This window comes from Ctenopharyngodon idella, chromosome 13 (genome assembly GCF_019924925.1).
Source record: "Ctenopharyngodon idella isolate HZGC_01 chromosome 13, HZGC01, whole genome shotgun sequence".
NCBI classification, from domain to species: domain Eukaryota; kingdom Metazoa; phylum Chordata; class Actinopteri; order Cypriniformes; family Xenocyprididae; genus Ctenopharyngodon; species Ctenopharyngodon idella.
The window spans coordinates 1,885,588-2,006,487 of record NC_067232.1 but is presented as its reverse complement, the minus strand read 5'-3'; the positions used below and the strand labels follow the sequence as shown (position 1 = coordinate 2,006,487).

The following is a 120,900-nucleotide window of genomic DNA, read 5'->3' as shown; positions in this document are numbered from 1 at the left end:
TGAATAGCTTTTATAAGGCTTCTAACATGACTTTTCATCTCATGTGAGTGTACACAATTTAAATTATATATTTTTTATTATTTATTATTTTATTAATGTTTAATATTTCTAATATACTTAAGAATAATCATAATATATTTAATATAATTATACTTTATGACTATTATCATTATTATTATTATTTAGTAATAATGTTTACATGTACTGTTTTCATATGTATTAAATGTTATTGCATTTTATTAAATTATATAATAATAATAATAATAATTTATATATAATACTTGTATATATTGAGTATTTCTATATTATTATAATTTGTATATGTATTTTATTAATGTTTAATATTTGTAATATACTTAATATTAGTTATTATTACTTAATAATAACACTAATTAATAAAAATAATAATTTAGTAATAATATTTTTACATATGTAGTAAATGAATGTTATTAATAATGTATTTAATATATGTAGTATTATTATTTAGTAACAATATTTTTACTTATGTATTAAATTAATGTTATTATATATTTGTTAAATTATAATATATAATAGTAATTTATATATTGTTTATTTTTATATCATATGACATAATTATATATTAAGTTTATTTTATGGCACATATATTTGCATCTGTAGATTCAGAAGTCTTCAGTATATGTATTATTTTATGAATGTTTAATATTTGTTATATTTGTTTAATATACTTAATATTAATTATAAACTTGACATTATATACTTATTATTAATATAATTTAGTAATATTATTAATAATTTAGTAATAATATTTTACACATGTAGTAAATTAATGTTATTAAATGTTATTAAATTATATAATAATAATCATTTGTATATTGTTGTTATTATTATCATCATTATTATTATTATTGATTATTTCATTGAAAAAATTAAAAAGTACCATTTATTTTATTGTGTCAGACTTTTAAAAACATTATTTGACTAAAACTAGATTAAACATTTAGTAATTATATATATAAAAAAACTGCAATATGTCACAAACTAGCTATACCTTTTTAGTTTTTTTTTTTATTATTATTTTATTTGCAGGTTATTTTTCTTACACCCAAAAATGCCATCTCAGTTATATAGTATATGGGTCGAATATTAAATATGATGATTTAAGGGCAAATCCAGACTGATCTAATGTATTTTTCCTCTCTTCTAAAACTCTTATGGGAAATACACTTACCTTTTACATAAAGAGACGTGTGTTTGTTTTATAACAAGACTCAGTATGTAATAAGGACTTGCACTTGTTCCACAACATTTCCTTTATATGTTTCATCTCACCTCTTTGTTTGTCTTTACTTCCTTTCCTCTCGTCCTCATTTCCTTTCACCTTTCTCATGCTCTCTCTCTTTCTCTCTCGGGACCCCTGGGGCCAGGCCTTGCTGTCTCAGCAGAGATGGGAGGCTGAATATGTGAGAAAATCAGGATGTTCCCTGTCGCGTCTCTCATTAGCACATACAGTGGCCGCTTAGATATTAAGTCTTATGCACACAAGCACACGTACACAAGCGAGAGGATCAGCCTTGATTATACATTAAATGTAAAAATAGAAAAAAATGCCGAGGGGCAGAACAACCTGGATGTCCTTGTGGAGTAGAATAAATATGGAATATTCATAGTAACCAACAGCCTCATCATACATTCTTGTTCTGTTTAGTTAATGTGGACTGATGAGAAACACAACAGGAATTCACCTAAAATAAACGCAAACCTCATTAAGATCTTATTTTATTTGCTGTGGTGGTTATTATTTGTTATTTTCTATCTGTGAAATAAGGTTCCGATAAAAACTGAAAACTGATTTTAATATTTTACCATTGTTAGAGCTGGAGGCGCTCATTTAAATTTTAATAGATCTCAGTGGACCTTGAAAAACAATAAATTAGACAAGTTTTGTTCAGAGACAGCAGTGAAAATATAAGTAACAAATATTGAGAATAGAATAGAATTTGCACAGTAAGCATCTCATGTTAATATGCATGTCCTGTCTCAGTCTTTGAGACGTAAAATGAGATCCTTACCTTTAAGTCTCTGAGTAATTATTCATGGAACGAGGAACAGATTTCTGTTTCGCTTCGCATCCGTGGCAGACTGCAATTTCATAAGGTTTTTTTTTTCTTCGCTGTTGCTAATGTTGCAATTTAAATGATTGTTATGTTTATTTGATCTCTAGAATAAAATGTATTGTTGTTGTCAGTATGCTGCTTAACAACTGTTCAAATACAAAAGTCTCAGTTACCATCTACTTCAATCTGTGTGCCTATTCAGACAGGGTGGGTGGTAAATTAGAGCATTGTGAGGGTAAATTATTATTTATTGCTGAAACCTGTGGGGACGTGTATGATGAATGTTTTAATAATTGCCCACTGTAAGGGCAATTTTATAGATGTTTGTTCACTTTTCTGGAATTCATCAAAAACATACAACAGAGGTTTATTTTTTTTTTAAAGTTAAAGTGTTTCTTCAACTTCTTTTGGCCTTGTCGAATTTAAGAATAAACTCCTTTGCATCATTTCTTAGCTCATGTTTCATGTATCCTATGTAAATAAAACTGCTTAATTTCACCAAATTTTGATTGGAAATGTTACACATCAATAATAAATAACTAGTTGTTAACTAGATATCACTATCAGTTAATTAATCACAGTAAATTAAGCCATTAATTAGCTACAATTTTTCTTAAAAGTAATGTTTAAATATGCAAATTAGTCGTTAAAATGCGCTAATATGCATACATTTCCAGAACAAAAATCTGAATATTAGATTAAGCTGCAGGTTCAGAATTTTGTTTAATTTTGTTTTGTTCATTTTGATATACTAGACTTAAAGGTATTTACAGAGGGAGTTTTGAATGTCTTTTTATTAGTGCTGTCGAACGATTAATCGCGATTAATCCCATCCAAAATAAAAGTTTGTGTTTACATAATATGTGTGTACTGTGTATATTTATGTATATATAAATACACACACATACACGTATACATTTAAGAAATATTTAAATGTAAACATGTATGTATGTAAGCAATAAGCTACGAGAGGCTGTGCTATATCGTGAATAAGTCACGGCTGAAGGGCGTTGTTAGCAACCCCTTCAGCCATGACTTATTCACGATACAGCACTAGCCTCGAGTACCTTATTGTTTTTATAAAACGATTACCACACAATACAAATATTAAAGCCAAAAATATATATCAATGCAACTTTCATGAAGTAAAATTTCAATAAAAGCCTTCCTTCCGCCAGAAAAAATAGTCCCTGACCATGAACAGCAACAGAAGTTACATTATTACGCCATTAGATGGCAGCAAAGACTGTCTTTATGAGTGCGTCAGTCAGTAGTGAAGATTTTTACATTGAAAAGACTGAATTGTTGTGAACACGGAACAAGACGCAACTGACAAATGCTTTGACTAGCGCTGTCAGTCACGGGAAAACCCCTTAACTGTTAAAAGGACAAGATAATACATCGGACATTTCAACAGATTTTTTATTATGAACATTGGACTGATCTGAAGGAAAATGCTAAATCTGAATGCAAGTAATAAACTCGCTCACTCGATCTCTTTCTCAAAATACTCTTCAACATAATACAGTAAGCTTCAATGAACAATATCAATTGAGAACAAACAGTTTACGTTGCTAAGAGTGGTTGCTAAGGGTGTGATACACAGAACCGTTGGGTGATCGTGAATAAAACACAGCTATTGACCAATCAGAATCAAGTACAGGAACTAACCGTTTTATAAATATTAATAATATATATAAATATAAATATTTTATATATAAATATATTTTTGATAAATATATACATGCATGTGTGTGTTTATATATACATAATAAATATACACAGCACACACAAACATTTATTTTGGATGCAATTAATCGTTTGACAGCACTACTTTTTATACCACCATAAATTAGAAAATACCTTCAATGGCCAGAAAAAAAAAAATCTGTTATATTAAATATGTTATATAAAACAAGTGAATGATATATGAACAAACCCCTCTGTAAAAACCTTATATAGATAAAACCTGAAAGCTTAGTGTATGTAGGTGACGCTGAAGATTTCTGACTCAGAAAAACTCATTTTGAGAAAACCATCTTTAAAGATATGTATTGTAATTGAAGTCTACAGATGCAAATATATAATGTGCCATAAAATAAACACTTAAATATATATTTTGGATGTTTTCTTTCCACTATGTATGGAAAATATGTTTGTACCAGCTCTGCAATTCAGTCACGTCACGATTATTTACACAGCACTTTATACAATAGATTGCTTTAAAGCAGCAGATTTACAGTATTAAACATGAAAAGCAGGGGTTTTGCCTGTTATGTCTTGCCTTATATATTTTAAAATGAAGGTCTAGGTCCATAAACAAGACTTTCCATGACCGTTAAAGTGACCATCATATGACCAAAAATAAAACAAAAAACTTCTGCTACAATAAAATTGACTGTTGAAGAAACACTGCATTTGTATCTGCATTTGTTTACATGAGGGATAGAGTAAAAAAATCAAACTGAGATATTATTGTTTGTTTACACTTAATTGTTTTTTTTTTTTTTTCTAAATGTTCAATAGTAATTGTTTTTCCCAGTACACAGTGCATCTCTCCCTACCTGTCACGATCACTGTCTGTTCCTGTCAGTTCCTGGACTCCACTTCCCATAATCCTCCCTTCCAATCACATGCACCAATCACCAATTGCCACACACACCTGCAGATCATTACCTGGACTATTTAAGACACACACACACACACACCCTTTGCGAAGTCTTGATTTGCCCCGGTGATCATTTCTGAGCGTTTTCTGTGGATTGTTTATACTGTTGCCGATTGGACCGTTTACCTCTTGTGATTCTCTGCTGCCTGCCTTGATTCTTGCCTGTTTACTGGACTGTGTTTGTTTGCCGCCTGCCCTGATCTCTGCCTGCTTCCTGGTACCGTTTGTCTGCCGCCTGCCTCGACCATTGCCTGTCCCCGTTTACGTCTCTGCCTCTGCCCTTACCTGTGTATATACTATTCTTAATAAAAGCTGCAAATGGATCCCCATTCTGTTGACCCATCATTACAGAAGACTTCGCCATCAAACGATCCAGCAGCTTCTACGAGCGCTTCCAGCCTTAGCATGGACCCAGCAATACGTCTCGTCCGCCTTCGGCAAGGTAATTGTACACTCGAGGACCACATTCAGAAGTTTTTAGACATTGCCTATTTCTCTGACCTGCCTGACTGTGCCCTCATTGACTTCTTTGGCTATGGATTAAACGAACCATTGAAGGACTACTTACTTATTAATGGTCCCCGAGGGTCGTTTGTGGAATTTCTGGACTTTGCCCTGCTTACTGTTGGTTCACTTTTTACTGTGGGTGTCGCGGAGGAACGCGACACCTCGTCCCCCCATGTAATGGCTGCCTCTAAAGAGAGCCTGCACAAAATGGCGGCCACAACATCATCACATCATGTCTCCGCTGATCTTCCAGAGCCAAGTCAAGTCTCCGTTGATCCTCTAGAATTACATCACGTCTCTGGATCTGTTTGGGAGCGGAGTGGGTTGCGTTCCAGTGTGGCTGATCCAGCGCTGACTTCAGTACGAGCGGCTGGCATTCCTAAGCCTCCGCCGGCCGCTTCACACTCAAGCTCGCCGGTTGCCACGCACTCAAGCTCGCCGGTTGCCACGCACTCAAGCTCGCCGGTTGCCACGCACTCAAGCTCGCCGGTTGCCACGCACTCAAGCTCGCCGGTTGCCACGCACTCAAGCTCGCCGGTTGCCACGCACTCAAATTCTCTGGATGCTATGGACAAGATGGCCGCTTTGCCAGTGCCCACGGGCAAGATGGCCGCCCCGCCAGTGTCTGGGAACATAGGGGTCGTTCCAGCCAGTGAGTCCACTCCAGAACCAGCTCCAGTCCGCGAGTCCGCTCCAACCCGTGAGCCCGCTGCAGCGCCCTCAGAGGAGGTAGGCATAGAGCCACCGCCTCAACCATGTAAACGGAGGAGGAGGAGGAGGAAGAAGGCTTCCTCCATCCCTCAAGGCCCGGAGGCCTTCCCAGAGCCCGCTGTAGGCCCGGAGGCCTTCCCAGAGCCCGCTGTAGGCCCGGAGGCCTTCCCAGAGCCCGCTGTAGGCCCGGAGGCCTTTCCAGAGCCCGCTGTAGGCCCGGAGGCCTTCCCAGAGCCCGCTGTAGGCCCGGAGGCCGTCCCAGAGCCCGTTGTAAGCCCGGAGGCCGTCCCAGAGCAGTCCGCTGCCGTCCCAGAGCAGTCCGCTGCCGTCCCAGAGCAGTCCGCTGCCGTCCCAGAGCAGCCCGCTCTTCCTGATACGGCCACGGAGGCCGTCGCCGAGCTCCTCGCCCTGCCGGCGCCACCCGAGCTCCTCGCCCTGCCGGCGCCACCCGAGCTCCTCGCCCTGCCGGCGCCACCCGAGCTCCTCGCCCTGCCGGCGCCACCCGAGCTCCTCGCCCTGCCGGCGCCACCCGAGCTCCTCGCCCTGCCGGCGCCACCCGAGCTCCTCGCCCTGCCGGCGCCACCCGAGCTCCTTACCCACGAAACCGCCACGGCCTCCGTTGAATTCCCCAAGAACTTTTTGGGGGGGGGCCATATACCTGAGGGTGGGGAGCTTGTGGGTAGGGACCCTGCACGGCCGCGATCATCAGCGGCCTCCGAATTGCTTGAGCTTGCGGGTGGGGACCTTACACGCCCACGGCCTTCAACCGCCTGTGAACTGCTGTGGCCGGCTACGGACCCTGACCTACCGTGGGCGCCCAAGCCACCTGACCTACCGTGGCCGCCCAAGCCACCTGACCTACCGTGGCCGCCTAAGCCACCTGACCCGCCGTGGCTGCCCGTGGCACCTGACCCGCCGTGGCTGCCCGTGGCACCTGACCCGCCGTGGCTGCCCGTGGCACCTGACCCGCCGTGGCTGCCCGTGGCACCTGACCCCCCGTGGCTGCCCGAGTTCCTGGACCTGCATTGGAGACCCCGTTCCCGTCTGCCAACAGGTCTCCAATGTACCCACCCCCCCTCCCTATCTGTGCCATTTACGCCGCGAGGACGCGCCTTCCGGAAGGGGGGCGTTATGTCACGATCACTGTCTGTTCCTGTCAGTTCCTGGACTCCACTTCCCATAATCCTCCCTTCCAATCACATGCACCAATCACCAATTGCCACACACACCTGCAGATCATTACCTGGACTATTTAAGACACACACACACACACACCCTTTGCGAAGTCTTGATTTGCCCCGGTGATCATTTCTGAGCGTTTTCTGTGGATTGTTTATACTGTTGCCGATTGGACCGTTTACCTCTTGTGATTCTCTGCTGCCTGCCTTGATTCTTGCCTGTTTACTGGACTGTGTTTGTTTGCCGCCTGCCCTGATCTCTGCCTGCTTCCTGGTACCGTTTGTCTGCCGCCTGCCTCGACCATTGCCTGTCCCCGTTTACGTCTCTGCCTCTGCCCTTACCTGTGTATATACTATTCTTAATAAAAGCTGCAAATGGATCCCCATTCTGTTGACCCATCATTACACTACCTCCCCCTGCTTTGATCAACTCTCAGCACTTCCAGTAGGGTTACAGGGCTGAACACTGAGACGATTTTTCAGCAAAAAATCTTTTACTGAACAAAGTCATATATGAGTGAGTCATGGAGATTTCTGAAAAGGCAGATGAAAGGGAATGGCTGATGGGAAGGGAGACACAGCAGTGCTGCAGGGAGGAGAGGAGAGCAGGGTTATCCAGGTGTGGAGGCTGATCCATCATCTCCACCCAACATAAGGAGAGAAGATGGAAAGATAGCGATACCAACTGGACTGAAAAAGGACAGTTAAAGTATTTTTGTGTGTGTGTGTCCTATCATGTGAGATAGACACAGTGTGTTGCACTAGTAAAATACATATGCACACAAAATACATGTTTTCATACTATAATTAGCACTTTCTGTAGGGTTAAAATATGTCTTTTAAGATTAAAAAGTGTCTCACGATACTCTATATAAAGCCGTTTGCAAGTGCATTTTTGCACCACAAATATTTAACTAGATTTTTTGCAAGTTTTATCATCAACCAGGTGAAAATCGTAAGTTCAGTCACTTAGGAATGTAATAGCATGCTAGCAATTTGAAGGTCGAATAAAGGTTGAGTTTTGCGCAAAATTTTTAATACTTAAAGTGCCCCTATATGCTATTTTAAAGTTTCCTAATTTTGTTCTGAATGTCTCCTACAATAGGTTTACACGCATCCAAGGTCAAAAAACACTTTTATTTTCTTATAATATACATTGCACATCACCTCATTTCTCAAAGAGTCTGAAACAGTTTGTTAAAAGATTCGGTCTCTCTAAACCCCTCCTTTCCGAGAGCCTACTTTGCTCTGATTTGGTCAGATGACCCAGTCCATTTGTTGCGCTCTTTGAAACTTTGCAGAGCTTTTACATTCACAAACAGCTATATTACATAATACACTACTAAGGTAATATTCGAAATGGCATTATAGGGGCAATTTAAGGTTATAGAGTTAAACCACCCTCTAATTCTAAGTATGATCAATATTAATAGTAATGCATGCCACTAATTACACATGCGTACACGTACACAAACAGTATCCCAATGCATTGTGCGTCATATGGTAACAGATGAGGTGTGCAGGATTGCAAAATCAGGGTTTTTCTTGACCTAGTTTTCTTTCTTTTTTCCTTCTCCTCCACTTCTCCTTTGTTCCTCTGCCAAGCTGTCATCTCAAGGCAAAAGGCAGCATGTGTTCCATGCATTTGCCAAGTGTAATGAGGAGAACCATTTACCCACGTGCGCATTGGGTGCTGAATCACAAGTGCTTGGATTTGTTCACTGTGGAATTTGTACAAAGTGCACTGTTTAAACATACAAATGTAGCATTTTTCTTAAGGGTCAAAGCAAAGCAAAAGCCTATAAAAGTGCTTTTATATGGTTCACACACTCTAAACAGATCTATTCCGGGATGCTGATTCAGTGTTACACAATATAGTAACAGCTGGGTTGTGTATAAATATTTGTGTGTTCAACAGTGTTACAAGTAACTTGAATTATGTAATCAGATTACTTTAACTAAAGTAATGCATTACTTTTTCAATTTACAACAAAAAATCTACGTATATTTCCTTATTTATAATATAATTTTTTTGTCCTTTTGATTCGTTTTTAATGTGATTTTCCAAAATCTATATATTTAAATAGTTTATTATAATTCATTTTGTGATACATTTTGGCATCTGAAGGAGAAACAAAATTTCCTCAATTTCTATATTCTTTCTTTATATTTTGAACAGAAAAAAGAAAAAAAAAAATTACCTTTTGGTCTAGTATTATATCCTAATCCTGTCCAACCTGCCGGCAGAACTGTCATTGTACATGACCATTTATGATTTTATTTTTTTTTATTTTTTCACACTGTGTCTAAAGAAGATGAAACTCTTAAAACATAATGATTATTGGCTAAAAGTCTCTCAGGGGAGAAACATGTGCCCCCATTATATTGATTGCTATGTCCCAAGACTGTTTTATAATAGCAATTGAGGCAGTCATTTGTGAATATTATCATGGCTGAAGGGCTTTCATGCAATAAAGACCATCTATTGCTTAATTATGTAATTCTGTTCGAATTTGTTCAAGGAGAGGTTTGTGCTCTCAGATGTCTTGGACATGTTTTGGTAGCTCACACTGATAGCACTTGAGCTTTCAGAGGAAAGCTGAGAAACGTGGAGATGACAGTAGGGAAGGTGTAACGCTCAACAACCACTCAGCGTTACCTTTATGTCATTCCTTGGTTGCATTCACTCTGTGCCAAATAAAATATTCATTGAAAGCCTCGTCTTGCCAGTATAATGGTGAAAAGATAAGAATCTTTGGGTCACAGACATACCGGCTGGACTGAATATTTCAGTGGCCAATGAGAATCAAGTTTTGGGTTGAAATGTATCGCAGAAAACAATCCATGTGATGACTGAAAGGACCAGCGATCCACATTCGGGACGTGGCTGGGATTCTGTCTGATTGTGATGGATTAACTCAATCTGCGTTAGTCTAATCAAATCACTCCATGTTACTGTAGAGTCAGTTTTAGCTGAAATGTGATAAGAACCCTTAAACAGTAATACGTTATAGTGATTCTCAGTGCACTGCAAAACCTAATTGGCAAATTTTCAGTTTTGGTGAATGTGATGTGGGTTTGAGGGTACCAAAGGAAAAAGAGCTTTTGAACAAACCAGAATTACACACTACTCCACACTAGGGCTGCAACAACTAATCGATAATGAAAATCATCGACAACGAATGTCATTATCGATTAGTCGCGTCTGCCCACCGTGGGAGGAAAGCTTCCGCCAGTCGCATTAAATTACAGCATCTAATAACGCATTTCTATGGACAAAATGCATCTTAAAGTAGTGGAGCAAACAGAGTGAGCTGCTATGGCAAAGGTACGTGATCCAAGCTGCCCAAAACATGAGAATTCTTTAGGCTATTTTAAGCTTCGAGCTAATGCTAATTAGCATAATCTTTGACATGGCTTGCCGTCAGGCTCTTTGACAGATGCTTGTGCTGTTTAATGTGTATGTGTATAATGGATATGTTTCCTTACCGCAAAACTTTAATTTTACAGTTATATCCTTACAAATTCACACGAGTATTTCCATTTTGCAAATGCTTGTCCTGACAGTCTGCGTTAAACTTCAAACTTTACTGAATGAATTAGTGCCGGCGCGCATGCGCGTCAAACAGACTGGACGTCAAGTCCTACTGGGAAGTTCGCATTTACGAGGTGGGAAGTCGTGTTTACGACGGTAGGTGAGTTCAGGTCACTTTCGTCTGAGTAAGATGGCGGTGTGCCTTCTCTAAATTAATTACACAAAAAAACAACACTTCTACTTCTAGTAAAAGTAGAGCAAAGAATTTTGCATTGGTTGTATGTTTCTTTTTAATGTTTTTAATTAATTTATGAAGCCATTGTAAACTTTATCGTTACATATTATATTGTTATATTATGATGCTATTGTATTTTTTTGCTGGGAATTAGCTTACTTCGTTGTAAATAGAAAAGCCTGACAATGTCACTGCTACCTATAAGCATTGTGGTATTTCACCATGTTTCTCACTGACACGCCCCCAACTCGTACAGATCGGGGCTTAAAGAAAATCCCGAGCTCCCCACTCATATTTACGACATTGTGGTGGCGTTCATGTGCGTTCAGCTCGTAAATACGATCTTTCCGACATGACTTGAACGCACCACAAGTACAGGTCTCTGCAGAACAAAAAAGGGGCGTCTCCCAATTTTGTGGCGTTTTCAACCTGAAATAGGTTTTTTTTTTTTTAACGATCCAACCAAAAAAGTGCGGAAAGCGGGATAGGCGTTTTTTAAAAAGTACGGAAGCCTAAAAGGCCATTCACTATTATTATTTTTTTCTTTCTTGTTTTCTCATGATCACAACTATTTTTTTTTAATGTTTAGAACATGATAAAACAACTTATGTGGAGATAATGAGAAATAAATAAATAAATAGAATAATGCTGCCAAACTATGCATTTTCCCCGAGTGCCTGCATAGACGCTATGGAAACATTTTACTATAATATATTCACATATTTTGAAGAGCATCAATCCCCGCACATGACATGCAAGAAAAAAAAAATTAAATCGTGCGCACAATTTACTATTTCGTTCCCTTGATTTAGTAAATCGAGGCTAAATAGACCTCATATACTCTATTGGAGAGGGAGAAAAGTAATATTCAGCGCAAAAATACAAATTTTGCTGAAATATCTGTTGTTGGACATTAAATTTAAGTTTAAAAGTTAACACGTAAGCTAATTCAAGTATTTTATGAGAGTGGCAACTGTAAAGGGATAACTGCTTATAATTTAATATAAATGTAAGACATTTCTTAGATTTACAGGTTAAAGAAATGACAGTAACAGGTTATTGTGTCCAGAGTGAATGTGTGTGTTCCTGCAGAACATTCCTCTTATCTGTTAACACTGAGTTTGTGTTTTTGTTTTTGTGCTTTATTATCTTTATTATTATCTTCATTTTTAATGTAGGGATTTAAAGCTTTTTTTTTTTTTTTTTTTTTTTTTTTTGCTTTTTTTTTTTGCTTTATAGCTCTTTTGCATATAGCATAGATATATATTTACTGCATATGTTTTCATAGCATTCAATTGGCACGTTTGTTTGAAGGACAGCATTGGGCAGGATGTGGAATAGTGTGTTTTGTAAATAATATAATATAAAAGAATATTGGTCTTTTTATCCAATTAATTGAAGAAATAATCGGTCAACTAATCGATTATCAAAATAATTGTTAGTTGCAGCCCTACTCCACACAGTCAGTAAATCTACTCACATTCCTTATGTGGAATTTATAAATAATGTCACCATACTCTTTTCTAGTTCAACTACACAAGAATAATTTTACAGCTAATGTATGACGTTCGTCTTGTCCTGACATCATTTATTAATTAAATAGCATTGTTTGCTTTTTATCTGATCTTTATCAAGATACAGCACCAGTCGGACTGGTCATTCAGCTGAGCGTTACTGTATGCCTGAATGGAATGTTTAAACATACCTGTAACAGGCTTTGATGTAACACGAGGTTGTGTGGCAACGTAACGAAATCTCCTACCTATTATTCATTAATAGTCTGTGTAAAGTAACGCCTCTTAACTCCGGCCTAATCGCAGCGAAATGGACGTGCCACTTGGCTGCATGTGAAATGGACAGGCGATATGGCATTGTGCCAAAGGTCATTAACCAGTGCCCTTATGTCTCTCAACGATGTCATTGGTGATATCATCGTGTGGTGTTGAGATGCTATAACATCCGCTATTAAAGGACGTGCGCATGCATCTGATATCCGAACTGTGCTCTCACGCATCATTGGTGAGAAGAGTGCATGTTTGATTCATGTGGCGTACAAGACAGTCACTCTCTTTGACCCTCTTTGTGATAACTTTTAATCATTTCTGACCTTTTATTTTATTGGTTTTAGTGCTAATTTTGTAATATCCCACACTTGCATCTGAAATCATAAATTGACATCATAGATTGGCTGAGAAATGCTGGATCTACCATCTCAGCAGCGTCTGGACTCATGTTCCACTGACCCAAATATATCCCTGAATAAAACAACAAGGCTCAATCCTCCTTTTAGCTTGTTACAGCAAAGAACAAACAATCAACTCTCAGAGGAGTTCACAGTGGCTGTGGATCATACACAGTTCAGTTACTCTCATTCAAAATGGCAATAAAAAACTATGATATGGCTTGAAAAATAGTGTCGTTTTGGTCCAGGTGGTCTCACAGAGCAAGGTTTTCCAATTAGATAATGCTGATAGAGGTAGTAACTACACCTTCTGGCTGCAAATAGCATCTTTTGTCATCTATGCATTGACAATTAATATTATTATTTATTTATTTATTTATTTTTTGCCAGCAACCAACAAAACATATATATCATATATATATATATATACAATCATATACAATTACAATTATATATTATAAATTAAATTGTATTAATTTTTATGTTCCTCCATGGTGTCCCGCACCAGTTTAAGTACCACTAAGATGACGGAACGCTAACGGAGAACTTTCTCCAGGTATTATTGACCTACTTGGGTGGTCTCTTCACAGGTAATCATGAGTAATGGAATCAGCCGAGTCTGAACTTTAGCCATTGGGCTAAACCACATCATTAAACATTAACTGTCCTTGAACCAAGGTGCTCAAGATCAGACTAATAAATCAATCACTCAGACCTCCGTTTATTCAGGTTCATTTACTCAGAGGTGATGCAGATGAGAGTTTGTTAATGTAAAGGCTAAGATGAAGTAACTCAACACTGACCCAAGGAAGTTCTCAAGTGTTTTTTGATTAATTGCTAACCCCATTCATTGTAATTTCATAGAGAAGAGCAACAAATTACATTAATTTAAAGGAGTCCTTGATTATGATTTCACTTTTTTAACTTTAGTTAGTGTGTAATGTTGCTGTTTGAGCATAAACAACATCTGCAAAATTATGATGCTCAAAGTTCAATGCAAAGGGAGATATTTTCTTTTACAGAAATCACTTTTTAAGGACTACAACAAATGGCTGGTAGGGACTACAACGAGCTTCTTCCTGGGTTGGTGACATCACAAACCCCAAAATTTACATAAATCCTGCCCCCGAGAACACGCAACAAAGGGGGTGAGGCCATGTTGGGCTGCTTTAGAGAAAAGGAAGAGTTGTAGTAGAGTGTTGTTACCGTGCCGTCATTTTACGCCGGACTGCTTCACAAACGAACGTCAATTCAACGCTGGATTTGCACAAAAGATTAACATGACGGCACATGCTAGTCGATGAGTTGAATCAACTCCACGGAAACTACATACATTTATCCACTAACCATTCTGAAACGTCCAGATGCAATATAAAAGTTGTAACTTCTTCCTGAGTCTCTCCATCAGTGTCCGACTCCGGTTTGAGCAATGTAAGGCTGAACACCGTTACTGATATTTGTCATTTTGGCTGCGTGAGATTCACCAGCTTTGTTGTTGTCGAGCAACCGAAGCGTGAGCTGTTAAAGCTCCGCCCTCTTCTCGAAAGGGGGCCGGCAGCAGCAGCTCATTTGTATTTGTAAGGACACACACAAAAACAGCGTGTTTTTGTTCACACCCAAATAGGGGCAAATTTGACAAGCTATAATATATGATCTGTGGGGTATTTTGAGCTGAAACTTCACAGACACATTCTGGAGACACCAGAGACTTATATTACATCTTGTAAAAGGGGCATTGTAGGTCCCCTTTAAAATTTCTTCTTTTGTGTTCCACAAATGAAAGACAGTTATAAAGATTTCAAACAACATAGGTGTGAGTAAAATGAAAATTTTCATTTTTAGCCATGAATAGCCAAGCAGGTTTCTTAACAGGTTAAGTACTGATTGCTTTTGATTGAAAAGATATGTAAAATATGTGCTTGCTCTCAACACTGATTGCAAAGAGCCAACTCTCAGTTGCTAATGTTTTCTACCATCACAGATGTCCCATGTTTCCCCAATCAAGTCAGTGAATTTAATCACCACATCCATTTGTCAGGCCCCAAGTTTGTTTTCTGGATTCGCCTCTGCATATGAGATATATTCATTACTGCCGCTGCACTTCGGTAATTTCCTAACAGATGCTTAATTTGACTGTTTTAACATATGCTTGTCATTTCTTCACGCATTGGGGACCTGGCCATTCAGAATCCCCACACGTGTTGAATGTGCTAACGAAGGTGTTGATGGGACTGTCATGAGCTAATGAAACTGTCACCAAAATAGCATCAGTGTGTATATTTGACCACCGCATCTGTGTCAATAATGGCTCTTTAGTCGGACAGACACTCTCGAATGTCAGTCAAGTTTGAAACCACCTCCCCATTAGTCTTGCTGGTAATTTAATTGCAGCACAGATGTAAGCGAGTTTATGGACTGTGTCTTTTGATGTAGAAATGGAAAAATTAAGGAAAAGGGCTTTTTTTTTTTTTTTTTTTTGAAAGCATCAATGGTGGATTAATGTGGCATACAGACCCATTAGGGTCCATAAAGGGAAATGAGGGGTAGTAAATAGAGATTTTTTTTTTTTTTTTTTTAATATGAGTCTAGATATGTAAAGAGGAACTAGAAGCTTTTAGTGGATCTCTAGGCTGTTGTTGTCACATTTGATATTTCTTGATGTTTTATCTTTAAATACATACTTGATCAGTACTGTAAGTGAAGATGTGTGTGTGTGTGTGTGTGTGTGTATATATATTTACATATATATATATATATATATATATATATATATATGTATATGAAGAGTTCAGATGCAAAAGCCTCTAAGTGCCATCTGAAATTTTCTTCTAAAATGAACATTTTTATCAAGCTTGTATGTTTAGGTTCAGTAATTTCACTTTAATGGCAATTAATAGGTCCTTTTCATTGCCATTAAAGTTAAATAACATAAACACAAGCTTGATAAAAAATGTTCATTTTAGAAGAAAATTTCAGACGGCACTTAGAGGCTTTTGCATCTGAACTCTTCATATATATATATATATATATATATATATATATATATATATATATATATATATATATAGTTGAGAATGAGACATTACAGAAGGCTTATGAGACTGCTGTTTTGTCTTGTTTTCTTGTGTGTATGACTCAACATCATGATCTCTACACAACAAAAGTTATCTCATGATCTCTACCTAATCTTCTTAAAAGAAACCAAACCAGTTGTTGCTCACCATTTCTCTGGTCAACTTCAAACCATTTCATTCCCATTTCTAGAACATCGGTCTATAAGTATGCAGACGCCCTAGTAGTCCCTCAAGTTGACTGGCGGTGAAATTGACCACTTGTTCAGGGTCACTTTAGTTCCTATGATGATAAAGCTGTAGTCTCATTCTCAAGTGTCAGACATTGATTAGGAAGTGCTCCATCACAGACAGACATCACCATATTCCAGCTTGAGTGAGTCCCTGATTAAAAAGCAAAATCCAATTTTTCACTTGTTAACAGTACATATATTGCATGAGAATCTCTTGTTCCTGTCAGACAGTTACCAAGAAAACAACTTTTAGGTTGAGATCTTGAGAACACAACTTTTGTTTTGTCACTTTTTGCCTGATCACACTAAGACTACTTGACACTATTTTCAAATTAAAAACTGGAAACTTTTTATGCATTTTGGCCTGAAAATGCAAACATTTGAAAGTGCAAGTTTTTGAAAACAATACCATTATTCTCTCTGTGTAAACCACAAAAATGCAAATTTGTGAAAACGGTAACGTCATGCTTATTACGTGTTCGGTCTATAGGTGCGTAGTGTTTCTTTATAAAGTGACATTGCCAACTACTGGCCTGGCAGCATAATACAACATTATCTTCTGTACGCAAAAAAAATGCAAAGGAAAAACTTTTCCATTTTTAGTATATTGTTGTTGTGTAAATGTACTCTAAAACAAGACTGAATGGTCTCTTAGTGCTTCTGTACTACATGCTCTTGGCAGCCAGTAAACCAACACAAACCATTTCTATTCATTTTTAATGTAGTCTGAGTCATAGTTTCTTTTACTTTACATAGATTTGACTTTGTTTTTCGGGTTGAGGGGATGTCAAGCAAACTGTCCATTTTGTTTTCTGTCTATTTGGCTAGTTTCTACCAACTGAGGGATGAATTTGCAGTGAAATATCAAAGAGTTTGATGCCTTTGGACACACACTGACTAAAAGTTGACAAGCCTATTTATATGATATGATTATATGGTTAGTTGTATTCTGTTATCTGCATTTAAAAAATTTTCTTTCCCAGCTGTCCTGACCTCCAACCCATATTTGGGGTCGTGACCCAGCAGTTGAGAATCACTGGTGTAAAAGACAAGATTGCAGTCTTAATGCATGTGACCAAGATTAGGCAGTCTTTAGTCTAGCAGAGACAGACTCAAGACCCTGTCCAACAAGGTGAGGTGCGGCAATTTGCCAGGCTGCCTGTGTTATTGCAATATTCTGATATCCATCAGTTAGCCGCCCAGAATGAGAGATGGATAGGTATTTTTGCGCTGCAGGCTAAAATGTAATGCTAGGCATTTTTCTTAATACCGTTTCCCCGCTGACACTTTCAAGCTGGCCAAGGTGTTATTGTAAACAGCACAGAGTAATGATAAGCATGAATCTATGTCAGCGGCCATCATTACAGCAGACCCTAGAGATTGCATGGTCACGGCTATAGTTGTTCCTTACACCATACTCTTAAATAATAAAACTTCCATGAGAAAAACAGCAGGTAGTTTCTTCTTCCTCACACACACATAGACACCAGCACCAATTTAAATGGTAGTTCATCAGCGTTTAATTTATTTGCACAGTGCAATTATCTGCATGGAAACGCATTACTTTCTGCATGGGCTGGGGGAGATCACATGATGTAAAAAAAATTGTACTGTATTATCACATGTGACTGCAATTATCTATGGTTATCTTCTGCCCTATGTTTGAGGAAAAGGATGACACCTTGCTTGGATAAAAACTTCAAAGATTTATCTTCAAGACACAGAGAAAAGCAAATCCTGCAATTTTCTCAGCTTCGGAGGTTGATAATTATAGATGTCGCTCCAGGGCTCACTTGTTTGAGTTGTGCATGAAATTGATGTGGAAAAGGTGCAGAGCATTTCTTCTGTACTATTCCAATGTAATTGTAGTTGTCATAATCCAGTTGAGAACTGTTTTGGTTGGTTATATAGGGCTGTCCCTATACCACAAAACCATTCATAAGGGTAATTTTTTTTGAAAATAAAATTAAATAAGCTTTCCATTGATGTATGGTTTGTTAGGATAGGACAATATTTGGTCGAGATACAACTATTTGAAAATCTTGAATCTGAGGGTGCAAAAAAATCTAAATATTGTGAAAATTGCTTTAAAGTTGTCCAAATTAAGTCCTTAGCAATGCATATCCACTCACAAAAATACATTTCTGATATATTTACAGTAGGAAATTTACAAAATATCTTCATGAAACATGATCTTTAATTAATAACCTAATGATTTTTGGCATTAAAGAAAAATCGATAATTTTGACCCATACAATGTATTGTTGGCTATTGCTACAAATATACCCCTGTGACTTATGACTTATGGTTTTGTGGTCCAGGGTCACATATGCTATATAAACACAAACTTTTTTATGTTAGATGTGATTAATTGTGATTAATCGATTTGAAAGCACTAGGGTTAGTTCACCCAGAAATAGAAATTCTACAGCATTTATTATTTATTTATTCATTTTTCCACAGAAGAATTTTTTCTTTTGTTTTTTTGTTTTTTGCTAACCCTTTATTTTGATGGCCCACTAGACATTCTGTTCATTATAAGTAACTTTGCAAGTACATATCAACTTATTCTACTAACTCTACCCCTAACAGTCCACTAATGAGAGTTAGGTAACATGTATGTCCAACGTTACTTATTGTCAACAGAATGTCTAAAGGGGACATTAACATTTTTAATTAAAGGGTTAGTTCACCCAAAAATGAAGTTTCTGCAATTAATTACTCACCCTCATGTCGTTCCACACCCGTAAGACCTTCGTTCATCTTTGGAACACAAATTAAGATATTTTTGATGAAATCCGAGAGCTCTTTGACCCCTCCATATAGCAATTTAATAACCACTTTCAAGGTGTTTTTGCGCACAAAAAGTATTCTCGTCACTTCATAAAATTAAGGTTGAACCACTGTAGTCACATGGACCAATTTAAAGATGTCCTTACTACCTTTCTGAACATTGAAAGTGGTAATTAAACTGCTGTCTATGGAGGGGTCCGAATTTTAATTTCTGGGTGAACTATCCCTTTAAGAAGATTGTGTTACTAAGTATAGCAGTAAGCAATGACTCCAACGTCTTACTCTAGAACTCGGTGCTCGTTCGAGGCTATAAAACATATTTCTATAAAATTTCCTCTCTCATTATTGTACTTCAGCTCTAGCCAACTTTGTAGGACGAATTTAATGATCAGATGTCATGTTTGATTACTGCAGGCTGTGAATTTAATGCACTCTAGCCAGAGGGCAACTTTGTCCGTCACAGACATTTGTTTACATCGGACTTGCACCTGGTTCCAACTCACCAGCTAATCTGAACATAATTGTCAACTTTCTTCAGGTAATCTTAATATTTTGATGAAGTAGAACTGCAAAAACCATTTCTTTGCCATACAGCATAAAAAATTTTATAAGTATTTACTTTATAAACAGGAACATCTTAAAGAATCCTTTGTATTATATTGATATGTATGTTTATATGTACTATTATATACTACAAAGTTGTTCTAAATTATATTTTAGATGCTGTCTGTCTATTTATCTATCTATCTATCTATCTATTTGCAATGCTTTCATCCATTGACACCATTATTCATATTGAAACGCATACAGGATAGTCAGGCTTTCTGTCATCACGTTTAATTATCTGATCTTCTCATCATCTTGCAGGTCACACATGACTTCCTCCCTAAAACAATCCATCCACACGTGCCATCTCTCCACCTCCACCTGTTTCAGCCCAGCTCGCTCCATCAGCACTTCTCTTTACACAAGGTCCTTTTATCCTCCTTTTTCCTCCCATGCAACAGCCCATTTTTATTTCCCGCAGGGTATTTACACCTGACAACAACTTAATTATTGGATTCTGAAGAGCGGTTCATCAGTTGTCTTCTTTTTTGCTCTTTCACCTTTCCTTCCTGAGTAGATTGATGGATACACGGCTTGGTCTCCACAGGGGTCAATGGACAAATAGTGGCTTTCATCTCAACAGTCCTATCCGTTGCTAAATGCCTGTCAGAAGCTGTTTGGTGTCCTGCAGCGTAAAGTTGAGGTAGGTGACCTCCAGAGGTCTTACCACCAGGTGGACCTCAATCAAACTGCTTACAAAGTCCCTCTTGGGAAGGAGACCACCTTTCATTTCACAAGCACTGTCCGAGATCAATGCACTTATTGTTAGCACACATATATTAACCTCAGTACACATCTTTTTGTGAACCAGAAGGCTTTATTTTTGAATGATAAAGCACTTTCTTGTATCCCAGCTCAATATGCAGATACACAAGTATAGCCTAATGCTATAGTGCACCTAAACCTTTAATAAGTACTTTTTGCATAGAACATTCTACAGTTTTAAAGCTTTTTTTAAAGTTCAAGTTCTCTTTTCAGACCCTCAAGAAATCTGCAGGCCATCTCACCCACAATGCTATATAACATTTTTTTTTACCCAGTATAGATTGAGCTGCTGGACAACAGTCTCTGGAGAAACCGGGATTACGCCTCTCTACCTGTCTTGTAAATCGAAAAAGTGTGTATCTTGACCCGACTGAAAGGTAAAACAACAACTACCGTTTCAACCATGTTATTTTTGCATAAATGAGACAGGAGGAACTGCTAATTATAATGGCAAAAATTATAAATGTTAAAATCAAATTATTTTTTAAATTTACTCCTTCCCCGCCATTGAAGGAAACGTCCGTCATTTATGTGACAAAGCTTCCCCGCCATTGACGGAATTTTCTGGCTTTCCGTGTTTTCACTGTTATATGGTAGGGGGCGCTATTACGCATCTTCTGAAGGAGTACTGTATCTCCATATCAAAACACAGGCGAAGAAGAGCTAGAAACAAGCAACAGCATATGTAAGCAGGTCTACGTTCCACTCTAGTTTTAGTCAAGCACTCGCAAACTTCTCTAAGCACTTCCCCTCGGGGGAATCCCTGCCGCCATTTTGAAGTGCGTTCCACTTCGTGAACTGGATGAGTGAAGTTGATATGCCTGAAGTTGATATCGCTCCCTCGATTTTGACCGTGGTTCAAATGTACACTTCAGGCAGCTCCATAACCCACAATGCAACATGATTGTGATGTCACCGCATATCGCGCTTTAATTTACCCCACCACAACTCTGATATATTAATTATTTTTTTAATATTTAAAACACACATATATACATATAGAATGTGTGCATTAGACAATTTCATAAGGGAAAAAATTAGATAATAAATCAACTCCATAGCAGATTCCAAATGATCAAGGGCTTAGGATGTTCCAATTCAGCCCATTGCATGCGTTCCGCCAGTAGTGGGCACTCATGTAACGTAAGCAAAGACGTACATCCGAGTCAACGAGACTGAGGGGAGTTACCGAGCGAAGGGCATAAAAAACCGAACTGGAACATGTAATGCACATGTAGACTAAAGTGATCATCAACATTAAAGGGTTAGTTCACCAACAAAATTAAATTTGTGTCATTAATTACTCAACCTCATGTCGTTCCAAACCCGTAAGACCTTCATTCATCTTCGGAACACAAATTAAAGATATAGGCTTCATTTTCTTCAGCTAAAGCATAAGGACTTTCTCTCTTTTTAATTTGAGTTTAGGGTGAAATATGACCCAGAAATTTCTTTAGTTTCATCCATTTAATTTCAATATAAACTGTTGTTTTGGCTAGCGCTGGAGACCATTTAGTCAAGTTCCCAGCTCTAGACAACAACGGTCTAGTATCATGTATAATTGTATGTAAATTGAGACAGAGCCAAGGTGCTTGTTCAGTCCTTCAGTGCTGAATACCCTCATGACATTTGTTCTTGCCCTGCAGAACAACATCTGATTCTAGCTAATGAGCTAGCGTTGTAAGCCAGGGAGGCTAACACATTTGTAAAACCAGCTGGTGTCATGCCTCGCCAGGTCAGATACCCAGAACATGTGGTCCTACAGTGAACAACTCACACAGACAGGCACATAAGATAGATTTACATAATAATGCAGGTTGTACAGGTGCAGAGATATGAATTGTGGGCTTATAAAGTATGTATGTATATGAAAGAGAAGAGAAAGAGAGGGAGATTTGTTTGTCAAGTTGTGGTGTGTCCTTAGAGACCTCTGTTTGTCTGGCTGAGATCCAAAACTAATCAGAGATGTTGAGTTGCTCCCATAAGCAAACTGAGACTTCATTTTTACTTTCCAAGAATATATACATTGATTCATGATGTACCAATTAGTTTATAATATAATTAAATCAATAATAAACGGGTGGTGGGGGGAGGGGGTGAGATTCTTGGCAGATGAGATTTATCCTTACAGAACCACTGAAATTATAAATTCACTGAATTCAAAATGGTAATAAATAAACAAAAATAAACAGGCTATAGTAGGTTGCATACATTTACACTGCTTTTCATACAAGGCATGAGGCACTTCACCCACGCATGTAATGATTTATTAGAGCACATGTTTGACATCTGGCATTTTTCCAAAGGCTTGTTAGAGATAACTAGACTATATACTGGATAAGTGGTGTGAACACTAAACACACAGGAATGACAAATCGATGAAATGCCCATTTTTAAATAGTCAAATAGTCTCACTGTATCTTTTTAGATGTTGGTATGAGAGTTTGGTGTGTTAGTATTATAAAAGAGTGCAACACTCCGGTTCTGGAAGTAAATATTCCATTCATTTTCTCCATAGGGAAATAGATTTTTAATGACAACATAAACCTTTAAAGACAGACCTATGAGCTACGAGGTTGTTAATCAATTTGTTGAAGCCAACAGTTTATATTTCCCCATTAAAGCCGTTAAGTAGCCAGTCTTGTTCCTGATTTTCACATTTTTGCTTCAAATAAAAGTTTTTAATGTTGTGATTAACCTTTTAGCTGGTTGGTTTGGCTCTCTGCAATACTTAATTCTGATTGGTCTAATACGGCATTCAGCAGTGGTCAGATATTTCTTAATAATGTTCACTGTTGCCTATGGCAATGAAGCAGGCACTACTTACATGTCTCTTGCGGACTCGTTTTATTGTTTTATATAACGTAACTAGTGTCATCTTGTTCCTTAGTTATGGAATATTAAAAAATTACCTCAGAGGACTATCTGTATTAATATTGATGTAATATTGTTGCTGTGTTCATAGGCAGATGGTTGTATTACAATAGATTTATTTAAAAATATTTTTTTCTTAGTAGAATCTTTAAGATAATATGCAAGTATTGCTATAAAATAATTTCAAAATGCATTTATTGATTAGTTTATTTGTGACTGCTTCTTGTAAGGCTCTATTATGTACACCAATCAGGCATAACATTATGACCACTGACAGGTGAAGTGAATAATACTGATGATCTCTTCATCATGACACCTGTTAGTGGGTGGGATATATTAGGCAGCAAGTGAACATTTTGTCCTCAAAGTTAATGTGTTAGAAGCAGGAAAAATGCATTAGGATTGAGCGAGTTTGACAAGGGGCAAATTGTGATGGCTAGGCGACTGGGTCAGAACATCTCCAAAACTGCAGCTCTTGTGGGGTGTTCCTGGTCTGCAGTGGTAAGTATCTATAAAAAGTGGTCCAAGGAAGGAACAGTGGTGAACCGGCGACAGGGTCATGGGCGGCCAAGGCTCATTGATGCACTTGGGGAGTGAAGGCTGGCCCGTGTGGTCCGATCCAACAGACGAGCTACTGTAGCTCAAATTGCTCAAGAAGTTAATGCTGGTTCTGGTAGAAAGGTGTCAGAATACACAGTGCATCACAGTTTGTTGCGTATGGGGCTGCATAGCTGCAGACCAGTCAGTGTGCCTATGCTGAGCCCTGTCCACCACCGAAAGCAGCAACAGTGGGCACGTGAGCATCAGAACTGGACCACGGAGTAATGGAAGAAGGTGGCCTGGTCTGATGAATCACGTTTTCTTTTACATCACGTGGATGGCCAGGTGCGTGTGCGTCGCTTACCTGGGGAACACATGGCACCAGGATGCACTATGGGAAGAAGGCAAGCCGGCGGAGGCAGTGTGATGCTTTGGGCAATGTTCTACTTTGGTCCTGCCATCCATGTGAAGCATTGTTGCAGACCATGTACACCCTTTTATGGAAACGGTATTCCCTGGTGGCTGTGTCCACTTTCAGCAGGATAATGCGCACTGCCACAAAATGAAAATGGTTCAGGAATGGTTTGAGGAGCAACTTACAGGACTTAAAGGATCTGCTGCTAACATCTTGGTGCCAGATACCACAGCACACATTCAGGGGTCTAGTGGAGTCCATGCCTCGATGGGTCACAATATAAGGAAGGTGGTCATAATGTTATGCCTGATCGATGTATGCGATTATAAATATCCTTTAATATTTTCTTGATCTTAAATGTTATGGAAAAAGCATGTGATAGGTCATTTTACATTTAATGCTGATTTTAAGTAGTAAATTGCAGTGTTGGGGCTAACGCATTACAAGTAACGCGAGTTACGTAATCAGATTACTATTTTTAAGTAACTAGTAAAGTAATGCATTACTTTTAAATTTACAACAAAATATCTGAGTTACTTTTTCAAATAAATATCTAGAACTTAAAAAAATAGAACTTACAAATAGCCCAGCACAGATGAGAAAAAGTAATGCAAAAGTAATGTAACGCATTACTTTCCATGAAAAGTAACTTAAGTAACACAAGTTACTTTTTAGGGAGTAATGCAATCTTGTAATCCATTACTTTTAAAAGTAACTTTCCCCAACACTGGTAAATTGTATCTCTAATGTGTTTGGCAAAAAGGCTCGTTATTTCAGTTCCCCTATCAGTCACAGATATGACTCATTTCATATGAATCAGCACTCAACATTGCAGAGGCTCTTCAGAGGTAAACACACGCATCTGTGACCACTTCAATCTTCTCTGGTCTCTATTACCGCCTCTACAGGAGGGCAGGTTCTCTGATTTTAGCTTTCAGAGCTTTTTTTCCTTGATATGTCCCTGTCAGATTGCCTGATTGTCCGAGATGTCACATCCAAGAGAGCCCAGCTTAGTGGGTGGTCAGTGTCCCATTTTGCATGTTTTATGGAGCTTCAGTAACCTTTTTGTTCCTCTCATTAAAGCCCTGGCTATTTGATAATTAATCTCTGATGTTCTTGTTTTTAAGGGAATGGCAGCGGTTTTGACAGATGCATAGCACACAATGACCTTTGCATTGGTCTGAGCCCAGCATTTAAGGACAGTTTATCACAAAACCTGCCAGTCAAATGCTCACATGATATTTTGCTGTTTTTAAGTTAAGTTGCTAACTATGTCCTCATCTGACGCATTTATAGACACATAAAAAATACGCTAGACACTAATTAGGGGGCTCCAGGCCCTTTCTTTCATCTCAGTCCTAAAAACCAGTGATAATGTGGTCTCTCCTCACATATGCTGAAAACAGCAGTTGCTTTATCGGTTATCTGAGGAAATTTCACTCTGAATCCTTCTCTTACCAGTCATAATAACTTAGTTTGTTACATTACTGTCACTATGAAATCAAAATGGACAATTCCTATTTTTTTGTGAAATATTGCAATATTTATTATAAATGATTTATCCGTGCACACCATTTTTTAACTCAATCTTTAATGAAAATAACTTCCCCTCCCTCCTGCAGCGACATCTTTTTTCTGATGACGTGTTTACTGGTGCGAAGGCGGGACAATCTGTCACTCACATGAGATCGACCAATAGCAAACCACATTGATCCAACAATCCAGTCAGCTCCTGATGGACAAAATCAAGTCCCACCCTACATTTTTTCTTGTTTTAGAAGCCGTTTCACTTGGATAAATGTCACAATAGGGATGCAATTTCTGTTTCATGCTGACTTTAAAGGGATAGTTCACCCAAAAATTAAAATTCTGTCAGTTGTATGAATTTCTTTCTTCTGCTGAACGCAAAAGAAGATATTCTGAAGAATGTCGGTAACCGAACAGTTAAATAATAATGGAAATGAAATACTATGGAAGCCCAGCAACTGTTTGGTTACCGAGATTCTTTAAAATATCATCTTTTATGTTCAACAGAAGAAAGAAACTCATACAGGTTTGGAACAACTTGAGGATGAGTAAATGATGACAGAATTTTCATTTTTGGGTGAACTACCCCTTTAAGTAATATCCTTCTCTCTAGTCAGGGTCAGAGATCGAGCCGGTTATTGGTGACACAATACAATATTTAGGTGACATGACTGTCATGCTCCTTTTCAACCCAACTCTTTCAACTCAACACAGTAAAATCATAAAATAACATGCAACCAAAATGTGCAAATCTGCAGACTCAATTTCAGTGTGTTTATTTTACACTTGAGCAAGATTAATGAAAGGCTGAACGGAATTACATACATATTACCCACAATATTTTCCGGTTTCTTTTCTGCTAATTGTCACCCCCAGCAGTGAGAAAATGATATTGTCCTTCCCAAAAGCCATGTGTTTAATGGTTACCATGTAATGACCCTTCAGTTTAGTAAGCGAACATCAAATTACAAATAAATTAAGGTCGTGAATTGCCTCTGCACCTCTAATTTAGATGAGTCCAGTGTTTGTGGTTACTTCTTAAAAGCTTTCTGCAATTAGCCGTTGGATGTGGTGAACCATTGCTAATTATCGAATAATTGCGGTGATCACGTTTGCAGAGGTGAATGAGAAGGTTGGTTTACTCATGGATCTCAAATTTTAGGACTCCTATAAGTGGCATTGCAACATTTTGCCTTGATTTTGATGTGTAATGACAAGCACTGGCATTGCTCGTTGTTATTAATTTTAATTAACATTGTGAAACATGCTTCAAAAGCTGCTAATAAATAATAAACTGATAAACGTAATAAATAAAAACTATTAAAAATTCATTGGACTCCTTAAAGGGATAGTTTGGTCAAAAAATGAAAATTCTGTCATTAATTACACACCCTCATGTCGTTTGAAACCCATAATGGTGCGTTCACACCAGACGCTAATGAAGCGTTAAGCGCGAGTGATTTACATGTTAAGTCAATGCAAAGACGCGATAGACATCCTGCGGCGCGATTCATGCAAATGAGGCGGCGTGAATGAAAAATCTGAACTTTGGCAAATATTCGCACCGCGCTAACCAATCAGGAGCTTGCTCTAGTAGTGACTTCGAAGTAGCAAGCGGAGGCAGAAATCTAAAACAACAATGGAGGACAAAATCATCGTTGCTGTATGTGGATACCCGGAGCTGTACGATACATCTTCGTACTTTTATAGAAACAGGAATAAAAAGGATCTTGCTTGGAAGAAAGTGAGTGAGGAGGTCGGACAATCTGGTAAGTTGTAAAAAATTTGAGCTATATATATACATATTGAGACTACAAGCTAGTTGCGCTTATTCGCCGTATTTTACAACTACTTTCCCGCTGATGAGTTGATGTGTTTATTCAGAGGAAGTGTGCAGAAACGAGACTGGAGCCGCCTGGCAGAAGCCCCTCTCATGACGCGTGTGAAGTGAATTTCACGCGCGAATGAAGCGAATTTCACTCGCAAATGAAGTGAGTAAACTCAAAATGTTCAAGCGTCCAACTACGCGCGAACAGCACGGTTTATTCGCGCAAGTCGCGTCTGGTGTGAACGCCCCATAAGACTTTAGTTCATCTTCGGAACACAAATGAAGATCCTTGAATGAAAATTAAGAGAATTCTGTCCTTCCATTAAAAGTGTATTTACACAAAACGTTCATAAAGAGATTGTAAAATAAATCTCTATGAATCGAGAGATTTAATTAATTTAAGTCTTCTAAAGAGATATGATCACTTTATATGAACAGATTTAAATTAGGCTTTTTTTTCACTTATAAACATTGATCAGTGAACATAAACAGAAGCTCAACTGTATGTGCTTGATGCGTGAGAGCAATCTTCAGTAGTTCTTTGGAAGCTCAAATGTGTAACAAATGGGAATGAATCTCACACATCAAGCAAGCATGCTTGAGCTTCTGTTTATGTTTACTGATCAATGCTTGATTCATTTTTCACGGTCTATTTATGAGCGTTTTAAAGCATCAGAATTTTGGGTGAATAGACTTTCAATGGAGGGACAGAAATCTCTCAGATTTAATTAAAAACATTTGTGTTCCGAAGATGAACAAAAGACTTGTGGATTTGGAACAACATGAGCTTGTTACCACCGCTAAATAAAAAATAAAAAAAGTAATTGCGACTTTTTAATCTCACAATTCTGACTTTTTTTCTCAGAATTGCAAGATTTAAACACAATTTTGACTTTATAACTCGCAATTGAGTTTTTCTTCAGAATTGCCACTCATAATTGCAAGTTATAAAGTCAGAATTGAGTGATATAAACTTGGAATTCTGACTTTTTTCTCAGAATTGTGAGTTTATATCTCATAATTCTGACTTCATAACATTCAATTGCGAGTTATAAAGTCAGAATTATGAGATAAACTCGCAATTCAGAGGAAAAATTGGACATTGTAACATGGAATTTCTAAGTTTTTTACCACAATTCTGAGATAAAAGTCAGAATTGCAAGATATTAACTTACAATTTTGACCTTTTTTCTCGCAATTGTGAGTTTATATCACGCAATTCTGACTTTATAAATCGCAATTCTGACTTTATATCACACGATTCTCACTTTATATCGCACAATTCTAACTGTATAACTCGCAATTGTGAGTTTATATCTTACAATTCTGAGAAAAAAGTCAGAATTGTGAGATAAAAAGTCGCAATTACCTTTTTAAATTTTTTTTATTTCTTGGCGGAAACTAGCTTCCATAGTAACCCTTTAAGTGTCAGGTTTAATGTTAAAAATTGAAAATGAAAATAGGCCTATATCCCTGTGGCTGCTTTACAGGTTGAAGAAATCTCTCCAGACACATGCGCACCTGTCACCAGTGGACCTCTGAGCGAGAAGACTACGGTCCACAAGGAATCATGTTCGGTTTGTTGCGTTCTCTGGCATCACCTGAAATTAAACTCGACATCTTACACACAAGTAACCCAAGACGTTTACCTGACCTTCAACCCCAAAACAAATCCATCAGGGCTGTCTGCTGCTTAGATCCCATATTTCGATACACCAAAAGACATACAAAATTTAAAGTGCCATTCAAGGTTGACTGTGGAGAAAATGTAACTAACTGACAGATGCTTGAGAAAAGTTGAAAGTTGCTAATTGTTAAAATGACAACTGTAATCATTTATTAATCTTTGTGGTGAATTTTTAAATAGTAAGATAAAAATTAAAATATTTCACACTTCTTTTTTATGGGATTAGGGCCTTATCATATAATCAATTAATGGGTTGAGAAATGGTCTTCTGAGTGTGAACTTCTAGTGTGTTTTCATTATCACGGTTGAGATATATGTGCATATGCTAATGTTTATGCTTGCATGTGCGTTTGCAGGCACATGGTTTCCTGTTTCCCTGTGCATCTTGCCGTAACTCCCAAGAATAGGTGAGACACAGCGGCAGCTGTCCCAGAAATGTGACGCTCAGCCATAAAGGGAATGAGGTGTATCATGATTGATCATTCTTCACATCGCCTCTATTGAAGTGAAAGAGCCAGTCACCCATGTCAGGAACTGCTCCCAGATGTGTGAGCATCTCTCTCTCTCTCTCTTTGAGTCCATCAGCTCTCTGAAGCTTTCCAAAAATTCTCTTATGCAACAATAAAAATCACATCACGCTAATAATGCATTTAAGACTCATCTGCACTCAAGGGAACAGCTGGTTGCGATGATCCGCTGAAATGTTTCCCACCATGTTTCCCCAAGGTCAGCAAAACTATTTTTGCCCCATTCATTACATAATGATTCTCTTTTGATCTGAAATGTTTTCTAATAATATGTTTGCTTGGGAGTGCAGTCATTAGAGTGGAACAAAAGAGACGTGGCTTACATCACACAGACATATACGTTTCTACAGAGGTCACGCCCTTGAGTAGCAGTTTCATTTAAAGGGGTCATGACTTGAGAAATCAACTTTTCCTTGAGCTTTTGATATATAAGAGGTCATAGTACTATAAGAATATCCTGTAAGTTTCAGAACTGAAAACTTCCTTGTTAATCCAATAAAAGCTTTTATTGACACCAGGCCCATCGAATGACTCGTCCCGGAATGTGCCTCATAGATAGGTGAAACGCCGCCTCCGCAGAAGAAATCAATGCCTACTTCATCATTGCAGCGTTAGCCCTACCAATTGCCGTGTTAGTGAGATGACGAAAAGAGAAGAGCGGTACAGGACAAAAATAACATTATCTTTCAAAGGATCCTAATGCTAGGAATATGGTTATTTATTTTCAACCATATGAATGTCTCAGTTGAGCTTTATTTATTTGTATTCTGTAAATTTCACTGTGAATTCTTTGGTAAATCAATCGCATTTCGGTGCAGGCTTTGCAAAAAGACTTTTACGATATGGACTTGACAGTAATGCAACAACATGTAAGTAACTGTGTTAATTCTAACGCCTGATCTGATATGTAATGATTCATGTAAAGTCAGATGTTCTTTGTCTATGTGTCAGTAAATCAAACCAGTGACTAAACAGTCAACTTCACATTGTTTCTCTAAGTAGGATGAAAATAATCTGTTATTTAAACGGTGATTAAATTATATATAGAAAGCGATCAAAGAACGCTCCCTTTACAATCGCTGGAGCTGTCAATCAAACAGCGTGAGTTCTGGACTCTCAACAAATCTCCCATTCTATTCAACAAATCTCTTAGTTACATCACGTTTGCACTGTTAGTTATGATGAAAGTTAGCGTGCAGAAATTGAGTTGCAATGACGAGATCACTACTTTCATGCCCTCAACAACATGCCTATATGGTAGTCAATGGGGGGGGCGAGATCTGCTTGTTTACAAACATTCTTCCAAATATCTTCCTTTGTGCGCAGCAGAACAAAGAAATGTATACAGGTTTGCAACAACTTGAGGGTGAGTAAATGATGACAGAATTTTCATTTTTGGGCGAACTATCCCTTTAATTCATGAATTGATATTATTCAATTTATGGAGCCCATGAAGGGACATTGTGAAGGAAAAAAATATGAGGTGGGACTAGAGGGAAAAATTATATGTCAATGCTTTTGTATGTCAATTTCAGTGTTTTTGCGTTCTCTTGCAAAGGTTTTGTGTTCTTTGCGAGTGAATGCAAAGTTCTCAGGGAAACGCAAAACATTTGCAAGAAGACGCGAAAGTATTGAAATATATATTTTTTAATATACATTTTTACATCACCATGTCCCTTTAGGGGCTCCGTAATCAATTGAACCTGCACTGAAAAAACTATTCAAAAACAAAATTCAAACTTTGAAACAATTTCACTCAGAAATTGCTAGTAAATTTTACAAATTATTACAAATAAAACACACTGAATTAAACATTAAACTGAAGTACAAAGAGTATTTTCTTGTAAAGTGTACTCCAATAATCCTTAATAATCCTGTTTTATTTACTTTGAATAGCATCCACAAGCTAGATACAGAAGATTAAAACAAAACAGCCCAGTGTAGAGAAGATGTGATGGTAAAACATCTTATGGCTTGGTTCCAGCTCTGTAGGTCATCTCTGCTGGTTTATCTGAGGATAGACTCCTTTTGCTTGGATGCTTTATCGAAAGGCTTTCTGAGCCAGCTAATGAGGCTAGCAAGACTAACAACAACAAAGCAAAAAACAAAGACATTAAGAGATCTTTCCTTAGGCATGAGGGTGAGAAGCATTACCAAAGACATCTTCTGGCCTTTCTAGATATTGAGGCCTGGAGGAAACGCATTGAACCATACACAGAGGATTTTGCTGGCACGTTAGATGTTGATTATATTCTGTTTTGATGTCAGTAAACATACATAACTGTTTAGATAGTACTTGGCTTATCTGTCATTTTTAGAACATAAGTTGTAGGTATAATGTATGCTTGATGTCCTAGCCTGTTTGGGAGAAATTATGATGAACAATCAAACAGGAATTAGGAGAGGAGCCAAATTAGCAACTTGGCATTTGGTAGATATTATTCATCCAACTCAAAGTATCCCAAGTCCCACTGGAAATACCTGAAGTTAAGTGATTTACTCAAGAGGACAAACATGCAATGCAGTAATCATCAGTTTCTTTGGCACCTCTATAAATGCTGAAGTTTTGTTCTGCCATGGTTTTTCATTATTAGGTTACAACCACAGCTTATAATAGGGCTTAGTCTATACACTACTGTTCAAAATTTTGAGGTAAGATTTTATATATTTATTTATTTATTTTAAAGAAATTTGTACTTTTATGCAGCAAGGATGCATTTTTTTCAAAAGATATAAAGACTTTTAAATTTTTACAAAAATATTTCAAATAAATACGACTATTTAGAATGTTCTATTTATCGGAGAATAATGAAAAAAAATATCACACAAAAAATTAAGCCTCTTTTTATTATATACAAACTTCAATTGGTATGGTAAAATGACATCAATTAAAAATAATAAATAAATAAATGAAAATGTTGAATATGAATCACATATGGTCCATTCTCTTGTTCCGTTAAGATTTATCAAAATGTTTTAATTAGCGCTTTTTTTTCTTTCTTTTTTTTTATTAATTTAAAATTCTTACTTTATAATGTGTAAGGATTCGTAAATCTTAAAAAAGCCTTAAAATTAATTAATTAATTAATTTATTTTTAGTGCATGTTTCCACTAACATTGAACAGCACAATTGTTTTCAACATTGATAATAATAAGAAATGTTCAGCTTTGTCAGCACAGGAATAAATTACATTTTAAAATATATTTACGAAAAATATCTATTTATAAAATATATTTATAGTATTTTTGATCAAATAAATACAGCCTTGGTGAGCATAAGAAACTTCTTTTAAAAGCTTTTAAAAAACATACCGATCACAAACTTTTAATTGGCAGTCTATATGACATTTTCAGTCAAGCATTGAAGTGAATGGGAATGCTATAGCTTTTATAGTTAGCTTTCTTCAGGTATCATAGACCTCCTTGAACCAAAATGCCGTTGACTGACATACTCACCAGTCTTATTTTTGGAAATGATGCAATGGTGCAATTTTTGTGGCTTTGGGGACAGTGACATGTCCTGATTTTGCAGTGTTCCTGGATCAACATGTTCCTGTCTGAAAATTTAATCCTAACCATATCCCTACCCCTAAACCTAACCCTACCCATATGTCATCCCTAAAATCAGAGGGAAATGATAGGTGAACAACACTGATGTAGAAGCACCTAACCCTGGTTGTAAGCCTAAATGTGACATAAACCGTAAACTTGTCCCTCAAATCTGATTGGAATGTTGTTCCAGGATCAACAAAGATGTAGATGCACTCGGTGAAATCAGGTTCTGCGGGACAGTTACTGAAGAATTCGGCTCATTTTAGAGGTAAACAGATGCTGCATCTTTGAAATTAAAATGAATTTCAGGTGTGATGCAATCACTTCCATGTTCATTTGAATTTTTAGCATAACCAATACTGCAACAAACAAAATTACTGGCAAATAAACTTCAAACATGTTTAGATTCACTTTGTTCCATAGCATTTCTATGGAAGTCTGCTTCCGCCATAAAATAAAAAAAGGGAATCATGACTTTTTATCTCACAATTCTGACTTTTTTTCCCCCACAATTGTGTTTATATCTCACAATTCTGACTTTTTTTCTCAGAATTGCGAGTTATTTCAGAATTGCGTGATATAAAGTCAGAATTGCAAATTATAACTAAAGTCAGAATTGCGTGATATAAAGTCAATCGCGAGTTATAAAGTCAGAATTGCGATATAAACTCGCAATTCATAGAAAAAAGTCAGAATTGGGAGTTTAAATCTCAGTTCTGACTTTATAAGATGCAATTGTGAGTTTATATCTCACAGTTCTGACTTTATAACTCACTTTATAACCACTGGGGGTTAGACAAATCATATTAATTCGTACGAGTGAGGTCATACGAATTCGTAAGAAGTAGCCACCTCCTAAAATATGTACAAATTGCCTTGAGATCGGGTTGCGCAATTCTGACTTTATAACTTGCAATTGCGAGTCTAATCGCAATTCTGAGAAAAAAATTCAGAATTGTGAGATCTTTTTTTTTTTTCACAATTACCTTTTTTATTTTTTTTATTTAGTGGCGGAAAAAAGCTTCCATACATTTCCACTTGCAAAGTAATTGGAAACTGGTTAGGACACAAGGGTGAATTGTATGCCTTCTATTTGTTTCTGCTTGCTTTATCAGATCTACATGCTGCATCATTTCTCAAATATCATCATGGGTCAGGCGCATGATTTTATCATGGATAAAGCAGCTTTGCGTGCGTGTTTACTAAGGTGAGCTTGAGGGCAGACCCTGGCATGGGCTGGGCTGCTTGGATTACCATGTGCCCGGTTTCATTGTTACCAAGCTGGGATGTGTTTACACGCAACTGAAACACAAGCCACCTCACCTGCCTCTCACATACAACCACAGGGTTTGACTTACCAGGGTCCGGTCTTCGCAAACAACAGCGTTTTGCTTCCTGTGTTGAAGTGTGATTAAGATTTTCTCGAAATCGTCCATTATTTTGCATTCATTTTTGAGCGGTCAAACAATCGTGAAGATAAACATGCTGGGGAAAACAACAGCGTCAATCAGCAAGGCTGAATCTACCACCAGGGTGGACCTGAACTAAAAGAGGCAATCACGCTAATTAATTAATATGCTCTCCAAACAAATCAAACATACACAGTGTTGCCATGGAGATGAGAATAAAACCTCAGACGCAATGATGACATCCTGTTGAGAGACAGAAATGGGGCATCGGGAGCCAGGCAGACTAGCTGGTGAAGTTGGTTTTGTTGAATGTGCAGTTTTGTAAACTACGCACAAACGGCATGAAGCCTTTATATGATTGATGATGTAGTTATCTACATCTAGGCTCTGGTGGATACATCACCAGGCTTGCTGAATTATAGCCTTGCAGCTCATGACGACAAAATCTTGTAAGACAACGTATATGGGCCAGAGAAAACAAATGAGCCGAAGACTTAATACAACGCTGTATGTGCTATAAGACAGCATGGGAAGAATTTGTAGCTCTCTCAAGCGTTCTGTCCTCCTTTTTCTTTCTCATCTCCATATCTTTGGTTTGGTTGTAGTCTGAGATATTTTTGATTTGTTGACAAGACTGTTAAAGCTAAACAACTATGATTAAATTGAACATTACTTAAGCTCAATAAGGCTCTTTTCATGAAGGCAAGGACAATCCACCACCAAAATGGTGAGAGAAACAAAAGGAAGGAATATGGTTTGTGATGCACCTATTGGATAATACCGGAAGTTAATTATAGAAAACCGTATCATTCAATGCAGTCTTTAATTCAGATGTCTTATAATTTATTTCAAAGTAATGTAATCCCTCATCACATCAGCTTTTGGTGAATGGACTTGCTCTCAATTTGCCCAACATCACAACTTTGAAAGCCTTTAAGAATTTATATTCTTATTCAGTTGTCAAGTCAAGTCACCTTTATTTATATAGCGCTTTTTACAATGCAGATTGTTTCAAAGCAGCTTTACAGTGATAACTGGAACATAATTGTGGCTGTACAGCAGCTCTAGAAGAAAATAGTGTCATTGTCCAGCTTAAGTAAGTTCAGTATTGATTCATTTCCATTGTAAAAACATTAGTTATTAATTTAGTTCATTTATCTATACAGCAGCTCTGGAGAAAACAGTGACGTCATCGTCCATCTCAGTTCAGTTCGCATACAATGGTATCACTGCAGGCAGATCAGTAATATTGTTGAATATTAGGTGTCCCCAACTAAGCAAGCCAGAGGCAACAGTGGCAAGAAACTCTATGCTTCCTAATGGTATCTCCCAAGGGTAGCATGTACAGAGTGAAAAGCAACGGTCCTAGTACTGATCCTTGTGGTACTCCATACTGAACTTGTGATGACATCTCTTCATATTTTTCCAAAGATGAAGCATAAAAATTTTTACATGAGCAAAATATTTTACATTTCCAGTCCCACCAAAAACAAAGGAAGTCCACTTTAAGATTCTTAAAGGAGTATATCCTTCCAGAAGATTAAGATGTCGGTTTGGTGTAGATTTTAACTATTGCTCTTTTTGTGAGATTGAAACAACAGAACAATAATTTTATGATTCTAAATTTGCTTGCGCCTTTTGAGAGGATTTACATTACTGGTTATTTAGTAATTAACATAATTATGATGCTTAAATTCTTTTTACATAAGTATACTCAACCCAATCTTACGGCAATTCATGCGTGTTTTACAAGGTGGCTAATTCGTACAAATTCGTAAATTTTTTGCTAAATCATACAAGTTGCCAAATTCGTCTGAATTTGTACAGATGACCTACCCATAACCCCACCCTTAAACCTACGTCACTGGGGTTTAGACAAATCGTATGAATTCGTACGAGTGAGGTCGTACGAATTTGTATGAATTAGCCACCTCGTAAAATACATACAAATTGGTCGTGAGGTAGCGTTGGAATACTGAAAACGTTACAACATTTCAACATATTTCACAAAGGAACTGTTATTTCTTGTTGCTGAAATGAATGAAGAATTGTTCTGTATTTTACTTTTATTTTACTTTACTTTATTTCCTAAAAAATATTTTATACCTGTCATGTCATGTCATGTTCAATAAAGAAAGAAGAAAGAAAGAAAGAGAAAAGAACTGGACTTTTTTAAATAACTATGCCAAGTATTTGACTTACTTTGGCTTTTTCTAATTATTAAGACATCAGGATGCTGGATATGTGAAAGATACCTCATTTTCTTCCATTGCTCAGGGTTCCAGATTTTGCGTTTATTTGGCCTTGGATACGAGATAAACGGCAGCCCAGCTATAAATTCTAACTTTGTGAATCTTACAACACAGTATTTGGTAAGAAAGTGTTATAGATTCATTTCTGAGGCAGGCTTTTATCAATCATTACTTTCAAACTCCAACCCTAAACTTTACAAATAATACCTTTATTAACAATCCACAAATCTAAACAGTCTCTGAATGAACAGTATGTTTCAGTCAGACCTGTAGTTGAGAGCTTTCAGAGGAACAGATTTAACTGCCATAGGTTTCTGAGACCTTGACATTTGAAGGAACTGTAGCTCTCTGTTTTTCTCTCTCATTGACTTCTTTTGTGTCTAGTTTTTCTTCCCTGATGACTAAGCAACAGGGAGTCAATGTCCACAATCCCGCTAGTGATCATGTGTCATTCTCAGACAATATCACACAATGTCATCCTCTTAGATTCCTTACGACAAGAGCAAACACACACACATACACACACGTATGTTTTTCAATCAAGGCTTCCATTAAGTTCAGCTGGTTTTACACAGAGCTATTTAAAATCTTTGATTTCTTTCTCTTAAACCTCCAAACCACTAGTAGGAATGTTTTCAAAATGGTGTTACAGAGTTTTTGAATTAATATTTTAAAGGAATGAATCTTTCTGATTCAATTCTTGTAAATCCCTACCTAACAATATGTAACCCCTCACCCAGGTCCTACTCGCCCCGCTCTGTGTGGGCCTCGAACCCAGGTCTCCGGCATGGGAGTCGGACACTCTAACAAGGAGGCTAAAGGCTGCCTCTATTACAGATAACTTACTGAAAAGGGTTACCGAACAAACCAGTGAACGAATCTGATCTCTTTTTTGGTGAACAGAAAAAAAACTCCAAATTATAGTGTTGATTTGATTCTTGTATTCATTCCGTAAGCTTGTCGAATTAATGACATTTTCTCTGTACATTAACTGAAGTGGGATAAAGCAACAAAAAACACTGAACAAAACAACACTTTGCCTCAATTTATTGATTTATTTATCAGAGTAACTGTGCTTGAAGTTAGAGCTTTGTTTAAATGTCAGAGGTCCCTGTATTTATTGGAAGCCATTTTCTGATATTTCTCTCTTTAATTGTCTTTCTGCATTGCAGTCAGTCAGAGAAGGGTTTTATGTGACTGTTTTTCTCAGCGCTTTATGAAATGCCTCTTATGATTTAATGTTCATGCTCAGTCAGCAGCATCATCCTTTAATGTTCATCCTGAGACATTCCCAGTTCTCTATCTTTCTGTGGGGGTATGTATAAATGCTCACTATGCTTTTTTCAATTATCAGATCAATTTAATCTGGTACTGAAAAAAATGGGGTCAAAAAAGTATCTTTTTTTTTTTTTTTTTGGCAACCATGATACATTTTTTTCAGGATTCTTTGATAAACAGAAAGTTCAAAAGCAGCATTTATTTTTGTAATGAAGGGTCGGCGGAGCGGGGATCCATTTGCAGCTTTATTAAGAATAGTATATACACAGGTAGACAGGGGCAAAGGCAAGAACATAAACAGGGACAGGCAAGGGTCGAGGCAGGCGGCAAACAAACAGTATCGGGTCACAGGCGGAGATCAGGGCAGGCGGCAAACAAACACAGTCCAGTACACAGGCAAGGTTCAGGGCAGGCAGCAGAGAATCACAACGAATAAACAATCCAACGGAAACCAGGAAACAGTCCACAAGAAAACGCTTAGTAATGATCACCGGGGCAAATCAAGACTTCACGGTGAGTGTGTGTGTGTGTGTGTGTGTGTGGCTTAAATAGTGTGGGTGTGATGAGGTGCAGGTGTGTGCGTAATCAGTCCCAGGAATGAGGGCCTATGGGAAACGTAGTCCGAATGGGAAATGGAGTCCAGGAACTGACAGGAACAGACTGTGATCGTGACAATTTTAAATATAAGGGGTTTTTTTTGTTTTTGTTTTTGAAACATTATAAATGTCTTTATGGTTACTTTTGATTAATGTAATGCATCCTTGATAAATACAAGTATTCAGTAAAGGCATAAATAGGCTTCTGTGGATTGTTTTACTTACAGAATGTGTATATTTGCACATGTTTGTATTTATGAACGGTCCTGACCTTATGCTGCCTCTATATGACCCCAACATTAATATGTTTTTTTTTTGTTTTTTTGTTTTGGTCTCATAATCTCTGCGGCCCATCCACACATCATTGGAGCAGATGGGAATGACCAGATGTTTGTGATTACCAAGAATGCAAAATGATTTCAGATAAAAACAGAGTGGGTATATAAAACAGACACAGATGCCCTTCATGTTTGGTTGTCATTTAATCACAGATGATTATATGGAGAAATCAAACTGCTGCTCAGCAGATGTTGCATAAAGCTGGACTGGACAGGACAGAGTGATACGGTTTTCTTGTGGCTAGACTACTGGAGTGGGCGATTTTATCCACAATTGGTCAATACTTAGAAGAAATGGGCCAGTTGTATAGTCACTTTGTTAAGACTGTATCTTAAGCTATTATGACCAAGCAGTTAACCAAGATGTAATCAGTCTAACGTGTCCAATTCGAATTACACTGATCTACCTTTTTATGTAACTGTCTTTAAAAGTTATGACCAGTCTTGAAGAAAAACATTAGATGACTAACTTTTAAGACTAGTCAGCCACAGGTTGAAAGTCAGAAAAAAAGACAGGCAGAGAGAGTGACAGATGGTCAGACCATAAATTATGTATGTGTTTATGTCTGAATAATGTACCTTCAGACTATGGTCAAAGATTCCGTGATTCGACTGATAGCTTTTAGCTTTGCTATGTTTTTGTTTGTGTGTCTATATATATATATATATATATATATATATATATATATTATATCAGTGGTGTGTGGCGGTGTTATAAAATGAGGAGGCCTCACTTTTTTTTTTTTCTGTACTGTATATCAAATGTAAATTTATGTCCATTATTCCAAATACAATTCCATTTTGTATTTTTTGGCAATAACTATGTAATGTTCTATTTATTAAAACCAAGTAGGCTATAAATTTCTTCAAGTAACGGTTTTTACAAATTTGTACATTTATTCCAAAATAATCTAACTAAAGGCAGTAACAATTTAAACAATATATAATATTTGTGAACTGATGTTCAGCTTTTCTTTTTAATAGTCAACTTATTTTCAGCAGTCATCGAGCTTGTACACACTGGTCACAGAAACGAAGATGTACCTTTAATTTCCCCAAGCTAATTACTCACTAAAAACCCCCACAGTCATCATGTTTTCAGCCCAATTCAAGTTTGATTTTGACGTGACATAAAGCGGTGAAAAGGCTGAGTTGTTTACTTACTTTTTAAACAGTTTTCCCATTAACGGCATCATTGTCTTTTTTCAGGCCGATGAGAACGCGCACGAAAACAAAAGACGGGATTTATCGCGTCAACCAATCATATCCAATTATAACCAATCATATCAGCCAATCAAACCGCGATGGAGGCAAGCCTCCCGCTGTAACTTCACCTGCTGGTGTCGCTGTTGGACACTATTACTTTATAAAAAGGAGTGACTTTCACACTTCTTAAAGGGTTAGTTCACCCAAAAATGAAAATTATATCATTAATTACTCACCCTCATGTCGTTCCACACCCGTAAGACCTTTGTTCATCTTCGGAACACAAATTAAGATATTTTTTATTAAATCCAATGGCTCAGTGAGGCCTGCATCGGCAGAATATCACTCCGTTTTTCAATGCCCAGAAAGCTACTAAAAACATTTTTAAAACAGTTCATGTGACAATAGTTGTTCAACCTTAATATTATAAATTGACGAGAATACTTTTTGTGCGCCAAAAATAACAAAATAGGAACTTTATTCAACAATATTTAGTGAAGGGCGATTTCAAAACACTGCTTCATGAAGCTTCGAATATTTACGAATCATTTGTTTCGAATCAGTGGTTCAGAGTGCGTATCAAACTGCCAAAGTCACATGAACTATTGAAGTTTCAAAACACTTATGACGTAACGAAGCCTCGTTTACTGAAATAGTGATTTTAGCGCTCTGAACCCCTGATTCAAAACAAATGATTTGTAAAGATTTGAAGCTTCATGAAGCAGTGTTTTGAAATCGCCCATCACTAGATATTGTGGAATAAAGACGCTATTTTGTTATTTTTGCGCACAAAAAGTATTCTCGTCGCTTTATAGTATTAAGGTTGAAACACTGTAGTCACATGAACTGTTTTAAATATGTTTTTAGTAGCTTTCTGGGCATTGAAAAAGGGAGTATTGCTGGCGATGCAGGCCTCACTGAGCCATCGGATTTGATCAAAAATATCTTAATTTGTGTCCTGAAGATGAACAAAGGTCTTACAGGTTTGGAACGACATTAGGGTGAGTAATAAATGACATAATTTTCATTTTTGGGTGAACTAACCCTTTAATGTCACATTTTGTAATATTTGCATTTTTTTATTTTTGTAATATCTATTATTTTCTCATACAGTTTTTTTTAAGGAGACTCTGCCTCCCTTGCCTCCTCTGAGGAAACACCCCTGACATACAGTATATATACCTTTATGTTAGATGCAATTAATTGCGACTAATTGATTTGACAGCACTAGAATAGACACAAATACACAACCATATATGTTGTCTGGTCTTCCAGGCTGGGATGTCACATTGATGTGAAAAAGACACATGATTGACAGTCACCTACAGCCACAACATCCGGTTCTGAAACTCTAGAAGACATCATGCTGTTTAAACAAATGACTTTCACACACCCATACCTCACACCATCAATTAAATACAAGAACTGAGTCACAGAAAGAACAGAAAATGAATAATTTGAAATATAGAAAGCATTCTGGGTGGTTGCTAAGCAGATGCTAAAGTGTTGATAGACAGATAGAAACACACAAGTGTCTGACAGCACTCACAAATACAGTCTCTAGTTCCCACACTTGCCCTTGTCGGTCAAAACTTCTTGACCTGGTCCGATTAAAGTCTAGAATGACTGTCTAACTGATTTGGGTAGAGATCAGGTGACCTGTCTCTCTCACACACACACATTCTTGAAGCAGACACCTGCGAGACTATGTGAGTCTTGAACTCCAGAGGCCAATGAAAAATTCAGAATGGCGTGAGCACTCACTTATTCCAGTGCAATGGGGCCTGTGAGAGGACACATCAGAGAAAATACGCCCAGGACATGCTATTCCACCATGCGAAACCAACACCTCTGACATTTTCCAAACGGTTGTGTCCAAGCAGTGCTATTAAAAAAGCACATCTCAATTTGAGATCTTTAGAACTGCATCTTATAACTATTTTAATAATTGCTGATTTTGTGATAAATAATTACATTGATTCATCTAAAGTTTATCTTATTTCATTGAAATACACTTATTTATATGTTTGTTTGTTTGTTTGTTTGTTGTTATTACAGACAAAAGATACATATAAGTACTCAACCAATTTATTCACTATAAATGCTAATACATATTTTTAAATAACACTATAAAACATAAAATGATAATGACATGATGATAAATGATGAAATGGATTAATCTAAAGATTTTTAAGGCTAATCTTATTTCCAGTATTGTACTGAAAAGCATGTTCTCATTCATTCATTCACCTTTATTGATATTATTTGTTGTTATTATTACAGAAAAATCAATCAAATAATACAAGTACTCACGCCCTCTGCAAAAAATATATTTAGTGCTGTCAATCAGTTTAATCACACATTTTTCTGTAATTAATCATGATTAATCACACCTAACATTAACGTTTTTTTAATATTGTAATAATTTTACATTTAATCTTCAAATTAACAGGTATAAAATTTATTAAAGTTATCAAACACTTCACAGTCTTCACTGCACAAATTATAAATTAAAGATAGATTTTTTATATAAAGCTACAAAAGTTATTCAGTTAAGAGCAGTGAGTGATTTTCAGTTTTTCTTTTGTTCTTTGATTAATATTGAAGACAGACATAAGCAGGTTTTTTAGGCTGCTGTCACTTTAAGACCTGATGCACATGGTGCGTATCTGACTCACATCAACTCTTTATGTTCATTTAAGACTTTATTTAACTCATTTAAGACTGTGCTTATGATAATACTCAACAAAACGGGCATTTTGGCATAATTTTGTGCGTTCAAGCGCAAAAGAGAACTCAACGTCAATGTTGCTTGATCATATAATGTAACGCTAGTTAAAGGATGACAGAAAAAACGGATGCTGTGTTAATTGCGTTAAATATTTTTAATGCGTTAAAGGGTTAGTTCACCCAAAAATGAAAATAATGTCATTTATTACTCACCCTCATGCCGTTCCACACCCGTAAGACCTTCGTTAATCTTCGGAACGCAAATTAAGATATTTTTGTTGAAATCCGATGGCTCAGTGAGGCCTCCATAGCCAGCAATGACATTTCCTCTCTCAAGATCCATTAATGTACTAAAAACATATTTAAATCAGTTCATGTGAGTACAGTGGTTCAATATTAATATTATAAAGCGACGAGAATATTTTTGGTGCGCCAAAAAAACTAATTAATGACTTATATAGTGATGGCCGATTTCAAAACACTGCTTCACGAAGCTTCGGAGCGTTATGAATCAGCGTTATGAATCAGCGGTTCAGAGCGCCAGAGTCACATGATTTCAGCAGTTTGGCGGTTTGACACGCGATCCGAATCATGAATCGACACAAAAGATTCATAACGCTCCGAAGCTTCATGAAGCAGTGTTTTGAAATCGGCCATCACTATATAAGTTGTTATTTTGTTTTTTTGGTGCACCAAAAATATTCTCGTCGCTTTATAATATTAATATTGAGCCACTGTACTCACATGAACTGATTTAAATATGTTTTTAGTACATTAATGGATCTTGAGAGAGGAAATGTCATTGCTGGCTATGCAGGCCTCACTGAGCCATCGGATTTCAACAAAAATATCTTTTTTGTGTTCTGAAGATGAACGAAGGTCTTACGGGTGTGGAACGGCATGAGGGTGAGTAATTAATGACAGAATTTTCATTTTTGGGTGAACTAACCCTTTAAACTGAAAAAAAAAAAGTTAACACATTCATTTTAACCAGCCCTATTTATATTACATTATATTATAGACCCAACAAATCAATGATGAAATTTATCAATTACATTTATTTTCAATGTTTACAATTTTAGTGCTGTCCTACTGCAACATATTTCTGCCCTTTTGTTATAGAATCAAGAATTGTATGCAATTCAGTGAACAAGAGGTTTCACAGCACTCAGGTCGCATCTATGAAGAGCAGTTTTGCATTAAACCCGATGGGAAAAAATGCATTGTTTCAATTGCATTTGATTCTTTGCAGATGTCGGATTCAACTGCTGGAGCACTGCACATAATAAAATGCTTAATTCAGGTCATAATATTTCAGCATGTCATTTACAAAATATCCACCACCAAGATACACATAGCTGCACATCTTGCAAACATATGTCACGTTGAAGTGCCGCTAGTGTGTGGCTAATGCAGTGACCTCCAGGGCTGATCTGCGTGTGCACAAAACATGGCTAACAAAGAAGTTCTCCAGGGGTTGGAAGAACTGAAACCTCAGGCCATCAATGTGCCAAGCTCCTGTAGCAACAAGGAACAGCCTTGTCTGAAGGGTATTATGGGATATCTCAAGTGGATACATTCTTTGTCTGTCAGGTGAGCTGTCATATGCCCATTCTAATGTGAGGAGAACAGCAGAAGCGTAGCTGTCCTCAGGAAGTCTTTGTACTGAGAACTTTCTAGACGTGGGTGCAGAGCATTCTGTTTTTCTGTCGCTCTACTCTGGTCAGGATGTGACTACAAAGGTGTTTCATTTTCTCGCCGAGAGCTGTTAAATTTCCGGAGGACAAAACACAGGAGGGCTGGCTTTCAATTTTATGTTGCGTAAGGTAGAAATGTTCAGTCAGAGAGACAGGTGGCTGTCATGGGGTAGCAGCAACACTTAACCCCTTAATACAGGAGACAGCGTGGAACTATAATCTATACTGTACAGCTATATTGAAAATAGAAATATAGGAACACAACAGGAGAAATTTAGAGGTGCAATTGCGAATTTGAATGAATAAAAAATAAAAATCTATGGAATGACCACAACCAAATAATTTGATTTACTGTACCCACTGACATTATCTGACATATTCATAAAGCTTCAGTGATAAAGCTTTAAAAGCAGGGTGGTTGCTAGGGTGTTGCTATGCATTTGCTAAGGTATTATGAGTGGTTTAGGGTGTTCAGGGTGGTTACTATATAAGCATTTCTATTTGATTATTAAAGTACTATGAGCAGTTTAGTGTGACAGTAGGGCATTGATATCCAGTTGCTAAGGTATTTTGAGTGGTTTAAGGTGTTCAGGGTGGTTACTAAGGCATTGCTATGTGGTTGTGGTTAAGGTATTCTGCATGGTAATGGTGGTTGCTATGCTGAAGCTATAGTATTGCTAAGGTATTATGAGTGGTTTAGGGTGTTCATGGTGGTTGCTTGAGCATTGCTATGCAGTTGTGAGGGTATTTTGAGTGGTTTTAGATGGTTGCTAGGGTGTTGCTATGCTATTGCTAAGGTATTTTGAGTGGTTTAGGGTGTTCAGGGTGGTTACTAAGGCATTGCTATGTAGTTGTTAAGGTATTCTGCATTGTTATGGTGGTTGCTATGCTGAAGCTATGCTATTGCTAAGGTATTTTGAGTGGTTTAAGGTGTTGAGGGTGGTTGCTAGAGCATTGCTATGCGGTTGTGAAAGTATTCTGAGTGGTTTAAGATGGTTGCTAGGGTGTTGCTATCCATTTGCAAAGGTATTATGAGTGGTTTGTGGTGTCCAGGGTGGTTACTGGATCATTGTTATGTGGTTGTGAAGGTGTTCTGAGTGGTTTAAAGTGATTATTAAGGTGTTACTATGCTTTTGCTATGGTATTGTGAGTGGTTCAAGGTGTTACGGGTGGTTGCTAGGGCATTATTACTATGTGGTTGTTAAGGTATTGTGAAAGTGAGTGCTTTAGGGTGGTTACTAAGGTGTTGCTATGCAGGTGCTAAGGTATTATGACTGGTTTTGGGTGTTCATGGGTGCTATAGGCATTGTTGTGTGGTTGTTAAAGTATTCTGAGTGCTGTTGGGTGGTTACTAGGGGATTGCTATGCTTTTTGGTTTTTAGAGTGTTCATGGTGGTTTCTAAGGCATTGCTTTGTGGTTGTTAAGGTATTGAGCATTGTTTAGGGTGGTTGCTATGGTGTTGCTATGGTATTATGAGTTGTTTAGGGTGTTTCAGATCATTGTTATGCAGTTGTGAAGGTATTCTGAGTGGTTTAAGATGGTTGTTGGGGTGTTACTATGCTTTTGCTATGGTATTGTGAGTGGTTTTAGGTGTTACAGGTGGTTGCTAGTGCTAATGTTATGTGGGTTTTAAGGTATTGTTAAAGAATTCTTTTTGAGTGGTTTAAGATGGTTGCTAGGGCATTGCTATGCTTTTGCTAAGGTATTATGAGTGGTTAAGAGTTTTCATGGTAGTTACTATATGCATTTTTATGTGATTATCAAAGTATTATGAATGGTTTAGTGTGGCTGTAGTGCATTAGTATCCAGTTGCTAAGGTATTATGAGTGGTTTGGGTGTTCAGGGTGGTTTCTAAGGCATTGCTATGTGGTTGTTAAGGTATTCTGCATGGTTTAGGGTGGTTGCTATGGTGTTTCTATGGTATTGCTAAGGTATTCTGAGTTGTTTATGGTGTTGGGGATGGTTGCTAGAGCATATGTGGTTGTTGAGGTATTCTGAGTGGTTTGGGGTGGTTGCTATGGTATTGCTATGCAGTTGCTAAGGTATTATGAGTAGATTAGGGTGTTTGCTGTAGTATCCAATCTGAGAATGTAACAGTAACTCAAGCATTGACATAAATGGAGCATACTGCTCTGGTATATTTACAGAATGTTTAATATGCAAGCATTATATAATCATAGAATTTTAAATATCTACGTGCTTTGCCTTTGGGAAAGGCCAGTGAATGGATATGATGTGATAAAAATAGGTTAAAAGGTGTATTTATAAAGGTACTGTAGACACTTCCAGATATGCAGTAAGGTATACTGATTGGGGTCAAATGGAAAGGAAAGGTCGCTACTGGGTATTATTATGTAGATTAGTCATTCAGTTATGTTCAAAAGCTATATATATATATATATATATATATATAAAATGCCTTTATCTGACCAGGTTCTTCTATGCTCTAAATCACTCGCAAATCTTTTGACAGTTTGACAATCTCTATTCAGTTTTTGCAAAATATTAGTTGTTTTCATGCCTTTTGCTAGACATTGCACGATTTCATACTTTTCATCTTCAGAAAGATCTTTTTTCCTCCCTATTTTGCATGAGAACTGTGACTTGCTTAATGATGTGGAACAACTTCTTTTGGTAGTTTCCTTTTACCTAAGAAGACCTGGCAAACTACTTAACGAATCTGTCTGAGATTAATACCAGTTATCTAAAGAGATACGAGAAAAACAAACAAAAACTTTCTTTGAAAAACTAAAATCGGAATGTTTATTGTACTAAAATCCTACTGATATGTCACTTGCATAATAATTTGGAACACAGTAGCTTCAAATAGCTCATATTACAATTTACATAACCATTTGTCTTATCTGGCTTCTCGGCTAGACAGTGACAGCAGCTCCCTGCGGACAACAGCCAGAGGACAGCAGGTCTGATGCCATCCGGTATGCTCAGGTGGAGACACTGTGTCTGGAGTTACACAAGAACTGTACAGGAGGTGTCATCTTACCTGAATACTCTCATCACACAGTCACGCTTTTTTACCCACATAATGCTGTAGTTATGGCAGTTATATGAGCAGGGAGTAACTGAAGCTAACCAGCCAGACAATGACCACTGCAGAGAACTCATCTGAAATCATTTTTTGGCTATGTTAGGAGTCAAATACTGTTTTGCAAAATTGTTTTCACATGATCTTGTAACATTGCATATGGTGTTGAGTTATTTCAGAGAGAAATATAATAATAAATACAACAATAATACAATTTATAAATACATGCAAAAAAATGTATTTAATTTTGTCTGCAAACTACATACAGTACTTAATTAAAACTATTGTGAAAACGAGGCTTTAAAACTAAGCTATTGGTCCATTTTTCTATTCTTAACCTCATTTATTTGTAGTTTTTATATAAAATATTTGAAAAGATTTGTCATTTATTTATTTATTTTATTATTCTTTTTTCTTTTTCTCGTCATATGTTTATTACTGTATATGATCTGAGTTATTGGGTGCCATTACCCTAACAACTGCATGGCAACATGTCACTGCATAGTGAAACCCTGGCATCATAGAAGCAAGTTTTAAAGGGCTAGTTCACCCAAAAATAAAAAAAATTATCCCATAATTTACTCACCCTCAAGCCATCCCAGGTGTATACGACTTTCTTCTTATGGTCAAACACAATTGGAAGTTTATTTAAAAATATTGTGGCTCTTCCAAGCTTTATAATTGAAATAACCAAGATTTTGAAGCCCAAAAAAAGTGCATCCATCCATCATAAAAGTAATCCATACGGCACCAGGGGGTTAATAAAGGCCTTCTGAAGCGAAGCGGTGCATTTTTGTAAGAAAAATATCCATATTTATAACTATAAACTAGAATCACTGGCTTCCTTACACGAGTCGATTCCCCCGTGAGAGTGAACTTTGACCTGACACATGACGTATTGACAAATGGGGAAGCTCAGAGGACCGGTCACAAATTAGAAGTCTAAATTGAGGATTTTTAAAAAGAAATGTCGGAGGAGCTTAAGCCCAACCATATTTGTTTGAACCACGAGAGGCGTCTACTACTACGAATACAACGGAACTCGACTCTCTTGTAAACGCACGGACGGACTTTACCGGAAGCTAGTGATTATAGTCCATTAAGTTAAATATAGACATTTTTCTTATAAAAACTCATTGCTTTGCACTTCAGAAGGCCTTTATTAGCCATATGGATTACTTTTATGATGGATAGATATATTTTTTGGGCTTCAAAATATCGGTTGCTATTCACTCCCATTATAAAGCTAGGAAGAGCCAGAATATTTTTTAATATAACTCCGTTTTATTAAACCATTATATTATATGTGTTTGACTAGAAGAAGAAAGTTATATGTAATGATCTCAAGAGGCGCTCTAGTGACTGATGCTAGAGATTGCGGTCTTTAGCCTCCTTGTTTGAGTACCCGACTCCCATGCCAGCGGACCCAAGTTTGAGTCCCGCTTAAAGCGGGCTGTTCGAAGAGGAGGGGTTACATTGGTGCCATGACCCGGATGGGAGTGAGGTTTAGGGGGGTGAGTGTAACGGACGTAGGCCAATAAGAGCTGTGCATGTAAACCTCACTCCCCTGATCTCAAGAGGCGCTCTAGTGACTGATGCTAGAGTCTGCAGTCTTTAGCCTCCTTGTTAGAGCACCTGACTCTCATGCCAGCAGACTCGGGTTCGAGTCCCGCTTAGAGCGGGCGGTTCAAACAAGAGGGGTTGAGGGTGAGTAAATTAATAAGATAATTTTCATTTTTGGGTGAACTAACCTTATAACACTTGTAAACTATTCAGAAAATAAAGAAATTGTTGCCTCTTTAGTTGTGAACAGATATATAAGTGTCGGTCATGACAGTATTTATGCGTGTGTTAAAAAAAACACAAGCACTGTCACCTCCTCTCTTCAGGTGGTTAGGCAGACTGTTGGTTTATGTATGCGTGGGTTTGCGGTGCCCTGGGGGACTGGGTGTTTGTCTGAAGCAATGGCACTATGGGACATTCCTGTATTCTAGCTGACAGGTGCCTGTCTGACAGTGATGGATGCTGATGTTATGACAGCCTCCATTTGCTATGACTGCACTGTGTGTAGTGCTACAGCTCAAAGTATGAACTGTGAGAGAGGAGAAGAGAAGCTGGCGTCTGTACAGGCAGACACCGTAAACAGATTATTATGGCTGCACTGCAGCTCTCGCTCTCTGCTTATCCCAGAATTCCTTGCAATGTCCTCTCTCAGCTGTAATGCTTTCCAAGGCTGTATCTGAAACCGAAGGCTGCCTCGTTGCCTAGGAAGTCTTGCCATGTGCGTTTTTGTATGAAGGTTTTCAGACTGTCTTTGCACCATATCGTCACATCTAATAATCTAAAACAAATTCAAGTAAACTTTAGATATATCTGGATGAGAGGTTAATAACAATGTTTATTTCGCAGTAGATATTATCCTTCAAAAGAACGAGGTCGGTAAGATTTTTAAATAAAAAGTCTCTTATGCTGCATTTATTTGATCAAAATATAGTAAAACAGTAATATGAAATTGTATTACAATTTAAATTTAAATATATTTTAAAATGTAGCAAAGCTGAATTTTTAGCAGGTGTTACTCCTGTCTTTAGTGATCTTACAGATGTATTCACATGATCCTTCAGAAATCATTCTAATATGCTGATCTGTTGCTCAATAAACATTTCATATTATAATCAATGTTGAAAACAGTTGTGTAATATTTTTGTGGAAAACATGATAAATTTTTTCAGCACTCTTTGATGAATAAAAAATGCAGCATTTATTTGAAATAATCTTTTGTAACATTATAAATGTATTTTCTGTCATTTTTTAATCAATTGAATGTGTCCTAGCAAAATAAAAGTATTAATTACGTAAAAAAAAAAAAACATTTTACTGACCCAAAAATTTTGAGCAATAGGGTATATAAAAAATTAAACAAAATTTTGGAGATTCTGGAGCCTATTTTAACATAAAGTAAATGATTATATACATAAATTAGTACTTGTAGTTCTTTCAAATGCTGAAAAGGCAGGGTTACACAGCCCAAAAGTCATTTGAAATGACAAAGTTTGGGGCTGGAACAGGAATTGTGTTAGCCTGGGGAGAGGAGAAAAATATACTGTGTTGAAAGAGAAAAATAAACAGGTAAAATTGAGGAAAATAAAATGGTCGATAAGGAAAAAGATGCAATCAAGGAGTGGGAAAATGGAACAGAAGGATGAATTGAGAAAGAGACATTAGTTTGGCCAAGTGTGTGTCCAGGAGTCAGCATGGCGCCCCTCTATGATTGGTGTGCCAGGCGTTATGTAATCACCTTATGCCCACCATAGAGAATCTTCCCTGTCCGCAGACCCAATTCTCAGGCAAGGTAGTATGAGACCGAATAGACAGAGAAAAATATAAAGTGGAAAACAAAAGCATTTGAACTTATTATGGTGACACTGCCCTGAGTAAATTGGTGCACAGGATCCTCTAATGCAGGGGTGTCCAAAGTCAAGCCCTCTGGGCAATTACGGCCCGGGGATGAATTTCAAACGGCCTGCAGCTTGTCATTACATGTGGCCCACCATGCATATCATGCAGTTTCACCATGTCAACACAGTACTAGATTTTAGGCCAGGTGTAGCAGTAAACCGTGAGTGAGACCAAAAATCAACGCACCTCTTGATGGAAATAAATGTTGTGATGTTATTTTTCGATCAAGAGGTGCATCAATTTTTGGTCAAGAAGGAGAAGTATCCGACACCCAAAACGTGTCCAAAACATTGAATCTGGCCCCCTTTAAAAAAAAGTTTGGACACTGCCATAATGGGACAAATGCTGCCACATCTGCAGACCTGACCCAAAGAAATACATGCAAACTGCAGATACAATCAAACAATAGCCCTGGTATATATTGGATTATATGCTTTAAATGGAAATATTCATTAGCTCGTTAGAAGATAACATGCATTTCTTGGAGCTATGGCCTAGTAGTTAGTGCACATGCTCTGACGCATTGAGCAGTGGGACTCATTAAGGCGAAGTGAATTTGATTCCAACTTCTGGCATTTCCAGATCTGGTTCTTCCCTCTCGTTTCCCATCTTTTCCAGTTTTCTCTCCGCTAAACCAAAATCCTCAATGGAGCAAGTTTGTTCACTTGGCAGCCATCTTGGCGAAAACCCCTGGCAGCGATTTTCTAGTCACGTAAGCACATCTGCTACTATCTTCTTGAATAGGGACTGTGACTTTTTTTTCCATGCTGTCCAAAATGTACAGTGGGATCCAAACCGACACCACTACTAAAATGCTTTTATTTATTGACTTTTGGACTCCTCTGTAATAAATACAGCAATTATACTGTATTTAAATAAATACTGCCTACAGCAATTAAATCATATCTTCTTTAGCTCAAATCAATCTTTATATATATTTTTTTTAAATACAAAATTTACAATTTTATTTTTCAGAATTGGTCCAAATAATGCAATATTTTAATTTAAAAGCTGAACTTCCTTTCAACCTCATACTGAGCGTTACAATTTCATCTTTTTCCCTTCAAGTCATCTTTTTATTGTTTCTAACTACACTATTGTAATAATAAAAGTGGCACAATTTAAAAACTATTGCATGCTTAGTTTTCAGAGAAACCCCACAAGTGCTTTCAAGGCTATTTCAAGTTATTCACATTCACTTATACACACACAATGCACAACAAAGCAACAAAAATGACTTGTGTGAAACATTATAGATATACCCCAGGAAAATACAGTGCCTCTCTTCTTTAAGACTGGCTGTGTGAGGGATGTTTGCACCTGGAGACATATAATGACCCTGCTCTCCCTATTTATCTATCTTCCTTTTTCCTCCCCTCTGCTGAGCCATCAAAAACTGCAGAAACTTAAATGGCACAGCAGGCACCCTCCCTAGTCGTGACGCACCCCGGTATTTATAACACTGGTCATCCATTTTGTTTACGATGACGGAGGTGTGCAGCGCTACACTGGAGTCGAAGAGTCATCTAGCGGTCAACGGCGGTACTACAATTGCAGTTTGATGTGTTCTTGTGTTTTTTTCCCATGGTCAAGCGATGCCTTATGCCCCTATGCCAGCATTGACAACAATAAGAGGTAATAATAAAACTGATATCACGTCATAAAGTGCCCAAGTATGACAGGATGAGCATTTGAATCCATAATGACTTGCTGTAGCGACACAAAGACCAGACAGTGAGTAAATCTAGTTTCATAGATTTAGCAGGCAGGTCATGTGAGGTAGAAAATCTGACAGACGGCAAATCTCAAGATTTTCTTCTGTGTGTGTGTGTTCCAGTGCATGATGTATAAATATAAATCGTAGGTCTCATCCTGGCTGCAGATTGTGTTGTTGATGCAGTGGAATAAATCCCACAGCTTCATTTTCTATTCTCAGATATTTTCACATAGATTCAACATCCAGAGTTGTATTCTTAATGTGTCAACTCTCAGCTGAAGAGAGAAAGGAAAGGAGAAAAAATAACAGTGCAGAGCCCCCGGATGACCTTGATTATGGACCATTGATTTGGGTGACCCAGAGGTCAGCATGGTAAATTCTTCCTGTTCTCACACCCCAAAATACACACATGTAAATGTCATTATCACAGGGAGTTGTAGCTTCATGTCAGAACAGATGATTCTCATTTTGTGTAAGGGAAAATTGCATTGTTAAAATAGTCAACGTGACTGGTTCAACCTTAATGTTATGTAACGATGAGAATACTTTCTGTGTGCAAAAACAAAACAAAAATAACTTTATTCAACAATTTCTTCTCTACCCTGTCAGTCTCGTACATAGTTGACGCAGTTCAGTGCATCTGTGTTTACGTCCGAACGCCGGCTCAGTATTGGCTGACGCTGTTCACGTGAGCAGCACAACGCGAGAATACAGTAAAAATACAGTAAACGCAGCAATATTGTGAAATATTATTAACTGTTTTCTATTTTAATATTTTAAAATGTATTTATTCCTGTGATGCAAAGCTGAAGTTTCAGCATCATTACTCCAGTCTTCATTGTCACATGATCATTAAAAAAATCATTATTTGGTACTCAGGATACATTTTTTATTGTTATCACAGTTGAAAACAGTTGTGCTGCTTTGTGCTATTTTTTTATTCAAGCTGTGCTACATTTTTTCAGGATTCTTTGATAAATCACATTTATTTGAAGTATTTACCGTCACGCTTGATTGAGCGTCCTTTGCTGAATAAAAGTATTAATTTCTTTAAAAACATCTTACTGACCCCAAAATTATCAACAGAAGTGTACAAAACCACTGCTTTAGAAAACACATTTGTGTAACAGACTTTTGGCTTAAGCCTTCATAATTATTGTACATTGAAACAAATCATTGTTCTTGTTCCTTGGAATGTTTTCAGCCATTATACAACAGAAGTGAAGAAAAATACAGACCTTATTTCTTTAGTCATAACCAACTGCAAATATTTGCATCTACCATTAACATTAAAATGTTTGGAAGGCTTTTAAAGGCTGTGCATATTTTCCTGCTGTTGCACTGCTCAAGTTGACCTATATACTATGCTTTAATTGAAAGCAAAACTTGCAAGCACACTCATTCTCATTAGCGCATATTTGTATCATTTTGAATCTAGCTGACTCATAACACTGTGTCAACACAATTCTTAATTTCTGTGTAAATGAGACCATCCCTTAAAAAAATGCTGAATTTTTATCACTATGCAGTTATGTTACACTGGATAAAATGCTTAGTTAAACAATATAAACTTCAATTGCTCATCGCTGTTTGATTAGGAGTAAAACTCTTAAAAAAGCAGGTGTTCTCTGTCTGAAAACAGTTCATTTGTTCTGTTTACTGTTGTTTGGGTGTTTGAATAGCACAGCATGAATTATGCAACCACCTGAGACAAAAAAGCATATGTAAACAGCTAGAAAGAATTCGAAAACAAATGCTGGTTCAATGAAGTTTTAAATGTTACATCCACCCTCATGTTGTGATTGGAAATAAAGGTTTAGAACAGTCTCTTACAACCAGTGTCACAAGTTACGCAATCAGATTACTTTTTCCAAGTAACTAGTAAAGTAACTCGTTACTTTTAAATTTAGAACACAATATCTGAGTTACTTTTTCAAATAAGTAACGCAAGTTACTTTGTTTTCCCATGAATTGACTGATACCTCTCCTGTCCCCATGCTGAGAGAAATCGTGAGTAAGTGCAGAGGCGTTGTGTGCGCTGTGTGAACATGGTTATTACAGACTAGTTCTGAGCATACACTTATTCATTTACTTCTCCTGTGTCCTATTCTTCTGTATTCCAGAATGGCAGCACAGCTGAAAGGTTTGCTTGAACTGCGCCCTCTACTGTACAGCCTTGAATTTGCATTTCCTTCAGCCTGAGGCTAATTCATTTCACTTAGGACATTTACATTTACCAAAAATAGAACTTTTATGTTCTTATAAAAACAAACAAACAAACAGCCCAGCCCAGATGAGAAAAAGTAACGCATTAACGTAACGGATTACTTTCCATAAAAAGTAACTAAGTAACACAATTAGTTACTTTTTTAGGAAGTAATGCAGTATTGTAATGCATTAAATAGGGTGACCAGATTTCTCATGGTGGAATACAGGACGAGTGGGCAATATGACCATGATATGAGAAATTTTATTTCACAATATATATATATATACATTTATTTAACATCTTTTGTTGTTTTATTAACATTAATGACAGACAAATATTTAATTAGGCTACTGTCCCTTTAAGACTGAATCCATGGATGTAATATACTGACACATATCCTGTTTTCACCCACCTGTTTACATCCACTTAAGCCATAACCGACTGTATTTACGTGAGATACTCCACACGATGGACATTTTGACAACTATGTGTGCATTTGACCATTCAGGCGCAAGGAGAACTGATCGCACACTGTCAGAGAAAACTGGGATCACGCGCAAGAAAGAGAGAGAGAGCGCTTCTGGTCTGTGCATTCAGCGATTCCGCCTATCCCGCCTTCACTAATGGATAACGAATTGTGATTGGATGATAATTTTGTTCTACGACGAATTGATTGGGCTGTTCTTGCGTGACAGAACACTACTACTACTACTACTACTACTCGTTCTATGATCACCCAGTTGTAACGAAATTTTAGGAAAGATGAAATATGGGACAAAACATGATTTTTTTCTTAATAAGTCGGGACACTAAAAATAGAGCTGAAATACGGGACTGTCTCAGGAAAAACGGGATGTGGTCACCCTAGCATTAAAGTAACTTTCCCCAGCACTGCTTAAGAAAAATGAATTTACACTCAGCCTTGATTTTGAACCTTGAAAGCAATGAGTGAACTTTTAATACTTAGCTCCATAAAGTCTCCATAAAGTCTAGACATTGGCCCTGATGACATCAACCTTGCTTCTTAAATCTGTTGCTTGGATTGTAATGAAAGTGTTGACAGGAAAAGAAAAGGAGTGGTTTATCACTACAAAAAACAAGGCACGAAAGAGTAATCTTAGCCAAGATTCATCAGCAGCATCGTGCAAACAGCTCCATGGAAACACATCCTTGGAAGCAGATCATTTATCGGCGCTTCCAAGCACTTGAGTTCGACCCCTTCTGATATGTTTAGAGTTGCTTACTCATGAGAAACAATTCTGAAACTCATGAGATGCAAGATTATTCATCAGGAAGTTTTTTCTGGCGAGAGCATCTTCATTTATTGCTCTTCAGATAGTTGGGGATGGAGATCATGTTTAGTGAGGGCTCCTCTGCATACAAACAAGAAACAGCTGCTGCTTTGTCAGCCACTAGGGGGCGAAACGTTCAAAAAGTCGCCCCAGTTCATCTGTGGCCACAACTGAAATAGTTCTATGAATTACACAGGCATCAATAGCACTGACATAAAAATAACTATATTCAAGAAATATACTATTAACCTAAATCTTTTTTGTGACAACAGTGCCTTGTGGGCCATTTGGGTCCCTTAACAGCTTATGGCAGTCAGTCATGACAGAGAGAATTTCATATTTTCATTCATTTCACATTTCTATAATGTTTTATGAAATAATGAATAATTTCATAACATTATTTGTGCAATTGTAATTTCTTTGTTCGTGTATTTATGTACAGAATTAAACACTTGTCATGTAATAAAATGTTGGAGCAAAAATATCTAAGTTGAGCTAATATTCTTGGGCTTAAAGTGGATAGTTCACCCAAAAATTAAAATTTTGGCATCATTTACTCACCCTCAAGTTGTTAGAAACCTGTATGAGTTTCTTTCTTCTGTTGAACACAAAATAAGATATTTTGAAGAATGTTGGTAATCAAACAGTTGATTGACCCCATTGACTTCCATAGTAGGAAAAAAAATACTATAGAAGTCAATGGGGTCCATCAACTGGTTACCAACATTCTTCAAAATATCTTATTTTGTGTTCAACAGAAGAAATAAACTCATACAGGTTTGGAACAACTTGAGGGTGAGTAAATGATGACAAAAGTTTCATTTTTGGGTGAACTATCCCTTTAAGCCCAAGAATATTAGCTCAACTTAGATATTTTTGCTCCAACATTTTATTTTAAGGGGTATATGCCTATGTAGCATCTTTTTTTGAAAAAAGAAAAAGAAACATGGAAAAGTAAAATGCCCGCAGCTCATTTACACACAATATATTTAAATACACACACACACACACATAGGGAAAACATTTACAGTGTGGTCTGAATTTTTATTTATCTAAATATGTTGTAGTATTATAACATTAACTAAAATAATAATTATTTGTCTCAAACCTCACACCCCACGGTTTCACTTTTTTCAGGCTTATTTCCAGGAATAGCTTTAATGTTACCTGCGGAAATTATTAAATATTATATTTATAACTTGCTTTTCTGAACCTATGGAAGTTGATCAAGTGTTGCAGTAGGAGGGGCCGGAGGGAATCTGCGCGTGGGGCTTCGCAGGAGGTAACCAATCAATACTCTCTCAATTCCTCAGAAACAAGCGTTGAACTTCAAGACGCTGGCTTTATACGGACAAATATCTTTTTATCATCTCAGAGTGTTTGAAATGATCTACACGGGCAGAGGAACTCCTCTCAGTCTCGCTGTGGTGGTAATACTGTTCTCATCGGGAACGCCGTGGACTTTCCGAGAGGAGAAGGAGGATGTGGACAGGTAAAGTGCGCGTGCTGTCAGCTCGCTGTTTGCACAAACTCAAGAGGATGGAAAGTTTGTTTCCTGCGCGTGAGGCAGAATTGTTTATGTAAAAAGAAACATCTGACGACTTCTTTGTCTTACAGAGAAGTGTGTTCAGAGAACAAAATCGCAACGACGAAATACCCGTGCGTAAAATCCACGGGAGAGGTGACCACATGCTACAGGTAAAGAACTGTTTACTCGTACGTCTCAGCATTCTGTAGGTTCTTGTGTATGATTGTGTGTGTGTGTGTGTGTGTGTGTGTGTGTGTGTGTGTGTTGTCTGTAATAGCTTTTATGATTTTGTATGAACGTTTTGTGTTTATTGAAGCAAGGCTGAATTGGACTTCACAGGTTCCCATATGGGATAAATAAACACCCTATCTGTCTGTCAATCATGATTGTTTTGGATGTTTATGCAATGAATCCTGTTTTGCTTGAAGGTTTTCAGAAAATCTTATTTGCAGGAAGGCTGCCAATAAATGATCTTTAGTTGTTTTATGATTAAGTTTGAAATAGAACCACTGGCTCCATTTCTGTTGGCAGCCAGTTTTTAATGTACCATTATATTGTACATCACTAACAGCACACAGACTCCAGCTGTGTTTTATGCACTTCTTATGTGCCAATGGAAGAACCATACTGAGTTTATATTTAAAAAATGAGACTCACATTGTGTCCTTTCAAATTGAAAATGATTCTAAAATTTGTTCAGTCAGCCAGTCTCTCTCTCTCTCTCTCTCTCTCTCTTTGTGTGTGTGTATATATAAAATTCATTTTTTCATATAGATTAAAATAGATTTTTTTTAATAGGCTATCGCTAGATTATCACTTAATTAGTAAGTGTTTCCTCGAGAGTGACTCGTGCTGTTTCTGTTCTCATGAAGTCTCCAGGGTTTTCTTTCACTTGGTTAGCTGTGTTGGTGTTTTGTGTGGGGCATGTTAAGTAATCCTGTTTTCATTCCTGTGACCTTTTAGAATTAGTGAAAGAAAGCAAGGATATATTATTCTTTGAAGGTTAGGGATTATGATGCTGAAGCTTTAAGCTGGCTCCGGATGCAAAGCAGACCAAGATTCCTCAGCCTTACCACAGTAACTTAAGCTAGTTTTAAAGCAGGTCTTGTTGTTCCAGTCTACTACTTTGCCAAGGGATGGTTAGATTAATATTTAGGTTTATTGTGTTGCTGCACACCCCCTCGGTTAAAGGTATAGTTAGTTCAAAAATCTATTCAGAGTAACTCACTATCATATTTTTTTTAAACCCATATGTGAGACTTTCTTGTGTTTAACATAAAAGGAGAAGGTTTTATGAATGTTCTTGAGATCAAAGCAAGCAAAGATACAGGTTGCTGAGCTGCAAAAGACAGAAAGCACCATGAAGTGTCATAAATGTAGTCCAAATGATACTTTTATTCTTCAACATCTCTCCTTTGTGGTCCACGGATGATATAAAGTCATACAGGTTTGGTAATGTATAGTTTAATTATTTCTTTAAATATTTATCTAGAATTGAAATCAAACAGTCGAAATTGTAGTTGAAAAGGTTTTACTCTCCCTTACATTATCACTTTTCTATGGAAGCTTGTTTCCGCCACTGAATAAAAAATAAAAAAGGTATAATTGCGACTTTTTATCTCTCAATTTTTTTACCAAAATTGCGTTATATATACTCGCAATTGTGAGTTATAAAATCAGAATTGCGAGATATAAAGTCGCAATTGCATGTTAAAAAGTCAGAATTGTGTGATATAAACTCGCAATTGTGTGTTAAAAAGTCAGAATTGTGTAATATAAACTCGCAATTGTGTGTTAAAAAGTCAGAATTGTGTAATATAAACTTGCAATTGCGTGTTAAAAAGTCAGAATTGTGTGATATAAACTCGCAATTGCGTGTTACAAAGTCAGAATTGTGAGTTATAAACTCAATTCTGAGAAAAAAAAGTCATTTGCCAGAAAAAAAATTAGAATTGCGAGGAAAAAAGTCAGAATTGTGAGTTTATATCTTGCACTTGTGAGTTTATAACTCGCAATTCTGACTTTATTTCTCGCAATTGTGACTTCTTTTCTCAGAATTGCGAGATAAAAAGTCGCAATTACTTTTTTTTATTTTTTATTTACTGGTGGAAACAAGTTTCCATACTTTTCCCTTGTCACACTTTCTCTTCTGTGGTGGTGCATTTCAGTCCACCTGCATGCTGGAAGTAGCAAGTTAAATTACAAACTACTACAGGTCTTTTTATTTCAGCAGGCGTTGATGTGTGATGCTTTGAAACACTTGCCAAAATTGCCATTAAGCTTGTCCTTGTAAATTCTTGGCGTGTATGGTGCGCCAGCACTGGTGACCTGTGCAGTCCCTAAATCTCTCAAGCGTGCTTGGAGAGTATTTACACACTGGGTCTCGAGTGAGCAGGCTTGTCAGTAACATTTGCTCATATGCAGGTCACTAAAATGACTCAATCGATGTTTTAATATGAGCTCATTGTAAATTAACAGGTGCAGTTAGTATAAGCCACCACACCTCTTTTCGATTGTGTCTTGGCAGCTCTCAAACTCATGATGCGATAAGGAAATATTTGTGTGTCATTCATTGTTTAATTGATGCTTCTGATCTGATGTGATTTGATTTTCTGCGCATCTGTTCTTGTGTTAGAAACATGCCTGCAAGCCAGGGTCTGTCTCTTGAATAGATCATAAAGTCAAACAGAGGAGAACATTCATGCATTGCAGTGTGTCATTTTCTTTGGTTGTGATCCATCCTGGAACTAGATAGCTGTGAAAACTGGCCAGGGATGTAGTACTAAAACTTCTGTCCATCATTGAATGATCATTTTTTGAGCTCTTATTGGCTTTATCTCAGAAACTATTTATGTGTGTAAAAGTATTTTGGTTCTGTGTTGCACCAATATGCTTGTGGCTAACTGTAATAGATAACATTTGTATCTGAATAATGTAAACAATTACATAATCTAAATCAAACTATCATCTAGGCTAATTATTTAATTGAATTAAATGCATATCAATGTTTTCTAAAAAAAAAAACACACAAAAAAACACAATTCTCTTAAAAAAATGTATGAGAAAATAATTCACAGTACAAAAAAATAAATAAATAAAACAACACAAATATTACGAAATTTGACATTAAAGGATTAGTTCACTTCAGAATTCAAATTTCCTGATAATTTACTCACCCCCATGCCATTCAAGATGTTCATGTCTTTCTTTCTTCAGTCGTAAAGAAATTATGGTTTTTGAGGAAAACATTCCAAGATTTTTAGTGGATTTCACTAGGGTTCAACCGGTTGAAGGTCCAAATTGCAGTTTCAGTGCAGCTTCAAAGAGCTCTACATGATTCCAGCTGGAATAAGGGAATAAGGGTCTTATCTAGCGAAACGATCAGTCATTTTCTAAAAAAAAAAATATATATATATATATATATATATATATACTTTTTAACCACAAATGCTCATTTTGCTCTGCGATGCGCCACGCATTACGTAATCACGTTGGAAAGGTCACACGTAACCAAAGACTATAGAATAACACAAGACGCATAATTTGTTTTGTTTTGAATGGGAGAAAGTGCAACGCGCAATATTGCGGAATAAGTCCTGCCTTCTAAATAAGAGCCAATCGCCGATTGGTAAAGTCATAGCGTCACTGCAGCGGCCGTTAGAAGCTCCAGTTCCTATAGAAACAGTCAGATGCGCGCCTCCGAAATGAGGCACAAGAGACGCGCATTTAGCACATACGCATTAGGTTGATCCAGCCTGAAAAAGACAGTTTTTTTTTTTTTTTTTTTTGTCATGATTCGAGCGTTTAGAAACAAAATTTATGAGACACTTGTTGTCAAATTTCATTGGTGATTTCAAATATGAAATTTAATCGAAAGCTTGGCAAAGAGCTTTGGATAATTTGATGTTTCCCCATTCAAAGAGATAGGAGCTGCACTTGAATGCCCGAGAGGCGTTTCAAAGATGGCCGCTGAATGAAATGACTTGTCTTAAAGGGACTTTGGCATAACACACAGACACACAACCATAACACTTAAACTCTGTTAACCTAACAAGGCACAATATTTAATTGAATTACTCACAAAACAAATAAATGTTAAGCAAATAAATTTAAAAAATAAAATAAATGGGAAATAAAAACATCACGGATGTCACAGGTGTTTGTCTATATAACTAACATATAGCAAAAAGAAAATAATAATGCTATAATGAATAAAAAAACAAACATTAAATGTACTTAATGAATGAATTAAATAATGAATCACTTGGTCTAGCTTACTTCAGATAGTGGAGGAAGAGAATGTATACTGATTGACTGTGGTGAACTTCATTTGTTGAGTCCTTTAGTTACTTGGCAAATCACTGGACCTTCGCTGTACTTTTTGACCACCCACTGCCACCCGCAGCAAAGGTAAAACTGCCCGCTCCCACGAGATTTGCGTTGGGTCCCGCGTGACCCCAATCCCAGTGCAGCCCTCTACTCCACACACTTGAGTCTGTTGACAACAGGACAAATAGAAGTATAAAGGACAGTTTGCTTTCATGCGTCCTGTTTAAACAGCTTATTTGCTCATTTCTGTTGAGACTTCAGAAGGACACCAGCGTCAAGAACAATTGGATGGTTTATTTTTAATGGCGTCATGGATCCTTTATTGGAGGATATAGTTTTACAGTGGAAAGCTGTGTATTCTGAAAGGCTGCTGTAACGTTGTTGATATAGTGCCATAGATTTTATAGATCTTTGTTTTAAATGAAGTGCCACGCACAAAGTGATTTAGTACAATAGTTTTGGATTAATAGATATATTGTTTCACAGGAATGGGATCAGGGACAACATTGTGAAGCCAGATCAGAGCAGGCCTTTCCAGAACATACGTTTCTGGAGAACTTGGTTCTTGGTTATTCTTCCAAATATTTCTGGTGGTTTTAGGCCTGTTTCTATGCTCTGAAGTAGAAGCATTCCAGGGCAAAAGGCAAAGGGAACCAAACAGACAAAGGCCATATCATATAAACCCCCTCAGTTTTTTTCCTCTCACTATCCCCTCTAGGACAGAAAACCAGCCATGAACTTAAACATAAAGTTCATCTGACCACAAGCACTTGTTCGTCGCCAGCAGAAAGCTTTTTAATTATCGGCTGAACCTTTACACAAACTCGAAGCCTCTAGAGTCCAGTCGCATGTCTTTCTCACCCCTCTAGTTCATCTTTAATATCCACTTGTGTCTAGGGAGTTTATTTCCAAAAGTGTCCATTAAAAGAAACAAGATCATATTGGTTTTTTCAACCCAGACATGTCCAAAAGCTCTTTTGAGCAAATGCAGATGTGTCTGGCATATGCACAGTAAACTAAAACCTGCAACATGGCTTCACAAGGGTACTGGTTACCTACCGCTGAACAGCTCCAGGATTGATTGTTCAATTACTTTAAGATTTGGGACTTAAAGCTGAAGGACGAAGGTTTTCCAAAACATTCCTACCGTCCCTTCTCCCCACTAACTTCCATTGTTTGGACAAACCGGTAGCCACATTCCACACTCTTTAGTTTAATTTGATCTACATGAATCCATAATTATGCTATGACATTATTGCCTTTCACGAAATATACTTTTTTTTTTCCTTTTGTGGGGGTGGGGGGGACTGTATTGAGGAGAAGACAATTGAAGTTTGAGAATCTGTAAGTGTCCTGCTTCTTTTGTAATTGCAAAAGATTTATTGTTTGTTCCCTTAAAGGATTAGTTCACTTCAGAATTAAAATTTCCTGATAATTTACTCACACCCCGATGTCATCCAAGATGTTCATGTTTTCTTCAGTCGAAAAGAAATTAAGGTTCTTGAGGAAAACATTCCAGGATTTTTCTCCATATAGTGGACTTCAGTGGGGTACACCAGGTTGAAGGTCCAAATTGCAGTTTCAGTGCAGCTTCAAAGCGCTCTACACGATCCCAGATGAGGAATAAGGGTCTTTTCTAGTAAAACAGTTAAGATGATAAATAAATTATAAATAATAAATTGTATACTTTTTAACCACACATGATCATCTTGCACTAGCTCTGCGAAGAAAAAGGTTTCTTTTCGACCGAAGACATAAAGACATGAGCATCTTGGATGACATGGGGGTGAGTAAATTATCAGGAAATGTTCATTCAGGAGTGAACTAATTCTTTAAATATATATGGGAATATGACTAAAAAAAATCTGTTAAATTTACAGTAACAAAAAAAAAAAAAAAAAAAAAAACCAGCAGCTGTGGTTGCTAGAAATTTACCATAAAAAAATATGAAACAGTTTAGGTTTTACAGATTTAAAGGGTTAGTTCACCCAAAAATGAAAATAATGTAATTTATTACTCACCCTCATGCCGTTCCACACCCGTAAGACCTTTGTTAATCTTCGGAACACAAATTGAGATATTTTTGTTGAAATCAGATCGCTCCGTGAGGCCTGCAAAGCCACATTTCCTCTCTCAAGATCCATAAAGGTACTAAAAACATATTTAAATCAGTTCATGTGAGTACAGTGTCCGAAGCTTCATGAAGCAGTGTTTTGAAATCAGCCATCACTAAATAAGTCGTTATTTTGTTTTGTTTTTTGGCGCACCAAAAATATTCTCGTCGCTTTATAATATTAATATTGAACCACTGTACTCACATGAACTAATTTAAATATGTTTTTAGTACCTTTATGGATCTTGAGAGAGGAAATGTCATTGCTCCCTATGCAGGCCTCACGGAGCCATCAGATTTCAACAAAAATATCTCAATTTGCGTTCCGAAGATGAACGAAGGTCTTACGGGTGTGGAACGGCATGAGGGTGAGTAATAAATGACAGAATTTTCATTTTTGGGTGAACTAACCCTTTAACTTAAATTTACAGTAAAATACCATATTTCATTAACTGATAAAATGAATGTTAATTTACCAATCTATTGAAGAACTAATATCTGTTTCATATCTTTATAATACACTGACAACCACCAAACACAGTGGTGATTAGAGTCACATGATGAATCAAAGCTCATCACAAGCAGCTTTTCCACAAGCTGAGAAGGACAATACTAATATATAGAAGGTGCACAGTGTCATTCACACAAACACTAAGCACCATCATGGTAACACACATGATATTACAAATACAATAAACATTAATTTAACAACATTAGATGTAACATAAAATGTATACAACTGATTAAAAAAACTAAAAAGAAACATAGTTATTTCAATGAAAATACATCAAATGTAAAGTGTCATGCAGGGAATTCTGGGAGTGTCAATTTACCTTTTTTTTTTTACTGAAAATTTTACTCAAAACAATGACTTGTTCTTTTTCACTTCCAAAAACTGTAAATTTAATGGTATTTTACTGTACAATTAAAACTGAAATTGTTATTGTGATTTGATTTTTAAAATCCATCACTTTTAATTGATTTAGACTTTGCCAGCATTCATAATTCATCAGGAACAGTTTATCTAAATTATTATGAGCATGAACACTTATGAAATATGGAAGAAGTTTAGTTTGAGGCAACACATCCGCAGGCTGAAGATGTAAGAGATCTTTGCTGCTTAATTGCAAAAATATTTGAGTATGATTTATTTCCAACAAACATTTTATGATGGTTTTGACCGCTCCTTTAATATTCAAAAGACACAAGCTGGAAGTAATTGATGTGAATCACTCTCAGAGCATCTGCCATTTGGGATTTAAGTACATTTAATTTAATGACTTAGGCAGAAATATTACGCAATTTTACAGTGATTAATGCCCTGCTTGGTTAAGTTGACCATATGGTTCATATCAGTGAAAGTCTTCATCAGTCAGCTCAAAATGCTCATCAGGTCAAACAAACCGTTTTGACCACCAGCTCGTGAAATTCCGGGGAATAGGATATTGGCGTTTTTGACCCATGAAACGAAAAGGGTGATTTAACAGGAAATCCTTTGCATTGTTCTCTGTTGTGTCTTTACGATGTCTGTGGGAATTAATGGCAGCAGATCAAACCGTGGTCAATGTGCCAGTCTTTTGTTTGTGGTATTGTTTTTCTGAATATCAAACAAATTCCTTCTTGTTTGCTCATAAAGAGCTCTGTTATGGGGTGTTTTTATAGCCACAATGATTTCATGCAAGGGTTACGATTCCATCTGAATATGTATCTTTTTAAAGCACAAATGAGTCATGAGTTCTGTAGATGCTTAAATCAAATGGACCACTGACCACCGAGTCAACACCACTCAAGCTGATTTATAGGCTTTTCAACTGGCCGGTATTTACGACAGGGATGACCTTCATTCTCCTCTCCAAAAACCCAAAAGTTAATGAATGTCTGCTGAAGAACATTTTCAGCGTGCTTGAAGCCAGCTCAAGAAAACTTTAGATCGAGTGATTCTAGTTGGGATGTGGCCAGAGTTTGTTTGGGATCAGTTGAGCAAAGCTAGTCAAAGCATGAAGAAAACTGAATGCATTACCCAACAACCTCTGGAATTTAGACAAGTCCCTGATGGATTCTGTGATAATTCCAATGAAAGTAGTGGCGGTGGAAAAAGGCATTTGTTTTCTAGCACTCTCCTTTAATAATTTTCTCTCTTTGCTTTCTACATCTTGTCATGACGCTGTTTCTTTCAACACCGGTCTGGTTGGTGATGCCGCATTGGTGTGTGTACACAGCTGTGAGCTATGAATTCAGATGTGTTCGTGAGCTTTCTTCGAAATATCAGTCTTGAAGAAATTATCTGAGGTGAAAATTGTAACGCCCCATTGACATCTAAACAGATTGCATCAACTTCAGACCGGTTTGCTCATGCAATTTTATCAATATAATGAAAACGTTATCAACAAAAGCTGTGGTTTTTATAAAAATTTTCCTGCGATTCTCTCATATAAAATGCTATGAATGGCTCTGAAATTAGCTTGGAGAGAAACCGAATGGCTAAATAAACTACAGTACTAAGGTATAAAATCCTTGTTGTTGTTTTTTAAATATGAGGGACTGTATTTAAATCATATTTCAGAAAAATACCTCAAAAATGATCAAAGTTATACCATGTTATTGTGATGTGACATTATGGTGTCACATACAAATGATGGTCATCCCTCTCGCTGTCTTGCATTCGCAAAGGTTAATTACCGGACCACAGTTTTACATATTTTTGCTAATAATCGCCGCTCTTTTTGCAGTAATTAGAAGCAATGGTGGTCTGTTTTGTCTCACTAGTCAAAACGATACAGACTCATGGTTAGGCCGGTAATGGTTTGCTCATGCAATTTAGAAGGTCAAAAGTCAACAACCTCAATAATTGGGGCCTCCTGTGGTAAATCCAGTAAGTCATGTTGTCATTTAACCAGTTCCCATTACCTAATTTCTTCATTCGTAAGTTGCTAATGTTTAGGTTAATATTAACTAAGAAATTTTCACCTAAAGTCCTCTACTTACCATACACAAAAGTTTGGGGCCAGCAAGATTTTTTTTTTTTTTTTTTTTAAAGAATTCTCTAATGCTTACCAGAGCTGCGTTTATTTGATCAAAATACAATAATATTGTGAAATATTGCAATTTAAAAGTATATTTTAAAATGTAATTTATTCCTGTGATGCAAAGCTGAATTTTCAGCATCATTACTCCATTCTTCAGTGTCACATGGTCCTTCAGAAATCATTCCAATATGCTGATTTGCTGCTCAAGAAACCTTTCTGATTAATATCAGCATTGGAAACAGATATGCTGCTTAATATTTTTGTGGAAACAGTGATACATATTTTTTTTTTTTTACCAATATTCTTTGATTTTTAGAATGTTCAAAAGAACAGCATTGATTTGAAATCGAGATCTTTTTTAACATTATAAATGCATTACTGTTGTTTTTGGTCAAGTTAATGCATCCTTACTGAATGAAAGTATTAATTTCTTTAAAAAAATAATAATAATAATCTTACTGACCCAAAACTTCTGAACAGTAATGTAAATGTAAACTTAAAAAATAAACTTTTTTTAATACTATGTACAGTTGCATAGTGTAAAGAGTACAGTCACAAAAACTCCCTTTATCTTGGTAACTGTCAAATTACCAAACATTTTCGATTGTGGAGTAAATTAGTTTATTAAACACTTGGACATAGCTTACACATCCCAAATGAATGTGGACAATCTTGTCACAGCTACGTCGCAGATTCACAGTTAACTTCATATGTACTTTGTGAATAGAAAGCGTATTGAATAAGTGCAACTGAAATCATGTGATTCAGAACTAACTGTCTAGTTGTGGAACCCCAACCTTTTGGACTATTTCCAAGGACTTGTTTTCTTAAAGTGCCCCTATTATGCTATTTTAAAGGTTTCTAATTTTGTTTTAGAGGTCTCCTACAATAGATTTAAAGGCATCAAAGGTCAAAAAACATACGTCTCATAATATACATTGCACATCACCTCATTTCTCAAAGAGTCTGAAAACTGTTTGTTCAAAGATTCAGTCTCTCTAAACTCCTCCTTTCCAAGTGCCTACTCTGCTCTGATTGGTCAGATGGCCCAGTCTATTGTGATTGGTCCACTGCTTACAGCACATGTCTAAAACAAAACGCTCATTACCATATCTGAATTTCAGCTGTGGAGGCTTCCTCAGCACTTGTATACACAGTGATACGAACAGTAACGATGGTGTCGTCTTTTTCCGTATCAGTTCCAGAATCCTCATCCTTTTGAAGTCCATGCAAAGTGGAATTGCAGCAATGGAAACATCGTCTTTTCGACATGAATCAACATGAACCAGACTCTTCCGGGCCTCAGCTACAACTACAATGCTTGAGGGCGGGTCAAAGTCGGGCAGCCAATGAAGACCTTAGACTGGCATTATTAAAATTTGCCACATTGTTACGTAGGTTTGTAGCAGGAAGTGAGACTGAATTACTGACGACTCGTTTCGGCAGAATCTGTTCTTTCTTTTAAGAGACAACAACTTTTTTGCCGTGCACTTTGATCTTTAAAACTTTGCGGACCTTTTACACTCACAAACAGCTATATTACTAAGGGTGTTGAAATTAATCATTTCTACGATGCATCGCGATGCAGACGTGGATGATTCTGCATCAACGCAGTAATAGACCATAATCGATTATAGCCATTATAGCCTACTGATGTTTCTCTGACGTCATTCGTCCCATACGTGCTTATCTTGCTAGTGTAAAATGGCGGAGGGAGGCAAAACACAAAAACAAGTAATAAAAAATGCACCCGCTATTTTAACATCTACAGCTTGTGAGCGAGTGTGTGTGCGAGTGTGTGTGTGTGAGCATTATTGTAACTTGAGTACACTACTTGACAGTTTCATGCGCTTTTAGTAGGGATGTAACGATGCACACCGAACCAGTTGAAAATCGATTAAAGTATGTGATGATTCAAGTTGGTTGAGATGCTAAATTAAACGCAGTACATTTGGGGGCGGGAGTTTATATAAACGTATATCTGAGGGGAGTTACTGTCTTCAGAAAAGTTTAGATGGTATTTTCTTTTCATCTTACCTCCGTACAATGCATTTTAAAGTAGTGTTTATAAGTGTGCAGCGCTGCTTTGTTTACACCGGTAACCATGAAAGCGCTGTATTGCCGCTGTTCCATAAACGGCACCTGCTGTCAGACAGTGAATTTGTGTTCTCATGCAGCCTGTCTGCTGTTATGAAGTTTTACATAGCACAATTTCAGAAAGCTAAGGTCAGACCATTCTGTTTTTGCTTCAAATTTTGAAATTATACAATCTAATTTAAATTAAAAAACTGCTCATGCTACATGTATGCAGCATCTTTGTTAGGATCGTGATTAAAATGCAGTGCTTGCCTCTAATTTTAGTATTTACTAGTGAACTATTACTATTAGTTCTAAATGCTCCTGTTGTCTGCTGTGTTCAGACTTAAGTTTTGTTTGATTACATTCAGGGAGTGTACTTTCTTGGAACAGATAAGATAAAAAGGAGTTCATATATGTATATAACTGCTTGTATTCATTGATGAAAATGTAACCATGTGCAGTAATATTGCAACGCCTCGTGTTGCATTGTGATATTGAATCAAATCGTTGACATGATGATCGTAACCGAATTGAATCATGAGACCAGTGACGATTCACACCCCTATATATTACACACTGCATGAAAGGTAATACTCAAAAAAGCTTAAGTGGGGCACTTTAATAAATTCAATTTGTTCCATCACTTGAATTGCCCTTGGTGTAGGTTGGAATTTTATTGCTAATTGCGTGTGAATCTTAATCCTCAAAGACATCGTTGGCAAGAAAGGCCCTTTCTGCTCAAGTTCTGCCAGTCGTTCAGGATGAATAACTCAGTACCTCAGCTCATTGAGAAAACTCTCAGCTAAAGTGAATGTAGCGTGCTCTCTCCATCCTGGCATTATAGAGAGATCCGGGAAACTTGTCATTTAAGGCCCATTTTTTTTCCAGTAGTTGACTGAAAAAAGCAGACATCTTTTCGGCACAATCTGAGAGCACAGTTGAGCAACAGGGAGTCTGCAGTGCTGTTTGGGATATCTTGGCAGGCGTGCGGGGGAGAGGACGTGTTGTTTTTGTTGTGTTGCATTCCTCAGTGATGTATGAATTGCCTCGGAACTCTGGTCTTGCTCTCGTTCACGTTTGCTGATTACGCATCATTGTATCCTGCTATCCATCCCATTTCAGTTTTTCATCCTTTTAATATCATAGGCATCATTTACAGTGGGGACAGTGGCATCATGTTCCCAGCACTTTGACATATCTTGTTACCGTGATGCATCTAATATAGTAAAAGCTTTTCCATTTCTGAGGCATAAGTTTGTATTTTGGTTGTACGTGTTATAATGAGTGGCGACCTGCTGGAATTTAGTAATTTGTTTGCTGAGTTATTATTGCAGTTGTCAACAGTGGTGTAGAGCGGCTATGTTTTCTACCACACACAGCTGTGCACTCTACCTCCCTTTTGCTTTTCTGTGGTTCACTGTCCATTCCAGTGAAATCACAAATCAAAATGCAAACAAATGTGTTCCCACTGCTGATATACATCTACTTGGTACAGCTGCAATTTTGGCTTATTAAAATTAAAAGTTATATTAGGGCGGGCTGGAACCCCGAAGGTCTCATACTCTAAGCAAAAACATTGCCATGTCATCCATCCAATTCAATTTCTTATCCATGCATTTATCAACTGTCCTATAGAATCAGATGTACTGTACATTTCTGGAAGGAAATGTTGGGAAATGGCAGTTCAGTCTGCTATTGAAATGACTATTTTAATGATTTTTGTTAATCGTTATTGTTTAAGTTTTGACTTGAAAATGATCGAATACTGTACTGCAGCGTTCATCTTTAGATCAATACATTACATTTTTAACAGATTAGCAATATCACGTAGGTGCTGTAGGTAATCACAGCGTGCTGATATACAGCCATATCGCATGGCTACGAGTATGATATTGCATTTATACAACAGTTTGATGGCATGAGTGTGTAAATAAATAAAAAAATAACAATGGAGTGTCTTTAAAACCATCTTTTTGTGTAGAACTACTTCCTTCCGCCACAGATTCAAATCTCAAGTTTAACAGTTGAGCCCAAGCCTCCGTTACTAATTCCAAAACGTTACTTTAAAACTAGTAACGAAGGAATGTTGAGTCCCTCCATTGAAACTCATTGTATTTTGTAGTGTTATTGAGAGAGAGAGAGAGAGAGAGATCGCCTAAGCGAGAATTACCTGTGTCTGATATAACATTCATTCTTCAGGTCGATGCCCATAATATTATATCCATTATAAAAATCTGTTTGAATGTCCGCTGAGGAAAGCGATCTTTGTATTTGTCCTTTTTATAGTTAAGGAAATTTGATTAATCTGAAGTCTCGCCTCCTCCTACACTCTTACAGACGCTGAAGCTGACATCGGTCATTTGCTCATACATTTACTAGTTTCTACATGGTGAATGGCACACAGTGCACTATATAGAGAATAGGGAATGATTATAGGCAGCATTTGATTGGACCGAAGATTTGACGAGAAACTGAAGTGCAGTGTGATGTCATGAAAATCCGTGATCCATTTTAGCGGAAGTGAGAGACTGTAAGATTTGAATGCTTATATCTCCTAAATGCGAATTTTGTCTTATTCATAACTTTAAGGCTAACATATTCATACTAAAAGCTGAAAAACTTAAATTTTGATTTCAGGAGGACTTTAAATATAGACTTAATATTAAATTATTAAATTTAACCAAATTCGATTTGCTCAGGAACAAGTAATAGATTAATAAGACCATAGGCTGCCTGTTTTATGTACCCAAAATGAATTATATCTCATGTTTAACCGCTATAAGAGACACCGGCGAATCCCCAAAGCACTGGCCGAGATGAAGCTGTTCTCGGCGGGTACACGAGCACTGAACAGCTGCTGACGGCCTGGAGCTCGCATCTCCGAAAACGTCTAAACAAACTAAAATAGGTGCTATGATTAAATATGAGTCACACATTTCAGGTCTAAAAAACTACATTCTTGTCTAAAAAAGTCTTAAAGTCCCCCTGTAGTCAATAATTTTATCCCTTAAAACTCATCTTTGGTCACAAAAATTACATATTTAAACATTTTTTCCTTGAAAAAAAAAATCTTAATGCCTTTAAAATAGCTTGAATGTAACTACACCATTGCCTCATTTAATATACACAGATCTATGAATATGATAATCACTCGCACAAGCTCAGACGATCCACTCTGTCAACTTACTGAAGTAAACGCAGCACAATGGTATCGCTTTTTACAACGTCGGACACATAACGGTAATTAATATGATTAGCGTTTTGCTTGACTATGTTATCAAACAGCTAATAATGAGTTGCTAATGTTACACAAACCATGTTCACATTCATGAGTCAGACAGCTGCCTTCTAACAATCAGTATCCTTAGAAACACTTTAAACAACTCAGAATGTCAGTGAAGAAAGGCCTATAGTTCATCACAACATCGTAATATGCATCATACACCCGCTATATTGCTAAATCTACCCGATTTTTCATCTCAACAGAAAAATATACCGGGATAACCTTCTTTTGAGACTCCTTTGTGCGGTCAGTTAATGATATGCTAAAGCCCACCGGCAAGTTGACGTGATTGGATACAAGGTAGTTTGTGACGTCATAAACACCAGCAATTTCAAACTGCGGGTTTGAGTCTGTCTTTGGTTTACTGACCAAAGTACTCAGCAATGGTGTTGACTGATGAATTTGCACACGTTTGTCTTAAAGCATATTAAAAATACCAGATAGACATATAAACAACATTAAAAACTTGATTTTCACCACAGGGGGACTTTGAAACTACAGTTTGTGGTACAACAAGTGTAGAATTTGTAAAAAAAAAAAAAAAAAAAATGGTGGATTTGCTCGGCCGTCATAACAGTCGCTTCAAGCGGAGTGATACAGATGGTGAAAAGGCAGGAGTGCTGTTATCACTAGAATATCGCACGGCTCTCAGATTCAAGAACCAGAAAGAACTGTTGTATAAATAATGATAGTATTCATGTGTGAAGCCATTTCGTATCACAACTAGCACATCTGTGCCCTATCACTTTTTAAAACACTGTGGTGTCCATTCATACACACACAAGGGAACCAATGAAGCGCCAGTCTTATAAATGCTGAAGTGAAATTTCCATGTCAGACATTTGATTTCCAACCTGGCAAGTGTTTTGATCCACCTGTAAGCAATTACACTGAGTGTAGATTGATATCTGCCGTTAATGTAGGTTTCTTATTGTTTTCATGTCAGTCTTTTTGAGAACAATGCAGAGCAGAGGCAGTTAACTAAAACACTTTGTAGGTGTCACCAGAGCAACTCAATATTTATGTCTTCAGTTGTCTGTAAATGACAGTCAATCACAAGACAAGGAAATTGTTTATACGATTCTAGCGTTTTGTGTTAGGATAAAATCATTGCATAAGCTGCAGATTGTGAAACTGTATAATCAACCACTGCTTGATTTGTGCATGAACCCATTTTCCTCACACTTTCAAGACTGTAAAGATTTGAACGCCTTTTTTCAGAGCTGTAAATAAGTGAAATTTTCTTTGTCATTTCTTTTGGATGGTCTTCAGTAATTTCTCTCCACTGTTTAGAGAAACAGAAAAATTATGTAGTCTTTTCCTCCCCAGAGCCATTTGTCCTGCCATTTTTATTGAGTTAGCCATGTTAACAAAGCATGTTGTTGAAGTTATGAAGGATAAGAATACGTGATTTGCTTTTATCTAGAAATATCTACTGGATTTATTGACTAATTTTTTAATTAAAAATGACATTTCTGCATAACACATTTTTTGCCATGTTGTTCAACTCATTTCAGATGATGTCAAGCAGTAGTTATTTGAGACATAGAGGCATTGATTGATGTTCTCTGAATTTAATTACTTGTGTTTTCCACCCAGAAAGAGCCTGAGGCAAAGCCAATGTGAGCTGTTATTCGATTAGGGAGTTTGGATGAACATAACATTTGACTGGTATCTCTAAACAAACCCAAATTAATGGGTTTAATATTCAATGTATATGGCAGTCTTAAATCTCAACCGGCGGATAGCGCTGGCGTTCTTCCTAGGCTCATGATATGTAATGAAGTACGCTGGTAAAGGAGTATCACAGCAGGATATCTTGTGATATGCTAGAGCATTGGCAAACAAGCGCTATAAATGTCATATATATCTGTTAAGTCTCATATATCATCAGGAGCAAGCTTGGTAAGAATTCTCGTTCTCAGAGTCAGCCATAAACCAAAGCTGTAGGCAGTCTTATTTTATTTGAAGGATTATACCATTGCGTGACTTTTTACAATAAAGCAATATTGATTTCAATATGAAACCATTTGATTCAGTTCATTTCACTTCTTCATATTTGTGGATTACTGAAGGGAAAAATGTCCTATTTATAGGTACTTTTTATGCAGCTCTTGGAAGGTTACAGTATTTATAGATGTATTTATGCTGAAATGTACTGTAAGTAAGTGCAGTAGTTTTCCCAGTTCTTTTCCTGATGTCTTTCTGCTCTCACCAGGCCAAATTAACTCGCATTTTACTGTTACATAATGTTTTAAAATTTAGTGCTGTTATTTATTAGTACAGAGGACTCAACACACTTTTTGGAGAGCTTTTGAATTCCTTTTTTTCCTTTCAAAACTCTCTGTGGATTGTCCTTCCTTCCTGATGTTCTCTATGTTGGAGTGCCAAGCTTTAAGAATCTTTCTTATTTGTGGCAAGATGTACCAGGGCAATGCACATGGCCATTGAAGTGAATTACAGTGAAAGGTCATTCTCTTGATTGAAATGCATCTATGACACATACCTGTAGGTCATTCTATCAAACTTTGTGTCCCTTAGTGATGTGTAAATACGACACATACACTGTAGACTTTTAACAATGAATTCTAGGCTTTTTTTGTAAAAGCACCATCAATAGTCAATATAAAGTCAGAATTGTGAGTTAAGTCAGAATTGCGAGTTATAATGTTAAAATTGCGAGATATAAACTTGCAATTGCATATTATAATGTGCAATTGTAAGGAGAAAAAGATTTCAGAATTGCGAGTTTATATCATGCAATTCTGACATTATAACTTGACTTTATAACTTTATAAATTTTGAGTTATAAAGTCAGAATCGCGTGTTAAATACTTGCAGATATAAAGAAGCAATTGCGACTTTATAACTCGCAATTCTGACTTTATAACTCGACTTTATAACTGACTTTATAACTTAATAAATTGTGAGTTAGTCAGAATTGCGTGATAAATACTCGCAGATATAAAGACGCAATTCTGACTTTATATCTCGCAATTCTGACTTTATATCTCGCAATTCTGACTTTATATCATTCTGACTTTATATCACGCTATTCTGACTTTATAACTGACTTTATAACTTTATAAATTGTGAGTTATGAAGTCAGAATTGCGTGATAAATACTTGCAGATATAAAGACGCAGTTGCGACTTTATATCTCACAATTTTGACTTTGTAACACGCAATTCTGACTTTATAACTCACAATTCTGACTTTATAACTCGTAATTCTGACTTTATAACTCGACTTTATAACTGACTTTATAAATTGTGAGTTATAGTCAGTATTGCGTGATAAATACTCGCAGATATAAAGAAGCAATTGCGACTTTATAACTCGCAATTCTGACTTTATAACTCGACTTTATAACTGACTTTATAACTTAAATTGTGAGTTAGTCAGAATTGCGTGATAAATACTCGCAAATATAAAAACGCAATTCTGACTTTATAACTCACAATTCTGACTCTATAATTTGCAATTCTGACTTTATAACTCGCAATTCTGACTTTATATCATTCTGACTTTATATCACGCTATTCTGACTTTATAACTGACTTTATAACTTTATAAATTGTGAGTTATGAAGTCAGAATTGTGTGATATACTTGCAGATATAAAGACGCAGTTGCGACTTTATATCTCATAATTTTGACTTTGTAACACGCAATTCTGACTTTATAACTCACAATTCTGACTTTGTAACACGCAATTCTGACTTTGTAACACACAATTCTGACTTTATAACTCACAATTGTGAGTTTAAATCTTGCAATTCTGAGAAATAAAGTCAGAATTGCAAGATGTGAACTTGGAATTGTGGGAAAAAACTCAGAATTGTGAGACAAAAAGTCAGAGTAATAATTAGTTCAAATTAGTCAATAAATGATGGATTTTAAGGCCCTGAAACTGCCACAAAATTGCCTTTACTCTCTCTCCTAAAATAACACCAAATGACAATTACTTTTTTTTTTTTTTTTTTTTTTTTGGTCAATACCTCAATTTACCCTTTTTTTATTACTTTTTTTTTATTAGGAGTTGTGTTGTCTCCATTTTTTCATAGCCTTGAGTCTGTTTTCATAACATAATCATTGTTCACTGTTCATTACGTTGAATGTGGCTGCCATGGTTGTTACATTCCTTTGCCAGGATTGTTTTATCCAAATGATAGTAATGATCTTCATGATCCTTTTATAAGTGCTTCAGTTCCCATTGGTTTCCTCTTCTGAGGTCAGGTTTCAGCACTACAAAAACTACCAACACAAAAAGTACAACAGACCTTCAACAAAAGAGGGTTTAACTTGTTTAGGCTTGGATAAATATCTCTCTTTGCATCTTTGTTTGGGGCTGTGAATGTAAATCTTTAATTTTTCCAAGATGATTGTCTATAATTTATATTAATGTTTTAGATGTGCTTTGTTAATGGCAGACATGAAGATGAGCTGTTTATAATTAAAGGTGAAGTAATTTGGCATAAAAACAGTACAACTGTGTAATTGGGCATTAGCATCATTTTAGTATTTTGTGCCAGACTTGATTCTAGCTGTCCAGACCTGTTAGCAGGGTACTGAATCGTCTTGTAATCCATGTGTTTTAGCAATCAGGTCAAATAGAATGTGAATGAGCATGTTGGTTGCTAAAAAAGTTGACATACTTGCCAAAAAATGAAGAGTTTGATCCGCGTCTCTCTTTGCTGTGGATTAGCCTCAAGGTTTTGGTTTGGCAGAGGTCCACTCATCCTGTCTACATGTTTACCTCAATATTCCAAGCTTCTGTTAATCATAGATGATTCGTTTCTTGCTCATTATTTGCTGTTATGGCATGTGTTTCTATAAACTAATTTCCACAGTGCTATGATAGGTTTGTTTGTTCATGTTTCGCTCACTTGTAAAAGCATGACTAAAACATCCTGTTTTACCAAATATTTGTGTGCTGCTTGCAAAAGCTATACTTCTAACTTAGAAAAATATTGATTTAATTACTTTACTGCATTCATTGTGTATGTTGCACATAGCTTTCTTTGTGCGTTAATTGAGCATTTACCTGAAAATCACTTTGTTTGTGAGTTGTAAATAGATCTTAAGTGTCTAATTGATGTTTATTTTGTCTTTTACTTTTGCAAGTTTTATTAGCGAGAGGTCAGGAAATAAGGGAAGAAGGCAAGAATGGGACCAGGCAATGTGAACTTGTTACTAGTAGGGTTTTGTGTATAAAATGTAGTGTTTTTTGAACAACTTTAACTTGAGACCTTTTCATGAATCCTTTTTACTGTAGGTTCATAAAATATTAATTTCATGAAATTAGTAGGTTAATTTTATTGCATTTAATCAGTGACGTAAATGTGATGGCATTAAAAATAATTAATTCAAAACATTTACCTCAAATATATCTTTATAAATAGCAAAATGTTCAAAAGTTCAAGTCTGTAAGATTTTTTCAATGTTTTTGAAAGAAGTCTCCTCTGCTTATCAATGCTGAATTTACTTGATCGAAAACACAGTAGAACACTACTATTGTGAAAGATTACAAATTTAAAATAAACCTTTTCTGTTTTTATATATTGTGATTTATTCCTGTGATACAAAGCTGAATTTTCAGCATCACTACTCCAGTCTTCAGTGTCAAACCATGATACATTTTTTTCATGATTCTTTGAATACAAAAAAGTTCAAAAGCATTGATTTGGAATTAAAATCTTATTATGAAGCACATTATAAATGTCTTTACTCTCACTTTTTAACAATTTAATGCATTCTAGCTTAATTAAAGTATATAAGTAAGTAAAAAAGAAAAATCGTACTGACCCCAAACTTTAGAATGGTAGTGTACACTTTAATGCTTTAAATGCTGTCATTATGTCCATACTGTATATTTCACTGTACATCCAAATGTACATGTAATTGTCACATATGAATATCTGAATAATTAAATCAAGCTGGATCTGGAAATTGAATATTGTGTTATCCATTTGATCTCCACAGCTCAGTGTATCTGAGCACATGTGTTAACCTTTTCACCATGGATTCGTCCCAATTTACCTCGTTAGGACAATACCGTAACAGACCCCCTTGTGAGGATGAGTCTAGTCATCACCAAAAATAGCCAGCAATCCTAACTGTTCCAGTCCCCTGCGGTACTGACAAACCCTTGGCTCTTTCCAACTGCATGAAAAATAGCCCTGTCACTCTGTCTTTGCCGCACACTTATCCTTTTTAAACATAATTTTGACAATATTCATTTGCCCCTGCCATGGTTTTGGGGGGGTTTGCATTGAATCGGTGCCAGTAGTTTGAATGCAGACTACTGAGGATTTGGCTTCCTAAGGAGAAACAGATGTTAGCTTTTGGCCTGAATTAAAACAGGATGGTTGAGACACAGGTTGATGATGTATAGGGCTTTGTACTGTCAACGTGTGTGTGTGTGTGTTTATCCTATTAAGTGTGTTCTAATGGAACTACTAAAGTGGACCTAATGATTATTTAAGGTGAATACAAAAGCGGCACTGCATTTTGCATCTTCATGACCCCTGTGTGGAAATCTGGACAGGGTGTAAAAATGTGGTTTCCATGCTTGATTCAGAAGCATTAAACTTTTAAACTTGAGCTGTAAAAATTCTGCGAATGCTGGATGGATAGTTTTATTGCTTTCCTCTTTATTGTTTTGGAATTAGCCTTTCTTTACTGTTTGAATTCTGAAAATTCGTTTTTTAAGTTTTAACCAATTTCCTTCATTGTATTAACTCAAATTTTTAATTTCAGTGAGCTCAATTTTAAGGCAACCAGGTAACTTACTTTTTCAAGTTAAATCAACATTTCTTTTTTACAGTGTAGTAACAGTTTTATTTATTTATTTGAAGCCCAAGATTGCTTTAAAGAATCTGAACATGAATTTGAATAAATTTGAATGAATGAATTTGGATCATTTTAATGCCGGAAGATTTTCATACTTCATACATGATTTGTTGGATTTAAAGACGATTCCCACCAAAGCTATAAATTCCCAGCATGGCTAAATTGTGCTTATTTTAATTCTTTATTTTTATGGAATGACATTAAATGTGCTAAATTGCATGATTGATGTGCAGTGGATAATGAAGTCAAGCATGGATTGTCAAGAACTGTTTATGTGGGTTTGCATAGGAAATTGTACATGGTTCCGCAAAACCACAGTCTGGGTTTTTTCCTCCTTTAGGTGGTTAACCGTTTGCCTGTTTTGGGATTTACAGTGCATATTTTACTGGCAGAGCATTTCGTTTCTGTTTTGCTGTCTTGCTTTATACACAATTTGTGGTCATTTTAACCCTTAATTTATTCTCCCATTAGGAGAAGAGACGATAATTTTTAACTAGCGAAAGGAAATGTTCTGCGCTGTGCTACAGTATTGCTAGCAGCTCGATTTTTCAAGAGTTTGGATGCCAGGCCACCCTTTTTCCATGCATTTTGACTTTGTACCACCATTATAATCTTGTATGCTACTGAATTTGAATATTTTTGTCAGTCAGATGGACTTTCCGGGTCATACACAAATTTTGAAGTCACTTAGACATACTGCTTTCAGTTCAGGACATGCAAATTGTACTAGCTCTGTTTTCTTGCTAAATTGTAGGGAAAAACTTGGTCATCTGATACCCCATAAGCCTTTGACTCTCCAACAAATTGGATGTGAAAGAAAAAACCTCTTTGTCTGAGAATACTTTAACTGCAGCTATCGTTAAAATCACCTTGTTGACGTATATAATATATTTTCCGCTTAACTGAATCATTTGTTTCCAAGCAACAACTTTTTGTCCTGATTTGGTGTTTTTGTAAACCTCTTTCCAGAGGTCAGTGCCTCCAGGATTTACTTTTCACAAAACAGGGACGTGTTCATTCATTCATCCCATCATTCATTCATGTCCTTTGGCAGTAAAGGTGTCACTTTTTATAAAGCGGCCCAAATGGTCAGTTTAAGCACTTGACATTTTCCTGGAAAAACCTCCCGTTTACTGTGCAAATCGTCTGTCTGTTGAGGGTTCCAGTAGTCGAAAGCGCTTTCTTCATCGTTGATCTGGCCCAAGGCCAGGGTTGTAGTATGGTTCGAGTTAAGAGAGTATAATGCATAGAAAGGACGTCCGTAAACGTGGATTCTGTATAACAACCTATGGACGGGCATGTTCTCTGTAATTTCCGGGGTTGTCAGGGTGAGAAACATCACACAGGTTAGATTCAGTGCCCGCATCCAAAGATACCTTCACTTCCTCCGCCTGCTGTATATTGAAGCCAGACGTTGCAGATTTTGGACTGATTTCTTGGTTGTTCACTCGGTTTCAAGGGTTTGTGTTTGTGTATCTGAGAAAACGCACATCTTTTCTTTGTTTGGTTTAATTAACCTTATCGTTTACAGACTCAAAAGAGATATGGTGAGATATTTAGATGGTTCAGATAACGAAATTGGTAACTGAGTGTCAAGAGAGAGAGATGGAGATGAGGAGAGAGATTGTTCCACATGTGATTACTGGCCAAAAGTAGACACAGTACTGCATCTAACCACAACCACATGGGCTTTGGGGGGTCTTTTCTAGAACCCTCTGACTGTTGTCAAGACAACAAAGGATTCAGCAATTTCTAATGTCAGTGAGCATGTGCAACAACAAAAACCGAGACGTTCACATGTGCGTCTCAGGTTGGGGATTTTGAATGTGATGGAAAAACAAGACCTCACACGATAATGACATAAATATTCTGCAGCAGGTCGTTTCATGTAATTCACATCCAAAAATGATCAACAAAGCAGTTTTTATTTTTTTATTTTCAGTGACATTTTGTGAAGATTGTGAAATTGTGGAGGATGTTGGCCATTGTAGCAGATCATCTGCACATTTACACTGTGAGAAGTGTTGTGATTTGACTGCATGGCAACTTGATTTATTATTTTCTGAACATCTGACAAGGCTTCAGTTGGGAATGAGGAACTAAGCGTGAAGTGAACATTATTAAATTGAGCAAACTATTCATGCAGGTTTGTTTGTTTTGGATAAGACCGGGCTTGATAGGGAATTTTGGAGAAACTGTCATCTAGCCTACACACACTACCGTTCAAAACTTTTGGTGTTGGTAAGATTTTTTTTTAAAGTGCTCACAAAGGCTTTTAATCAAAAATACAGTAAGATTGTGTTTTTAATAGTGTTGTCAAAAGTACCGAATTCGGTACCAAATCGGTACTGAAATTTTAAAAATGTGAAGATACCAGCATTTCCCCCTAGCATTTTGAGCGCTGTTGAACAGATTCTTAAACACCTCTGATTGGCTATTGAGTTAAAGCGCTAATCAGATATGTCTGTGATCAACACTTCAAAAGCGCTTTCAAACACTTCCATGGGCTTTCAAGCGTTCCTGTGCGTTGATCATTGTAGCCAATCATAGACGTATCTGTTGAGTGCGTGAACACAATGGCCAATCAGAGGTGCTTATGAATCTGTACAACAGCGCTCAAAATGCTTGGGGGAAATGCTGGTATCATCGCATTTTTTAAATTTGATAACTTGGTACCAAAGTCGGTACTTTTGACAACCCTAGTTTTTAATATTGTGTAATATTGTGAAAACAACACTCTTATATTTAAATATATATTTTTAAATGTAAAATATATATTATAAAATATATCCAGATATATCCATTATATTATAAAATATATTTAAAATACTGTAATATGACTCCAGTCTTCATTGTCACATGATCCTTCAGAAACCGTTCTAATAATTTTTTTTCTCCATGATGCTAGAATGTTGTGCATTATGGAAGCTTGTTTCTGCCACTGAATAAAAAATAAAAAAAAGGTAATTGCAGTTTACATTTTGCAATTCTGACTTTTTTCTCAGAATTGCGTGATATAAACTCGCAATTGCATCTTATAAAGTCATCTTTATAAGTTGCAATTGTGACTTTATATCACACAATTCTGATTTTATAACTCGCATTTCTGACTTTATAACTCACAATTGTTTCACAATTTCTTTCTTTTTCTTTTTGTTTTGTAAAGGTTTAGTGTGTTTTTTCAGTGTCGCTATGTGGTTGTTCTGAATGGGTGGTAGGTGGTGTCTGGGTGGTTGTCTATGATGTTCTAGTCTAGTGCCTTTCTATGATCTGGCAGATGAAAATTACACTGTTGATTGTATAAAAAAATTAATAGCAGATCTGTCCTCAATAAGCCAATGAATTTGAGGTTTAATTTATTTCCGTAGAACAGTCGAGTGCTGCATGAATTAATTTTAATCATTAGGTTAGGGGTTTTGAAAAGTTAGGATAGGAGAAAGCATTTTCACATCAGAAAATTACACAAACGGCTCTAAACATTTGATCATTGAACAGATAATTCTGTAATGCAAATGCAATGCATTAGTTTGAAGACACTTTAAAGAGTGTAAATTCCTCTCTTGTTTTAATGATGCTTTTGAGACAGCATAACCGAGAAGCGTACTTGCATTTTTATTCTCTTACACAGAATTGTACAAGTGCTTTTTTCCATGGCTTGTGCGTGACCACTGTAAAGAGCACCATGGAGACCAACTAAACTTTGGCTGGTCAACATTTAGATGACTAGACAGTTCAGGAGCTTAAAGATTTGATCCAGCATTATTCTCTTACAGAAAAGCTGCCTGATCAGAGCGTCACAGGCGCTGACCTGTGCACAGCACGTCTTTGGAGTAATATCCTTTTTCAAGACAAATTGCCTTGTCCTCTGTACCTAGTACAATTATATCATAAATGCCAAAATCAATTCAGTCTATTGGGTTTATGTTAGTCTCAAGGCAACTGTAGCGGCTGAAACTGGACTATGAAGGGGGATGAAAATGAAAGAAGTAAACGTAACGGGAAAAACATTTTACTCCAGTGGAAAAAAAGGACAAGATGAATTATACCTTTTCATGAAAAAGTGCAGTTCCGTCTAAAGATTATCTGCAATTCGTGATAAAAGGCACTTTTCTCAGGTCTGCAAAGCATCCTGTGGTTTGACAGAGATATTTTTAGCAGTGGTAGGAAGTTCCTCCAAATATGACATTTGGAAGAAGAAATATTAAAAAACAAAAAGATATCCAAGCACTTTTCAGAGGTAACTGTTCTTTGTAATTTATGCCTTCCTGTAACAGTATTCCCAGAGGGCAATGTGTTTTGGAGACATAACACTAGTATTTTCCGACAGCCGTTCTCCTCTCTTGAACTTTCTGGCGAGGCCTTTCGTTCTCACTGCTCGCTTGAGTAACCAGCGCACCATGACAGACATTTGGTTCACCTCTGTGCCGATGAACAGTTTATACATAAGTATGTGTTTTGACAGATAGCTTGCTGCAGTGTTGCCATAGATTACATAAAGTGAGTTACATAAAGCCCAAACATCGGTTTTATTATAACACATGGGGCTTGAGATTGTATGCGGACCCCAGGTGTTGATATTTGAAAGACACTGAGAACTGCAATGGAGGTCAAACTGATGTTATTGAAGATTTTGGTGATTCCCAAATATTGCAACATATTCTCATGGGTTTAACATGAGCTTTTGCGAAAATGGCTTTCATGTGAGGTATAATGTTATAAATAAAGCTTTGAATGATTGTTGGAATAGTAGCGCCTGATCACTGTTTCATATTTTGCTATGTTGAACAACTTCCAAATAATTCCACATGCTGATCCCATGTGTTTGCCTCCAGTTCTTGGCTGGTCTATGGCGAGAGACAACGAAGCAGTTTCTGATCACATATCATATCGTAAACATTGGACAGGCAAAACCAACAAGATTTTTATTTTTTTTTTAAGCGGTAGACAGATCCAGTCAACGCATACTTCCACAGAATGACATTAGATCGTAAGTGATTTCTGTTCTAAAGTTGGCCTGCTCCAGGTCCAGATTCCTCTCTTGAGCTGTTTATTGCAAACAGGAGTGACGTGAAAACAATAGAGGAGAGTGAGAGGCAGAGCAAAAAAGAAAGAAGGATTGCCAAAGCAACAACTCAACACGGAGATTGTATTTCTCAAATATCTCAGGTTTCCCGAAACATTTCCAGCTTGTCAGTCTTGCTCTGGAATTTTCTTAGAATTCATTTTTTAAAAGCATTGATGTGCATTAGATGTGGTTGATATATACCAGTTAAAACTGCGAACCCTTACAAATTCGTGACCTGGTATATATTTACACAGTTATGCAAAATTCCACTGCATTGTCGGGACATCTAATCACTGTACAAATACCCTTGACAGAGAGAATAGGAAAACAAGAGGGCTAGGAAAGGTACACCTCCACCTCCAAATTTTTGTACATCATATATCATATCATATCATATATCATATATCATATCATATTACATATCACATATCATGTCATATCACATCACATATGTCATATCACATATCACATCACATATATCATATCATATGTCATATCACATATATCATATCATATATCAGTCATATCATATTATATGAAAGATACACCTCCACCTCTAAATTTTTGTATGTTATGAAATATAATATAATATAATATAATATAATATAATATAACATTATATTATATTATATTATATTATATTATATTATATATAAGGTACACCTCCACCTCCAAAGTTTTGTATGTTACGTTACAATACGTTATTGAATGTTATGTTACATTATGTTATGTTACATTATGTTATGTTACATTATATTATATTATTAAATTTTATATTGCTATTTTGTAATATTTTGTTCTTTATAATTAGATAAATATATAATTTATAATTATATTATTATTTTTATTTTATTTTTAATTTTATCACTCACCTCATTTCCTCCGATAACTTAAATTTGACATTCTTTTTTTAAAATATAATACTGTATATATTTAAAGTGTCACAGTTGCACACTGTTTATCAGCTTCAGTTTGTAGTTTAAAGTAATTGACCAGCACAGTTTAAATTGAAGTGAAATGTGAACTTCAACTGTTAAACACCCTGCCGTATGAATTACTTTACATATGAATGATTTTAATCAGCATAATAAAAGAAAAAGTCTCTGACAATAACTGGATTATATGGTGCCCATGCCAGCGTGGGTTTCCAGACAAGCTAAATGCCCATTACACCATCAATCTGAATTCGTTTCTATTTCTCATCACCTCAACATGCCTGAAATGTTGACAGGCAGATCTTTGCATTGGCAGGCTGGTTCTGTCAGGCTCGATTCCAAGCAGTTACACCTAAACAAGCACCAGCACTTCTGTGATTTAACATGAATGTTAAATCATGAGGGGGGAAAAAAAGACTTCAGTCCAGTGGGTTACCAGAGGCACACCAACTCCCTACTCTTATAAAAGACCTGTGGGTGGTGTTGCAGTGAGAGAAGACAAGAAAAACGAGGAACCACATCTGGGGCCAGTGTGGAGGAATGTCGTTTTTGTCTGTGTGTGTATGTGTTCAGGCTCTTGATCTGTGCCACATTATCAAGATTCTTCTAAGCATTAAAGTAGAGAAGGTGAAGTGGCCCTCTGCGTCAGAATACCATCAAAACAATTAGACCCCCCTGAACATGCATACTTAGACTTGGCATTAAAAAAAGCACTAAGATCAAATCAGTTTTTAGAGGCCCAACTCAACCAAAGGGAGTTTACTGAAATACAATATAAGATGCAATGGCATCTAGGCTCTAATAAGACCCTTACACGTGTAACATTGAAACTTCAAACAGTCACACACGTACACAAAGCCTGCGCTGAGTTGTACACTCATTATATATCGTCAAACATTAATGGAGGTCTGTGTAATTTACAGTTTCCAGCTGTAGAGGTTTTTGCTCAGGAAAAGGGGAGAGAGATGCCCACCATGAATTCATGAAATAATACGACCGCCCTCCTTATGCAGCTGCTAATGGCTTAGGCTCCTGGCCAATTATGTGGATGTTAATTATGAAGGAAATTGAGATTTGTGTTATGCGTTTGTTAGCCTGTGATCTCCAGCTGTGAATGTTGATGACTCTTTGTGCTGTACTTGGCTGGATAGTCTGGAAAATATATCTGTGAGTATTAAATAGAAAGTATCAAGTTCAAGAGCTATGTTAAGCCTAAAGTCATCATGGATTTGAAATGACCCCACTTAATTTTGTTGATTCACATTCCTGGTCTTATTGTGCATGATTCATTAGCGCCTTTGCAATTACCTTCCCTTAAAGCTGGAATAATACAGTACATGTCTGAACACTTTCAAACAATTAGCCATCACTTGTCTACTTAAAGCGGTTACAAAGAAAAACTCGGCATTGTATGCTGAACGACTGAGGATCACACGCTACCAGACTTTCAGGTCGTTCCGAACACAAACTTGCCGCAGAAGAATACGACATAGGGGAAGAAAGTTTAACACTCTTCAGCTATAAAACAAAAATGAAACACAAATGTGATGTTTATCTAAAGCTATTTTTGCTTATTAGTATGGTTGAATTGGATCATCGAAGGTCAGCAACAAAGATATTGGTTAATAAAGTGAGATTAAATACATAAAGTATATTTGTGTAATTTAACATTTAATTACTGCAGGTTTGCGTAATATTCTGAGTTTGCATTTTACTGTTTTTATTCATTTTGAGGAATACTGAATCTGTTCTTGTGCAAGTGAGATGAGTAAATACATACTCACTAGGGGTGACCCTGAATAGTCGACGATTCGATGCTTCGATAGGAGGAGCCTGATTCGACTACAAATCTCACAGTCGAATCTTTGCAGAGGTATTATGAAACGAGATAGGAGGGTGCTCAATATCTGATTTTACATAGATGTACTGGTTCTCTCCCAATAGGTTAATATACAGCCTACTATGATAATGCTGTAAAAAAAAGAAATGTGTATAAAAAATAAATATTTTTAATGTGCGTGAATAAATCCAACCACCCGTGTGACAGATTTAAGTTTCACTTTCCATGAACCGTGACCGATAGAGGAGCATCTTGGCGACAGGGATTAAATCTTTAGGGATTAAATCTTTGTCTGGGATAAGAAAATTAAAAGTGTAGAATTGGATGCACTTTGAAATAGTAAAAGATGATCCAAAAAACATAAGATGCAAGCTACCACTCAACAACGACAAACACTGCGGCACGCTTCTGCCAGCCAACGTTAACGAGTTGACTAGCGCGCTATTTGAAAAGACACAGGCAGATCGCGTGAAAGACTGGATTTTTTTCTCTCAGTCAGGTAGGGTACAAGTGATTTCAAAACATTTCAGCCAGTTCTAATTTGATTTGTGGATGCTGTGAATGTTAAGCTAAAAAGACTGACACTTGAGTTTAGCGTTTATTGTCTCTGCAGTTAAAAAGACAATTCTGGCAATACTTTCGTTATTTTAATAATTTTGCACTTGTGACTTGATTATGACTATTTCATTTTTTAAATTATTTTTATTTATTAGAATGGTATATTCTGTTGTAATTCAATTCTGCAAATTTATTTGCTTTCAAAATTTACTTTCAAAGTAGCCTAAAATCCTTTGGCCTTGAGCGCGGAAAGAGTTTGTGCGCACTATCTAGTGGACTGCTGTTTTTCAAGCAACCCCCCCCCACACACACACATATGATTCGACTATCAGTCGAATATAGGCAATCTGATTCGAATTTGATTCAACTATGTAAATCCGTAATACACCCCTAATACTCACATTTAGTCTAAAGCTACAATAACCATCATGTTCACACAGCGCACACAACACCTCTACACTTACTCCCAATTTCTCTCAGCATGGGGACAGGAGAGCTGTGAGTCAATATATGGGAAATCAAAGTAACTTGTGTTACTTATTTGAAAAAGTAACTCAGATATTTCATTGTAAATTTGAAAAAGTAACTCAGATATTTCATTGTAAATTTGAAAGTAATGCACTACTTTACTAGTTACTTGAAAAAAGTAATCTGATTACTTTTGATTTGAACTGAGCTGGTGGTAAAGCTGTTGCACTCTGTATGAGAGAACTCAAAAAGATTATTTTATGACATCATAGGAACTTCATAGGCACCTTTATTTTTGGAACCTTTATTTTAAGCCTTTATTTAAAATTCAAATAGAATTTGATTTGAACTGAACTGATGTTATAGACTCCACGTACCATGGTACATTTCTCAGTGTAGCCAGAATGTAATGTTATTTCCTCCATGTGAACTGTCTGTGTGTGTTTATTCCAGGTCTCTACTTTGTTTGTTTATAAGGTAATTAGAGATCTCTCAGAGCCCAGCAAGTGGGGCTAGGGTCACGCTAATCCAGACCTGATTTTCTCCTGGTAACTGGATCCCCATCCGCGTGGGAAATTAAATAAACACAACATTATGAAAGCACAGGTGCTACCGTACCCACTAATAACATCTGACAAGTCAAGTAAAATCTCTGTTTAAAAGTGAATGTTACTCACTGTTAATGCACCTGTTTTTGTTCGGACATGGCTTTGGAATCTCACTTCTCATTCATGGAGTTCCCATAATTTTCATCTATCATTTAGGCTGCAGAAATCAAGACGTTTCCTTTTCCACACTAATGTATCTAAACAAAACACTCCCAGCTCATTTTTTGCTGCTGACTTGTAAGCCCTTTTAACATGCCAGAATAACTAAACTTTTCCTTTTCGTCTGCAAGTAAATGCACCTGCTCTTTGAGGACTGAAACGCTTTCAGGAGTCGAGATCAGGTGCTTAAGTGAGTGTGAGCATTTGTGTTAATCAATAGGTGATATTGAATAAATGTAATGAGACGACTTCTGTTCACTTACAAAAAAATGTATTGAACCTTGTGCCGTGGAATGCTAATTCTTTTTCTTTCGCTTTTTCTCTTACATAACATTGATTTGGTTAAAAGTCTGGTTGTTTCTGAGTGACTCAACCTGAACTAATCCATTTCATCCATATTTAAGCCTCCTGAGGTTGGGTTCACATCTGGATCCTTCCCTTCCTGAGACTTGCACACCATCGAAGCAATCTGACCACACTGCAGTGCCCCACATCCTCTTCTGCTCTTCAATGTGATCTTATCTTAGCAATCTGGCCCCTAGAGAATGTTTAATAGTAAATGATGTAACAGCCTGCAGTGGCATGGCATTCTGGAATAATAATCTACTGCATGAAAACATCTGTGTCACAGAAGGTCCCCCTAATCCATAGAAATAAAGTTTCACTTGCAGTTTATCAGGTTCAATGCAGAAATAAAAATAAAGTTTTTGATTTCTTTGATTAGCTTATGGTGGCTTTTAAAGGAGGAATGCATAGTTAAATATATTGTTTTATTTTATTACGTTTATTAAGAGTAAATATTTTAAATGAGTCATATCAAATTAAATTGTCCTTGATCTTTTGAGATAAGAGTTTGATGTAATATGAAAACTTACTGTAACTGTCAGAGCTCCAAACATCCTCTCCAGTCCAAAAAGATCTCTCTTTTTTTCTAAACTGAACTGTAAAAATAGTTTCCACAACTTTCTGACATTGGACAGATCTCACATCTATGGGAGCTACGGATCTCACATCTATGGAATATCAGAATTGCAAGTTTATCACAATTCTGACTTGTTTTTCTCAGATAAACTCACAGTTACAAGTTATAAAGTCTAAATTGTAAGATTTAAATGTGCAGTTATGAGGGGAAATGAAGTTATGAAATCGCAATTGTGAGGGGAAAAAAGTTAGAATTGCGAGTTGTAAAATCGCAATTGCGCGTGGAAAAAAGTCAAAATTGTGAGATATAAAGTCGCAATTGCACACGGAAAAAAGTCAGAATAGCGAGGGGGGAAAAAGTCAGAATTGCGAGATGTAAAGTCGCAGTTGCGCTGAGAAAAATGTCAGAATTGCACGGGGAAAAAAGTCAGAATAGCGAGTTGTAAAATCACAATTGCTTTGTGTAGCACCTGCCATTCTAAATATAATTTTAAAAGGTTTCCAATGTTAAGAAGAATTCTCTTAAATTCATATTGTATAATCAGACTTTTATAGTTTTATAGTATTTTTTTTTTTTTTTTTTTCATAAGTTTTTGTAGTATTTCTTCCATGTGTAGGTGCTTAATATTGTGAAACTTATCTCAGAAGCTTGTGTCTTAATTGCATTCGTGAAGACTCCAGTGGGCTGGAGTGTCTCTCAAAGGTCCTGTCATGAGAAACGGTCATCAGGGAAACTGATTCTAGAGATTCTGGCCTGCATCAGGCTGTCAGGCTTTAACAGACATGCCACTAATATAGGGAGTGATTCAAAGGTTTACATTAATATGTGTCAAGTTTTTAAATGCTAGTGCTGTTAACCTTATCTTTAGAAAAACGGTCTTGTTTTTTCCCCACTGAAATTATAATTTGCTGTTCCTCTGTACAGCACATGTTATTTTGAAACAGGCCTGAACACTCATGATTGGTTTTGTGTTTTCAAGCTTCTGAGATTAAATCAGCACTGTGTCACACAGATAATATGAATCGTTATAAGTAGCCGTAGTCTATAAGACGTCAGTACAGAACATCTGGGGTCGCTCAAGGCAAAATATTATAGCCCTTGTGAAGTTTCGTATATTTACATGGTTTTGGATTGTGTGATGTATACAGTATAGTTTGATTTCATGTTTGAACATTTCTGGCTCTGTTTAGATCATTATAGGATTTGGTCCAGCTGGATTTCATGTTCTCCTGTCCATTAAGCCTGTATAATTATTCATATTAATGACGCATGTACTAATAAATACTTTCATGCTGTCCAGATTTTGTTTCTAAAATTCCTGGAAATATGCATGATTCATATTGTATTACATCCTATATATTTTATAACTAAAATAAAGGGTAAATAAAGATATTATGATACTAAACCTAAAGAAATAATTATTTTTAAAAAATGTACTCATGATAGGTTTCAAAGTCTGTGTTTTATATGAGGTTTTTATAAAGAGATTTAAAAAAAAAAAAAAAAAAAAAAAAAAAAAATGAAATGAAAAGTCAAACCCTCAAACTATGAATATTTGTGAAAGCACCAGATGGATGGAAACCTAAGTGTAAACAGTTCAGAGAGTCAATAAACAAAGCTTTAAAAATATTTTTGGAAAGCTTACCCTAGCAGACACAGGTCCAGGGTCAGTTCTGGCTGTTCTCTCTGTGCGTTCTTCTCTCTGAATGTTGCGTGTTTGTTAGGAGATAGAGTTTGTGTATTTGTGGAGGATCAGGGTGGCTTTGCTGTCAGCATACCAGAAAAACTGAGATTTTCTCTTTTGGATCTCAATGTACCTAAACCTACGTCCTTACTATACTGTATGTGTTTGTGAAAGTTCTTGGAATTTTAATTACAGACTTTATTATACTCTCAAATCTGAGCACATTGTTTAGATCTTTTGATAGGAGATACATGTGAGATTACTAGAGAGTTTTACCTTTTTTTTTCTTAACATCTCCATTTGCAGATATTAAACTTAGCTCATTTTCATATGCATTAGTTGCAATTTCACAGCTGTATTGTAACATGCCTTGTGTTTATGTTTCTATAGCAGTGTGCATGCATGTGTGATTTAGTTTGGTAGAGTGAATATGACCCCCTGAGTGTCTGTGTGTGTACATGACTGCAAACATGCGTCGAAGTGTGAAAATCACCTCCACCTCGTTGTGCTCTCATACCCATCATCACCTCCCACAGCAGGAGATTTGTGCCTCCTCTGCCCTCCTATTCCACTTCTCAGTGCTTCCTCCCCATGGACTCTCTCCGTTTCTGCTGTTTTTCACCATATAAATGTGAGTTACAGCACTTGTGTGGCACTGCACAGTTGATTTTACAACTCTGTGTGTCAGTGTGAGCCTTCTTGAATTCAGAATTTAAGTGTTCCTAGGTAAGAGGGCAGACTGTCATACCCTGATTTTTATATATACTGTACGTTTATATACATAAATAAATATATATATATATATATATACACACTATATTGCCAAAAGTATTGGGACACCCCTCCAAATTATTGAATTCGGGTGTTCCAATCACTTCCATGGCCACAGGTGTATAAAATCAAGCACCTAGGCATGCAGAATGCTTCTACAAACATTTGTGAAAGAATGGGTCGCTCTCAGGAGCTCACTCAATTCAAGCATGGTACTGTGATAGGTTGCCACCTGTGCAGTAAGTCCATTCATGAAATTTCCTCACTACTAAATATTCCACGGTCAACTGTTAGTGGTATCATAACAAAGTGGAAACAATTGGGAACAACAGCAACTAAGCCACGAAGTGGTAGGCCACGTAAAATCACAGAGAGAGGTCAGCGCATGCTGAGACGCACAGTGGGCAGAAGTCACCAACTTTCTGCAGAGTCAATAGCTACAGACCTCCAAGCTTCGTGTGGCCTTCAGATTAGCTCAAGAACAGTGCGTAGAGAGCTTCATGGAATGGGTTTCCATGACCGAGCAGCTGCATCCAAGCCTTACATCACCAAGTGCAATGCAAAGCGTCGGATGCAGTGGTGTAAAGCACGCCGCCACTGGACTCTAGAGCAGTGGAGACGTGTTCTCTGGAGTGATGAATCACGCTTCTCTATCTGGCAATCCGATGGACGAGTCTGGGTTTGATGGTTGCCGGGAGAATGGTACTTGCCTGACTGCATTGTGCCAAGTGTAAAGTTTGGTGGAGGGGGGATTATGGTGTGGGGTTGTTTTTCAGGGGTTGGGCTTGGCCCCTTAGTTCCAGTGAAAGGAACTCTTAATGCTTCAGCACACCAAGACATTTTGGACAATTTCATGCTCCCAACTTTGTGGGAACAGTTTGGGGATGGCCCCTTCCTGTTCCAACATGACTGCACACCAATGCACAAAGCAAGGTCCGTAAAGACATGGATGAGTATGGTGAGGAGGAACTTGACTAGCCTGCACAGAGTCCTGACCTCAACCTGATAGAACACCTTTGGGATGAATTAGAGCGGAGACATGTGCACGTAAAGGCAGGCGTCCCAAAACTTTTGGCAGTATAGTGAATATGTATTTATGTATAAAAATGTATATGTATATATAAAGTTTTTCCTTTAACAAGAATTAGCACATAGGCTAGATAAACAAACATTAAATAGTTAAAGGTTCTCATATTGCATCATAGTACCTTAAATGGTTCTTCTATGACATCATAAGTTCATTAAAAGGTTCTATTACGTCATCATAGTTCTTTTAAAGGTTATTATATCACATCATGACTTTTAAAGGTTATTCTATGTATGGGAGTTTGTTTCTGCCATGGAATAAAACAATGAAGGATAATTGTGACTTTTTTTCTCTCAATTGCAACTTTACATCTCGAAATTATGACATTTTTTTTTTCTCAGAATTGCATAATATAAAGTCGCAATTGCGAGTTATAAAGTCAGAATTGTGTTATAAATTCAAAATTGCTAGTTATAAACTTGCAATATCTCGCAATTATATATCGCATTTGACTTTTCTCACAATTCTGACTTCTTTTTTCAGAATTGTGAGGTTATATCTCAATTCTGACTTTATATCAAGCAATTCTGACTTTATAACTCACAATTATGAGTTTATATCTCGCAATACTGACTTTAAAACGCGCAATTGCAAGTTATATCACACAATTCTAACTTTATCTCGCAATTCTGACTTTATAACACGCAATTGTGAGTTTATATCACAAAATTCTGAGAAAAAAAGTCAGAAATGCAAGATGTAAACTCACAATTGCGAGAGAAAAAAGTCAGAATTGTGAGAGAAAATGTTGCAATTACCTTTTTTATTTTTTATTCGGTGGCGGAAACAAGCTTCTATACTTACGGCATAATGATAGACTTTAAAATCACTTTTGAAACCTTCATTTAGAGTTTAGAAAGAGCAAACTCCAGAGTCAGTGTCTCAGTAGGCTGAATGCTGCAGGTTCTCTAGCGTGGGAAAATTCTTTATCTTGGAGGGAACTCCAATGACACCCATTAGTTCTGGGCAACATGCAGCAGAAAAAAATGGTGTGATGTGGAAAGACTGCAAGTCTTGTCTGAAAACAAGCTAATGTAGTCAGTGTTTCAAGTCTATTAAATTCAATGCCAAGTTGTGGATCATGATTATTTTATGATTATCTGTGATTTCTCCACTTCTCAAAATATTACATAATTACATTTTGCAGTGTAATTTCTGTTAAGGAATTTCATATGGTTTCATGTAGCTGAAGTATATTATTATGTACATTTATTATTTTTTCAGAATATCAAGATGTAGATGGTGCCCCTTAATATTGGGAGGGTTTACTGGGTTTTGGTTTTGGGTTTGTGTGTGAGAGAGATTCTTAAGTGATCGTGGTTCCCAATATTTTCATCTCAAACATCAAACAAACCAATAAAGTTTTTCTGTGTGAATCAGACCACCTAAACAGCTCCCATGATTCAAACCATACTAGCCCGTAGCCCAGCTCAGACTTCGTACTCTGTATGTGACTGTAAAAGTGATTATGTGGAAATATATTAGCTGTTTATGTTCTTATGAACTTGTAAACCAGTGCATTTAAATGTTTAACATGCTGATATTCTATTTAATATGCACCATTTAAACATTGTTGATCAGTTTGCTTCCAGAGTAGACCAACAGAGCTTATTCTAGAAGACTAGACTAAACAGTTCCACAAAATTTGTGAGTAATACTGTTGGAAAGGATATTGCCATTACTTAATATCCAAATTCCATTCCCCCCTGTTGTATTTTTTTGTTTTTCTTTTTTTGAGCATTGAAACATTTGGGAATCATTGTAAAATAGTTTGGAAATGAATCATTTCTGTTAGTGATTGTGAGCTGTTCCCTTGCCATTCCGAAAATGGAACATCACCACAATGACCACTTGGAGAGGCAAAAGGTTCAGGGGAATTTTATTGTCTTACCTTGGAGGTGAGTTTTCCATTACTGACCAGAAAACACCTTTTTTCCCCATTGGATCTCCTTTTTGTCTGTCTCATATTGTGGACATGGATATCACATTAAATCATAAAAACACACTTGTGCACGCACATTAATAATTAATGCAGATTTGTTTCAGACTGGATTGGGACATCTGGTCTGTCTTGAAGTTTCTTAGGCAAGCATCAGTATTATTATTGCTCATCCGTTCAGTTGGGGGTTTTGAATAAACCCATAAACTTCTGTGCGTGACACGTCTCAGCTTGTTTGTGCTACAGCAAAGACTTCAGATTTACAAAGACGGTGCACTCATATTATTATGAATGGGAGAAAGTGCAACGCGCAATATGGCAGAATAAGTCCCGCCCTCTAAATACAAGAGCCAATTGTCAATTGATAAATTCATTGTGTCACTGCAGCTGCTGTTAGAAGCTCCGGTTGCTACTGAAACAGTAGCATTGGCTGGTCCAGCCTGAAAAATGCATTTTTTTTTTTTCATGATTTGATCATTTAGAAACAATTTATGAGACAGTTGTTGTCAGATTTCATTGGTGATTTTAAATAGGAAATTTAATTGTTAGCTTGGTGAACAGCTTTGGAGAATTTGATTTTTCCCCATTCAAAGAGATAGGAGCTGTACTCGCATGACTGAAATAGCTGCCTGAGAAACGTTTCAAAGATGGCCGCCGAGTGAAATGACTTGTCTGGAAGAGACTTTGGCTACAGTTATGAATGATACCTCAATCATGAAGCTTGTTGAAGACAAATTTAAAGATAGATAGATTTTTGATACTTTTATAAGAACTTGTGATTTGTGATGATAAAACGGATGAAAAGAATTATGAATAGAAAAAAATGGGTTTATAAAGTGCACCCTAGCATCATTAAATGTTTTAAAAAATTCTGTAATTTCTTCTCTCTTTTAGAAAGAAGTGCTGTGAAGGTTTTAAGTTTGTGCTGGGGCAGTGTATTCCAGAAGGTAAGACACACCCTCCCCCATCTCTCTCTCTCACTCTCTCTCTCTCTCTACTAGACTCCTCTGGGCTAAATTTGCTCTGATATTTCTGGACGCGTTTTCCCTCATCTCCCATTAGTGTTCTAAACAAAATCATTCCTTTTGGAAACAACTCAGCTGGTGCTTTTACTGTTGTTTTAACATTTCCAGCACACCTTAAAAAGCTTGGCAGAGTTTTCCCAACCAGTAAGGATATCTTGATTACCTCGCGTGTATTTTTATAGTGGGAACAGGTCTGTATATTAGCTTATGAATGCAGTAATATACTTCTCGTTCTTTGGTTGAGGGGTTCAAACCACTAACAAGTTTTGACTCGTAACTGTCAAATAAAAGCGTGCAATTATATTGTCTGCGTTCTGCGGTTCGTCCTGCCACATTAAGAGGGTGTATAGTGGTCTCTGGAACGGTCCTTTGAGACAGTCTACAGCTTGTTTTTAAAGTCTTTTTTCTTTTTTTATGCTGTTTATGTTCACTGGTGTCCTTACCTGCCCCCTCTCCACTGATGAGAAACACATAAAGTACCAGTTGAGAATGGACACATATTTCCCTGACTCACATGGTGCTCCATGCTGTGCCTGAGATGGTTTGGCTCTTCTAGGAGAAATCGTGGAATAAGGAAAAGATGGGAGAATTCTTGGGCTGGAACTTGCAGTACTGGCTTCCTAGACCACAGTGTTTTCTTTTTACTATTACATTAAAATTGTAATGGGAAAAGACATTTGAATTAGCACATTTGCATATGATTTCCGGAAATTGCAACGATACTGTGGGTTTTGTTTTAAAGCTAGGTTTGATGTTTATAACCCTGTGCTTTCCTCTCTTGTTGTGTTTATATTTGTTTGTTTGTTTGTATATGCAGACTATGATGTGTGTGCCGGCGCTCCGTGTGAACAGCAGTGTACCGATCATTTTGGCCGTGTGGTGTGCACCTGTTACTCTGGGTATCGCTATGACCGGGAAAGACATAGAAACCGTGAGAAACCGTACTGCCTGGGTAAGATTTTACTCATATTCTTATGAATAAATTGAGAAAATTATACTTGTTTGAGTATATTCAAATACAGATATGACTGAGTTTGGCATTAACTGAAATGTTGCAAAAAATAATTCACAGTTTTTACACTGCAAATGCTGCACAGGTATGAATGCATCAATCATAAACAAGAAAAGGTGAATGTGATACCATTTGATCTTTGTCTCTGACATATGTGAAAGGTGTATGCAAAGAAAACTGTCATTTTCTTTTTTTATCTTTATTTTTTATTTGAGATGGTTATATACCCATTTTAGTATTTTTACTTTTTTTGTTGTTTTTTTTTTCTGCTGTAAAAACCTAATAAGAGACCAGAGCTAAGAGATGGTTACAACTACACAGCCCAGCCTAAGATAGGTTTGATATTGGGAGACAGGCTATTGTATGTAGCCTAATTTGCACATATCAGGGAGTTTGCGTTTTACTTTCGCAAATCGAATTCGCAATCGCGCAAACTCTGTGTATAGGGAGCGGCAGTGCTGAGCATTCATTCTACAAGATAAGACATTTATCAGACGCTTAGGCTCTGTTGTGCAACAAATCCTCCGCCATGGTCTTGTCAGTCATCTCGCCTTACTCTCGTTGCATGATCAGTGAACTCTGATTCCTGCTGCACTGTGTGCGACTTTGCAGCTCGTGCTGGATGAGCAGAGCAAACATTTACAATAGTTTACAATTGAAGCGAGCGTTGTACAACTGAATTAAATGTTTTTTATTTCTATAAAAAAAATCAAAACGACAGCAGTGGCATATTCTATGCTAATTTCATCCTCATTGTCCATCATGGTGATATTACGAGACAGCTTTTCACCTCGATGAGAAATCTCGTCACATTTTAATATCGCAAGATCGTGGCACGAGATCTCGTCACACCCCTAATTTATATTGCATTTGACATGTGTAATATAAATATTGAAATTTAAATATAATTATTTAATAATATAAATATTTATGACCATTAAAATTTCTCATTAGCAAGTTAACTTTGCATTTGCATGTGTGCAACATGTTCCTGTTCCTTTTATATATTTTTTGAGACTATAATGTACATATATCCATTTCATTTTTATTTTATTGTTATTATATACATTCTTAAACTGCAAAATTATAATAAATAAATAATAATAGGGCATCTTCTTCTAATTTTCAAAAGCTTTGTCATTTTAATTTATTTTGACACCCATGAACGCTAATACCACACTCTTAGGGGAAAAAAGTTTCAATGGGGTTCTATATAGAACCCTAAGGTTCTTGACTCAATTTTAAAGAACACTTTATGCCAAAGAGGTTCTATATAAGGAGAAATTTCTTAAATGATTGCATAATACTTTCATGTTTAACGGTTATTTCATTTTTTTCTAGCGATAAAGTATGTTTACAAGCTGTTTAATTCATAATTTAATTACAATTAAAATTGAATTAAAATGATCTAAATTGATGATCCCATGATATGAAGTGCCTGAAAGAACCATTTAAAGTTCTATATAGAACTTCAATAGTGCATTTTACCATATCACATATTTATTATAACAATAGCTGCAGTAAAATTTGTTTTTCAAAAGAAGACTGACAACTTAGTGACTGAAAACTAATTTGATTAGGATGTTTTGAAATTGTACCTGTTTGATCTGGAATATTTAACAGTATGAAGATGTTAGTGCCCTCTATAGGTTGTTTTTAGTTCATGGGGCTTGATTTCTCAATGTCTCTTTAATATCAGCTTGAGTTTTTCTTAAAGGGTCTGACCTCCCTGACTGCTGAATTGTTGATTTGATTGGAGTCAAATTTTGTTTCTCCGGCGGATCTCACAGAAGCGTTCCATAGTGCCCGAGGAGTGAATATCACATCGTTTGCGCTTTGCCAACTTTCCATCCCTCACACTTTGACTCTCTGTTCTTGCGTCAGACATTGATGAATGTGCCAACAATAACGAGACGGTGTGCTCACAGATCTGTGTGAACACCCCCGGCAGCTACCGGTGTGAGTGCGAGAGAGGCTTCTACCTAGAGGACGATGGGAAAACATGCACCAAGGGCGAGAGAGGTGAGTGTATGCTCTGGGACCATGGTTGTCTTTAATCTTTTAGCTTCCTTGCTCTCTCTTTTGGTCTTTGGCTTTCTTCTTTTCTTCTGTACATTGGGGTTTGTCAAACTTTTTTTGGGACCCATTTGTTGGATTTGTTAAAGGCCCCAAACTGTTCACTGATCCAGAAAAGTAGTAAGGACATCGTTAAAATAGTCTATGTGACTACAGTGGTTCAACAAGACAAGAATACTTTTTGTGCGCAAAAACAAAACAAAAATAATGACTTCAATCAACAAATTTGTCTCTCTCGTCATTCTCCTATGCTGTTTAAGTTCAGCGATTCCAGGTTCTACGTCAGAACGCCAACTCGGTATTGGCTGGCAAAAATCCTGCTTCAGCATCACACGCATGCGTCGTGGTGCTCACATGAACAGCATCGGCCAATCATGAGCCGGCATTCTGACGTAGAACCTGGAAGCGCTGAACGTAAACAGCATATGAGAATGACACAGAAGAGAAAAGATTCTTGAATAAAGTTATTTTTGTTTTGTTTTTGCGCACAAAAAGTATTCTCGTCACTTCATAACATTAAGTTGTAGTCACGTGGATTATTTTAACGATGTCTTTACTACTTTTCTGGATCTTGAATGACTTGTAATTACATTGCTTTCTATGGGGGATTAAAAAACCTTTTGGATTTCATCAAAAATATCTTAATTTGTGTTCTGAAGATGAACGAAGGTCTGGAATGGCATGAGGGTGAGTAATTAATGACAGAAATTTCATTTTTGAGTGAACTAACCCTTTAACTTAGAATTTTGCAGGTTTGCAACATGTTCCTGTTCCTGGCTTTGGCTATGAACCAAGAACATCCTAATTTCATTTCAGATATGGCTTAACTCTTAATCACCTCACTATTTACAAAGAAATCCATTCTGCAGCCTCTTCTGGCTTGACACATTTATAAGACATTGCTTCCTGCCTCCCTGCAGGAAGTCCACTGACCCATCGCGGTTAATGACTTGGGACACCAGCTAGCGGTTAGCATTAGCATCAATCACTTCCTCCTCTCCACTCCTCTGTCCATCTATCTTTTTGGCTTTTTTGTCTGTCAGAGTTTCCTGTGTGCTGTTTCCTCTCTTTTGGGTCAGTTTGAGTGCAAAACGAGATGACCTTTTGGGGCATTCGGGGATGCAATAATCCAGATGTACAAAAAAGGAATTCTGAGAATTTCAGAGCACTGAGATTACAGTGTGTGGATCAGATGAGGTTATCAGCTATGAGTCAAACTAAGCTGTTGGAGATTGTGATATGACTCAGCGGACAGAATTGGCATGAGCTAGTACATTTCTGATGATGCCTGTAAAGAGTGAGCCTCTATTATGACCTTGAGCAAGACTTAAGATATCTCTTATAAGTTTATGGCACCATTAGCTCTGTCCCAAAAGCTAGTGAGCTACCTTGTTGTCTACTGCCTAAATAAGATACTAACTGAAACAGAATCTCAAAAGTTATTGATTTAGAACACTTTACATAGGCAGCAGCTGTACGTGCTACAAATTGGAGATTCTCCTTGTGAAAAGGAAGTGTGCTTATTAAATGTGCACTTGTTGTATACTTCAAATCTTAAAAATATTTTTAAAAAACTGTAGAAGCACATATTTTTAAAAAATATAATAATTAAAAAAGGCCACTTAAGTGTACCTGAAAATAGTGTTTCCTGACTGTTTTGTAACACACTTACAGTAAGCACACTTTGTAATAATATCAAATTAAAAGCTTTACTTTAAAGTACATTATTTGATCATTGTTTTAATAAGCTTTTTCATGCTTTAAAGTAGTTATTTTGATCGGTTGACTAACATACAAAGCACATGTAAAGTACTTGATTATACTTGTGACTATAGTGTTATTTGATATTGCATTTAATGTTAATATATTTTAAATATACTAAATTGTAATTTCATTAAAAAATGTATAATTATATGAAAAATAAAAAAATATATTATATGACACACTGTAAAAAAATTATTTTCATGATTTATCACAACTTTTTTTTTCTTTTGTCATATCAACTTAATTATCATTATCATTATAATTAATGTGGTGCATACAATATCTCGAGTTTCTGTTGTTAAACCAATCATTGTAAAATTAATTCTGTTGATTAAACCAATCATTGTATCTCAAATTTTTAATTTCAATGAACTCAAAATTTTAAGGCAATCAGGTAACTTACTTTTTTAAGTTAAACCAACAAATCTTTTTTACAGTGTACAAGTTTCAATAGAAATTAAATTAATGTATATTTTAGTTCACCATAAATGCTTTTCAGCACAATCGGCAGTATCGCTTTTACCATATTCAAGTCCCGTTAATTACATTTAATATACTGTAAATGTAAATTATAATACATTTTTACTTAATTTTACTTTTAATTCAGTTTGCACTTAGTATATTCTTTAAAGTAGATTATTTACATGATAACTAATTTTAAAAGTATGCTTAAGTGTACTTTTTCACAAGGCTCGACAGTTAGCATATTGCTAAGCTAATGGTGCAATGCTCTAAGCATAAAAATACATGCACAGAAATTGGGTAAAACAGTAATTTTTTTTCAAAGAGTTTGAACTACTTTCAATGAGAACTTTTTTATTTCATGAAATGTGTATAATCAACAGTTCTCTCAACTCGTCTGCCATCATGGATGGATTCTTTTCACTGAGCTTGTTGCTTTTGGTTTTGTTCAACAGCCTTCCTTAAATTCCACATGCATGTTATCTCTTTGCAGCTCCGCTGTTTGAGAAGTCAGACAACGTCATGAAAGAGGGAACGTGCTCGGCCACATGTGAAGACTTCCATCAGATGAAAATGACCGTTCTCCAACTCAAACAGAAGGTACACTATTCCAGTTTCACCTGCGGGGCTTATTCATTAAAACAAGCAGCAGATTTTTTTTATATGCATGTCCTCATCCGTATACTTGAGTCGACCCAACAAGAACCTACCTGCCAATATTTCACGAGCAAGTCAGAGTCAGGTTATACAGGTCTTTAGGGATGTGTTGGTGACTTTATAGGTGAAATAAAGAGTGATAAAACTTGGCCCAAACAGCTGAGCGATCTGGTAGTGTGACTTATGTCTGTCCTTGCTGCAGGCTAGTAAATCACGTTGAACGCAGTGATGCGGTTTAGACAGGCTGAGGGCGCAGAGTCTGTGTTCTGCAGTCAAAGCGAGACTGTCAACAAATCCACTCAGCACCCTCATGGTCACGGCGTGATATATAGCTCACGGCGTGTGGTCCAACAGACTATGAGGGAAAGGTTTGAGAGTAAAAAAAAGTGGTGAACTGGTAAGAGTGAGGCAAGACGTATGGTTCTATGAGAAGGTGATGTAAAAACATTGATATGATTGTTACAAATGGTTTTTCTGACTGTTGTTGTAACTTCTCCTCTATTGCTTTCTTTAATAATTTAATACTTTTATTCAGCAAGGATGCATTAATTTGACCAAAAGTGACATTAAAGTGATTAAAGACATAATTTAACAAAAGATTTCTTTTCAATTCAAGAAAAGTACTTTTTTTTTTTTTTTTTTTTTTTTTTTTTTTTAAACTTTCCAGAATCCTGATAAAAATATATCAGTTTCCCGAAACATACTATGCAGCACAACTGTTTTTAACATTGATAATAATAAGAAATGTTTCTTGAGCAGCAAATCAGCATATTAGAATGATTTCTGAAGGATCATGTGACACTGAAGACTGGAGTAATGATACTGAAAATTCAGCTTTGCCATCACAGAAATAAATTATATTTTAAAATATATCAAAATAGAAAACAGTTATTTTAAATTGAAAAATATTTCACAATATATTACTGCTAATACTGTATTTTTGATTAAATAAATGCCGCCTTGGTAAGCATAAGAGAAAAAAATCATACACTACCATTCAAAAGTTTGTGGCTGGTATGTAATTCAATACTGAACAGTACCAATATAATACATTAAATTCAAAATGTATATTTTCCTGTTCAGAATATTGTGTTTAAAGGGATAGTTCATGTTTTGTCATCATTTACTCACCCTCAAGTTGTTCCAAACCTGTGTGACATGACTGTTAGGATGGTGCCTTTGAAGGTAGCTTATTTAGGCAGCAGATTGCAATATTCACTAGGTTTTGAATCAGAGTTGTAGTGTTTTAATTCAACTGCAGATCTTTTCTTGCAAAATGGACTGTTCTTCACGGCACATAATGCTGCTAATCTCTCACGCCATCATAAGTGGTTGATATTGGCTCTCAGAATTGAAATATGTGCAGTCCAAGGAACCCGACACAAATCAAAACCAGAAACAATGACAAATGAGATTTAAATTGCTTGCAAAGGGCTGGACACAGACACTTACGCAGATTTATGCCCTAGGCCTAGGGCTGTATCTACTGTGTGTGGCGAGACCTCAAAGGTGTGTGTGTGTGTGTGTGTGTGTGTGTGTGTGTGTGTGTGTGTGTGTGTGTGTGTGTGTGTGTGTGTGTGTACTGATGTCCAGAGCTCAGAGGTTAGCAGGTAATGGATACTTCCAGTTCACCCAGACAGCCTCCAGTTCTTTGAAGTGAAATACTCCACAAAGAATGCTTGTAAAAGACAGGCACTGATCTCAGTCCATGCACCAACCTGAATAATTCAGGGACTTCCTGTTTTTGCAAATGGCATGTACACAGATGTTACAGTTTATAGATCAGATTGCATGTTCATGTTGAATGTATTAAAAAAGAAAACAGTTATTTTAAATTGTAATAATATTTCATAGTTTTATGTTACTGTATACAGTTTTTACTGTATTATTTGATTAAATAAATGGAGCAGAAGAGACTTTTTTCACACACAAATAAAATTGTAATGTTTCCAAACTTTTGACAGGTAGTGTAATTGATATCACGTGATCGTAAAATCCTTAGTCGTTTGCTTGAAGGAATAGTTTGACTAAATTTACTCACCGTCATATTGTTACATAATCTTAATATAGTTCTTTTCCATACAACTATCATCCATAGTGGCATGTCTGTCAAAAATCACCATACAATTAAAAACAAAAGTATTCCATATGGCTTGTTCTCTATATCTCATCCATCCATCCATTTTTTTTTTCTTTGTTTTATATTTCATTTTTATTTTATCTTTTTTAAATTTTAATTATTTTCATTTTATTTCATTTCATTTTAGGGCAGCATGAAGATTTTTTTTATTGAAGTTTTTTCACAGAAAAGAAATAACCACATTTTGGATTTGGATCAGCATGAGAGAGAGAGCGCAATTAATGACTTTTATTTATATTTATGGGCTTCTTTCCTGTAAAACTAACTGTAAGTCTTGCGTTTTTGGTTCTGTTGAGCTTCAGAACCAAAAATATAGTGTATGTCGTGTTTCTGTTCTGTCTTTTCTAGTCCTGTAGTGCAAGAAAACCGCAAGACCCCGGATGATCTGTGTTTTAACTCTCCTTTCCTCAGATTGCCTTGTTGCCAAGCAACACAGAGGTCAATAAGCAGATGACCAATGAAAAGATGTTGATGACACACTCATTTTTACCTGGACCTCCAGGGCCACCTGGGCCTGCAGGTGAGCTTTGTTAACCCCTTAACTGTCACCGTCTCGCTAGCAGGACGCTTGCCATTTTTCCTATCACATATTTTAGTAATCATCATTAATTAGGTATCATTCGAAAGCTTAAACATTCAAAATTTATCCCGTGAAAACCGTTTTGAAATTGGACATTGCATTACCATGGAAACGGTACCTTAAACCCTTTTAGCGGGCTCCTTCCCCCCAGTGGGCGTTGTCATGTTTCGTATTACAAAATTGATTTTAACTTTTTCTAATCTTGACAAAAAGCATATCGTTGGAAAGGTCTGAGACTCTAGGTTCCATATTTGGTGACTGTTTTGTGATAAAAGTGATATTTTGACAGAAATGTATTAATTTGTTACAGGAGAATGTATCAAAATCATTCAATGGAATGTGGGTGTCACCTGGTGGCTATTTTTTTTTTTTTTTTTTTTTTTTTTTTTTTTTTTTTTACAACGCCTAAACAAAATCTCATGGGAACTTCAATTTTTGTGAAATTCAAATTTGGAACACAACTTGGTTAGATGTATGGCTTTTATTTTATTGCAATTTTAGAGTAAAATATATATTTTGTATAAAATAAAAAATGTTTAGTACAGTACATTTGCTTTACAGTAAATTTAAACTTCTATAACTTTTTTTTTCCTCTAATTCATTTTTGAAGTGCTTTCACTCGTGCAGTAATCTACTGAGTGTCTTCTTAAAGGATTAGTTCACTTCAGAATTCACTCCCCCCCCCCATGTCTTTCATTCTTCAGTCGACAAGAAATCGTGGTTTTTGAGAAGACATTGATTCCAGGATTTTTCTCCATATAGTGGACTTCAACGGCTACCAACGGGTTGAAGGTCCAAATTGTAGTTTCAATGCAGCTTCAAAGGGCTCTACACCATCCCAGCCGAGGAATAAGGGTCTTATCTAGCGAAACGATCAGTTATTTAAAAAAAAAAAAAAAATGATGTAATCACGTTGGAAAGGTCACGCGTGACGTACCACGGTAGGGCGAAAAACTCCATCTTATTTTCAAAATCGATCAAACTCCATCCAACTTAAAAAATCGTCCGACATCGCCTGAAGTAAACTAATCCTTTAAACAAAAAAAAGATGAACCTTAGGTCTGTATTACAAAGCATTCACAAATTACAACCCTTTAAGTTCAGATGCATTTTCATGTCAATGCTCAAAACAGGTGGTGACAGTTATGTGGTGTTTATTTTCTCCATTCATGTCATCTGTCTTCCTAAAGCCTTTCTTCTTTAAACCTGTCACTTTTTATGTTTCTCTCAGGGAGCCCAGGACCCAAAGGTTCCCCTGGCCCCCCAGGACAGATGGGGCCACAAGGTTTGCCTGGTCCCAGAGGCAACATGGGGCCTATTGGACCCTCACCGGACCTGTCTCATATTAAACAGGGACGACGTGGCCCAATGGTACGTATCAATCCTCATATGTAACCTGGCTACGTTCACACTGCATTTATAAGGTGAATGTGCCGCTGAAGCCAGTGAATTTGTGCGCAGGCGATAAGGAGGATGTAGACGAGGATGAGGAGAAAGAGAGCAACGTTTTTCTTGTATAGAGCTGTCATCATAATATAACAGCGCACGGTCCTTCAACTGACTGACTTCACTGCTATCTTCCAAATTCACTGAGTGACCAAACGACTGCCAGTATGAAAAATCTGTGGAGTGGCTTGCATCAGCGCAGAACTGTGACGAATGTTGGCCTAGAGTGACGTAAAAGTCGCGTGAATTTCGATATGACTGTTCAGACTGAGGTTGCACTGCAAAACATGTATCTGGTTTAGGACCACGTATGGAAGTGGCCCAAATCAGAATCGAAATGATCAGATTCCATGTGGTTTGTGCTGTTCACAGTGTTATTATGGGGGGGGGGCACTTTTTGCCTACATACTGAACGTAGCCTTAGAAACCTCACAAACCATGTATTATCAGCTGTAATTTAATTAGTATCGTAAAGTGTCTGATTTAAGGACTAATGTGCACTATTTCATTTTACTGCATATATAATCATAATAATTAGTCTAGCATAAGCACACAATCTGATTGCACTACTCCATTTAATCTTGATGTTTCTTGATGCTGTCTGTTTTGCTTAGCACACAGAGCAGTGGTGTTGTTTTTCATTGCCATTTGTCTCTGCCTCACCATTAAGCTCTATTAAGATAACTTGGTTTGGCTCAGCATCTATTTTGTGACATCCGGGTGGCCTGTGGCTTACATTCTTGAACTTGAGTCTAGTTGGGTGTCCACATTTATTATGACTAGCTAAAAGATCTACTAAAGCAAGTTCAAGGAATGTATTCAGGGGTGCTCAATCCTTCTCATGGACATCTACTTTCCTACTGAGGTTTAGTACTAGCCCTCCTTTAAACACACAGACCTGTCATTGTTAAAGTGTTAGTTCACCCAAAAATGAAAATTCTGTCATTAATTAATCAGCCTCACAAAAATAATGACTTTATTCTTTAGTGCTGCACTGTGTTTACTACATCAACAGCATAGGAGAATGACAGGGAAGAGAAGAAATTGTTGAATAAAGTCATTATTTTTGTTTTGTTTTTGCGCACAAAAAGTATTCTCGTCGCTTCATAACATTGAGGTTGAACCACTGCAGTCACGTTAACTATTTTAACGATGTCTTTACTACTTTTCTGAAAGTGTTTTTTAAATTGCTGTCTATGGAGGGGTCAGAGAGCTCTCGGATTTCATCAAAAATATCTTAATTTGTGTTCTGAAGATGAATGAAGGACTTACGGGTGTGTAATTAATCACAGAATTTTCATTTTTGGGTGAACTAACCCTTTAAATAAACCCTTGAGACCTTAAGGAAAGGCCTGTTCACACCTGAAGAAGCTAAATGACATGAAAGTAAACAATATCTGCAAAATATTACTTTTCCCTTGCAACAGTCGCCTCACGAAAAGTGGAAATAAAGTGTCTAATGTGTAGGGACGGCTTTATTGTCCCAATAAGGCAGAATTCATTTAATAATTTTTTACACTATATGTAAAACACTGGAGTTCATAGAGATGCGTTGTTGTGTTAGAAATCATGTGACGCATGTTCTTAGTGCTGCAATTCTTGACTTGGTGGGATCAGGCATTTAGACATAACCTCTGCTGGAAGTTAGGCCTCCAGGATTAGGATTCAGCACCCCTGGAGTGAAGATTATAAACATCACATTACACTTACATTCTTAAGATGCTGAGTAACTTCCTAATTGCTAGTTGTACTTGATCCTAATTTCTTCATTTTTCACTTTTAGCATTTGTAGATTTATTGAGCCAAGCTTCATTTTAGACACAGCATGATGGTGTTATAGCTCGCTGACCTGTGGGTGCTGTCGACGGTGACACACTTTACACTTCCTGTTACAGACTGTTAACCCTCATTACTCTTTCACACATTCTTCCCCAGACTGACGAACATAATGAATTATCATCTCACACACACACACACACACACACTTTTTCACACTTAAATTACAAACGCTGTGAATCACAGCAGGCTTTCTAATGTTAACCTTTTCAGCCGAATCATCACTTTGCGGCATGTGTGTATCTAGCCTCTGGAGACAATGTCTTAAGTTCGTGACCGCGAATATTTGTAGATCTACTGAGCAATTCGGTATGCTGTTGACATGGAAATGTCACTGAATGTTTTCTTTGTACACTTAAGATGCATTTGTAGTTGAAATATTTTTACTCTAAGGTCATGAACTCTAAATCTGTAATGTCTGGTCTCATTTGGGACATAATCAGATTTGAGCTCTCGTAGCCATGGAATTCTTTGTTTTTGGATGCAGTTCCACTTCATGTTTGCTTTTACGGGAGGCTCTTAATAGTTTCAACAGTCTTGTAAGACTGAAACTGGATCAGCAGGTGCAGGATCTGTTTTGTTTTTGCACTAAAATCATTTAAAAAAACTTTGGACTTCCAGCATATGTAGTGTTGAATTTTGGACCAATGAGATTGCAACAAAATATCCTGCTTTTCACTGTTGAATCTGCTTGAGACAAATCTAGATTTACATGGAAGAGATTGTGTGTGACTTTATCACACTATTACACAGTAAGTCCTAATGGCCAGATCCAGTATTTTGACACATACCCGTTTTTATGTCCTGACCATTTAAATTCTCTTAAGGCATTACAGACTGTTTACATTTAATACCGCGCCAAGACACACTTTTCTTTGACATGAAGTACTATTTAATTTTTTCTTGTTAATCACTGTGCCATTATCAAACTGACCCTGCCAAAAAAATTATATACACAGTCCCAATTTCAAAACATTGCTTTGCAGTAACATCCCATCATTCATTCAAAAGAATATTATTATTAGAGTACAAATCAACAACATTGTATATACTTTATGTGAGTGGTGGTTGCTCATGCATACAGTTTCCAACATGATGGGTGGTTGCCAAGGTGTTGCTATGCAAATTCTGCATTGTTGAGCATATATGATGTTTATACATTTACTTTTTGTTGTTCACATGTATGCAATAATATCTGTGCCAGATATCAAAGAAAAAAAACACAATTGATTGAGGGTGTAAATATATTTTTGAATTATACATTTATTCTTATTCAATTATTTTAATATTAATTGTAATAATTTTAATATTTTATTTTTTAATAAATATGTAATATATAATAAATATTATGTAAAAATTATATTATATTTATTATTTAACTATATTTTTAGTACATATATCAATATTTTATTTAGTTTCAATGGTAATTTAACTTAATTTAAATAAATTAAAACCACATCCATACTTTTTCGGTGTCACTTTGACACTTCATATGTCCCTACTTTATTTAACTTAAGCAAAAAATAAAATTAAATATAAATATATTTAGTAATGTATAACATTAATGTAATAATTAAAATTAATATTAAAATAATTAACTATTTCCATGTATTTTATTCATTTATTTAATATTAATTTAAATTAAGTCTATAATGTATAATATTACTGTTATATATAATGTATAATGTATATTATATACTAAATGTTTATATAAATATATTATTATTTAATTTAATTTAAAATTTAATTTAATTTTTAATTTAAATAAACTAGCTTTAAGTTTACACATGTTAGCTCCAATAAAGCAGCAGATTTTCAGCTGTCCGGATTGTGCTATCGACTCATGCCTAGCTGGGTCACCTCCGCCTGGGCTAGCGTTTGAACACGTGTCCCCTAAACCCCCTGACCTTCAGCTGGCCGACCTCTGACTCTCTGAAGGGGGGCGTCTTTGCAGGTGGGGTGGAAACTAGGACGGGTAACAGGAATCACTTTCATCCTTTTTTTTTTTTTTTTTTTTTTTTCCCTTTTTGTTCTTGTCTGTCCTCCTTATTCATGTTTGATCCCCCATCCTTTTTGATAGTTGGTTGATATATTTCTGACCAAAAAAGCTGGTTGTGTGCCAAGCCTTTCGTAGTTTCTTAGTACATTTTTCAATATGCCAAAACACAACATACATCCTACCACTGGATGTTGACAAATGATAATGGCAATAACAGAGAAAAGGCTGACTGCGTTACTGCACATGAGTTGCTTTCTTTGGCCCATGTGCTTCTCGAGGCCGACTGTTAACCCGTCCGATAAAGTCAACCTTTTGCTTTTAATGCATTGGACCACATCACTAAAGCATGAGTTGTCAATGAAGAAAAATACTGCTGAAGTTGTGTAATTATTTATGAATCCTGGATGTAGAAACATGAGCCTTTCAATGCTCAGGAGTCGTAGCTCATAACATGAATTTAGTTTGAGATTGTTCAAAGTTTCTTTTTTTTAATTTGATAAATGAGAAGTAATGCAATTGTGAACAGTGTACTTGGAAAACGCTGTCTAAGGAGCTGCCGCCAGTTGTGTCTGAATGTTGTGTGTTACATGTGCATAAATACAAGTCCAAGACCCTACATGTGTAGTCACGGGACTCCCCTGTCTGTCACAACTGCTCCATCCGTGAACGCACGTATTCTATGTCTTTACTAAAGAACTGTTGACGTTGCCGCTGGCCCAGAAACAGCTCTCTCTAATCACCCACGTATCACCCCAGAATTCAATGCAGTATTTTTAGATCAATGAATCATGTTTTCCATTCTGGTACAAATGTGGTTCAGATCTGCCCTAGAGATCTTGACAAGCATTATTTGATGTGTGAAAATATTTGAGAGTTGAATGAACAGGACCATCAAATCTATAATTTGGAGAATCTAAATATGTCTTTCTTGGATTGCAGAGACTCCTTACTTTGGCCTTTTAACTGTCATAAGGGTTTGTTCAGATAAAAAGCTATTTTATGATGACTTTAACTTTTTTATGAAGACTGATGAACTTTTAAAAGGGTCCTTGATTATGATTTCACTTTTTTAACTTCAGTTAGTCTGTAATGTTGCTGTTTTAGCATAAACAACATCTGCAAAGTTACAACGCTCAAAGTTCAATGCAAAGGGAGATATTTTCCTTTACAGAAATTGCTTTTTAAGGACTACAACAAACGGATGGTAAGGGACTACAACAAGCTTCTTCCCGGGTTGGTGATATCACAAACCCCAAAATTTACATAAACCCTGCCCCCGAGAACACGCAACAAAAAGGGGGCGAGGCCATGTTGGGCTGCTTTAGAGAAGAGGAAGAGTTGTTGTAGTAGAGTGTTGTTACCATGCTGTCATTTTACACTGGACTGCTTCACAAATGAGGGTCAATTCAACGCTGGATTTGCACAAAAGATTAACATGACGGCACATGCTAGTCGATGGGTTTGAATCAATTCCACAGCAACTACATACATTTATCCACTAACCATTCAGAAACTTCCAGATACATTCAAAAAGTTGTAACTTCTTCCTGAGTCTCTCCATCAGTGTCCGACTCCGATTTGAACAATGTAAGGCTGAACACCGTTACTGACTATAGTCATTTTGGCTGCGTGAGATTCTCCATCTTTGTTGTTGTTGAGCAACCAAAGCGTGAGCTGTTAAAGCTCCGCCCTCTTCTGGAAAGGGGGCTGGGAGCAGCAGCTCGTTTGCATTTAAAGGGACACACAAAAACGGCGTGTTTTTGCTCACACCCAAATAGGGGCAAATTTGACAAACTATGATAAAAGATCTGTTGATTGCTGCTGCAGAGCAATTATGGACTTGCTAATAGATACAGACACGCGGCTGTGAGCATGTAAGATATGCTGTTGCTGCTGCATAAATAGACTAGATCTAGGCAGGTGGAGCTGGGGAAGGTGTAGGGTTTCAAAGGAACTCTGATAGCGTGCTGCATGTCTAGCTTACAGCAAACAATGAACCAGACTATTTAAATGTTGAGCGGGCAATCTCATTGGCTACTGGATCAGCAGAGGCCAATCAGCTTGTGCCATGCGGTAATGATGTGACTGCTTGCCGATTGCATGTAAAGGACCTATCAGCCTGCACCCTCTAGAGTTTCATGACTGAACTAGATATTTCAATCATGACATCTCCTGGAATAGTTTTAGCATGTTATTGAATATGGCAATGTTAATGTTTTTCGTCTTGGCAGACTAGATCTGCTATGCTTTTACACATATATATAATTTTTTATAAATATATGTGGTTGTGTGTTTAATCAAAATGTTTTGTGTGTAGGGTCCTCCCGGGGCTCCAGGCAGAGATGGCATGAAGGTACGGTATGTTTTCTATCTATCTTTATCTCTGTCCACCACTTTTCAAAGTCATGGCCAAGGGCTATTTTCCATCTGCGGAATGCAAATATTTGGAAAAACAGGATAAAGATGTTTAAGATCAATGGTGACCAATCACTAATGAAATAAACTCTTGGATGGCATTGGGTCAATGAACAAAGTCCAAAAATATGACATCATAGATTGCGTGACGAATTACAGATATTTCAGAATGTCAAAACATGATTATTACGGTCTTGAAATGGCAAATATGATTAGTCAAAATATTGAGTATAATTACACTGAGGGATTTCACAATACACCACAGATAATCATGGTATATAAAAGCTTTGATATCATATTTTTATCATTTCATTGTATACTATTATATAACTGTCAAAGTTTGTGAACTATAGATGTATTAAAGGTGCCAGCACATCTAAATCAAGAATAGTACAGTACTGCCGTTTACTCTCAAGTCTAACCGCTGTTGAGACCGTGATCTGCTAGCTCATGGTCTACAAACAATATTAAAAATAAGCATAATAGTGCTTATTATGGAACTAAATTACAAGGTTGTTCATGTTACAGTATAATTGAAGTAGGTCACTTAAAGCCGTCAATGCTAGGCTTGGAGACTGGTTTATAGACAAACTTTGCATTAAAAACCACTGAAAATAACTCAAAATTCAATCAGAAAGAGTTTAATTCTCTATGGTTACACAAATACATGAGCAAATGCTTGGTCAAAACATTGCAAGCAAATTTGGTGGTAAAATGTCATTTGCCTTCAAATTTCTGTGCCATTGAACCGGATACTATTATTCAGGTACCTAGCTATAAATATGTCGACAGTTTAAGTAACCTAAACAAGATTGATTGTCCCACCATGACTGTAATTGATGTACAAGAGAAAACTGATTTTAGAAGTAAATTCTTCACTGTTGCAGACTTTAAAGTAACACTGGTTTTGTACATCCCTTTCGCACTATGAACAGTAATATTGTTTAATATTATTACGATTTAAATGTTTCAGTGTTGCTTAATATTTTTGTGGAAACTGTAATACACTACCATTCAAAAGTGACAGTAAAGACATTTATAATATTACAAAAGATTTTTATTTTAAATAAATGTTCATCTAAATCTATTCATATAAGCATCCTAAAAAATGTATTAAGGTTTCCACAAAATATTAAGCAGCACAACTGTAAAAAAAAAAAAAAACATTTCTTGAGCAGCAAATCAGCATATATTATATCATATAAACATATAATAATAATAATAATAATAATTCACAATATTATAGTTTTACTATATTTTTAATCAAACAAAATGAAGCCTTGTTGAGCATAAGAGACTTCTTTCAAAAACATTTTTTTTTAAAAATCATAATTATTCCAAACTTTTGACCGGTAGTGTATATATAGAGTATGTTTCAGGCCTTAGGTGAACTGCTATATAAGCACGCTTTTCCTTTTTGTTTGTTTTCCAACATGTGTGTGTGTGGAGAGGTTCAAGGTTGATCCACGTATAGTGTGTGTGTTTAGTGTGTTTTTCTGGTTTTGTATTCACAAATCAAAAACATCTGGGCCGCTTACTACCTCTACGTGAACCCTGACCCTACGTAATCCCCACAGAGGGGTCAATATCTCACAACGTCTGTCTCTGTGGTACCTACTGCCATACCTCACCCCAAATGAGCTATAGACCAGCTCCAAATGGTGCGCAGAAATAGTGCTAAGATAACATTTATATACACTCTGATGTTGAATAAACCCATTGCTGTCTTTTGGTTTCATATACCAGCTAAATTGCATTGTGTAGTGATTCATTTGCTGACTTTTGAGATGCTGAACGATGGAGTAGAGATTTTGATTTTGACTAGCGATGGCTTGTTTTCTCACGTGTGATCGTGTTACTGAGAGATAGCGGGCAATAACTGTCCCGTTGGACTTCTCATGGCTTCTTTACTGTAATCCTGCTAACCCAAATATTTTTTTGGTTTCTCTAGGGAGAGAGAGGGGTTCCTGGCCCTTCCGGACCTCCAGTAAGAACTTCTTATCATGGCACTTTCTCTCATGGTTCTTATGTCTGAAATATATTTGTCTGTGGTAGCCTCTCTCGCTCTTACCTTTAATCAGTTTTCACATGTCTATCTGTCTGTCTGTCTCTCACTCTCGAAGTACTAAAGCAGACATCCTAGTATGATTATCCACAAAATCAGGTCTAGAAGACTTATTTTTCTTGAAAACAGACAAAAAAAACCCTCTACCCCTTGCAAACTGTGCCATGCCCTCAGTAATAGCAATTCATAGTAATAGTAAAAAAAAAAATTATCCGTCCATCTGTCTGTCTGTCCGTCCGTCTGTCTGTCCGTCAATCCATCTGTCTGTTTCTCCGTCCGTCCGTCTGTCTGTCCGTCCGTCCGTCTGTCTGTCCGTCCGTCTGTCTGTCTGTCTGTCCGTCCGTCTGTCTGTTTCTGTCTGTCTGTCTCTATTTATATGTCCGTCTATCTGTCCGTCCGTCCATCCGTCTGTCTGTCCATCTGTCTGTCCGTCTGTCTGTCCGTCTGTCTGTCCGTCTGTCTGTCTGTCTCTCTCTTTCTGTCCGTCCGTCCGTCTGTCTGTCCGTCAATCCATCCGTCCGTCTGTCTGTCCGTCCGTCCGTCTGTCTGTCTGTCTGTCTGTCCGTCCGTCCGTCCGTCCGTCTGTCTGTCTGTCTGTCTCTTTCTGTCTGTCTCTATTTATATGTCCGTCCATCTGTCTGTCCGTCAATCCATCTGTCTGTCCGTCAATCCATCTGTCTGTTTCTCCGTCTGTCCGTCTCTGTCTGTCCGTGTGTCTGTCCGTGTGTCTGTCTGTCTGTCTGTCTGTCTGTCTGTCTGTCTGTCTGTCTCTTTCTGTCCGTCCGTCTGTCTGTCCGTCAATCCATCTGTCTGTTTCTCCGTCTGTCCGTCTCTGTCTGTCTGTCTGTCTGTCTGTCTGTCTGTCCGTCTGTCTGTCTGTCTGTCCGTCTCTATTTATCTGTCTGTCCATCTGTCTGTCTCTCTGTCTGTCCGTCCGTCTGTCTGTCCATCTGTCTGTCTGTCCGTCTGTCTGTCCATCTGTCTCCATCTGTCTGTCCGTCTGTCTATCCATCTGTCTGTCTGTCTGTCTCTATTTATATGTCTGTCTGTCCGTCCATCCGTCCGTCTGTCTGTCTCTATCTGTCTGTCCATCCATCTGTCCGTCTGTCTGTCTGTCTCTCTCTTTCTGTCCGTCTGTCTGTCCGTCAATCCATCTGTCTGTTTCTCCGTCTGTCTGTCTGTCTGTCTGTCTGTCTGTCTGTCCGTCTCTATTTATCTGTCTGTCTGTCCGTCCGTCTGTCCATCTGTCTGTCTGTCTCTATCTGTCTATCCATCTGTCTGTCTGTCTGTTCGTCCGTCTGTCCGTCTATCTGTCTGTCCGTCTGTCTGTCTGTCTCTATTTATATGTCTGTCTGTCCGTCCATCTGTCCGTCTATCTGTCTGTCCGTCTGTCTGTCTGTCTCTCTCTTTCTGTCCGTCTGTCTGTCCGTCAATCCATCTGTCTGTTTCTCCGTCTGTCCGTGTCTGTCTGTCTGTCTGTCCGTCTCTATTTATCTGTCTGTCCGTCCGTCTGTCCATCTGTCTGTCTGTCTCTATCTGTCTATCCATCTGTCTGTCTGTCTGTTCGTCCACCTGTCTATCCGTGAAGTGTCCAAGCTCCACAGGAAGGGAGGAACAATTCACAAAATTAGACATACAGAAAGACAGACAGTTTGTTGAAAATGCCCATTTCAATTAATCCTGATGTTTTGGGACAACTCCAGCGACAAGGTATTTCATGTGATGATGAGTGTGTTTGCATTTTCAGGGCCCACCAGGATCCTTTGACTTCCTGTTACTCATGATGGCTGACATTCGTAATGACATCGCAGAGTTGCAGAACAAAGTGTTCAGCAGACCGTTGCACTCCTCAGGAGAGGACTTCCCATCTGCCCCAGACAATTGGAGGGACTCTCAGGAAAGCCTAGACTTCGGCTCCGGAGAAGACTACAAACCCCAGAGCCCCCCGAAGAGCACCAGAAAGAGGAAATTGCCCCGGACCTTAAACAATCCTGGTTGGCCAATTTGAGACTGTCCTCGGCTCGAACAGAGCCAGAACTGAAAGAAATAACTGATTAAAGAGAGAATGAGTTGTGTAAATATCACAGAATGACTGCTATTTAACTGTATACTCGCTGAAAAAAAGACTGAATGTATTTCATTGTATGAAATTTCTATTTTTATAACATAAAGGATGTACATTTTTGTAATTTGGGCATTTTGATTGTGTCATTTGTCTACCAAATAACTAATAGGTGACATATACCGTATACCGGTTCTCTTTTTTCGGGGTCGGATTCACTAAACATTAAGAATAACATTTCTGTTAACCGCTTAAAAAAAAAAAAAAAAAAAAAGTTAAGAAAATTTTGTAGTTCCAAAAATATGTTTTTCTTAAGATTGTTTTAAGATCACACTTAAGAAGAATCTCTTAAAATTCTTAAAATAAATGTTTGTTTGTTTTGTTTTTTTAATCACAGTGAGTTTTAAGTTCCGAAAAGGTAAGATGTTTATTCATAGAATTGTTTCCAATATTAAGCATTGCAAAACTATAGAACATGCAATACACAACTGCTCAAAAGTTTGGGGCCAGTAAGTTTTGGGCCAGTATTATTTGAAAGAAATTAATACTTTCATTCAGCAAGGACACATCCAATTGGTCAAAAGTGCAGTAAAGAAATAAATGCTTTTTTTTCTATTTACTAAAGAATCCTGAAAAAATATATCACTGTTTCCACAAAAATATTAAACAGCACAACTGTTTTCAACATTGATGATGATGATGATATTAATAACAATAGTAATAATCAGCATATTAGAATGATTTCTGAAGGATCATGTGACACTAAAGACTGGATTATGATGCTGACAACTCAGCTTTGCCATCACAGGAATAAATTACATTTTAAAAATGAAAACAGTTATTTTAAATTGTAATAATATTTTACAGTATCACTGTTTTTACTGTATTTTTCATCAAATAAATCCAGCCTTGGTTCTTTCAAAAACTTAAATCTTACTGAGTCCATTTTGAATGGTAGTGTATATAATACATATAACTACTGCAATATTTTACTTTTTATATCATTTACTTGACCAAATTTGTGTGTTTATGCACGCACCATTAACCCTTGTTATCATGATAATATCAGTACCACACACGTTGTGGAAATTTATTTAGCTTCTATGAAAATGGCCAATGAAAACAAACTTTCTACATTCAGAACTCTGTCTACATACATGCAGAGTCCAATTTAGATGTTTCTTTGAGTTTACTCTTTTTCGTCACACTTCAAATCCAGGCCAACAAATCAGCATTATGAAAACAGACGCTCAGTTCACACCCATGATTTCGCAATAATGGAAGCCAATCAGTGTGAGTTTTCATTTTGAGATTTTGCAGTGGGGCCAATAGCTCTGTTTTTCTCTGTTATGCTCAACTATAAAACACTTTGCCGTTTTCTCAACTCTCTCTTTGTATTTCCCCTCACAGTTCATGAAGCGGATCACAGCTATGGAACGCCATTGTCATTTGACCTTCTTGTACGCTCATTTATCTCTGAGGAAAACAAGATCATGGATAGCTGCTTCTGCATCTTCTGTAGGTTCTATTTTCCATAGGTGTTGACATGACTAAGGAACTCTGGGACAGGCTGTCTGTAAACACCCTGAGTGCCTTGTAAAACTGGAACACAAGGTCAAATAAAAGTGGTCCGAATACCAATCCCTGTGGAATGCCAGTGAGTTGTTGGTGCCTGTCACCCTGACCTTCCGTTTCCAGTGTGACAAATAAATCAGAGGTAATATCTAATATCTTTTTTTGATTTCTTGTTTAATTGGACTTCTAAGTTGAGACATTTTATACAAAATTAAATGATATTATAAATTATAATTAAACATTATAATTAATTAAATATAACAATACACATTACCATTCAGAATTTGGTGTCACAAAAAAGTCTGTTATGCTCACCAATGCTGCATTTATTTAATCAAAAATTGTGAAATATTACAATTTAAAATAACTTTTAATATATTTTAAAATAAAATTTATTCCTGTGATGGCAAAGCTGAATTTTCAGCAGCCATTAGAAATCATTTGTGTTGATTTTTTTGATTTGCTGCTCAAAAACATTTATTGTTATTATCGATGTTGAAAACGATGCTGTTAGGTCATCCATCACACCAGAAGGTCAAGTCAACCGCATTGCATTGTGGGATACAGTCTTCATTGTGCTCTGTTGTATTCTGTATATTTTGGTTGGATGCTATTTCAAAAACCTGTCTCAATGTAAAATCTTGTCCTATATTTGATGTAACTGCTAATTCAGTGGTCAATTTTGCCATTTGAAGCTTGTAAATCAGTTTCAAACACGCTTGACTGACCTCATACCCACATTCCCACAGTCAGGCACCCGTCTGATTCTAACACTTTTTTTCCTCTCCTCATTTCATGGTTAAATTGTACTGATCCCTGTGAGAGCCGCTCAGTAATGGCCCGTGTAGGGAAGCTGTCTGAAGTAACCGGCCAACAACTGCGGCCAGTTCACCCTGTAGGCCAGTTATACAGACTTCATCAAAACATCATTTCCAATGAGAAAAGAACAACTTAGGCTGTGAGTACTATGTGAAGGGAAAGACAATATTTTGGTTTGACCAGGAGAAAAGATTATTATGAAAGTTTGGAGATGGCTGGTTTAAGTTTACATTACCTTTTATTAAAGAAGAAGAATTAGAAGTGTTATGTTTTTATGGTACTTGATCTCCTTTGCAATTTGTGAATGAAAAATAGATCCACATTACACAGTTTAATTGCAAAAAAAAAAAAAAAAAAAAAAAAAAAGTAGTGAGAAATTCACATCAATATTTTCTATGCAGTTTTGTCTTACAGTATATTTACAGTTTTCATAATTTATGATTTAATATATGGATGTAACATGAGGCACTTTTATTTCCTTGATGTATATAAACCTTTAATACTTAGCAATTACACATATGTGAGACACAATGATACAAAAGTAAATAGACAGCTTGATTTCTTTGTTTTGACATTTAAATCATAAATTTAATCTTAAAGACAGATAATCACTCTCATATAATCATTAAGGTGTTCTCATTGTGGAAGTATTTTATTTTATTTTTACCACTAGATGGCAGCAGTGTTGTATTCCAGTGCTGCAGCGCTGAATGCTGTGAGGTGGATGTTGTCCACAAGATGGCGGCAGCAACAACACACAAACTCCAGACTTTCGTCGTGTGGTACAGCAAATGAGTATGACAAACTTTTAAAAGAACATTGGTGAAAAGTTATCATACTGATTTGTTGTGACACTAAGTAAAATTATCACTTAATTGTAAGACTGCACAGGTCACTGAATACCATTATTCGTTGTGTCTTCTTTTCCCGCGTCCTGATGAGATAATCAGGCGGAGCGT

At 36.7% G+C, this 120,900-nt stretch overlaps 1 protein-coding gene and 1 long non-coding RNA gene across 2 annotated transcripts; one reads left to right on the top strand and one right to left on the bottom strand.

The window, feature by feature from the left end:
* Positions 1-58,023: 58,023 nt before the first annotated feature.
* LOC127525246 (collagen and calcium-binding EGF domain-containing protein 1) lies at positions 58,024-117,674 on the top strand. The gene is made up of 12 exons (XM_051917664.1): positions 58,024-58,042; positions 58,136-58,252; positions 58,378-58,458; positions 96,903-96,955; positions 97,851-97,985; positions 99,930-100,067; positions 102,841-102,947; positions 105,556-105,664; positions 106,956-107,095; positions 113,323-113,358; positions 115,372-115,407; positions 117,233-117,674. Exons 2-12 carry the CDS (start codon positions 58,146-58,148, stop codon positions 117,491-117,493), a joined length of 1,203 nt encoding a protein of 400 aa, XP_051773624.1. The 5' UTR covers positions 58,024-58,042; positions 58,136-58,145; the 3' UTR covers positions 117,494-117,674.
* On the bottom strand, positions 98,212-99,923 carry LOC127525248 (uncharacterized). The gene is made up of 2 exons (XR_007933294.1): positions 98,602-99,923; positions 98,212-98,567 (listed from the first exon to the last, which is right to left on the bottom strand). It is a non-coding gene; the product is annotated as an uncharacterized LOC127525248 (long non-coding RNA).
* Positions 117,675-120,900: the final 3,226 nt, after the last annotated feature.

Coding starts and splice junctions, on each gene's coding strand:
- LOC127525246 (XM_051917664.1), top strand. CDS start 58,146: ATGATCTACACGGGCAGAGGAACTCCTCTCAGTCTCGCTGTGGTGGTA. Junction 100,068..102,840: donor ATGCACCAAGGGCGAGAGAG/GTGAGTGTATGC, acceptor ATCTCTTTGCAG/CTCCGCTGTTTGAGAAGTCA. Junction 113,359..115,371: donor CAGGCAGAGATGGCATGAAG/GTACGGTATGTT, acceptor TGGTTTCTCTAG/GGAGAGAGAGGGGTTCCTGG.